Below are 144179 nucleotides of genomic sequence, written 5' to 3'. Positions count from 1 at the left end.
TATATGCTTTTGGAAAGGTGAAATCAATTGACAGTGTGCTTCAGAAAAATCAAAAGGAGGAGTAGCTCTACAGCCCCTCCATGAGCATCCCAAAGCCCCCTGGGGGGCTCAAGCCCCTCACACTGCCTAGCCTTGCCAGGGTCCTGCTCCCAAGGCAAAACTCCAGTCCCCAGCACAACAGCACCTAGGTCCAAGTCCCATGCTGGGCTGAGTACCTGGTCCTCATCTCCTCATGCCCCACACCAAGAAACCCAGCAATGTCCACAGCTGTCCTTAAATACTTACTGGGCCCACCTGGCCCCACCCAGTGGCCTGCAGCTGGGCTAATTTTAAAGGTTAATTAATTGCTAATTAATTGTTAATTAAGCAGCGGTGGCTGTTGCTGTCCCTGGGTTGGCCTGCCCCTAGGCTGGCTGTGGGGGTGTGCTGCCTGAACAACAAAAGAAGTCATGTTTAGGAACCTAAATGTGCTGTTGCATAGCAGACTCCTTAAATATTTTTAAACCTTCTTAAATGGCAGTTCCAGTTAATAACAACCACGAATCTCAGAAATTCTTTGAAACTGTAGGAGTGTTAAAATTCATGACCCATGACTGTGAGATTGAAAAAGTTTCTTACCAATTAGGAATTACTGAGTTCTCTTTGATGTCTTCAAAAAATATTTTTTTTTTGTATGTGTGCACAAATCATGTAATTTATAAACTTATGACATTTTTGATGATTAGTGTTGAAAATCATAGGACTGAAAAAATTATTACTGAAGCATTTGTATTCTCAAATAGGTATTAAAAGGCCTAAAAACATACTCGAGGAATTTATGACCAGTTGTACAGGTGTTAACTTGACCACAGTGTATGTCGGTATAACTCTAGCTTTCATTTTTTTTATTCTTCTTATTCTCTTTTCCATTATTTTAAAAAATATTTATTTATTTATTTCCTAATTACTTCCAGATCTCAGTTATTAATTTTCTTGCATTTGGCTTTGAAAATTATCATTGTACTTTTTGTTACTAAAATATTTTTTTTTTTTGTGTGGATTTTTTTTCTTATGCCATTATCAATAACTAATGAGCTTGAATTCCCCTCTCTCTCCCTCCAAAAGCATCTCAAAACTAAAACACAGTCTGCAGAAAAACAATTTACAATTTAGAATATATTCCTAAAAAGTGCGTTTACTAACAAGAGAGCAGACTTCTGTGAAACACAGGTATATTGCCCATATGGGAAGAATAACAATTATTAGTTAACACATCTGGGCAAATACTGCAAGAAATTCCTGTTTGTCCAGTTGCCACTTTTGTTTTGACTGTAGTAAATTTCCCTTTACGGACATTTTCTACAAGACAGATTGAAAGGAATTGTTATTGTAAACACTGCAAAAACTTAATTTAAATGTATATGAATTGGCATATACTTCATAGAATTGTGAACATTTACCATCAAAATTCTTTAAGTTATATAAGTAACTGAGAAAAGCTACTGAGGCAGTCTTTTGCACTTTTGGATATATCAAACTTCTTAGTGATGAGAAAAAAAATGTTTAAATAAATGTCCGACTCAATCTGGGCTATAGACATTTTTAAGCAGAAAGGGGATTAAGATTGCTCACATATATTATTCATAACATTTTTTTCCTGTTCTGATGATCAGTCAGTGCTTAAAGATTAGAAGAAAGATTAATGAAATCAAAAAGCATTCCAGTAACAGTTCTTTAGAAAAATTAACCTGATCTGTAAAAGTCAGAAGAGCTTTATGGAAAGTTTCTGATCTACTTGCCTTGATTGTGAAATCTCAACATTAAAAAAAAAAAAGGCAAGCAAAATACAAATAATACTAAATACTGCAAATGAAGCTTGGATATATACAGATATTCAAGTTTTCCCCCATCGTGATGAGGAATACCAATCACTATGCAAAGATGGACTGTAATTTGAGGATCACCTTAATTGCTATTACACTTGCATCAATAGACACAGATGTTACCCGTGAGGATAGTGGCTGGGGGTATAATTTTTCCACATAAAACAAAAAAGAATTTTTCTTTGTTTCTATGTGAGATATCAAAAGTATAGAATTGCATCATTGGAATTTAAATGTGTTCAATTATTTTGAGAAGAATTACTGTAACAGTATATAAAGTAGTTATTGTGTTAGAAACCTCTTGCATGTTTATTGTGTGCTTATCGCAGAATGGTTGAGGTTGGAAGGGACCTGGTCCAATCCAAAGTCAGACTATATATATGTTTATATATATCTATATCTATATTTGGGTTGGGGGCACTGAAAGTCGACTAGAAGTTTTCCATGATGTTTTCCAGGACAATCTTTTCAGTTTTTGTGAATCGTGGCATTTCTGATACACTTTAGAAAGGAAATGTTAAGAGAATAATAGATGGGTTGTACATAATACTGATGACATTACCATCATACTATTTGTGGACAGAGATGATATTCCATTGATGAAATGGAACATGGATATTTTTTGGAATTAGTATTTAAGGAAATTATTGATTCATTGATTAATACTACTCGAAACACTGAATATTGAAGACAATCAGTTTTCCCTGAGTTTCTGTAGTACCTGGCACAATGATAAACACTGAGACTTTCAGGTGCACTACTGGAAAGTGAATAATTAATAACATGTCAGCTCTGAAAAACATTTGAAGAAGATGAGATTTGGTGTGAGCAGTGCAATTGCTATGACTTACATGCAAATTCTTCCAATTATATCAATGGTTATTGACGATTTGCTGTTCTAGTTTCACTTCATTTTCAGCAGTGAAGCTCTGACTGAGTAGATTTCTGTTACTTTTTTTTTCTCTCTGTGTATTATTTTTCTGATTCCCTGAAAAGATATTTTGTTGAGTGATCTGTTTAGTCAAATTCATGTTGTAATTGCTGTGGAAATTAACTATTCTCTTTCTTTTACATGTTATAGATTTTTCTAGATCTCCAAATGACAGACTATCTTGTTTTCATTAATTCCAAGAAAGAATCATAGGATATCCTGAGCTGGAAAGGACCCACAAGGATAATCAAGTCCAACTCCTAGCTCCACACAGGGTAACACAAAAACCAGACCCTATGTCTGAGAGCTTGTCCAAATGCTTTAAGCCAATCCCAAAGGAGCCAGCATGCAGACACCCACTCCTAAAACTCATCAGGCAGCACACTTCATAGCTAGCCTGGGGGCAACCCAGCTGTACTAACCACTACTGCTTAATTAGCGATTACACCTTTAAATTAGCCCAGCTGCAGGCCACTGGGCAGGGCCAGGTGGGCCCAGTAAGTATTTAAGGGCAGGCGTGGGCATTGCTGGGTGTTTCTGTGTGGTGGCATGAGAAGGGGTGGACTAGGTCTGTGTGGGGATTTGATTCCAGGTGTTACTGTATTGGGGACTAGAGTTTTGTCTTGGGAGTAGGCACCTGGTGAGGTTGGAGGCCAGGCAGCATAGGGCACTCAAGGTAAGGCCCAGGGGGCTTTGGGGTGCTTGTGGATGGGCTATGGGGCCAGGTACTGCCTCCTGTGGCCAGGCCTTGGCCTCTCATCCCACTCCTCCGTTAGATTTTTCTAAAGCATGCTGTCTATTGCTTCCACTCTACCCCTGCTGTGTACCATCTCCAATAGTCTGTCTCACCTTATCGATCCTTATTGTAAACCTATATAGGTAGTCCACACCCAGTAAGTGTGTTAGTGAGAATGATACCAGTCCTGTTACTGTACTCTGAGGGCAAGGGAGAAGTCTAAAAACTACCTGAACATACATGAGGGATCAGGATTTTCTGCCCTCAACACCAGTGCACTTTCGTGGTCCCTTTGCACAATGGGTTGCTGGAGGATTGTACCCAATTGACAAAGCCTGGCTATGAGAACATGATGTTACTACATACAGATCAACTCTTTTTGATACATTTTCCTCTGGGGAATGAGTATGGCTATTTCAAGAGCTAGTATTTCAAGAGGGCACGCAAAGGTTGCTTTCAGCTGAGATGCTGTAATTCATAAGCAATAGATTTCAAGGACAGAAGGAGCTGTTATGGACTTTGTAGTCTTTGCAAGACCAGCCAGGCATTTTTTTCCAGTATTCTCTGTAAGTTGAAGGAGTGTGTTGAAGCACAGCATACATTTTAAGAGAATATCCAATCTTAAATTCAGGGTTTCTAATGATAGAGAAATCAATTCATCTGGCAGATCATTCTGGGTGTGAATTACTTCCACTCCTGAAACTATACAAAGCTTTTTTTGTAGTGTGAGTTGTACAAATACATCTAGCCACTTGATGTGTTCTTTTGCTTTACTCCAACCAATGTGGTGACTGTTACATCTGCGCTTATCCAAATATAGTTCTCCTTCTTTAAAATTTGTTCTTATTAGGCAAATGTCATGTCATACATGTGTACTGAGAACAGTGGTTGCGCAATAGTCCATTTTTATTTGGTTTGACTACGAGACCTCATACAGACCAGTTAATTATGTAGGTACTGACTGTCAGCCTAATCAGCTGACTTTGTGAAGTCATCTAAGTTTCTGTATAAACCTATGGAATTCCCAATATTCTGAGCCTTTCTTTTGTGGGTGGTTATTAAACAATGTTTAATAACATTGCTTTAACACTGCTTTTATGTCCATTTTGAACATTAATTAAATGGCACATGTTAATGTTTTCAATGCTCCTTCTGAGTTTTGATGAACCAAACAGAAATGTCTGGATAATTTTGACATAATCAATGAAGAGATTTTTCCATGACAATTACTGAAAGAACATCTTAGAAATCAAACTACCTACCTCGATTTTATGCAAGCAGGTGTCACTGACAGTGATTTGGACATGGCCTGTCCTATTACTTAAATGAGAAACACATTCCATGCAGCAGGTCATTTTATGTTACCTCTGTCACTGCTGAGAATTCAAGGTCTTCAAGGGTCTGTAAATGAGTGTCCAAAAAAGCTTATTAGTCATTAGTGTTGAGTTGTAATGAGGAGAACATTTAATATTATCAATGTGTTGATAATACAATGAATGTTGCATGCACAGATTTGAATAAAGTAAAATCTTCTTTTTTCCCAGATGGAAAAATGCTGAAGAAAGTATAAGTTAAAATGTTGATTATCTTATAAATTTCTACAACATCTTTAAGGTCAAATTAAACACACAGTGATTCATATCTTGTCTGAACTTCAAATACTTCGGATTCACTTCTTAAAGGAGTCTAGTGCTTTGTGGTATTGAGTAACTTTTCTAGCCTTAGCTTATTTTGTGTACATTGTATCTCAGGGCACAATGTAGACTAGTGTAATATACATTAAAAAAAAATAATACAGTAGTGCTGTGGGAAGTGTGCATCTCATTGTTGTATTTAATTTTTTAAAAAGTCTGCTATCTAATTTTATGCATTTAAGCAGAAAACCGTTACTGTGGAAACGGCTATTATGTCATTCTTTACAAAGAGGAGATAGGGCGTTCTCTCTCTAATACATCCTAAGAGAACTCCAGTTTTGCAAAATTGTTACATATCCTAGATTCTGGCTTTCAAATTTTGTTTCATGTACATTTCTGAATTTTTTACTGAGTATTTCAACAAATAAAATTCTCACTGAAGCTGGATTAAAGTTTAAAGTTCACTGGATTTTTATCTGATTTTTCTCCCTTTTAAAAATGTCTATTTCAAGCAACTAAAATAGAAGAAATTGCATTTCAATTGAATTCTATTTTTTTTCTGTTTAACAATTTTTCCTCTGTGCCTATTTTTTTCTTATCAAAATAATTATTACTTTATTCAAAGAGTACTTATTCTCAAAAAGGCCTTCAGATCTGATTTATTCTTAAGTATCCAAACATTACAATGGGATTTGAACAGGGACCTGAAGAAAACAAACAGGGATATGAAGAACAGGAACAGGCTGACAGAACCAAAACAGGAATGAATCTGGACAGGCTAGCAGAACAGGGATCAGGACAGGAACAGGGATGTTGACTGCCTCATGAAGATAGGTTTGGCCAAACTTGGCAAACTGCTCAAAGAAGCTTGTAGTGAAAGTTGCTGGAAATAGGTGCACCTGAGCTGGAAGGAAGCTCAAGCTGAGAGAAGCACATTTCCCCTCAAACGTACTACTCTCTTCTCCGAGATTCTAGGGAATTTCTTGCAAGAAGAGAAAGATACATTCATGTGCCTGATAATTATTATATACTAATTTTATAATGGCCCAAGCATTTTAATTAGGTAAATCACCTTGAAAATTCGTATTAAAATAGTGTCAAGAGGTATGAAAAACATTTTAATAACATCTGGGACATAAGGTGATGACCAAAGATATTTTGTATAATATATATCTTAATATTATGATATTAATATACATGTATACTATATGTAAATATTTTCTTACATTACTTTTCCACTGCAAGTGACAGTTTATTAGCTTCTTTCCATCCAAGTAATTTCACACAACTTCTATTTTAAATGTATTATAACAGTTGCAAGTAAGAGTGTGATCGGGTGTGTATGGACTGGGGGCCAAAGAATCAGGGATACCCTCAAGAGTTTATCGATGCTTTTCAATGAAGAATGAAAAGATTAATGGTGATGTCAAGAAGGCTGTCACTGAACGTGGATGAAAAATGACCTGAGTGATATTTGATGCTCAGCCTGCTTTTCAGTGTTTCTCTAGGAAGTCAGCCCTCTCATTAATATGATTTAGTTAAAACTTAATCTGAGCCCTTAAGATATTCATCAAAAAGGAAATGTACAAATAAAGACCTGTTACAATTAACAGACTACAACTAATGCATTCGCTAGGAGTTCAGCTATCTATTTAAGCCCATGGGAGAAAACAAAGGATATTCTAATGCAGGTTTTGCAATTTCAGACTGAATTATACAGAGAATATCTTTAAAATAAGATATGATTAGATCAATATTTGGTTGAGAAAAGAAATGCATTTACTGCATTATTGGTTTGAAAAATGATCTGATATTGGAAGTTCTTGACCACCCTACAGATAGGTGAAAGCAAGTCTGTAGAAGACACGAGATTATTCTACAGTCAAGAATTAACTGAGTTTGTAGTCAAGGAGGCAAAAGAGAAAAGATACAGATGTGTATAACCTTTTCCTCCAGAATGGCAGTGCTCAGGTTGGCATGGATTGTTCACGTGCTGTGAAGGACAGCAGATGTCCTTCACAGGTCTTCCACCTTCAGTCTTAGTCTCGCTTACCTCATTAACTGTCTTATAACTGTCTTGAACCTTTTTCTTTTTTTTTTTTTTTTTTTTTTTTTTTGAGAGAGAGAGAGCTCAATAATAAATAATGTCTTTTAAGTCAATGTTAGTATTTTCACTAAGTTCAAGAGGCACAAAGCTTCTTCCTAATACTATAAATGTTTCAGTCTTGAGTTAATGATTGAGAGTGATAGAAAATTTACCCTGTCTCACAAGAAGTATCAGTAATTAATTTACCCTTAAAATTTTTTAAAAAGTGTCCCCTATGTTGAGATTTTTCTCCTTCTACTTGTAGTCACTGTACTGCGCTTTTCTTCTATAGTTTGAGGTGTTATTGTTCAGCTGGTTTGGAATTCTCTCACTGCTTTAATTTCTTTTGTAAAGATGAATTTATTGAGCTTACATTACTTATTCTCTGAACCCACTACTGTTTCTCAATATTCATTTTTACAGTAAATAAATAAGGACTAGGCAGAGTGGAATCTGTCTGGTAATATTGTGCATCTTTGAGCTGAAAGCTGATGTAGGTGCTTTAAGTTCAGTAAGGTTATATAGCATTATTTCTCTCCTTCCAAGGAGATTGGATTGGTAGCCTCAATCAAAGCCACCTTTATGTACAGAAGTGAGAACTGTAAAATCATCAGCAAGACAAAACGCCTTTTCCCATTTAAACCTATAACAAAATCTAACTCAGTTATCTGTTCCTCTTGAACACTGTCTAAAACAACATTAAATGCAGAGCAGATGTGAGAAAGCATGGAATATTTATTAGATTTAGCTAGGTAGTGTGAGAATCTAATTTTAAAAAATGGACATTTCCTTGAAAATAAACTTTTGAAATGCTTTTCTAAAATCTAAGTGCCTGCAAAATGGGGTATCTGCACTGTACACAATTTTAATGAGTTGTAGAGCCTACGAAAGAATGAGGACTGAATTACTTGAACATACAGTGCAAGCAAGACAAGTGAATGGATTGTCCAAGAGGTATCATTTAAGTATTCTAGTACAGTATCTACCTGCCACAATTGTAGACTTAGTTGAGCACCAACTAAGCAGCAGTTGTTGCAACTAGTTGCTGCATTTGCACATGTAACTGTGACATGCCTGTAAGTACTCTGCAGCATTTTGCTTTTGATATCCTGCTAAGTATTCAGTATGTGACTGAAATACTGGAACATGCTTAGTTTCTAAACAGTTGTTATTACTAAGATGATAAAAAGATGCATATATTAAGCTTGTCAAAGTTAATGCCAGATAACTTAAAAATCAGCTTACTGTGAGAAAATTATGTATAGTAATAGTATATTACAATATGTTACTAAAATGCAATAACTGGCAACCGTAGATTTTACAGTGATTAATAGTATATTTTACCAATCCAACAAAAGGAGATTATTCAATAAATTAAAACATTATTTCTAAGAGATCCACTTAAAACTACATATCTCAAAGTTTGGATTATGCATAACTCAATTACCTCATATTTACCTCACATATTTGCAGTTTTGAATCAGTTTTTCTCATAAATGTCAGCCTTACTCCTTGCTGTATTGTGAAACTAAATAAAAGTCTGTATTTGAGATCTCCGAAAATGAATAAGTATAAAATAATAGAAAAGCACATCTATTATTTATCATTTTTGATTAGAAGGCAATACTAGGCACAGGTAGCTATAATGATCTTGCATCCAAGATTAAAGTTTTAAAAATTTTATTTGGAGGTTTTGAGTTTATCTTGTATGTAATTGATGCAGAAGCCTTCATTATGAATAATGCCCCCAAATCCATGCTTGTCTAGTGCAGTACTTTTCTTTTGAACCAAAGATTTGGTATACCATAAATTCTTGTTATTGATCTTTAGCTTTTGAATAGGGTTTTAATGAAGAGTTGTGCAAATATGCTTATCTTTATGCATACCTAAGTGACCTTCAGTAAGGCCCTGATTCAACAAAGCACATGCTTAATTTTAAGCATCTAAGTTCTCCTGTGAAATGCAAAATAAGCCATGTGCTTTGCTTAACCTTGAAGATGGCCTACCAAATCTTTCTTTTTGCTAGAAAATAATCTAACAGGTGAAAGAAGCTTAGTTAAACAAAATAGTTTAACATTCTCTTGCTTATAGATAGCATTTTGTTAGTCAGTAGTGATATCTAGGATCATTTTCCCTTTACTGAACAGTGCGGAGAAACTTAAGTTTTCCCTTCCAGCACCAGAAGCTAGTAAAAGCTGATAGTACTGCCAAAAGAAGCAGTTTGTCCCTTTTTGTCTCCTATGGCTGGTTTCTTTTTAGTGTAACGCCTGGTGGCACAATCCAGCTGGTCACCTACTGAATTGACATCAGCTTTCAACATCTCTCATTTTCCAAGAAGATCTTGTTACAAAGCTGTACAAAAACATATCACCTTAAACTTTTCAAAGAAGACCTCCGTCACAGCAGGTGCTCTGACATCAAAGCAACAGCCTTTCTAGGAGAACAGTGAAAGTGTATTCCTTAATAGTCTCATCTCTAGAGACATCTGTATGTGCATTTCTATGCCTATTTTTTCCCTCCCCTCCTCCCCTTCTTATTTGCCTTTTTGTTTTAGCTACAAGTTCTGATACTCAAAGATGAAAAGAGAAAGGTCAGAGAAATGCCTGAGGTAAGATACAAGATATATCATTTAGCAGCTTTCTGGTGAATTGAAACTGAGGAAAACTTCTCTTGATTTTTATTAGATTCTCTATTGCAAAAATTCTTGCTTACCTGGTCTGGATGGCTCTTCAGGTACTTTTTGTGTTCTTTTGAAAATGCCCACAAAATTTCTTAACTGGTTTGTCGAGCTGCATATAGGCATAATTAACCACACAAAATTTTTTTTAAGAATAATGGTTTCATTCCAAGACTCACAAACTGGGGGGGGGGGGGGGGGGGGGGGGGGGGGGCAGGGAAGAAAACAGATATTAGGGAATACAAATTTTATTTTAGAAAGGGAAATTTAAAAGCTGGTGTTTCCCAAAGTTAACAGACAACTTGAATATATATTTTTCATTATGAAAGCTTTGATTTTGCCATTTATGAGACTTAGCCTATGTCCAAAATTAGCATTTTACATTGTATAAACAGTTCTATTTACATTATTGCTGAGAAGAGATTTGTTCAACATCTCTCATGCTTCAAGTGGATTTGTTTTGAATCCAAAATTTAATTGCAAACTACGTTGGTATATATTGAGTCTTTCTTATGTCTGTTGCTTAGATGGGAAACCTACCGTAATAATAATTAACTTAGTAATGGCCTAACAGCCCTTATGCCTCCATCACACCATCTCAGAATGAAGGAAGTACAGCAAGGTCTGAAGCTGGCAGGTTTGTTTTTGTCTTCTGGGTGATAGAAGCTGGGGACAACTGGTAAGAAGTCAACCTTTTGGGATATTGTATCATTCCAAAACACTGGCTTTCAAACAAGTGGAATGCCTGCTGTCTGAACTTGGGTAGAAGAGAGAGATTACTTACCCACAAAAACAAACAAAAAACAACCAACCAAAAAAAAAAAAAAAAACAAAAAGAAAACAAAACAAAACAAAAACCAAAAACAAACAAACAACAACAACAACAACAAAAAACACAACAAAAAACAAACAACTTAAGATTCAGGACTAAGTTTTTTAGGATTAAACTCAGGATAGATACTCTTGCCCTGTAAAGGGCATTGAGAAAACAAGGCAATCAAGAGTAGAACATCTGGCTTTTGGTTCTACCTATAAGAATGCATTGGAAAGCTCAGAAATAAATATTTTATTCCTTTTCCTTTCTATTTTAAGTAGGCTATTTCACAAAAAAAATAAAAAAAAAAAGTCATCCTGAAAATCAAAGTTAAAAGCAGAGAACAGATTATGGAAACTTAGTATGATGAAGAAATGGAGAACAAATCAGTCACCAAACAGTTTATTCTAAAAGGTCTTGTAGGAAATGCTCTGGTTATACAAGAGTATTTTAAGTTATGCATCAAACCAGTGTACATCTTACTGTTGCTAGACTTCTCATTGACTCAGGTCTGTGCACATGTTTCTGGCTGAGCTATAGAGAAGGAACAGAGGAACATGTTTAATATATTGTAAATGTCACCACATGTTTTGAAATGCATGATGTCCACTAATGATGAATGTTGAATAGGTACATAGGTCAAGACTGACACAAATATCATTGATAATATACAGTTGTAGAAAGGAGCAAGGCAGGCTGGATTGGCTAGAGAGAATGTTAGATGTTGGTGAGGGTAACGGGCCATCTGGAGATTCAGTGTGACCAATGTGGAAAAGGCAGGATTGCATTCCTCCACTATTGCTCTATTTAATTCATATAACCAAATCTTGGGTTATTTGCTTTAGAGCAGTAGTCTAACTGTTTTGAAATACATGTTTGAATGTCTGAGTCTCACTGTTTTAAATGTGGAGCTCAGCCTTGTGTTTTCTGTTTTAGAAGATTTTTTTTTTTATCATCTTTCAGATTTGCCAGAGATTATCGTCATGCACAGCAACAACGATAAATGATGCTTGCTATTGCAGGATGGGATTACATTTTTCAAAAATAAATTGTATATGCATAATTTACAAAAGAAGCTGAGAATAGACACTGTATGAAGTGTGAATACCAATCCTCAGTACTCTAATCAGCGTAGTCTCTGAAATATTAAGTTTTGGCTGTTGCGTTGTATTTAGCTTCAAGTTAAAAAAAAAAAAAAAAACATGTGAGCTTGTCAACTCTTTTTGTCCAAAGCTTTCTTCTTTCTTTATTTTTTTTTTGCTATTTCTTTCTGTCAAGGCTGCGTATATCTTTAGATTACTCTGTTTTCTTGTTTGAAACCTTCCTCTTAAATCACACTACAAAAGAAGATATTTATTCCCTGCCACTGTTTCATATTGCATAACAAGAAAGTACTAATGGCTAGATCTCAAAAAGTTTACAATAAGAGGCTGTTTGAAAACTAAAGTTCTGCAATTTTATTCCATCCAGAGATGATGAAAATAATCTGTTAATAATCTGATGGAAAGGGAAAGGTAGAAGTTTCCCAGAGCATGAATGATAAAGCATCTTTGTAGTGATTCAAAATACTTTGCCTATAGAGGATTTCTAGTAAGCAAAGGCATAAGGCCAAACTTGGACTCATGTATTTAGCTAGGTAGAATTAATAAAAACTGTTATTTTACTGAATGCTGGTAATAATGTTTACGGTGGAGAAATGAATATTAGAAAGTTTCATCTCAAAATCTATTGTAAAAGAAATAATGAGCTAAAGGAAACATAGCGTCTTTTAGAAAATACAAATCCTCAAACTACAAAAACTCCTGCGGAATGAATTTTAATCAGTAGTGTTTGATAGTAGAGCTAGAATTTAATACAATTTTCAATTTTTACTGCACAAATACATTTTTCTGTTATTATTTTAAAGTATTTATACAATATTTAATAATATATGAACATGGACCCTACTTAAAATACTGATGGCATTTCTCCAGAATTTCAAAGCTATGTTTTGTGTTTTAAAACTTACTTGATTTTGCAGAGATTGTATCTAGACAGCAATTTTTTCTGTCTTTATTCAATTTATACGTTTGTGCTTTAAACAAATAATATAATAGTAAGTCATTTATTTTGTTGCTAGTGATTTCTGGTACATGGAATTTGGCTTCAGTAATTATGGTCCTTTTGTCTGATAGAATTAGTAAGAAGAAAGTTAGTGTTAAATGAGATAAAAATGATAAAATATTTATCAAGTGGAAACAAATGTATGTGATTAGTACTTATCCTCCAGGACTGTAGAATACTGTAATAACAAAAAAGGAAAACAAGCTTTGTTTTCAAGCACTCATAACATTTATTATGGCTGTATTGAAGCTTTATTCACTGTTACAAGCCAGTAATCTGATCCAGAGTTTCTAATATAATATATGACCAGTAAAGGTTTATCATAAATGTTAAAACAAAAGACTTTTTTTTTCTATAGGCATGTAGTTAACAGTAAATGTTGAAGACTGGTAAAATATATTTTAAATTATTCAACAATTTTCCTGTTAGAAAGATATAGTTAAAAGAGATTTATTGAAGATATTAATATCTGCCAGGACATAAAGATTTGTATTCCTGATGAATCTCATGCTGCTTTTCCAGACCATGTTGCTTTTTTGTCCCTCTTCCAAGTCAATTCCTTGCAAGCAAATGAGTATGTAAACATCAAAATCAGGTAAATAGCGAAAAGCACAACTCACCCACTGATCTCAGTTAGATGAGCTGCTCTGCCTCCTGGAGTCCTCTTATATTTTCTGGCACAAATATTTGTCTCTTTTTAATTACCCTCCAAAAAACCAACAACATTAAGAACAGAAGCCAGATTCAAAAGCTTTCTTCAGGTACAATACTTTCACTGTGCAGCAAATGTTTACATCTCATCTCATTAGATCAAGATCCATATTTTCCTCCTGCCTAATACTGTTGTATGGCTCTTCATCATTGTTCCTGTGTAGATCAACATGTCAGTCAGCTGAAAGTGTGCATTGCATCGATAATAATATGCTGATTTATGATCCTTGTAATATGAATAGTCACCTAAAATAAATGTGGGCAGAGCTTTTCACTTGAAAGTACATTTAACAGTATTTATTTCAAATGCATTATAGTTTAAAATCCCACACTTCAGTGTTTTCACGAGGCAGGCATTAGTTTACATGCTTCTGATGGCATTTTATTTTAATTAATGTAACTTATTATCATCAGGATGAACAGTAGGCTTAGAAAAGCATGGCTGTATAGCTGCATCATCTGAATGTTCTTGTGTCTCTTTGTGTAACTTTTGACTTGATTCATAATAGAGTGGATTCCACAGAGGCTCAAATTAAACTTTCATCTTCAGTATAAATGTGCCTAACCAGTGTTAGGCAAGCATTAGTAATGTGAATTATATTGATCTTAGACTTATAATCACTCTGAAGCTATCCTTGAAAAATCATCTGGCTATTTGTGGGGAATATCTTGAAAACTTTAGAAGACTTACTCAGTCATTAAATCCTCATCACATGCACAAATTTAATAGGAATTTTTTGTTGCTAATCTGAGCTCAGGAGACTTATTCCTTCCCTTGTTGCCACTATAAATTATGTGCAATCATAATTCGAAAACCTTAGTCTAACACTGCACTCTGTTCTCTAAGGCAGTTTAATACATTCTGCTGTGTGTACTCATAACATTTATCACGTCAACAATAGGCATATGTGACCCTTTAAAATTACTCTCCAATGTATGCAATGACTTGCCCCTCTACTACCAGATTCCCAACTTCAACTCTGTTTTGAAGCTGTTGATTTACAGGTAGAGTGTTGTTCTTCTAAATTAAGTTAATTTTTCAGGAATTTTTTATTTCATTGGGTTTTATTATCTTGCTTTTTGGTGATATGCTACCAGTGATTAAATGAAAGATGAGGTTATAATAGTTGCCAAGTTTTTTCAAGTGTACAAAGCTGACACACATTTTGTATCTCATGGGAACTGCAGCTGTGTCCTGAGACACACAGCAAGGCATCTCCAACTACCAGGCTGGTATAACGTATTCTGCACCCTTCCCTCCTCTTCTGCTGTGGTGGGTTAACCAGCAGAGAAACTCCCACCCAGCCACTCTATCCCTCCCTCTCCTCAGTGGAACTAGGGGAGGAAATAGGATGAAAAAACTTGTGGGTTGAGGTAAAGACTCATGGGTGAAACAAACTTAACTTGGGAAAAATAATACTGGCAATTGAAATGTATTTGAGTGGTGAGAAGCAAAAAGACATATAAAATAGCATATTTCCTCCCCCTCTACCCACCTGATCTTTACTACTCCGCTCCAGACTCCCTATCCTCACTCCAAGCTGTGCAGGGATCTGACTGGCAAGTTTTACTTTAACGTCATATTCCTATGTTCTTTCCCTAAGCCTTTGTTACTGACCAGCTTTGGAAACAAGATGCTGGGGTTGGTGTACCTTGGTCTGAACTGATATAGATAAATGCTCAAGTATGCTTTTTGAGGCTTTTTTTTTCTTACACCTCTGAGTTTTCTTATGTGTTTGAAGGGGAGAGGGGAATGTAGCCCTGTGAAAAATAGTTTGGGAAATACCAGGAGACCTTGGGAGCATTCACATCTATATGTAATGCTATGTCAAGTAAATATTTTTGCCTGTGGAAGATTGGAAGTAAAACCACTGGGCATTGCTAAGCCTGGCAGAGCTGTTAAAAAAAAAAAAAAAAAAAAAAATTATAATGTAGAACTACTGGAAATGCTGGTAGTGGCCAAGTAGTTTATACACATCATGGTGATTTTTTTTTTTTTTAAAGCAGTGCTAAATCATCTGCCACATGTGACTAAGCCAGCACATAGCATTTCAGTAGAACTGCTTGAGGGTACTGCTCCACAGGAAGAGCTGGGAGGAATCTGGTCCATTGTGCAGGAGCAGTATCCTTCTCCCATGGTAAGCCAGACATCCAACTTGTCAAAGACAGTGGTCTGCTTCTTTGGGTTCAATTTGCTAAAGCCCAAAGCTGCAGGGGGTATGTTCTGGAAAGTGAATGTGAACTGTGAGGTGTGCAACCAGGCCTCATGCAGAACTCATGCAGAATGTTTTTTTTTTAAAGCAAGGTGATCAAACCATTTTTAAACATATCATTTTGTCTTAATTTCTTCCATAGATATATGTATAGTATCAGCATAAGATAATGTAGAAGTCTGTAACAGACTTCCTGGCATAGACTGAGATAGGGACAGAGCAACAGTTTAGCATATATCAACAACAGTTCAGCATTAGTTAGGCTAAGCAGTAATCTGGTGATCAACCAGGAAATGTGAGATGAATGGGGCAGAGAGCCAATACACAATTTATAACTTCTTTAGATTTAATATATGTTTACTTTTTATATTGATATTATTTTGTTATTAATGAAAATATTTCATTAAAATAATAAAGCAATAAAATACTGAAATAGTAATTCTCTGCCCATGGACTTGCATTCACACTATAAGACTGGCCATCGAACATAGTTAAACTAAGTAAGATTTCTCCTTTAAATGATCTTTTGTAATTTTTACATGTTCTTCATTCTGTATCCAAATTGCAACCACTTTCATGTGTTTCATAGTTTCTCTTTTACTTCCCTAAGTAACTTGGAATTGAAGCTTAAGTTGTGGCCCAAGATGTTTTTGCCAGAGTTATATGTTTCAGGAAGTTGACAAATCTGTATTTCTCCTCTTATATTAAAAAATATATTAAATAACCCCTAAGACTAGGAGGAATTGCTGCATGGCGAAGGAAGGCATTATTCCATGTTTCTCTGCACACTCCTGTGTGCCTGAGGTCTTGTTCTGTCTTGTATAGTTGTATAGAGGAAGTCAGAAATAAGTTCCATTAGTAAGGGTCTGTAGTCATGAAAACTACAAGAAATCAGAATTATATTCTGTGTTTTTAAACTGTGCTTTTTTTTCTCTTTGTAGCTTAAGGTCAGCAGGTACTCCCTTTATCTGCACATCATGTGAGTCATTAACCACAGCTACAGTTGAATAAGCAATGGCCAGCATCTTTATACAATCAAGTGTAACATCTATCCAAAGAAGTGCTTGATTCTGTCATTATTGATTTTACTTAGTATCATGTTGTTTCCCTTCAAGAACACTACTAAAATCACAGTGGCAGAGATCAGAAATAATATATCCCCTTAGCACACTTGCTGCTGACTTTGCCTATGTCTGATTAAAATGACTGCTGAGTTTTGCTTTTAGTAATGACTTCTGATTATGATATCTTGCCACAAGCTGCACCAAACGAACATGAAAATTGTTGGCCAGCTTATCACGTACTGCATAGTTCTAGCTGATCTCCATGTTGAAATCTCTGGGACAATGAGTGAAAGTGAATTTTCTCCCATCCCATCTGGTAAACAGAAAAAATAAAGGCTAGAAAATACCATAACTGTTATTCAAGTCAACTATGTCTCTTTGGTTCAGTATTAAATATAAATCCCTTTTGTGTGCCATCACCCTTTCAAATTACATTTGTTCATACATAATTGTTTTCTTCTCCTTATTAGTATCAATTGCACTTTGAATCCTTTTATTTTAGTGAATTGTACGTCATGCCAATGAGGCAACTGTCTGTAGTAGATAAAACACAGAGGCACAAGCATCCAGGTCACTGAATCTCTTGTGTGTGAAACACTTCTTCTGTCCCTCTATATTTAGGTACTTTAATATGTTTTAAAGCAGGCAAGATATGCAAGCAACTACGGAAAAAAGCAAGCAAGAAAGCAAAGCCCTGAATCAGTTTTGATGAATACAGCTGAAGAGTAAACCGTATAAGTCAAAATGTAATTCCAAAGAAAATTGAGCTTTGTATTTACAACAACAACAACAACAAAAAAATAACAAAAACACACAGTAAAAGCATTTTTTTTTTTTCCTGGGGTGAATAAAAATTGTGTATTGTAACACTTAAAAGAACTGCTGTGGGGTTCTTGTAGTCTAGTAATGATCACTCATAGAGTTTATTTTCTGGCAGTATGATTTACAAGGAATGAATTTTGTTATTTTATTACTAGTATGCTTGTACACTTCTCTGAAATACTGACCAATCTTTCAGTTAGTCAAAATGTAAAAAGTTAGTAAAAATGAATTCAGGGCTAAATTGTGGAATATGTATTTACATACACAAATGTATTTTGTCTGTGTGCATGTGTTTAGTTTTAACTGTGAAATAATTTGATTATTTTTCATTTAATTTTCATTTACTGGGGTGCAACAAATGCTTAACTTTTTATACTTCAAACGTTTGCCTCCCCCCTTTTTTCTTTCTATTTAAGCACCAGCAGACAATTTTTAATGCGGACTTGGGGTACTTTTGGTATTGGGGAAAATCAGTGAATTATATATCTTTAATCACAGCACATGTAAAATGACTAAATAAATCAGATCCCTAGAGACTTTAAAGCATAGAAGGTATTTATCATCTGTTGCATAAAATGAATGCACTTATACCCTGTTTTCCCCAGTGAGGAAAGTAGGGTGAAAGGGAAAGGAAGACTAATAATTTCCTTCTGTGTTCATTTAACTTCATGATGGTTCCTCTCAGGAGACCATAATGAAAAGATAAGAGACTAATGATCCATAAATTTAACAGAACCCAGATTGAACAATATTTCAATCTGACAAAATTAATTAACATTAAAACACTTTTTCTTGAGATATTCCTCTCAATGAGTGTGAGAGAAATCAAAACATAAGATAAGACCATTCCTTAAATTTTTGAGTTTATTTTGAGACTGTAACCTTAACCTTCCAAATCTGACTCATTTTTTGCTTTCACAATCTAAATTTGATGTTTTTCATTTGTATTCATTTTTTGTTTTTCAAAAGTACAGCTGTCACTGATCATATTAATTATGTAAAAATATTCACACTTCATACTTGATCTTTTTCTCATATGTACTGAGTGTCAAAACTACTTATTTAGGTGACAAATCTAGGATTTTTCTTTAATGATCCTTTTCATTCTGATTACCTCTCTAGCAGTAACATAATCAAGGTCTTGTATTTACCACAAAACTAAACCAATCTGTAAATTAAACATACATCCTATGTGAAGATCCATTTGTGTACAGCTTTAATCCATTTATGGAGCAGCTCTTAAGTTGAGTTGAGTGGCCTCGCCACCTGCTAACTCAGTGAGTCTGTCATTTCATAATGTGGACAGCCTTACTGATGAATATGTGAGCATTCAGTAAAATCATCTCCAGAGGAGATTGGACTTCCATCCTCATAATGCATTACTGACAAATACCAACCTGGGTAGGAACTCTGGAAGTGCTGGAATTGCACCATTAAGACTGGGTTCAACAGGTATGTCTTATGTATTAATTTCCCCACAGACAGGCTCACTCTGCCCCATGGTACATGCATATGCATAAAACTAGTGTGACTTAGGAATACACCTCAGTAGGAAACAGGTTTGTATTGCAAGCAATCATATCAACACTGTCTTCAAATTAGGTACTTCTGAGAGTAATAAAGTCTCAGTGGCTTGTGCTTTAGCTTTGGGTCTACATGAGCAGAACTGAATCTTGACTCATTCACAAGTGGCTCACTGATACTTGCCTAGCCGTATTTCACCTCTTTCAGATGAAGTCAGATTTCTGATGGCACTACAGAATGAACCTGTTTTTTTACTTTTATCTTTACTCAAGTTTTCTTATTTTTTTCTCCATAGCAAAAAATAATAATAATAAAAAAAAATAAAATCCAACAATAACAGAAAAAGCTATGTATTATAGAGATGTAAAAAATTAAAAGATAGAAACCGTGTAGCATTAGGGTTAACTGGCTTACTAATACTCCAGTCAACAAGACAGTTATACATATGTTGTAGAGTCCTCAGAGTCCTCTGAAGTATTATTGTTTTTTTTCCTTTATCTGCTATGCTGCACAGCAGAAAACACATGAAATTTTCTTTTGCTTTCCTACCTTCTTTAGTTAAGTTTCTAAGAAGTCATTTATTTGAGAAAGGAGTTCACTTTTGCTGTGTAAATTAGTAGTATCTTATCAATATTTTGCTTATTCTTCCATCGCATTTTAGTGTGACAGCACTCCATATTTATGCTGGAAGCAGTGCTCTTCATAATCATCCCCTCTTCAGCAGAAGTCATTAGGTTTACGTTATCAAATTTTACCTTGATTATACACACTTTCTATGCTGTTAATATAAAATAAATGTCATGTATTTTTATTTGCAGCTCTAGCCAAAGTGATAGATATTAAGGAACCATTAAGGAAAACTGAATCCCAGATCATTATTCATTCAAGAGTCAAAAAAAAAAAAAAAAAAAAGCATCTGTGCATTAGATGCTATTAGCACATGCAGAATGCCAGATATAATAATCCCATTAAATCAGACTTGATTAATAGTTTATATTTATGTTATTTTTGGAAAAGCTGTTTGCATTCTTTTGTGTTACTTTTTTAAAAATAGTGGTACTATGAAAAAGAGCCTAAAGGCCTTGACAGGTATGAAGTGTTCCTTCGATTCTGATCTGCTTCCACCTAGACCAGAGAGGTAGAAGGTCATTATACAGAGAAGACTAGATTTCTCCCAGCTAACATGTACAGAAATATGCTTTTATTATGCTGCCCCACATTAACTGTTCTGTGTCCTTAGAAGTTCCTCAAGGATTCAGCACAAGCTTCTACTTTGTCTGGCTGTTGAAAAATAAGATGATTATACTTATATTTTTGGGGGGATGCTGTATTAATTCAAACAAAGTAATTGTAGTCTTGCTGCTAGGGGTGGAGTGAAGGAACTTTATTGCAAATGGGTTTAGTCCAATAAGTATTTTTTGTTTTGTTTTTTTGTTTTGATGCAGAGCCTGCAAGAGCTAAGACACATCTTTGTCAGGATCTTTGGTTTAGCTTTGTTCCCACAAAATTCCCTAACTTTAAGCTCCTGTTTATGACGAGTGGTTACATTTTCAAGGCCACCAAGAATTACTGAATAAACTCCTGATTTTAATGTGGGCTAAACTTTCTTTGTCCTGTTTTTGTCAGGGTTAAAATTAATTTTCTTTATAGTGACTGGGATGATGCTATGTTTTGGATTTATGATGAAAATAGGGGTGGTAACATGGGGATGTTTCAGTTGCTGCAGAGCAGAGCTCACACAGAGCCAAGGCCTCTTCTGCTCCTGGTGCTGCCTGGCCAGTGAGCTGGCCCAAGCTGCCCAAAGGGATGTCCTACACTGTGTGGCACCATGCTCAGCGATAGCATCTGGGGGAAAGGAGGAGGCAGGGGGGGTGTTGGGGTGATGGTGTTTGTCTTCCCAAGGATCTGTGCTGTGGTGAGCCCTGTGCTCCTGGAGAGGGCTGAACCCCTGCCTGCCGGTGGGAAGCAGCGAATGGATTCCTTGTTCTCCTGCGCTTGCGCATGGCTTTTGCTTTGCCTAGTGAGCTGTCTTGCTCTCAACCCATGAGGTCTGGCACTCTTATCTCTCCAGTTCTCTCCCCCAACCCAGCTGGGGCAGTGAGTGAGTGGTTGTGCAGGGCTGAGCTGTCTGATGGTGTTAATGACAGTCTTTAGTGAACCAGCAGTTCACTTGGTGACTTCTTAATCAAGATGAATTGCGTAGCATAGGCTCTGTGCCTGGCATTCCTCTGCTGGACTTGGACAGTGCTACATACTCCATTGCTATATCTACACTGAAGAGAATATCATCTCAAAGCATTTTCTTCAGTGTCATATACAAAGGTCCACTGAAACCAATTAAACTTTTAGCAGTCAGAGCAATTCTGGGCTTCATTTATAAGAACTTTATCACATGTTCCTTCAAGATAGGACTGAAATTCTAGGACTTCAAATATAATTATTGTTGTGATTCCTATAAAGAAAAATAAGATTTTTAAAATTTGCTGGAAATTTACTAGCAGATGAATATCAGTTGTTTGTTAACTGTAGAAATGAACAAAATGAATGCACGTTTCTTTTTTCTACTAGCAACATAAAAGCATTTATAACATGCTTAACAAGTATTCTCTCTCTTTCTCTCTCTCTCCTGATTGATTCTTTATTTTAGGAAGCGTTGGTGTTTTAACTTCTTTTGGTGTCCTAATTGATTTTGTTTTTCACTGAAGACTACGATTAGTGTCATATATTATAAAACACAAAAGTGTCTGTTGCATACAGTAGACCTTGTAAATGAATTTTCTTGGATGGGCAGAAAAAAGAAAAATTGTATTCCATAGTTCTAAGTTATATTGACAGCTGTAGTCTACTTTTAATGAAGAGTGTTACAGATATTAAATATGCAATCATGTGAATGGCTGTTTGTATGTGTGTATACTTATTATATGTGCATGCATGCATTAGTAGTGTGGATAGTTTTAAACTCCAGAGCTAGGATAATATATTGGTAAAACCTTTTATTAAGTAACACTGTGTTTCATGAAGTGATCTGAAAGATTAACATTATCGAAGAACCCATCTCTTCTAATCACAATGGGGAACATTTTTCCTTCTAGCAGTAAAAGGAATTGCAACTCCAGGATTTGGGAAATTATAGCAAATTTATATTCTGTTCCTTGAAAAGTAATCTTGATCTTTTCCTTGAAGCTTATATAACACATAAAGATTATCTCTTTTCTCATTTTGGAGGAGCTTCAACCTCAAGTAGCTAAAGACCTCTCTCTGTTTTTTGAATTGTAATTTCCTCTACAAAAGCTGAAAACTTTTGTATTCCAATGGATGTCACATTTTTGTATCATATCCTGATAACATTTTTTCCTTTTCTAGCTCTCTACTACTATTTGGTATTTGTCTCAAAGAAGTTGCTGCTAAGAACTGATGCAAATTTAAACAAAGTAGTGGTGAAATGAAAGAAAATGAAAGAGATGTAGCTCACACAAACAGTGGCTGGACACTCTCATCAAGGGGAAAGATTGACTGTTTCAGCAGGCAGCCCGCCCCTGGCTGTTTTAAGTACAGGCCCTTCAGGAGAACTCTTAGTTTTGCTCACTGAACCACAAAATTAAAGTACCATGGAAGAAATCCAGACATGCAACAATGCCAAAATATGTATCACACTATCCTGAAAGGCTTCAAAATTACTGTATTTACACAAGGGTATTACAGACAGAATAAATGAAAATTTTATGGTCTAAGAAAAGAAACACAATTTTAGTTAACTAGCATTTTTCTACTGCTCTAAAGCTTTTAATGGGAGCAGAGGGAATTTGCACTCAGTGAAGTAGATCAGTGAAATGATAATTTGTCTTTGAATGGAGTACTTTTATCCCATTAATTTCTGCCATTATGGTATGAGATAAGATGTAAGCCAGCAACTAACTGAAAATTAAGGCCCAAAAAAGAGGCAACGGAACAAAAGAATAGCTTATGCAGTATTATACAAAGCATATGCTAAAATTAATTTTTACTCAACCTTTTGTTGTAGCCACTTTTAACCTCAATTCTTTATGCACTTAATCATGCCTGCTTCTGCTATATTAAAATATATTCATTTTATTCATCAGATCTCTTTTTAAGGATATTTGATTAAAATCCTTTCTTGTTGCTGTTAAGAGGGGAAAAAAGGACATTGTAGTGGAGATATGCCAGAGGTGAATGCATGGTGTTGAAAGCCTTCCTTCCCTATCCTTCGCTATGTATGGCAAATGAAGGAATCCTTTATTGCATTACAGAAGGAGCAGAAGAGAATACTTTAGCTTGTGTTATTTGCAACATTTACCTGGCATTGTATAAAGACTATTACTATCCTTTTTCAAAGATGTGCAATAATCATGATGTTTTGAGGGTAACTTTTCAGGGTAACATATAAAGGAAAAGAGGACAGGATCATAGTCATATGTTGTTAGGAAAATTCTCCAGAGTTCAAGGCACCTAATTCTATCCATTGCACGGAAGCTGGATCAAGTAAATCTACCATATGCTTGTCTCATCTGTTTCTTAAAAACAATGAACAATGGGTCATGACGCTCTTGGATATCTTGCTGAAGTGCCTCATTACTCTTCATTAGAACAATTTTACTACTCTAAATCTTAAGTCTTTTCTGATTTCTTCTTGTCCTTCCTCCCCCCCTTTTTTTCTGTGAAGAACAAATACCTTATTTTTTATCATTTTTTTAAGTAATGGAAAACAGTTATGTTTTCTAATAGCCAGTCCATTTTTAAATTTAATTTTGTTTTATTTTATTTTATTTACTTTGTTTTATTAAACTAAACAAGTATTCTTTCCTTATTTCTCCTAAGTCGTGTTTTGTAAATCTCTTTGCAACTCTTCGTTTTCTCCATTTCTCTTCTGCAGACTCTGCAACTTTTTAGCATCATTCTTAAGAGGAAGGCAACCACAATGAGATGAGTTCTCCAGCTAGGGGTTCAGTACTACCAATAAACAGGTCAAAGACAGCTACCTTTCTTGTCCTACCCGGGACCTCCTAGGACACATGCTAAAGTGAGATCTGTCTTTGCAACAGCACTGTTTTATGAATTTATAGTATGCCTCTGATCTTTTTATGTCCTTAATGTATTTTCTGCCTGGCTGATTTTTCCCCACTGGGAATGATGCTTTCAGATGTGTAGTGGCTGTTATCTTTCTTGAGTACATTCTGCTAGTCTTTTTGAATTCATCTTGTTGAACAATCTTGTTAAGACTGTCCAGCTAAAATTGTTTGGTAGCTATGCTTTGTCAAAGTAAGAGTTATGATTTATTAATCCTTTGGTGATAGTAAGAAAAATCTTTTCATCTGAGAAGCTGAACAAACTCAGTCTGAGTTTTTGAAAATCCATCCTAGCTTCTTACTACAGCTCAACTCACAGATTGTCATTATTTTGCTTCTTTCCTTAATCTGATAGATCAAGATTCTACATAAGGACTCCAGGTTCTGCTGTAATGGAAACACTGGGTGGTGGTGGTGGTTGGGAGGAAATATCGTACCATAGTTTCACCAGTTCTATGTTCTTAAGGTTCTCTCAGGTGTGCTCTCTTCAGTGTCACCTGCAAAAGTCATTCTAAAAAGTGATCATTCTTCATGAATGCTCTGGGCAGGATTTCTATCTGCCCATCAGATCTTCCCACTAAGGTGGTTATGTAGCTAAAATACATCAATAGCAGCATCTTCCTCCTCATGTGTCAAGATCTAGGTAGATTTGATATATATACATTTCTACACTGGTATAAAAGGGCATGTTCTTTCCATGCCTACATGGTAGACTATCTTCACAGAATCACACAGAATTTCTAGGTTGGAAGAGACCTCAAGATCATCGAGTCCAACCTCTGACCTAACGCTAACAATCCCCACTAAACCATATCCCTAAGCTCTACATCTAAATGTCTTTTAAAGACTTCCAGGGATGGTGACTCCACCACTTCCCTGGGCAGCCTGTTCCAATGTCTAACAACCCTTTCGGTAAAGAAGTTCTTCCTAAGATCCAACCTAAAACTCTCCTGGTGCAACTTAAGCCCATTCCCCCTCGTCCTGTCAACAGGCACGTGGGAGAACAGACCAACCCCCACCTCGCTACAGCCTCCTTTAAGGTTCCTGTAGAGAGTGATAAGGTCACCCCTGAGCCTCCTCTTCTCCAGGCTGAACAATCCCAGCTCCCTCAGCCGCTCCTCATAAGACTTGTTCTCCAGACCCCTCACCAGCTTCGTTGCCCTTCTCTGGACTCACTCGAGCACCTCCATGTCCTTCTTGTAGCAAGGGGCTTTCTTCAAGGCAGCACTGAGTACCAAAAGGCATATGGCTATGCAAGTGCTCCACTCTTGTCAGGATAAGGCACCTTGCTGGCATAAAGTCAGAAGGATAAAGACAAACAAGAGCCTTTCCTGTCCTCTTCTCAGCTATTCACTCATTTTTCCTCTGCTGGAGTTGCCTGTTGCTCTAGCAGAGGAGCAGTTTGCAAATTGATGAGCTCACAACCTGCATTGCCTCTTTCTGAGAGTGAAAGCATAAATTTCTAGCAGAGCTGCTTCTTAAGCAGAGGCAGGGAAGCTATTTTAGGTTGATATTAAAAAAAGATAAATGGGTGATAAATCATAGAAATGATAATCAGGAAACTGTTTATTAGCACTCATGTTTATTAGCACTAATGCCAAGTCAAATCAGTTTTTAAATATATAATTAAGTTTATGTTTCAATAATTTTCTGAATATGGACTAGGTTTTAGCTGAGAATCCCTGGGAGATTCCTAAGCTAAAAATATATCTAAGGGGAACAGAGTTGTTGAGGAAATGTAGTACTGCTGCAGTGAATGTAGAACACTCAGATCTGTAGAGTTTGTAGAGTGAACTCCAGAGCAGACTTTTCAGGAGAACTGTGCACATGCAATTACATTCCAGCTTGTATGGAATATGGCAAAAGACTGAAGCCATAATATAGGCTTTATAAATAAAACCATACTGTGTGTGGGATCAAGTTTAAATTTATTCCTCCCTCCCTCCCTCCTTCCTCTCTCCCTCCTTCCCTTTTAAAATCAGTAATATATATATATTTGAAAAGGGTTAATTTAGTTTATTTATTTCAGTTTTGTTTGTTTTGTTTCTCTCCAGTAGTTAATGAGTACACTCATGAAATATAATTTTCAGAAAAATAAAAGGAAACTGAAAGGAAAGTAGAGATTAAAAGAGAAAGAACTTTTCATAGCAGTAAAAACAGTAATAATATAATGCCAAAATTAAAAATCTTCTGTTAGAGGTTTGCAAACACTAGGGAATCTCTGATATCACTTAGTTGTAATGCATACCTTATTAGCCTACTTTTTTTTTTTTTTTTCCCCAAATACCTGCTAATTTTATTTTCATTGTACACCTATAATTAAAAATCTTTAAAAATTGAACTGCTCATAGGGAAAGTAATTGGAGAGAATCTTATCCTTATTTTCTGTAAGTGAGAAAAGAACATTAGCCTTATTAAATGCTTTACACTGAATTCAAAGCACTTTACAAATTATCCTGCTATTAGGTTAATTCTTATATTCAGTATAAATTGGCTGGGAATTAGAACCCTCTGGTAAAAGAAGAAAGGGAAAAGAGGCAAGAAAATACATTATACAGCAGGAATCTTGTGCTGTAAGGAAGAAAGCATAGCAATTTATTTTTGGTAGTGAGAGCATACCTGTTTTAGCCACAATATTAAAACAAACAAACAAAACAACAACAACAAAAACATACAAAAACAACAAACAAAACAAAAACAAACAAACAAGGAAGAGCTTGTAGGCATTTTGTTCTACAGTACATAGTCAGTGTGCTTTATTCAGGCTCCCTGATGAGTCTTTCTAACTCATCTCTTTTGTTCTGATCCTCATGAGCAAGTGAGTGGAGGAGAGACACCATAGGATGACATTGGTCAGTAAAGGCATTAGTAGACAGGACCACTGGGGAAATTTTAAATATTTTAAATCCAAGAGTTGGCTTGTTAGTTTCACTGTACACCAGCTACAAACTTTGGCAGTGAAGCACTTCTATAAGTGTTTTTTTTTTTTTTTTTTTTTAATGTGTTGGTCTACCTCTTATTTAACCTGACTGTATCTCAGTGAGGTTGTGGAAATGACAAAGTTCAGTATTAGTGCTCAGCCAAGTCAGTTTTCCCAATGGGAAAACAAAACAAAGCAAAACAAAACAATACAACCAAACCAACCAACCAAGCAATCAAAACCAAAGACGTTTGGTATGCAAAACAAGTGACCAGGGTGATTCATACCAACCTCCAGTGGGCAGCAGTTCTTTGGAAACTAATGAAGATTCTTACAGGTTCAGCTACAATAGTGTCTTACAGTACATCCAGCCTCTATTTCCCTGCTGCTGAGAAGTGAGGAAAGTAAGATGTAAGAGCCTTTTGTGTGCTGTCATACTCCCCTTTTTTCAAGATCTTCTATTAATTTCTCTTATCTGATGAAACGTGCTATGCTATTACCTACAAACATTAAAGATGAAATCATAAAGGGAAAAAAATAACAGCAAAGTTAAAGTAAAAATAAAGTAAATCCTCTACTGCAATAATTATTCTTAATGCTTTGATATTATAACTACAATTTGTTCACCCCTTAGGATTAAGAAGAAACATGTTTCACATCTTAAAAAAAATGTAAAGAAAATATTTGCTTTAATGCTTTTGAAACAATCAGGTAGAGAGAAACTTTACCTACATCTCTTCATATATTTTCAAAGAGGAAAGATGACTCAAGGCAGTACCAACAAGTTTCTCTTTCTTCAAAAATAATAACGTCACAGTTATACGATTGGTAGATAAATTCATACTACACAGATGTAAGATGGGGTGGATAGAATGTCAAACTGCAATTTATATAATCAATATCAGATATAGTTTTAATCTGTGATTTCACATATGCTCTGCTAACAATGCACTTTGCCCATGATAATGTCTCACAACACCTGTCAAAAATTGGTTTTGCCCATATAAAGCAATTCTGTTTCTACCACAGCATAATTCACAAATAAATGTAGTACATTATCTGTGGCCATTTCCTGTGTATAGAAATTATTTTAATTATGATTTCAATTTTATGTCTTTTAGCTTATTAATAAAAAGGACCACAGGAAAGTTAAAGGACAACAGCACACAAAAAAATATTAACAAGTACCTAAGAAGAAAAAAAACAAAACAAACAAAGTAAACGTTTAAATATTGACAGCTAACACCAACCTGGGGAAGCTTTTATGAACAGTGCTGTCAGCAGGCCAGGGAAGGTGATCCTTCTGATCTACTTAGCCCTGGTGACACACATCAGGTGTACTGAGTCCAGTTCTGGGCTTCCCAGTATGAGACAGCTACAGATTTACTGGACTGAGTCCAATGATAGGCCATAAAGATAACTAAGGAACTGGAGGATTTATAATACAAGGAGAGGCTGAGAGAGCCACAGTCATTCAGCCTGGAGAAGAGAAGGCTGAAGGGGATCTGATCAATATGTGAAAATATCTGATAGGAAGGAATAAAAATGACTTTTCTTGGTGTTGTCCAGTGAAAAGAAAAGAACACAAACAGTACATTCCTTTTAAACATACATGATTCCTTTTAAACATAATAAAACAGTTTTTCTACTATGAGAGTGGTCTGACGTTGGAAGAGGTTTCACAGAAAAGCTGTGGAGTCTCCATTCTTGAAGATATGCAAAATCCAACTGTACACAGCCCTGAGCAACCTCCTTTTGCTGACTCTGGTTTGTCTTAGCAGTTTTTAGAGGTCCTTTCCAATCTCAGCTATCCTATGATTCTATGATTCCATAAATAAATGATTTTTACGTATTCTTTCCATGAGAAAAGCCTTTTTCTATGTTTCTGTTTCACAAGTTAATACTTTAAAGAGAAGAAATTGACTGAAGCAGGTCCTTCATTTCTTAAAGAAATTTAAATACAACTTTTCGCACAAACTTGCCTAAGAATTTGTAGGTTATCTTATTATATTCAAACCACTTTTTTTTTTTTTTTTTCTTCTTCTTCTTCCTCTGGCTCACAAAAACAAACATTTCATACAGCATTCAGTATTTTTATGTTCCATTTTATCATCTTGTATTTACAAGATTTAAAAATGCTCAAAAATTGGGCTTAAGTGGGATCATTCTAAAAGGTATCTTCTATGAAATGCTCAGCAGCCACTGTAGTGGTCTGCAGAAAATCAAGAGATCCACAGCATGTCTTTGTGTGCTTTCTATATCATGCTGGTAGTGGCAGGATGACCTGGTTCAGATCCCAGTCTTAAAACTACGATATCCTCACTCCTTTTTTTTTTTTTTTTTTTTTTTTTTTTTTTTTTTTCTTTAAGGATATGTAACTAAGCTACATACACTCAAATAACAGGCCTTAAATTTCAGATAGGATTTAATAATTCCTTTCTTTATTAAATATACTACACTAGGCTGTTATCAGACACTTTACAACAGGACCTTATTTCATTCTGTTGTGTTGCACTTACTTAAGTTGCAACTATTGCCCCTCTTAATTTAGCTGACATAAAGTACATAAATATTGAGGCATAAATATTTTCTCATATAAGTTAGTAGCATGAAACCTGCATAAATATAGAACTAAATCAGGCCCCGAGTAGCCTGGCTTAATCTCCCCTGTCCCTAGCCTTTGCAGTGCTTACACATATGACAAGGACCAGAGCTTTGATTCATAGTCTGTCTTCTGGCCTGCACCTGTGTCTCCTGACAATATACTACCTCTATGCTGAGCTGGTGGGAAAGCCACAGCTGATTCTGTAATCAGCTTGTACAGAGGCTTGAGGCTTTCATTAGACAGAAATGAGCTCAAGAAGAAGAATAACTTTCTTTCATATAAACTACTAACAGCTGAAACAGTAGATTGTTTTTTCAGTATTTATGTTTCTTGGTACTTAGAAGTGTGGACACACTCCAAGCACCTTGCTCACATCTTGATGTTTTACTAAGGTCTTCTGATACCTCCAAAAGAAAATGAATCAGCAAAGTTTTAGAGTAAACTTTCCCAGTGTCTCTTTTTATTTAGAATTTGCAAAAATACTGCAAAAGTTACATGAAGAACAAAAGGTCAGACTTTGCTTTAGAATCTAGAGATATTAAGTATTTCATCAAGTTTATTTTTATGAGGCAGCATTGAAAAGCTTTGCTGAATTTAAATGTTGCATTGTCCTAGAGGCAAGGAAATAGTAAATCTACCTCACCCCTTCCTTTTATAGAAGATAATACAAGGTTAGCTTTCTGTGAAGTGGGCTTTCTTTGGGAGAGATTTGTAACACGACTAATATACAGCCAAGAAAAATAAATGCATTGCTGTGCAGGTTGGCCAGAAAAACATCTGAATAAATAAGATATTAAAATAACTTCAGCAATTCAACATGATGGGGATAAAGTTTAGAGATTTTAGAAAATCTTAGCAATAGATCCAATCCTTCTTTCATTCCAGGAAGCTGTAAAAACAGGTCCTATCACAGGCTCCTGTGCTAGCAAAATATGCTTGTGATAACACGTTCAGTATACAAAAGGTGGTTATGAGCCATAGGAGTGATTTTTCAGTTATTTTTATCTGTGTGCTCAAAAGCATGATTTTGGCATCTAAGTGAATCCCTTTACTCCCATTGTGACAATGAGGTAAAATGAGAGACAGAGTTATATATGAATCTCTCATTCTTGATATTCAGTAGTTTGGTTATCCTGAAACCTAAACAGAGGCACCTGACTGTATAGTGCACTACACAGGGCACCAGTCCCTTCAGACTGGGGTGATTAATTTCTAGGTACCCCGGTGCTGAAACCACAATGGCCAAATCTCTCTCAGGAGTTCAATTCCAGTTTCTAGCCTGATCTATTTACTTGTGTGAAAGATGAGTTCTTTGCTGGGTGTTACTTATAGCTAACACCTCCAGCTGACATCAGCTCTGGCCTAGCTTCATAGGAAGAGACAAGATGTGAGCAATGTGGTTTAATTAGAATATAACTGTATTAAAGGAACACAGAGAAGGTCATAATGTGAGGACTATCTTTTTTTTTCTTAGTTATTATCATGTTGTAAGAATAGAGGACAGCAGCCCTGACACAGTGAAATCGCTTTGAACAGGTATTAAAGGGCGGACAGAACGGGAACATTTTGTCTCTGCTGCATATGATGTGGTCATGGCTTCTTAAGAACCTTCTGATAATGTTGTATTCATCTTTGGCTTAATAGAGAGCTAGATTTCCCCTCTGGAAAGTTCCTACAATGGATTTCAGTGACAATTTGAAAAAACAAAAAATCTATACCATTCTGACATGTTCTGGAACACCAAAAGCATACCAAAAGTTTTGATACATACCAATTACAAAACAAACAGGTTTCATAATTTCTAGTACGTTCTCAATTCTTTTATAATAGGAATATGTGTGACTGCTAGTCTGTACCAATATAGGAGAAGAGTATCAATACTTTTTTTTTGGTGAATTGACTTTTCTTATTTATATCAATCAGGCACAATGTTAATAACCTGCTTTCTACCTTCCCTCCGGTTCCTCCTTCCATATAACCCTTTCAGCTTCAAGAAAAGCCAGGGTAGTCTTTCTGTGAAATAGAGATTTTATAGAACATGTGTGAAAACTGTGGAACGAATACAAAAATTACCCAAACAAATAACCTGTCAATCAGCAGTTCCCTCCAGCATGTGTCCTCTCTTTCCTTGGTAGATCAGGGATTGTGGGGTGCTTTTCACTCAGGGTCCTTACCGTATACGAGTTCAAACTAATCCGAATATTTCAGTATGTGGTTTTCTACTAATAATTCTTACTGTGTAGCTAGATTCCTTTTGACTGGCTAATGGATTTTTTTTTTTTTCTAATTTAGCTAAATATGTGATTAGGCATACACTCTAACTGTAGCAATCTCATTACTAAACTTAAGCAAACTAAAAAAGAAAATATTATTTCATTCCATGGTTCTCAATCAACTAGAAGGGTTTTTTTTTCTTTTCTTTTTACAGAAAAGTAAAGTGTAAAACTTTTCATGATTTTTTTTTTTTAGTATCTAAGTCACAATTTAAAGTCAGCATGACCAAGGTTTGGCCTTTATGTCCTGTAAATAGGAGGAAGTGAAGTATACTTAAACCATTTTTTGTTTGTTCTGCAGAATTTAATGACTGTTTAGATCTGCAAATTTAATGAGTGTTTAGTGATGACACGGCCTTAAAGTTGTGTCTATAAGCATCCCTGGAGAAATCGAATCTATGAGCAGCCCTGGACTACAGCAAGTGCTAGGATCTAAGAAGAGATCAAAATACTTTGAAGTCTTCTTTTGTAGTGGTAAAACTGATGTCTCTGCTCTTTATCAAGAAAATTTGCTCCCTAAACACAAATGCTATTTGACTGCTATCAAGTTACTGGTAAAGCTGAAATGAAACACCTGTATTACCAACAGCTGTTGCTATTCAGTGGTAAATGCCTGCCTCCAGCAAGACCTCAGGTTGGGTTATGTTTCTTGAAAACACTTCTTACTTCCAAGTCAAAAGGAGTAGTAATGATAAGACACATTAATATGTCATAATGAGGCTTCATTACCAGCTATCATCACCATTAGCACTTTTTTATTATATTGTGTATATGTGCATCTCCACTCATATATCTACCAAACTTGACACACCACCATATCACCTTTAATTGTTTTGAATGATTTGAGAAAGAATCTGGTTGAATATGAGAGCAAGAGTGGAAAAAAAAAAAGATAATCTTACACTTCCATGTTATTGTCCTTTCCCATGATATTTATGATATTTTTTCCTTTTTTTTTTTTTTTTTTTTTTTTTTTTTTTTGAGAGGGGAGAGGTGTTTTTGATATGTAGAATTTCTTGAATTACATTACTGAAAATGAACTGAAAAAGAATTAGTTACATAAATAATTACTTTTCCCTGACTCATCCACGTTTGCTAGAGCTAAACAATCTAAAAATATTTCTTGACAGTTTCCTTCCAATTGCATTATGTTTGGGAATCTTTACTAATATTCAACAAACAAGTGCTCTTAATCAGGGGAACAATGAAGCAATACATGACATTATGCTAGGCAATCATGCTTCATACAGAACAATCAATCCAGATTGTTTTGATTACCAGATCTCTGTGATAGCTATAAATAACTAGGTAGGATGATGAATTACATATAGGAAAACCAACATTTTGTTTCCTATGGGAGAGATTTTCTAAACCATCTCAATCTTGTTTCCCCCTTCAACTCCAATGCTGTTTTCATCTTTAAAATTAGCATCCTTTCTGCACTGTCAGATCCTGCGTGCATTTAGAAGGATGTTCCTCTAGACCTGTTTGATCACAGACTGCCTTTTACAGTAACCACTTTTGTAAAACTCCATAGAGTTCTCCCCCTACTTTTTTTTTTTTTTTTTTTTTTTCCAGTCAGATTTATTTCCGTTTGCTTTCTGCTGCTGAATAGTAATACTGAAAATCCCGTTTATTTTGGATACACTGCTTCTATTTTCTTTCTTTCTTTCTGGGAGAACTCTAAAATACAATACTAAAAACTGTAATTCTGTGAATAAAGGGAGTCATGCCTTCTGTGGAACCCAAATGCATGTATGGGATAGTTTTTCAGCTTTTTCACTCATACGGTAAATTTTAGCAAATCTTGAACTGAGGAACCATTTGGTCTCAGATTTTTCAGTATTATTTTCTAAATCTATTTTTAAGCTTGATTATTATTAACATTCTTTTCTTTCTGGTGTTCCCTAGTTTCTAACAAGGTATGACAACAGATTAACCTCTTGTATTTGCCTTTGAACTTAAAACACAGGGTGGAAGTCTTTTGTTCTTATATTGACTATTTTTGCATTCGTGCATTTATTTTAACATTCCATACTATTTTCAGGTAATAACCAACTACGTAACTCTCATTTTCTATTAAAAAGGAAAAAAAAAAAAAAAAAAAAAGGCAGCAAATAAGGAATCTCCTGTGCTGATGTAAATTCTAGAGTTACCCAGTCTAATACAGAGATTTTTAAGCTCAGTGCTCAGTTAATCAATCACTTTACAATTACCATTACAGTTATTTACACTATGATTTTTAGAAGTTTATAATTCCTCAGCACAAATTCACTGCAGGTGAAAGCTTGGTGTACATCTTCTAATCTACGAAAAACAAACAAACAAACAAACAAACAAACAAAAAAAACAACTTCTAGTAGGTTGGGTTGCTTTTATTAAGTTACAAGTTTCACAACAACAACAAATCTGATATCGGCACTGTATGCTATTTGATCTCGATCTCTTTGATACATGAAATGTTTCTGTAAAAACAAACAAACAAGAAAAAGAAAATGACACAGAAGCTTCCTCCTAAGTCTCATCTCTGTTTTAGCTGATGTAGAGGTACACAAATTGGAATATGTGATCCTTGAATATTCTGTAAAAGATTCTAAATTACTATAGTAAATGTAATATGAAAGATATTATTTTAGGCAAACTTTAACAATGAATTAGTTAAAAGAAAAAAAATCAATCAAACAAAAACAGAAGCAACCTTGCTAAGTGGTAGTTAGTTAAATCTCTGTTTTAAGTTTTAAGCCTGTATGAATCCACTACTCTCACAGTACTCTTGCAAGCAGGTGTGAGAGACTCACAGTCGTCCATTGCCTTGATGTGGCATTTCGTTGAAGGGTTCTACTGCTCCCATGTAGCCTACATGGTTTCATTTTATTTGTGTGGTAACTAGAAGCTGCAGAGATGGAGACCAAGAACATACTGGGCCACTGGGATGGAGGTGAGTATTTGTTAGAATACCTGGATCTGAGAACACGGATGTGCTCCTAGATCCAGTGATATGGATGTCACTTACAATGTTGGGGTATTATTGGATATATCAAAAGTACCAGTTCAACTGCTATGAATAGTGTTAAATTGCTAAACTGTAGTGAATAAACTATATGTGCATGTTGATGCCATGCACTCCTGAAGAAGAAATCACTAGTATGACATTAGGAAGAGCTATTTGGTTCACTCTGCATGTCTATTGCTAGAATGTCATCTAATGCAGATGCATTTTGCATTGTAATCTGGGAGGCATTAGGCTTCGTAATGAGTAGAGAATAGCTTAACAACTTTCCCCCATGGGCCCCATCAGCTATGGTCTTTCCTTTCAGCACAGCTGCCATGATGAAGAATGGAAAGGAGTAATTATTGCGATGTATCAGACAAGCATTCTTGTTGCCATGCAGTCTCAAAGTCAATAGTTTATAGTCTGAATTGGATTTAAACTTCAAGATATGATTTATACCAAGTATTTTTTAAAAATATAAAACTTTAAAAATCATACTGTGGTCCATTACCTCTTGTTGCAATGAGGTATGTGGTAATGTTTGCCAGGAATAGGAATTCACAGAAACAATGAAATTCAGGACTCAATTTTAAATGGCCTCATGGAAAGAAAAATAGTTATAGGAAGAACTAAAAATGAATAGTATGCATACTCTTAGCAGTTTTACACTGGCACAGAAAAATGACTTCATCTGTTGTAATGAATGCAATTCTTTAAATTGGGTTGAACCAAAAAAAAACTATACCTAAACACACTTTGTTACAAGAGAAGTTTATAGATTTTTCTCTTTTGTTCTGACATTCTGTTTGCTTGTCTGACATTGGAACTCTACAGTATATAATATTAGGAAAAAATATATTTGTATATTGCATAAAATTGTATACAGTGGTGTCAAGATGCAAATGTGTTTACTACATCTGTGTGAACAGCTTTAGTCTTTCCCTTTCTTTCTGTTTCCAGCTTTTACCTTTTTTTTTTTTAATTTTATTTTTTAGTTTTTAATATTAAATGTGAGTTCCTTCCCTGCTGCATTGTTTTCTCCTTTCTTTTTAGTTTGCCTCCTTTGTCTTTGCTGCTTGTATTTAAATTCAGGCTGGAGTTGAGTTATAATAGATCTCACACTGAAGTGATTACCTGAACTGTTTGGACTAAGTGATAGTGAAAAGGATTACCTCTTGCCAATAAATTTTATTCTTATTCACCTTACTGATGTTTCTCCAGCCAAGCAGTGTGAAGGAGCCTTCATGTAACAGACAATGAGGTCCAATGAGTTGTTTTAAAACTGAATTTCACTACATTTCAGTGTACCTTCATAAGTTTGCCATCAATGCTTGTCATTTAGCGCAAACCCCTGTTATATGCTCTCTTTTTCAAGTGGTCCTTACAGTTAATTTTCATTAAAGATTGCACGTTGAGCAATATTTCAGTTTATTTTGTGAACCAAAGAATGCTGCAAACCCGAATTCACCGTTTCTCAGTTGGTACTGAAACTTCAATGTGTTTTTTTTTTTTTTTTTTCAACATCCAGGCTTAGCCATTAGAGTTCATTGTTTATTAGCTTAGAAAGAAGGTTGTTGCAAATCTTCCCTTCCTTCCCTTTCTTGTCATTACTGATCTTGTTATCTATCCTAAATTTACTTTCCTGCTTATCTGCATTGTTGTTAATGACCACTAAGCCATGTATGGTTGTAAAGGGCTTCTTGCAAAGCAAAGGTGAGATGGCTGGCTGGCTGATCATTACAGTGTGTAAACATTCATATGAATTCCACCTATTGGTGTATGCATTGTAATAACTATTGGGACTAGGGAGGTTTTTACTCCTGGTCTTCTAGGGGTTTATTGAAAGGCTTAGAGACAGCTATTTCACTGCTTGTGTTTCCCTTTCTCAAGAGCAGAGTTAATGTCATTTATTTCCTTTTTAAAGCACTTTGATATCTGTTGGGGAAAGGTACTACATAAATGCATAAAAAAAAAAAAAAAGAAATAACTCCCAAAATGCACAAGCTAAGATTGTTCAAATTTTTAATGGACCTGCCTGACTTGATAGAAAAATTAAGGAAGATATTATAAAGAAAGATCAGCATTATAAAAAATTAAAAGCTTGTGTAAATGAGAAGAAAAGGCTTATGAAACACAGCAGCTCAAGTATAAATACAAAGTATGAAAACTAGGACAGAATTTGGAGAGTGGCTTGCAGGAAATGCTCAAGTTGCTAGTTAGGAGTTTTTTATTTCTTCTTCAGAGGTAGAAAGGCAAACAGAAATTTTGATGATGAGGGTATAGCAGGGGTACTCAGGTATGAACCAGACATAGCAGAGAACTGTAACAGATTTTTGTATCTGGCTACTATTGAAAGCTTTGGTAGATTCTCGCTGGCTCCCTCTTCTTTACTGCAGCGGGGTCAGAGGATTTAGATAAATTTGTTGGTACTGGAGAAATTTTGCCAAACAGAAAAGTTAGGTAATTCTCCAGGACTGGATGACATTCAGGAGCAATCTTTTGGGTAACTCAGATATGAAACTGTGGAGCACCTGGCAAAACCATGTAAGCTATCATTGCAAATAGTTCAACATAACCTCTACTGTGCTAGAAAACTGGCACACAACTCCAATGATAAGAGGGACTGGGAGCCATGGAGAGGAACTACAGAGCAGAGACTGAGTTCCAGCTGGCAAGGTAAGAATATACTAAAATATAAGACACATGGAAAAGCATAGGATATCGGGAAAACCTGAACAAAGCTTCAGTAAATGGAAATCCTACTTCACACTTCTGCTGGACCTTTGTGAGGATGTGTGTTATTCTGGCCACGTAGGGCACTAATTCTTCCTTTTGTTCTCATGCAAGAAAGATATGTCCCCTCTCCTCTATTTCCTAAGAAATCACTCAATCTTCTACATGTTTCAGGGCAAACGTATATGATAATGTTAGAGTACCTTTTTCTTTCCTTCTTATGGAGGGGTGCCTTTGAATCATCCTGATGAAAACATCCTGATGTTTTTCCAGCCTCTCCAAGTGAACTGTCTTCTACTGTTGAGGAGTGAAAAACAAAGAAGGCCATAGCACTGTGCTAGAACTGTTCAGCTACAGCTAAAACATTAGTGTGTTATCAACACCACTTTCGTCACGTATCTAGAACACAGCATCATACAGGCTGATATGAAGAACATTAATGGCATACAAGCCCAACCCAGTAGGGTATGAAAAGAGTTTCAAGAGATGAGAACTCTCTGGTTTGGAAGACAGACAGCTGAGGAGGAATAGGATAGAAGTATTAAAAACATGAACAGCATGGAGAAGGGTAATAGGGGACAATTATCCCTTATTTCTCACAGGAACAGTCCAATTCAGCATCAGATGTAATGGTCAGACTGCAGGTACAAATCAAAGAAACGGAAGTGCTCTTTCACACAGCAAGCAGGAAAGTCTGGAGCTCATCACCAGAGGCTCCTGTGGAGGCTATCTGTGTAAATGGGTTTGAAACACTCTTAGACAAATTCACAGAAGGGCTGTCAAATAGGATGCAGATGTAGCTTTTAACTGTAAAAAATCTCTTTATAGCAGACTGCTAGAAGCTAGAAATGTAGTGAGAGAAAGTAGCAATCTCTGCATTTTTTATTCTTGAGTTCCCTTACCAAGCATTTAATACAGGCCTCTTGTGATCCAGGCTAAATGGAGTTTTGCTCAGATGTGTTATGCTTGCTTTTTTTCTTATGTTTATGCTCTTACTATTAGATTGCAGTTCATCTCAAGTTATACTTTTCCAGTAACACACTTTGAGTAGAAGAGGCCATGGAATATAGAAACCAGGAGTTCCTGACAAAGACGAATAATTTAAAATGTTTCCCATCTACTCCATTGATTTGTGTTAGGTGTTCAAAACTAATTTCTTCCACAGTAGGTGATTTCCATTTGGAAACATCCCTGTTGACCTTTGTCTTCAGTTCTTGTTTAAACCATTTGTATGCCTTTTTTCCCCCCTCTAAGTTCACAAGTCTAATTTCCTCCCCAGAGGGTGTCCACAGTTCCTTCAAAGCCTTCATTTCTTATCTGCAGGCTGTGATGTTCCTTGACAACATTCACACCTTCAGTTTGTCAGGTCACCCTGCTCAGGAAAAGAAGTAGTGGTGATTCTGGTTAGAGATGCACTGAACTAGCTGATTCTAATTAGAAGATGTTAGAAAAACACTCAATTTCAGTCTGCTGCTTTCATTTCAGATAGTTTATCCAATATCTGAATTGGAAGCAGCAGGTATCTGATCTGAAAATAAATTGTTTTTCCTTAAATCTCAACCTTACTGCTTTTTTATTTTTATTTATTTATTTATTATTTTAATTCTGATGCTGCAGCCTGAGTTAGAACAGCTGCATCAAATTCTGTTTTGAAATTCTAAAACGCACAGCACTGTGATACTAACTGAAGCCAGTGAGGGGGGCTTTTATGAAAATCTAAGATATTTGCTTGGAAGCATGTTCTCATCACTCTTTAGAAAACAGAGTTACAGAGTGAAATTGGGACAATTTTGAAAAAAAAACAACATTAAAGGCATTTAGCCATAGTGATGTAGGATTATAAATAAAGTGCTTTCTTTATACATACTTCTCCAAATAGCTCTCCTATTTTCCACTTTATTCAAGTTTAATAGTATTATATTGAACTTATTGAATTATATTGAATTTAAAGGTCTGTTGGCAATCATGTATTTTAACCAAGGAAGAGTTGAATCTGAATTTAAGATTGAGTTGAAATATCTAGCAATGTGAATATATCAGATTTGGTACTTTTGAAATTGTGCCTTCAACTAGGTTAAAGGTTAGGTATTTAGGTTTAAGGCTTTACATTATTAATAAATAAAATGCAACATTCTTGCATTGTAGATTAAATATTTTGTTCAGAGAAGGAATTTTTGTAGGCCCAAACATCTATCTCCAAACTGAGTCAACAATCCTATACTCCATGTACTTTTTTTTTTATACATAAAAATGAGTTTAAGTAAGAGTGATGCAGGTGATAACTTGCATGCGTGCACTGCCGGCTCATTTCTGTCATCACTGTCCCACCACCCAGCCAGGAGTTGGGCAGGTGGGGGCACTGGCACAGTCCCACCCCCAGGCATCAGACACCTATCTGGTCAAAGCCTTGTTGGGATGTGGGCCTGACTCAGGGGGGCTCATGTCCAGGCAGAGCAGGGCTGTAGGAAGCTGGAGTCTGGCCCTGCTGTGGCCTCACTGGGGCAGTCCCAGAGTGACATGAGGTCATGTCACTCTGGGGAGAGGCTGGGAAGAGACAGCAAGGCCCATTAGAGTCCTCAGGGCCCTAACAGCATCTTCCCTAGCAAAGCACTCCTGAGCTACGTGAACCTTCCTCTGCTCTCAGTGTTTCTACTTGCTAAATGAATCTTGTCTTCTTTGCAGTCCTGTGGAAACGTGAAGGGTGAAGAGTGGTCTGATCAATATTGATAACATCTTATAGAAAAAGACATAAAATCCCAGGAAAATTGTCAAGATTTCTGCCAGGTGAGAAGCTATTTTTATTTGCTTAGGTGTCAGTGTTTCTGCTTTCAGGCATAATTAACACCCTTTCTTGTCTCTGTTGAACAAACAACATCACACAAGCTGTTGCATCAATTGTCTGTTTCAGTGTCTGGCACACAGCATATCAGGTAGAAAATAACTCAGGTTTATAATGTGGTGGGTCAGCACAGGGTTAACCACACTGCAAATAACTTAGGCTTTTTCATATATACTGTGACATCTAATACATGTGACAAATTTTTGAATTTGTGCTTTTCTGGCAGGTGATTGCTAATGAGTTTCTTGTGACTCTTTAGAATAAATATCCAATGATTACTAATTCATTTGGCACTCCTGTAATAATGTAAACCATTATGTTCTTCTGTGCCATTACAGGATGTAATGTCTTTCAAAAATCCCACAAAATCCTCTACTTCTTGTTTCAGAGTAGACAAGTGTATCTGCTTGAGTGTATCTAGATTTGGCAGTGTTCCAGTTTCTTTGATGTATTTTGTAAAAAGAGACTTGATAAGTAGGTACCAGTGTTTAGGGATAAGCAAAGACAGTTTAATATAGATATTTTAATTTGATTGAGATTTGGCTTTTTTTTTTTTTTTTTTTTTTTTTCCTCTAGTAACCCTTCCTTCTTCTACTTACTCTGAAATTCAATTAGATTGAGGTTTATTAGGCTTGCAAATGAAATCTTTATATTTAACTTAAAAAGATAACATTCAAATACTTTGCTATTTTTGTGGAGAAAAAAAAAGGTTTTCACTCTTTTTTCGCAGTACTGAAAAAAAGGCTGGTTTTGCACTTAGAAATTGTTTTTGCCATCTCTGAGACTTTTATTCAATAACACAGAACAGTGACTATTTTTCAGAAATATTTGAAAAGTCACACTTCTAAGTGCCTTACAGTATTTGAAGTAGTAGTATTCCACCATTTTATCTTTTCTCATGCAATTCTTCATGTGGAGAAAGCCTCCTTTGTATTACACAAGATCATCTCTCTTCATACCGAGTCATTTAGTTATTAGGTTTACAAAACTGAACAGTAAACACTTGACCTGTGTTGCTGCTGCTCATATTGCAATATAAATAAACTGATGGATCAAAAAAGAAAAAAAATAAGGCAAAGACAGGTAACAGAAATGGAACTGCATTTTGCTGTTCCTTTCTCTGCTAAAATAAATGAAAAAGCATCAGTGCACCTAGACTCTGTGCATGGCACAACATTAAATATGTCTATGGCATGTGTTTCTGAAAAGGGGACATTTAATAAACAGTATATTACTGAATACGAGTGGACAAAACATTGAATAGGCCATCTTCCTGAAGACTCAGGATAAATTGTATCTGTGTCATTATAGTTAGATGTTTGTCTTGCATATCTTGGAAATGTCCAGTGATGGATACACTCAGCCTACTAAATAATTTGCTTCAGTGCTTCACTATGAATAGAGATATCCAGCTTGAATCACATTTTTGTCACAATAAGCTTTTTCCTGTAATTTTGTATGATTAAACACAGGACCATGCTCATCTCTTCTCTTTCTGTTCTTGTGTTTTATTTTTTAATAAATCAACTTCCAGTTTTACAACTCACATTGAAATACAGATGGAGTTGCAGGGGCCATACATTTATTATTATATATTTCAAAATTCCTTTCCTCCTTCATTTTTTCTCTCCCTTCTTCCTTTATCTCTTCTTCATCCATCCATATTCATCCACCTATCCATCATGGTTATGGACTTAGTTAAATTAGATTTTGAAACCATTTCAAATTTCAGAATATTAGGTCCTCACCATTTCTATCTTAGACAGTATCATGCAGTCTGCCTTACAGAAATCAGAAATGGCAGAAAAATATTGTTTATCAGAGAAATGTGGTTTTATAATATTTATTGCCAGATTATTTATTTATTTATTGCCAGATTATTTATTTATTTATTTATTTATTTATTTATTTATTGTGTATTTATTTATTTATTGTGTATGTACAAGAGTTGCAATTGAAACTTAAACTTAAACGTAAACTTAAACTCTATTTCTGCAGAGTATAGGCAGTTCATGGTGCTGTAAATGTCATTCCTAACTTTACACACCTTTCCTGTAAGTTCCCTGTCCCACTTTAACCCCCTTTGTCTCCTTTAAAGAGAATCTCTTTGTATGCTAGGACTGATTTTTAAGGTTGTTTTTCATTGTTTGTGTGTTGTTAAAAATCAGCATCTGAAATGGCTTTGCAGCCTAAGGCTGGAGAGAGGCAGCAGGAAATAGAGATGCAGGAGTTCAGCTTTGTTTTTCTCCTGCATGGCTGTTGGCAGTCCCTCCATATGCTAGTATTCGGTCTCCCCCAAACTATTGCCTGAAGCCTTCACAGTGTGTTGCTGCTGTAGAGCAGCAGGAATTCAAGGGTTTATCTTTATTAGATTTGATTACTCACTGTTTATGAGGCAGCACAGCTTGTGCTGGTAATGAAAGACCCCTCTTCTCTTCCCCCCCCCCCCCCCCCCCCCAATTAGTTGGTCTTATCATTCTTATATTCCTTACGAAAAAGTTTTATGTCAGTATTGACAAGATGAGAGAAAGAAAATGAATTGACATTGCACAGCTTGAGTCTCATCCAATAAAAATTCCGTGAAAGTAAGACTGGACTCCAGCCGTTCCATCTTATTCTGTAACACTGTCCTAGAACACAATTAATACATTTGATGATGCTTGTGACACTGACATTAACATTTGTTTCATATTACTTCAGAGCGTGTTCAGGATGTTATGAATCACTACACACAAAAGTAAAAAACCCAAACTCCTAATCCCCTTCACAATCAAAAAGAATAAAAAATCCACTAAGTTTTCCTTAGAATTGAGGAACTATTTTATGCGAGCTGACGTGGTGAAGAAACAAATGTCAGAAAACCCAGAACTCTGAAGACAGTTTGTCTTGTGATAAAGGAACTAAATCTCACTAGTCTGATGAATGATATACAATGCAAAGCAGTTAATCTTTCTGAGCTCCCTATTTCCAAAATGAGGTAATAGTAGTTCTACTTACCTTTCCCCTGTCTTGCCTAGATGGATTCTAGACATTTCAAATGGTGACTTTTTAAGGCAATGTGTATGTGTAACACCCAACCAAATCCAGAATGACAAAAAGACAAGGAAATCGTTAATCTCCACCTAAACTGGTAACTCCTTTGTATCAATCTTATGTAATAATGATATAAATAGTAAGAAAATGGATGCCTAAGTGATCCTTAGTAAGTGCATACATAGAGCAGCAAAGCAATTAAATATGAAAAGAATGATCAGTACTACGTAATAATGATTTATAGGTCAAAAGAGCAACACAAAATCAATACATCACTTTATTAATCAAATTAAATTAACTGATTAGAAAGTGACTGATATGCTGCTGTTCACATTGCACAAGCTGAGGTAGTCACATTGCTGATCATCTGCAGATGCCAGCAAACCATGTTCTAGCTGAGAGGAGTGCAAAACACCTTTTCTGTAACAGAATGTAGTTTTTAGATCTAATGTCAGATCCCATTAAGCACCTAATATTTTAGAAACACACACATGGTGGACAAACTGTGTAAAAGGTTTGTTAACCTTTGCACTGATTTGGTGTACTTCATTGCCAAGTGGCAAACCAACTCCTCACTTACTATCTATTTGTTTCTTTCACTCATGCTCTTCTCCTAGGTGTAAATCACATATTCCTTGTACTGGAAGAAAAAAAGTAGTCTGATAAGAAATAAAATATAGCACCTCCTTTAAGGAATTTGCCAGCATTTACAGTTCATCTTTTTATCCATTTTCTCTAAGGTCTTCAGTTGTCTTCATGCCTGCAGTGCAGTTTGCCCAGCTGTGAGAATATTGTCTAGATTTGTAATCCCAGTTCCACATTTTTAGCAAAGTAATGAAACTGGAATAAAGAACTGAATTTCATAATAGCATGAAATACAAGCAAAATGGGCCCCAGATGAAAGTTCCCATCCCCAGATGAAAGTTTTGTGAGAGACTGTTTTTTTTTAACTTTTTAAAGCTGATCCATTTATGATCCAATGTCTTAGACAAAGCTTTGATAGGGAGCAGTAGCCATTGGCGGAGATAGACATCAGGGCTCTTCACTTCAGCTGTTTTATGTCTAGAGTCTCATGGATAGTGGAATGGAATTAGAGCTACTCTGGAGACTTCAAAAGTCTTTCACTAGGATTTGTGATGTGGTAGCTGTTTTTTGGAAATAATCAGTATGTGCCAACTTGCTTGAAGACTCTAACCAGGGTACAAATGAGATTAACATTTATTTCAATTGTTTCAAATGACACAGAACAAAGGATGTTTGAATTGTTCTGAAGCACAAAGCATTTCTTAAGCAGTGTTCAGTAGGCTGAGTGTCAAAACAAACAAAAAACTAGCTAATTTCCAGGTGTTGGTTAATGAATATGATATGGTTGCTTTAAGTTCTCAAGGACTTTTTAATAGGGTATCTTCCTATAATGGTTATTTTATATATTTATTTATTTATTTATTGATGGTAATTACACCGTTGAGTCTGACTTTCTCTTCTCAGGATTTCATGCATAGCTTTTAAATGTTTTGGTCAGAATATATTTTCAAAAATCTTCCACTTGCACCACAGTGCAATAGATCATGTCCTAACGTGGTGTTCTTATATATGTCTCCTGACAAGATCTTTCATCTAACATCGTTATCTTCCCAAAATAAGATTAGTTTTTAAGGATACGAGAGCTTTTCTCATTATGAGCTATTACCACATCCCTGAGCTTTCTTCCCAGAAAAGTTCATTGAATGTAGCAAACATATTTTGAACGAGCTATACACATTTCACTTATAATGATGGAAGATTAAATTACCTTGCTGTTCACTGCCTTCCAACAAGAAAGCATCATATCAATCTTATTACCGACAAATATAAATTCTCAGTTTTACAAGAAAAACTTTTCCAGTTCCCGGCACTGCTGATAGGAATAAGTGCCTCAGTCTTAGATCTAGGACTGCCTAAAGTTAGCCTCACACATTTAAAAATAAAAGAAGTAACCTTTAAGTAAAAAAACAGAATAAGATATTAACTAATTGCCAGAAAGTGACTGGCTGACAATAAACCTCTTATTGGACATTGCTAAATACTACTTATATATTGAACCTGTATCTAACCAGCTACTAATAATTAATTGTCATGATTATTTTTAAAATCCCTATCCCCAACCCTTTGATAGTGTTGTCATGTAAAAATGTACATGACATTTTCAAGAGTTTTTTGGTTTTTTTTTTTGTTTTTAATTCTGTATGTTTGGAAAATACTATTACTGGCTGTGATTAGGGAACATAAGGCACTTTGACGTGTAAATTATTATACGGGGGATTGTTGACAGATGCTAAAAATAATACCAGTTTTCTTGCATACACATAGCTAGCAACTGTGTTAGATCCTTGCTTATATGTCTCATGAAATGCACGATTGTAGTATATTATAAGGAGTCAATGTTTGATAAGCTTATATTTGTGTTTGTGTGAGTGAACCTAGTAAAGAAACAGAAGAAAATTGCCTCCCAATAATGACAATGCATCTCTAAGTGAGGGAAGATTTAATCTACAATGTTCATCAGTGTACTTAAAACTGGGACAAACTTTGCTGTAATATAAATGTACATTGTTTTCAAATTTTGTGAGAATTTTGAGCAACTTGATTTTATTCTATTGATTGAGTATGCTGGAGATATTTAATATTTCCTACTACTAAATATTAATACTAATTAATGCTAACTAGTGCTAAATAGGAATACTAATTAGAGATACTATTAAATAAAGATCTATAATAACCCTAGTTACCATCTATCTGCATATAGGTGTCTCTTCTATCCTTTTTAAATGAATGGGAACTCATTTTGACTTGCAGTTTCCTTATTTTGGAGTAAAATTGGAACAGCTCTTCTGAAGAGCTCTGCTGTCATTGGTGAATACAATTGCAGTTCGGGGCCAAACATTATTTCTGTGACACATATTTATTGGTAGAAAAGAAAATTGTAAAGCTCACACGCATGTACTGTTTATACATGTACTACATAACTCACAACAAATAACACAAGCCTAGCTGACATAGTTTCTTTTTTTTTAAACTTAGGACAGAACTGATCTCATCTAATTTAATTAGTCTCAACTAACTCTAAGTCAGCCTTCTTAGTCTTTGGTTTAAATCAGCAAAGGCAAATATAATGGCGTGGCTTTTCATTTCACCCATTTGAGCACCTATTCTCTCCCATTTTAGGATACATAGACCATACCTATTACTCTCCATCCTCTTTTAAATGGATTTGAGGTGCCTGTCTTTCATATGAATCATTAAAATTAATGTCCTTAATTTAAGGTAGATAAAATCTCTTCATAATATTTAAGAGGTCTGCCTTTTCAAAAGTAAATTGGGATCACCTTTCACATATTTTATTTATATCATGTATTTTGAAAGAGCAGAACTGAATGGCATATTTGCTACCTTCTGATTGTGCTTATAGATACTTAAGCATAGGAAAACTACCCTTATCAAAAAATGAGCAATTCAGACTACCTGAATTATCTTGTGGAATAATAATATATTTTTTTTAATTTCCTGGTATTTATAATCAATGGTCCAAGTTTTCCTCTGACTAAACCCTGGGCTAAATCCTGAATAACCTCACTGATTCTAATGATTTTTTAAAATTATTATTATTTTATTATTTCCACAGGATAAGTTCTATGTAACGGAAAATGGAAGAAAGCTCACTCTTATTTCCTGTGAATTTTTTGTTTTTTAGATTAGTCTATTCATAGTAAGTAACACAGTCCTTTATAATCTATATAGTCTACGTTGGTGCTGAAAATAGAAGTTATTATTATTTCACACCTCAGATTGAAACATTAACGATAGAACTAGTTTTATACATTAACATTCCTCCTGGCAAGGTAGACAGAAGATTAAAATACTTCTCTAACAAAATTCTTATAATTTCACATTATTCAAGTATTATCTGAAATAGAGAACTATAGTGATTTATTGTGGAAAAATTAAGACACCTATTACTTGCCATAGGGAGTACAGACATACTGTTAGTTTGACATAAACCACATAAAGATATTAAATGTGACTCTAATTAGTTTTATTCACCACTCGAATCTCTGCAGTTAGATTCCTTTGATGCCATCCTGCTTCTATCTAACATGAGTAATGGGAATGGTTAGTGAATAATATTTCATGCTGCCACATTCCAGTAGAAGCGGTTTCCACTTGTATGCACAGTTCCAGTGGATGCACTTTGATAAAGTGGTAAAAATGAAAAGCTCATAACTATCTCATTTCTCGACAGAAAATCCTGTACATTGGTGATACATCAGCATGTGCAAAATTACCCTTTGCTAATACAATAAACCAGTTTGCTATAGCATGCTATGCTTACTTAATGACTGTTGTACAGTGCATCCTATTTGCTATGTACCTGCATAATGCTACTCAGCAATTAACATCAAATAATTCAAAATAGCTGTAAATTTACAAATCAAAACAAAACTCTCAACTTGTTAAACAAACAAACAAACAAAAGCAGAAAGAAATGGCTTGCAGCTTACCCTATAAGTTCCAGACCCTAAAAGGATAAGCTTTCTGTTGACCTGGAAAAAGTTGACAAACATGCTCCTAAACTAGGATCAAACCTGTGGTAAGTAACCTGTACAAGGACATGTAAAACCGTATAGTGGTTGACCTTGGCCAGCTGCCAGATCTTTTCGACTCTTTCAATCTCCCTGCTCAACAGAACTGGAGAGAAACAAGGGGAAAAATAAAATTGAAAAGCTTGTGGGTAGAGATAAAGATGTAGAAGTCATTAACCTATTACCATCAAAACAGACTTGACATGGGGAAAACGTTTTTTTTTTTTTTTTTTTCCAAGTAAACTAGGTTTGGATAGACAAATTAAAACAACACTGTCCTATACCACCCCCTTTCTCCCTAGACTTAACTTCAGTCCTTTCCCAACTCCTCTACCTCCTCCACTAATATCAAGCAGCACAGTGACATGGGGAAAGGGAGCAGTGGTCAGTCCATAATAGTTCCTTTCTGCTCTTTAATAGTTCATCTTACGCTCTTTCCTTCCCAGGCTTCTCCCTTGTTCCAACATGGGTCCTCTCCACAGGCTGCAGTCCTCCATGATAAACTTGCTCCAGCTTGAGCTTTTCTTTCCAAGGGCTTTAGTTGCTTCAGGAAATAGCTACCTCGTGGTACTCTCCATGGGCTGCAGGGAATCTGCCCGAGTGCCAGGAAAACTTGTTGTTTTTCTCTTTGCTTGTCACTGTCAGGAGCATTTTTTGCTCTTTTTCGAGTGTGTTTTCTCAGAGGTGACCCCAGGGTGACTTTTGGGCCCAGCCATGCCCTGTGGTGTTCTGGACACTCTGTGGTGTTGTGGTTTTTGGAGCTCGCTAGAACTGTGTTTTGCACAGGGCAGGCCCAACTTCTCCACACAGAGAGGTTAAAGAGATTTACTAATCAGTTTATTGTTGAAACATCTCACTAAGAAGGTATGTAAGTAAAATATGCCCCTATATTTGTCACAAATAAAATGTTAATTGTATTTCACATTGTCTAAGACTTTGTGTGTGACTTGTTGAACAGGAAAGGCAAGGTGAAATGCCATATTAAATTTGGATATGACTGAAATTGGCCATTGTTGTCTACACTGAACTGTGACAACACTACTTGGACTACTTGGAGAGAGAATGGTTTTAGTGGCTTTCAATAAAAAAATCTGATTTGTCAGCAAGAAGGATGTAAAGAAAAATCCTAAAGGAAAATCTTACATGTTAGCCAACAATGTCTGTGGGGTAAATGTATTAATAGTAAATAAAAATGCTTGCATGGCTTGTGTTTTGGAAAACAGCAATACTAACAAAATAACTTGGTTTTCCTCAAGAATATTACTTTCACTGCAAGGTTTTCCTGGTATAAGCGTACTGAAATATTGGCAAATTCTCTCCAGAAATATGATTCAACTAAGTAGTTTTCCAGATGAACTATCTAAATAAATTATTATTTTTTATTACATTTTAAGTTTGCAGCACTGAAATGCACACAGTGTTTTTTCAGAAACAATCAAGAAAATACAAAATAAAGAGGAGCTGCAGGGAAGAATAACAGTAAGAGAGCAGGAATCATGGTTATACTAATTAGAGAATAGGTTCAGGTTTAGGTCATGGCTTAGAAAAAAAAAAAAAGAAAAAAAAGTAATTACTCCTAAAGAGAAAGTGAGGTAAAGAGAATATTCTATGTCATGTATGAGGGCAATTTGAAACTTTTCTGTAATGTTCTGTTACGACCTTAATGACTTTCTCTCTCTCTCTCTCTTTTTTTTTTTTTTTTTTTTTTTTTTTTTTTTTTTTTCTCTCCTGGCAAGCTGGGAAAGATAGGGGCAAAATGAGTTCTTAATTAAAATGAAGTGAATTGAGAAACACTGATGAGTCTCTGTTATCTTGAAAACTCCTCTGGAAAGAAAAATGAAGACATGAGAGGTCTGTTTAGCAAGAGCAAGAGCAATACTAGGATAAATTTTACTTAAATACTTTTATGTAGTGTTAGACTTGCAATATGATAATAACTGCTACATACATTTGAGAAAATTCAGATTTAACGTGTGGCTGATATAACCATCAGGAGTTTGATATTTCAGTGTTTTAGTCAATGTGGTAAAGAAATGTTTAGGGAGTAACTATGTATAATAGAAAAAATATGTTAAAAAAGCTTTTTTAAAAGAGTGCTTCTTTGGATCCAGGTTGATGAATTTCCTCATTAATCTCTTCCCTGTTGTGTGTTCACAGAATCATAGAATGGCTCGGGTTGGAATGGACCTTAAAGATCATCTAGTTCCACCCTGCCTGCCATAGGCAGGGATGCCACCCACTAGATTAGGCTGCTCAGGGCCTCATCTAATGTGGTCTTAAACACTTCCAGGGATGGGACATCCACAACCTCTCTGGGCAACCTGTACCAGTGCCTTACCACCTCTCTTTTACGGTTGTGAAGAACCCCTCTTTTAGGTTAAAACCATTGGACAAGGGGGAATAGTCTTAAACTAAAAGAGTTTTAGATTTAGATTAGACACTGGGAGGAAATTCTTCACTGTAAGTAAAGGTAGTGAAGTTGTGGATGCCCAATTTCTGGAGGTATTCAAGGCCAGGCTGGATGGCCTTGGCCAATCTGATCTAGTGGGTGGCATCCCTGGCTATGTTGGGGGGGCTGGAACTAGGTGAACAAGGTCCCTTTCAACCCAAGCCCAAGCAATGATTAATAAGGCCTGATAGAGTCTCAGTTGGATCGGACAGTCAACATTTGTCTGTTGAGAGTGGATATAACATCTAAAGCCCACAAGACTATCACCGAGATCAAGGCATAAATATGTGCCTAGCTAGGATTTAAATGAAGATAAAAGAATTTAAAAGAATGAACCACATTGTGTTGGATTAGAATAGGATTAAAAATAATGACTAAGATTTTCATTGGATCCCCTTAAGAAGTGAATGTCTGTCTAATTGAATAGTAATGGGATTTGAGTATCTAGTTCCCATAAGTGACTGAACATTCCAAACATAATTATTAATTGAAAGAAATAAAAAGCAGAACATGAGACAGAGAGTTGCATGTAGAAATCAGAAAATGAAAAATCTAAAATAAAAGCAGATGTTTTGCAAGGTGAAGCCATGAAAAGTATAAGCAATACCTGCTGTTGAGCCAAAGTGTTGCAAGAAAATCAGAAATGCATTTTCTTTCAGCGTTTCTGTAAGAAAGGACTCAATGCATGCCGGTAACAGTAGTGGAGGTTATACCACTTCCCAATGTTTGGGAAGATATGTGCCAATGACACGGACTCATGCCTTACTAAGAAACTTTTTGCCATATTTTTGAAGTGTTATTATTTTTTCAACATCTAGAAAATGTATTAGGAAAAAACAACCAACCAAACACCTCCCTCCCCATGACCCACAGAACGAAATAAATATAACTAGTTTCTGTTCAAAGAGATACTTTTCTCGTTCTTGCTTTTCAGAGGCTATTGGCTCTCTTATTTTTTTTTTTTTTTCTTTTTTTCAGTTCATCTAATCCTGGAGGAAAGTATGTCCACTGGAAAAATATTAACTGCATCAAAGTAAGGCAAAGAAACACAAATAATGCTTATTTAATGTTACAGTCCACTGGAGAGACAGTTACAAATAGGGACAACTGACCCCCCCAGGAGTTCTCCAAAGAAAAGCAATGGCTTCCCTTAGTGCAGGGATTGTGAAGCAGTGCATCTTCTGTTTGCTGATTGGAATGGGAGGCTGCTTTGGAAGATAAATCATTGCATGGCCCCACCTGTAGTGGACAGACCTTCTCCAGAGCCATGCTGGGAATAACAGAGGTTTCTATTACAGTGCATGACTTCAGAACTGCAAACAGACTCAAAACCATCAGAGAGGCTTGTGTGGTTTTCTGTCTAAGTGACTGCTTAGTATGTCTGTTTGAAGATCCATGTAATGATTTATGTAGGTGATGAAGTTTCAGGAGCAAGTAGTCTTGAATTACAGTCCAAGATGTCTTGTTATTTCTTCAGCAGTTTCCCTGCCAGTCACACTATGCCTGTTTCTGTGATATAAGGTGACAGTAGTTGTGCTTCCTTCATTTTTTCCCCTATGTTAGCCAAAGTGAGCTATATTTGTGTGCTATATGAGTGTTTCCTCATCTCACATTTGCAGGAATTTTGTAAAAATAACTTGAATTTTGATGTTTTCAAGACAATACATTGTCTTATGAACACAAGAGTATGATTTCAAAATAGAACAAAGCAGCAACGGAAGATGACAAAACAGATGCTGTTTGGGTTCTTACTTCATCTGGTGGAAGGAGATAGGTCATCCCCTGAATGCCAGTGTCATTGCTTAGACCCTCATTTGAAATGCATGAGAATCTGAAAATTCCACCTTTATTTGAATTGAGTAACATTTCTGAACTGTCCAAAATTTATCTTAACAAAATCTTACGCTTAAGCAAATATGCTCACTTGATGATGTTCCAGAATGACAGGTTTACCATCTGGCTTAGTTATGTCTTGTTCTCATTCCAGTCCTCTAAACTTTTTTCTAAAGAAATTCCAGTGTAAAAGGGTTGGCATTAACTATTTGAAATACCAAAGCCAAAACTGAAGATTTTGGTGAGATACCTAAGGCTGCTTGAAAGGTGAAGAAAACGTTTTCATGTGGACTATGCTGATACTGTTTTGTGAATGTGAAAGTCAGATACAATTAATCTTTATGTATTTTAAAGATCGTGAATTAAATACATTTGTATCATAAGAACTAATGATCTTTGAGGTCTTTTCCAACCTAAGTTATTTCATGATTCTATGATTCTATAAACTGGGTTAGGTTATGTAGATGTCCAAGTAAACTGACGGGTGGACTCCATGGTACAGACCTGAGTGGGAGCAGTTCTTGAAGAGCTGCTGCCTGTGGGCAGTCCTCACAGGATCAGTTTGGGAAGGATGGCATCCTGTGGGAGGAACCCCATGTGGAGCAGGGGCAGGGAGTGACCATGAAGAAGCAGCAGAGACAAAGTGACCGCAGCCCCTATTCCCTGTTCCCCTGCACTGCTTGGGGGTAGGACATAGAAGAGGGTGGATGGGGGAAGGTGGTTTTGGTTTGCTTTTAGTTTCTCACTGTTCTAGTCTGCTAGTGTTAGGCAATAAATAACCTCCCTATGCTGAGTCTGTTTTGCCTGTGATGCTAATTGTTGAGTAATCATGTTTTCTCCCCTTTACCTTCAAGGAGAGGGAGTGAGAGTGGTTGTGGAGTTCAGCTGCCAAGCTGGGTGAAAACATGACATTGTACTTTCACCAAAGGGTGGGGGACAGACTATTCCTATGGTCAGGGGCATTGGGGTACTGCTAAACAGTGGCAGCAAGTCACAAGTACATCAACAGAAAAGATTATGTGTATTGAGAAGATGTATATTTCCTCAGTTATATGTACTCAAGTGTGGAAACAGTAGCAGAGTACTTATACCTAAAATATCAGTGCTAGCTATTTTGTCTCTATATAAACATGGATTAATTTATTGTTCCTTGTTACTCAGGGGTCAGTTTTGAGACTGGTACTATTTAACATCTTTGTTGGTGATAGACAGTGGGATTGAGTGCACCCTCAGCAAATTTGTGGATGGCACCATTTGACATACTGGAGTTAAGGGATGCCATCCAGAGGGACATGGACAGGCTTGAGAGTTGGGCCCATGTAAACAACATGCGGATCAACAAGGCCAAGTGCAAGGTCCTGCACCTGGGCTGGGGCAATCCCAAACATGAATGCAGGCTGGGCAATGAGTGGATAGAGAGTAGCCCTGTGGAGAAGGACTTGAGTGTAATGGTGGATGAGAAGCCTAACATGAGCTAGCAATGTGCACTTACAGCCCAGAAGGCCTAGGTTGCATCAAAAGTGTGACCAGCAGGTCGAGGGAGAGGATTCTCCACCTGCTTTTGTGAGGCCCCACCTGGAGCACTGCGTTCAGCTCTGGGGCCCTGTGGTGGTTCCACTTGAGTGGGCAGCTGCGCTCCACCACAGCCGCTCTCTTACTCCCCCTCCTCAAAGAGGAACAGGGAGAAAATATGATGAAAAGGGCTCAAAGGTTGAGATAAGGACAAGGAGATCACACAGTAATTATTGTAACGGGCAAAACAGACTCAGCATAGGGAGACAATAAGATCTGTTGCTTATTACTAACAAGCTAGAGAAGTGAGAAACAAAGGAAAGAAACCAAAAGCACCTTCCCCCCCCATCCACCCTCTTCCACCTCCTCCCCCCGAGCGGCGCAGGGGAACGGGGGAATGGGGGTTATGGTCAGTCTACAGCACTTCTTCTCTGCTGCTCCTTCTCGGTCACTCCCGTCCCCTGTGCTGTGGGGTCCCACCCACAGGATACAGTCCTTGATGAACTGATCCGGCGTGGGCTTCCCACAGGCAGCAGCTCTTCCAGAGCTGCTCCAGATATGGGTCCGTACCATGGGGTCCATCCCTCAGGAGAAAACTGCTCCAACCTGGGTCCCCCATGGGCAGCAGCTCCTGCCAGGTCACCTGCTCCTGCATGGGCTCCTTTCCACAGGCTACAGGTCAGGCCTGGAATCTGCTCCGGCAAGGGTCTTCCACAGGCGGCAGCCTCCGTCAGTGCAGGGCCACCTGCTCCACCATGGTCTCCTCCATGGGCTGCAGTGTGGAACCCTGCTCCACCGTGGTACTCCATGGGCTGCAGGGGACAGCCTGCTTCACCATGGTCCTCACCACAGGCCACAGGGAACTTCTGCTCTGGCGTATGGAGCACCTCTCACCCTCCTTCTTCACTGACCTTGGAACCTGCAAAGCTGTTCCTCACTCCTCTCACTCTCCCAGCTGCTGTGTGGCACAGTGATTTTTTTTTCTCTGTCTTAAATATGCTCTCACAGAGGTGCAAAACAACATCGCTTATTGGCTCGGCTCTGGTCAGCAGTGGGGCCCTTACCAAACATGGGACAGCTTCTAGATCCTTCTCACAGAAACCACCCCAATGGACCCCTGCTACCAAAACCTTGCCACGTAAATCCACAACAGGCCCTCTGCACAAGAAGGACATGTACTGGTTAGAGTGGGTCCAGAGGAGGGCCATGAGGATGATCAGAGGGCTGGAGCACCTCTCCTATGAAGAAAGGCTGAGAAAATTGATGTTATTTAGGATACAGAAAAGAAGGCTCTGGCTTAGGCCTTCTCGTACTTGAAGGGAGCCTACAGGAAAGATGGAGAGGGAATGCACTACACTTTATCAGGAAGTTCAGGGATGGGAGAAGGGATAACACTTTTAAACTAAAAGAGGGTAGATTTAGATTAGCTATAAGGAAGAAATTCTTTGCTCTGAGGGTGGTGAGGGTGCACTGGCAGAGGTTGCCCAGGGAATCTATGGATGCCCCATCCCTGAAAGTGTTCAGGGCCAGGTTGGATGGGGCTTTGCCTAAGCTGGTCTGGTGGAAAGTGGTGGAAAGTATCCCTGCCCATGGCAGGGGGGTTGGAATTAGTAATCTTTAAGATTCCTTTCAACCCGCAGCATTCTATGATTATACGATTCTGTGATTCCTGTCACATTTGTGTCCATTTTCTAAATAGTTTTTTTTTTTTTTTTTTTTTTTAACAAAATCTTGGTTAATTAAGAATGCTGAAGAAGTGCTTAGTTCACCTAGGTTTCTAGGTGATTGTCAGGGAGCAGTAAAGGGAGGCTGCTCCACAGGGGAAAAGGGATCAAGGGTCAAGAGTGATGTCAGGGCCAGCAGTACTGGAATAAAGTGAGTGATGGCAGCCAGGGTTAGCCAAAAGTCTGATGATTGCCAGACAAGTCTGTAGTGATGAGACAGGTCTGAGGTCAAGACATGAAGTCAAATCTGTAAGCCAGGATCAGTGTCTGGATCAGAAGGGTATGTGGCCTGGCAAGGGTATGGATGCACTGTAGCTTAGGAAAGGACCAAAAGCAAAAGCCCAGGATTATATGCAGCTTCAGAGCAAAGAGGGTGATGGCCTTATCTCCCAGTTTTCCACACAGCTTTCTGATTTAATGCCACTCAGTTGCACCAAAACCTGTTCCTGAACTCAGGTAGCCAGAATCCTGGGGCATGGAGGGAAGAATTGCCAACAGAATGTGAGAATGCCTTATATGAAAGGAATAAAACAAGAAAACATAGTTGAAAACATAGTTGAAAACATAGTTATGTCATTGTAAAAGTTAATAGTGCACTAAATCTTGAATGCGTCATGTGATTTTGGTTATCTTATTAGAAAACAAAAAGAAAAAAATCCAAGAAGCATGAAATAGAACAAAAAGAAATAAAGATAATGGTGGCAGAGGTACTACAAATGGTTTCTGTACAAACAAGATCAAGCAGATGATTATATAACATGGAAAAGAAAGAGATGATTATTTGGTAGATTCAATAAACCAATACACATGTATCTATCTGATACAGTTATCCTCAGATGTGGAAGCAGTGGCAGAGAAGAGTTGGTGACTATATCTCATGTCAGAAAATACCAGAGGAACTTAATAAAATTAACAGGCAGCAGGCTTAAAACACGCAGGAGAAAGAAGTCCTTCTTTCCACAGCAGACTAAAACCTGGAAATCTGTTTCCTCAGGATGTTGTAGAAGCTGCAAGTGTGTGTGAGAAAATGGCAAGCAGTTAGATGAATTCACAAAAGAACCTTGAAAGTGATGATTTAACATGGATGTACAGATGTAACCTTTGTCTCAGTATTTTTTTCAGCCATGGACTGACACTAGCTGGGAGGCCAACGCCATGGGGAGTAGAATGGCACACTCATTTGTCTTTCACTCATTAGTCTTTCTCTAGCCTCTGTCAGATATTAGTTCTCTAGAGATTAAGGGAAGTCATACTTCAGTGTGGCTACCTGCAAGCTTAAAATGCAAAATACATATTCATCAAGCTTAAAATTTTGGACATAAAAGGTCAGAATTTAACAACTAGAAATGATTAATTTGGATGTGTTGATTAAGTGCTTTTGTTGTTGTTGTTGTTTTGTTTTTGTGAGCTTAAAGGTCTATATTTAAACATAAATTTTACATTCAAGAAACATCTAAAATCAGCCAAAAAGGCCTGTTTCCTGACAGTAAATTTGCTCTGACTCAGCCAGTCTAGATGTAGTGACTCTGCCCACCAAAAAGTTATATAGAAACACAGAGCAGATATTATATTAAAATGTTAATACTTATTTCAATGCCTAAATTATATCCCAGGTATAATTTATCAGCACTTTCCCCCAAAAACAAACAAACAAACGAACAAAAAACACAGGAAAAAGAACTTGCATAGAAAGGAAAAAATTAAATGAATAAGACCTGCCTATGAGGGTGGATATCGTAACCTGTCTTTTCTAACTCAAATGATAGTAAACTTTTACTTGATTCTCTGATTGGACATACTGTTAAACACAATATATTGTTATATTAGAAATGTGAGTCTTGCCCAAGCAAGACTGACTTTTTTTTCCCCTGTTAAATTCTGAACCACTCTGTTCCATCAATGTGCTATTGATAATATGATGTTCACCTGCCCTTTCATAAAAACAAAAGCATACCCAAAAGTATAACAAAAACAGGTAGATGGCTGAGTCTGGTCTACTGTTGAACAATTTTAGTAAAGAGGTGTAGTTCTGGAAGAGAACAGACATTAATATGTTTCTTATGCAAATTATGACTTCTAACGAGTACTCCCCAAATCATTACAATCCAATATTGGATTCCCTGTAACAAAATGGAGTTGCTAAGCAACATGAATGGTCAGTCTTTTTATTGTGAGAGCTGACTTTAAATAACTTTATATATATATATTCTCTGAAATTCAAACTATTGCTATTTAGATACGATTTCAGATGTGTTAAACTAAGGTTTCATATCAACCAAAGAAAGTGAGAGACATCACTTAACTTTTGCTCTTGAATTCCAACCTTTTTCATTTTGGGACACATTTTCCATCACAGTTTTGTATGCAGAACCATCAGAGAACATTAATTAGCATGTTGTTAAGATGTAAGAGATTTTAATAGCACAACTGGAAGATTGCCCGTATGTCTCTGAAAAATTATAAACAGAGATTCTCTAGCTAAAACAGAAAAATAGATGGATAAATATGAAACTAACGTTATTTCTTCTGGTGGGGCCAGAATGTCAAAATGAATATCTAATGAATTCTCTTCATTTTTCCTTTTTTTTTTTTTTTTTTCTTCCTTGAGGATGAACCATATAGAGCAGAAATAAATCAAATATCAGTTTTATAGTGGAACTTAAAGGAGGTTTAAAGTCATTTAAATGTAGAGTACATAAACAGAGTGAAGAGCTGAAGCTTTACATAAATAATTGTAAACAAAGTTTTTTTAAACTCATGTTTTGCAGTTTGGGGTATAGCACAGTCTGACTTACCTTATAAATCAGTCTTGAGTCATAGAATTCATATCATGATGCTGCTCTTTGGAGAGTGGACCCATGGCCACCTATACAAGGAGAGATTCAATGGGTTTGCCAATGATTTCATATCCATTTCAGATTGCCACAAGTAAATTATTATTTTTCCCAACTTACTTATGTTAAAATTGTTTGTAAGGACTGGGCCAAGAAAGTTGTTCCTACAGAGTGAAACCAAAAGTTTCTCCAAATTTAAAATGATCAGATGAGTGGCTTTGGCAAAGGTCTGTCTCTGCAAAGCTAATTTTGTATGCATAGTATTGATAATATTTCAATAAATAAGGATAGAAAAATGACTGTGGCCTAAAGCAATGTGCATTATATTCAGCAATGACTCAAGCTTACAGAATGCATGATCAGGACTTATTTAACTGATGGATAGAAGAATATTAGCAAGGACACCGGGGTTAGCATGACTGTAGTGCTACAGGGGGTCTTTTAACTTCCATCTGTCAAGTGAAGCAAGCAGATGGGGCTTCCCTTTAACACCTCACTGAAGGGATAACAACTCTAACAGTGCAGACCTTGCCAAAGACGATGCTTACTCAATTGTGCATTTGGTCTCCCAGAAATAATTTTGTACCTTCAGTAACAAGTTAGAGAACTTGATCATCCATATAATATTTACAAAATTAGTGTCCTTAGAGAAGAGATTCTCCATGTTCATTTAAATAAGTGGTTTCAGAAAACACAGTAAAATTAAGTCAGTAATTACGTGCCCCATGTCCATGCTATGAACCAGAAAGGGTCACTGAGATGATTTCTAATTGCATCTCTTTTAAATGGATTTGAAAAGGCTGAATACTAGCAATGTTAATGTTTCAATCCATCAAAGACATGACCTGTGTCTATATCTCTAACAAAGCTGCAGTAATGGGGCGGTAAGTGTGTGTGGTCACAATCTTACAACTTCTTTTTTTCTAGGTTTTTTGATATGTCAAAATCTGAGATGAAATTCCAGAGAACATTTGTATGCAATAGTGTGTTGCATTATTAAATATTTTTATAGTAGTTTGGAGTTTATGGTAGACTATTAGACTTGCCCAGAATTGAACATTGTTATCCTCAGGAATACAGTTTAAACTTGCCTCAAAAGCTTCCACAATTATATGTGCAGCATATTATGCCTCCCAGCAAATAACAAAGGCTGTAGATAATACTGCAAATACTGGAAAACTACGCTAAAAAACAATACTGAAAAACAGTGATACATGCTTAGGTGATTAGAGTGGGTTATGTGCCATTTAACTTTAATCTTTAGTTGTTAGATGTCCAATTGCTATGTCTTGGGTTCCTCCCTATTCAACAGAAGAGGTCAAGAAACACTTGCCTTCTTTAGGTATATGCTTGAGCATTGGTGAACTACCTGTGGAACATCAACTTCTCGGTGTGGCATTTCTGAAAAACAACAACAACAACAACAACAACAAAACAAACAAACAAAAAACAATGACACATTGTTTTATAGTGCAGCCAATGGAATGACATCATGTTAATTTAGAGCCAGGTGTAATTACCCAACTTTTAGACTCACCTGGCCCAACTACATATGACTTAATTCAGTGATTATCAGGATAAATAAGCCAATGAAAAGCTTCCAGCATAGGCTAGATTACTTTTGATAGTTGGTTATTGATAGGTAGTATCATACTATACTACCACAGTACCATAACTTAGAAGCTGGATTTGTAAAAGGAAAATCAGGAAGTGAACTGAAGTGAAAACAGCTAAAGACATGGGAAAGCATTAGATATGATTGCTTCAATTTTACTGTTATAAAGTGTAGCATTCTGGTTACAACCAGAGACAGAATACTGGCCTAGATGGACCTTTTGTTCAGTTTGTGTTTACCTAAATGCTAGTTGTTGAAAATGAGCCTGTGTACGGCAGTACATCATTGTGATACTAAGGCATTTTTTCCTTCTATTTCCTTTCTATTTTCAGTTGAAACAAACATGCATGAATGTGTCACTGCTACTTTTAAATTTTTCATACGATCTCTTTGAAATTTCCATTTTGAACATTGAAAGTTCAAAGCTGTTGTTTTCAGGGATATGTCAAAACAGCAGTGAGGGATGGGATCTGGCTCTCCTGACTGCTAAATAATGATGATTAGTAGTGATTAATGTAGAGAAGCATTGCCCTCTTCATTCAAAATAGCAGTAATTCCATTCCTAGTAAGGGGTTGAGAATGGCATGCACAATAGGATCCTTGGGATTAGCAGAGTGATTTCCCCTGATACAAGTACTTTCCCACTAATTCTGAGAAATGGAGTATATTGAAGAATAAAGTATAAAAGGTCTTTTGTTGAATTAAGGAAAGAAAACATGCAATAAACTGTGAGAAAATGCGTAGTCTGTTTATGACAGCAATTGATTGACGGTAAGAGAAATTGAAATTAACAATTAACAGAAAGTGTCATTTACTTTTTTAAAAAAGTTTGTAATGTTTGTTGTTTGGCTTGTGCAGCTGATAGCTCATTAAGATTTCATTAGAAAAAGCTAGTAGATGAATTCTGATTACTATCCAAATTGTATGTTGTATTCTTACCATATTTGTTGTAAAATGTGTTCTCTCTCTTTTTTATATATGTGATGTTTCATAGAAGTGTTAACACATAAACATTTCTGGGTTAAGGACAACTTTTTTCTTATTTTCTTGGTCCTCTGCAATGCCTAACTCACATTATCGTTAGTGGAAATATAAAACAAGTTATGACAGAAACAGCAGGCAGAAAGTAAAGATAAATGTGGAGGCTCTTAGTTCAGTCTTCACGTGCTATGATTACTGAAGAAGAAACAGTATTTAAACTTCTAACAGGAACAGCAAACCATAAACATCCAGGCTGATGTAAGTTGCCATGGTGATCTGCCACCCTCTGCAGATAGGCCTCTGAGTGTGGCGCAGGGCAGAGTACAGGCAGGAGTAATTCACAGTGTTGTATGCAGTGTTGTATCCAGTGTTGGACCTTACTAAACCTTAGGGAAATGTCTTCACTAGGGTTTGATAGAATGTCTCTCTTTCATCAGTGAAATCTTTGTAGGAAGCACTTCAGCTTCTGTTATAGAGGATACGTGGCTCTTTCATCTTGTATCAGTAGGCTGTGGGAAGCAGTGAAGTTAGTTTCCTTGTATGACTCTTACAGTGATGGAAGGCACCGATTTAGAACTTGATGGTTTCTGTCTTGGGGAAGAGATGGTATTTCTGATTGTGCATGTAAATAAGTTTTTGTAGAATGCCCAGTTTTGTTTGTGGTAGTCTCTGCACAACCAATGATGGGCATTAAACAGAGCTTCCAATGGAAAATGGCATTTCTTTCTAACTCTTTCAGAATATGTGGGACATGATAAATTTAAGAAAACTGTGTAAGTGCTGCTTCCAGATCTTAGAGATAAAGCGTTCCTGTGCCAAAACATTATTCAAATGTAATGAAAATTGCCTCCAAAGATGTTGTAGGTGGCGGAGAGACTGATAGCCCTGTTCACAACACTTCAATCTCCCTACCAAATACAGTTTAAAAATAACGTGACACTGGTTTGACATAAATTGCTGCAGACTATACATTTGTCGTTCCTATTACTGAATAGAAACCAGGCATTATGAGCTGACATGCATTTCATTCAAGTATGTCTGAGACACTTAGACTGGAAAATAAATGAAACAGTCAATACTAGTGATGTGATTAATATAGAGTCTGGCTCAGGCTGACTTTACAAGTGTGCAAGAAATTGCCTGTTGGGCATCAGAGTATTTTTATTGTGCAGCAATCAGGGAATCAGGGCTATGAAAAGCAACTTCAACCTCAGCGAACCTTATTGTGAAGCAGCATCTTTGAGAAGCATTTGTGTTTACAGTAGAATTGAGTATGCTCTTTTATTTTCCTGATTTTATGTCTATAAATAGCAGATGTAACACTTCTGTTGCAAATACCTGCCAAAACCAGACATGAATGACCCCTGTTAATATTTATACAAATGTCATGGGTTCTTTATATCAGATAATTTGTAGAGTACTCATTTTCCTTAACTGTGTGAGCAAATGCATTTACAAAGTGTGGGGGAATTACAGAAAATCACTAAACACTACGGCCAGGTTGGATGGGGCTTTGAGCAACCTGGTTTAGTGGGAGGTTTAGTGGGAGGTGCATGGTGTGGAGGTTGGAATTAGATGATCTTTGAGGTCCCTTCCAACTCAAACCATTCTGTGATTCTATGATTAAGTATATTATACATAATACTGTAGAAGACATATTAGGAAATGATTCTTATGAGTGTCAGTACTAGTAGCTTTTCTTTTCATAACCTTTGCAGAATAGTTAGAATAATTATAAGTGCTCAGGGTATTATAGTTTCTCTTCTTACTAAAGGACAAATCAGTGACATGAAGCTTAAATATAGCTTGTTTTACATGCATCTATATATTCATTCTGGAAGATAGGTCTAAGTAGTCAGTACTTTCATATGTATCAGTTTGGTATTTTTGTTGGGAAAACCTGCCTTGGGAACTTACTCTGATCATAGCACTCTGATCAAAATGAGCAAATTTTCCCATAAGCAAAACTAGCAGTGTAGAAGATGGCTTTTCCCAACAGAATCTTTGATCAAAATCCTAGCATAAGAAAAATCAGCAGGGTAAATGTAGCAGTGACCCAGGATGATATCCATGATAAGAGCTCTAAATACTTTATAACTCACCAGAGAAGTTGGCTTTAAGCTCTAAATTTACATGTTTCATCTGCAAGAATAAAACCTCAGTCAGAAAATAGGAATAGTGGCATTCATGTTGCTTACCTTTTGATTAGGTGTCTTCACCTGATTTTCTCACCAGGGTTTTCCTTTGTAGCCAGTGGAGAAAGATAATAGACACTATGGCTTAGACATACAGGATGTAAAATCAGTTCATTTTTTAAAAAGTCTGCAGTTATAATGGATGGTTTGAATGAAATAAATTTCAATCTAATTACTTCCTGCATTCTCTTGCTATTATATTTCAAAAATTCATGATTCTGTTTGTTCTTGGAAAATATGCTGTCCCACGGGGAACAGAACTTTTTACCTAGTGAACAGAGATACACACGTCATTATTATTGTCTACAAAACATACATTTGCACAGATTAAAGTGGCTAAAACAATAAATCAGAACATTATGTTTTTCTGGAAGCTAGAATTTCTAGTAGAATTTTTTCTACTGATTTTAGGACCAGGCTGAAACTGAATGTTGTTATCAGGATAAGTTTGTAGCATGAATAAAGTTTATTGCCTGCTTGCTGTGGTGAATGAACTGCTGGAAACCTTTGCAAAGAGACCTAATATGATGACAATATACAGCAGTCTCACCAACAGCATCTCAGATAGTGCAGCCTGTTTCCCTTGCTGCTTTGGCTTTCCCAGTGACACATGACTATCAGGTGAGTTTTCTAGGGTACAGAACTTCTCATGCCAACTACCTAACTGAACTGAACTAAAGTTCAGGCCACTGAACTCCAGAAGCACCTCTTTCTCTCCTTTGTGCAGGAGGGGAACTGGACATTACTATTTCATATCTAAATGTCTGTACTGTCAATATCAATGATTAGGTGAGAGGAATCTAAAGCAGGTATTCAAGGAGGAGGTGAGGTGAGCAGTCCTATTTCCATCATTGTCCTGCAGACAAAACAAATCATAGCTAAAGTCTGAGGTATCTCTGTGAAGCTGTTCAGAGGAGTAGACCTCTTTGGTCACTACCTAGTAATTCATCAACTTTTTTCATCAACTTTTGACATAAATTTTGACTAACTGTAAGCTGTAGACATGCATCTTCACACTCCTTGATTCACTGCTTACTTCTAGGTAGAAGAAAGCTCCAGACTGGGCAATTTTGTTCCCACAGGAGAATCCTCTCCAGATCTTTGGAGCTGTTAGAATGGAGCTCCTCATGTACTATTATAAAGAAATATTATATTATAAAGAAGTATTTATAAAGTATTATAAAGAAAGAGGAAGCTTTTTGGCCCTGAAATAATCATTTATTATTAAAAGGAAGCCTATCAAACAGAAAATGCTATTTGTGGGTTCTTACTATGCATATTTAAAAGCTCACTAGCAATGGTGTCCCTGCTCATGGCAAGGGGGTTGGATTTAGATGATTTTTAAATTTACTTCCAATCCAAACCATTCTATATTTCTATGAATGCTCCCATCTGTAAGTCACTGGAGCAACTCTCTTACGAGGAGAGGCTGAGAGTGTTGGGAATTTTTAGCGTAAAGAAGAGGAGGGTGATCTCATCAATGCATGTCAATACCTGAAGAGATGATCTCCACTCCCGCTCCCTCTCCTTCTCCTTCTCCTTTTTCCTTTCCTTGATGGTAGGGGGTTTATAAATGAAAAGGATGACAACGGGAGTAGCTGTTTGATGCACGCAGACTTCTGTTTCAACTTGTTCAGTGGTGCTTACAGGGTTGAGAGTAGGGAATCTCAAAGGCATAAATGAGAAATAAACATAAAATTCTATCAACTTCCAGCAGGTACCTAGCAACCTTTGATGACCTCTTTTATTAAATCGAGGTATCTATGTATGCTAATAAATCATCTATAAAAAGAATACAATCTACAGATGGAATTTTCAATAATGAGATGCTTTGTTGAAAGGTAGAATATAGAGCAGCGGTATTGCCTCTGAGTTGGAAATAATAAAAAAATCTCTGCCTGGAAAATGCTGCAGTAGAAGCTTGTTTGATAGTGGCTCATCTGTTGTATTTCAAAAACAAAAGGGAGCATAAAAATGCATAGTATGGGGACTGAGCAAAACCTCTATTTTAAAATACTTTATGAAACAGATTGATGTAAAATAACATTCACTGCATTCCTACTGCATTTTTACTAATTGTTGTTTGCATAACATGTAGAAAACTTAAGAATGTATCAGATGTTTAAGACATCAGTTTGCAGAATGTGGCATGTTTTGGTTTCGATATGTATTGGTTTTGATATGTTTTGATATCTATTTTTCAATGGTGAAGAGTCTGAAAAAAATGAAGGAAACCACGACACTCTGTAAATATATACAGCTGTTTTAATATTACTTCTGGAAAGGGGCTGTCATTTGCCTCACAAGATCCCTGAATTTCATCTAAAGAAAAATCCCATATTCTGACATTATGTGAATTGGATATAACAAACTTCTCTAGGGATTGTAAGGTGATAGGTGTAAGGTGATTGTAAGCGAGGGAGATCACTACCAAGAAAAGCAATCAGAAATTTAATAAAAAACCCTCCCACTGATTTCCTGAAAGAAACCACAACTTCTAGGAGCAAAATCAGGAAACAAACAAACAAGCAAGCAAACAAACAAAAAAAAAAACACGCATAAATGCAGTGTATGATTGATTGTAAGAAACAAAAGTATATTTACAGTATGGAAACCTGTAAAACACCAGAAACAAAAGACTTTATATATAAAAACAAAACAAAATAAAACAAAAACAAAAACAACATGTAATCATCTTTGCAATTAATATCACATTTAATTCGTTTTCCTCCAGTGAAGCCCTGCATCATTCCATGGGGGAAAATGGAAGCTCATTAGCATTAGTGGCCCATTTGTATTCTTCATGCTTTTTAGCTCAGAGCTGCCCAATCTGAGAGATTTTATTTGTTATGAATATTTATATTATTCTGCACCATGATAGTCAGATTTTATCACAATACTTCTTTCAAACATAAGGGTAGGTTATAAGATTTCTTCCCACACATTTTTAGTAATCACTTTTCAAATAACTCCTGTTATAAAGCACTTTCTTTATGCATCAGATGAGTTGTAAAATAATATTCACTACCTACCTGCTTTTGTACTAAATATTCTTTATGTAACATCTAGATCATTTAAAAATGTAGAGACATCCACTTACAGTTCCATAAAATAGTCAAATTCACCACTTCCCTGCATTCTGTCTCATTTTATCCTGTGGCTGCAGACCTCCATATTAGCAGCTTTTCTCTCTTTCTTTCAGCCATATTTTATTTTATTTTATTTCCTTCTCCATCTAATTTTGCATTATGGAAAAAGAAATCTGGGAGCTTTTGCTGACATATAGTATATAAAGAAGCTATATGGCAGGTGCAGTTGACCTAGTAGTGGTAATCGTGCACAGAAATAGAAGAACTGCAGGGTGAAGTTTTTGATCCATAGCATGGAGCTGTGCAATGATCAATTGCCTGTCCAAATCTGCTCTGTACTTATTATTTTTATGGAAATGTATCATCCTAGCTTCTGTTAGGTATTCTCGGCTCCACTCTGTCTCCACCTCTTGGTCTTCATACTACTTCTGTTAGATTTAATAAAATACACTGAAAAATAAACACGGGACCTTTTCAAAGACTGGATTTTTGTCTGACTGCAGTCGGAAAATCAAAGCTCCAACTCCATTTTCTGGGATCCAGTATTAGAAAATGCAGATTGCGGACAGCCTAATGGAACTGCCCTACTTTCTAGAGTCATTTGTTTTGATGAGAGCCTGAGTGTAAATTCTGTGCAGAACACAGACAGCTATTATGCAGTTAATTACGCACAAAGTAAACATGTACAATTGCAAACAGCAGAATGCCACCTAATAATGGATAACCTGAGATTGATGGTGTGCATGCCCAATCTGTAAAGGCTCCTACTCATGAATCTAAAATGAATGGAACATTACCTAAATGATCCAGAATGAAGGATTTAACATATTGCTCTACCCTTATTGCTACTTATTTCCTGTCAGCAGATTTTTCATTTGCCTTTAATTTATTGTACATAAGCACTATGCAAATGATTTGGTCATATTTAAAAACATATGGCCTGTGCTTCTGATTACTGGTTAGGCATTTTGTTACCAATTACTTGTTAAAGTAATCACTTCTTTAATTATACTGGTCAGAAGATAATGACTTTTCCTTCATTTACTTGAAGTCTAACTGCAGTAAAATAAATATAAATGTGAATGCCCCTAGAAAAATAGAGCACATTTTTTGCACATATTCACTGGATTCCAATTTATTCATAGACATTTTTGTAAATCTGATTACAGTCCATGTATTTTTTATCTCAGGTTTTCTGTGCTAGAGACTGTTAGGTTTGATGTAGCTAGAAGAGTAGCCACTGCATCACAGCCCGTTGATGGGAGTGTTGGCTCACACACCATAATTAACCCTCATCATCTCTATTGTTTCTTCCCTGCAAGGAGAGAAGAGCTTCAAAAATTCGTAACTAATTGCAAAGCAGCAAGGAATTCCTCTGAACTGCTAGAGCAGTTTGTCAGTAAAAGGCAGCTGTTATTGTCTCTTTCTGCTGTTGTATTTTTATCTCATAACTGTTTTTCAAGAGGAATAAAAGCAAACAAGGCCCCAAACCTTAAGCCATTTTTTGTAGCTGTGCTATAACAGTGATCTGTGACACTGGACATAGAATAATTTGCATGTTTAAGAAGGTCACCATGTCAGTGGAAATTTGCTGCCATGGCTATCTAAGCCATTGTTTCCTTCTCAGATTTGGATTAGCATTAATAACATGTAATGTCTTTGTGTAATCAGTTTTTTGTGTCCTTATACTTGCTTCCTGTCTTTATACTTTTATTTGTTCACTGCTAGGTCCTGTTAAAAGATTCCGCTGACTCAATTGCATTGTACAGTACTTTTTGCCTGGGGCATTAATAAAATAACAAGACAAGAGAAATAGGAAAAAACCAAAAACCAAAAACCAAACCAAACAAAAAACCCCAACAAACTAATCAATCAGGAAAATGTGTATCATTGGCTGTGCCTACACCGCTAAATAAAACAGATTCAGGGAGTAGGCTGAATGACTGTTCTATCTTCATACATGTTATTGAGATGCAATCATGCTCCCGGTCATGGTTTTGGCACCCACCAGAATTTTCTGAGGCAATGGCTGGGAAGGATTTGGGAGATAGCATGCATTAGTGAACACAGAGCAGCAATTCTAGCCCTCCAAGAGCATGGAGGACTTGGCATCCTCAAATGCTCCCATGTACCCACACTCAGGCTTCATCCCAGTTATATACAGTGATACTCTGATAGGCTGCAACACAGGTTTCTTAGTAGTCTAGGCATTTAGGACTGAAAAGAAAATGTAGAGAGATGATAAGCATGAAATAAGGTGACTGAGGCCAAGGGGAAGATGGGTACCAAGTGCTGTGTAGTGTGGATGTAGCTAAGCCAAACCCTAAGCCAAACCACTTGCCCAGAGACTGGTTCCTGACTCTGCTTTATTTAACAGCAAAAAGTGGGATTCCATGGAGAGAGATGTAATTGCATCATACAATGAGATAGCCTGGCCTACAGGTGAACGGATGGGTAGAGTATTCATCAAATATGACTAGATTTGTCCTCCATCTTTCTGTTGTAAGTAATTCATTGTTTAGACAAGGAAAAAGGGTGTTCCACCTGAAAAAAACAGGAGGACTAATTAAAAAAGTATGTTCTATGCAGCACATTCCTCTTATATATCTCCAAAACTCTACTACAAAAGGTTTATTGCTAATTTATCCCATATTACTACTATTGCTAATATTTATAACTATATATATTATGTATATACACAGTATATTACATATTATTAGAAGTGACATGTCTGCTGTACTCTGTAATTCTGTTTATCACATTGGGTAATTGATTTGGAATAGTGAAGGTGGAGCTGCAGTCATACTGTGATACATTGCTGTTGGCACACAAGCTGTCTGGTTTGAAGCTAGCTTGTATAAGTTTTGCCTTTGACTGTAATTCAGGCGTGTTTGGATACATAGCACCACTGATGTTCGAACTACTCAGACACTGTTGGTTTTGCAAACGATATGTTATGACATCCCCTACCCCTGTAGGTAGAGGGGAAGATGCTGTGCAGCCACAATTTCTAAGCTGTATAGTCTAAGCCATATACTTCTAAGCTGTATAAGGGGAAATATTTTTCTTCTACAGGATGTTACATCTGATGATAAAAACTAAGTTATAAAATTAGTAGCAAGGACATATGTGTGAACTTACAGAGAATGGAAATGAACAAGCCACAGAAAAAAACACAAACCCAGAAGTAAGGAATTAGGTGCGTCTCTCTCTTGGGCCATTAAAGGCTACAGGTCTTGAATGTATACTTTAGTACTTTAGTGTGGTCCTGCTTCCTTTTCTTGCAACATTTTTGCTGAATCCATCCTGCCACCTTCATCAATGGGTCATTATCTTACAATGTTCAAGGTAGTGAGGTGAGTGCCACTTTCAGCTTTGGGACACAGGAGTCTTGCTTCCACTTGTTTCTCTGTACTTAAAGCTAACAATTCAATCATCTTTCACCAGCATTTTTTTTTTTTATTTATTTTTTTTATTTTTTTACTTGGCTAGCTATTTAAAGATTTTTTCCCCCTTTCATTAACAATTTTATCTTTGATTACTATCTGTTTCCTCTGGATCAGTTTGCTTTTATTTCAGATCTTTTGTAGGCATTGTTGTAGCCTGCTGCGTGGATCACGTAAGCCTGGTAAGACACCTTTACAGTGGCAGCCTTGATTGTGTTTGTTGAGATATGAGGAAAACAAGAAAGCTAACAAAAACAACTCAGAGGCTTGCCTGTGAAAGAATTGGTCTTGGCTAAATCTACATTACAGGAAAAGCAGAGAATTTTGCACTTAAATGAAAGCATCTTATTGAAGTCTCTTGCTCAGAGGAAACCGTCTCATACTGTTAGCTTGATCTTAGTAGTTTTCATCTGTCTAAAGTACTGCTAGAGCAGTATTTTATACCCACTTTGCATAGAGGTAAATGACAGCACACAGCCCAAGGCAATGGGGAGTCAGGCCCTTACTCTTTACTGAAGAGCTGTATAAGCAGAACAGTCACCAGAGCTGGGCTTATACTCACAGTGCAGCAGCCAGGCTGACAGGAGGAGGCACAGCTGCAGCATGCCTATGGGGCTGGAGGGACCTCTGACTTTAATGGAGGGTCTGCACCTGCAGCAGCTACTGCCACACACCCAATTGGGTGCAAAGATGACTGCTTCCAGCCAGAACCTACATACTAATTCTAATCAGGAACAGAGGAAGAGGAGATCAGAGACATTAGTAAGTGTAAAGTTAGTGCCTTGGCCACTTACTAGTAACACTCTTTCTTGTTCTGCCTTTGAATATTTTACAGAAAGATTGGCAAATTGTATCTTGCCTGTAGGGAAATAAGCAACCAATGCAGGATAAGAAAGATTTTCTTTTAGCTGTTAGTTTGAAGCCTGCTTGGACTAGAGATGACAAAGCTGTACCAGATGATGGTCTCTCTGATGTTAATCAATGGTCCTGGAGTATTTATTTGTTGGCAGGAATGTGTATCATAAAAATTCGACTTTAGCAATGAAATTCCCTCTGCTATAGAAATCAAGGCTGAAGGCTTGGGTAAGTTGCAACTCTTGGTGAGTCGCAGGAGTGAATGATTATATTTCTGATGGTTTTGCTGTTCTTGCTTCTCCTCTCTTCATTCCTTGAGAGTTAAGATGTGGTCTGGAATAAGTCTTGGACCGGGGCCTGACTAGTACTGCTTCCATGCTATAACAAGAGGAGTCAAGCCATGGTGGAAGAGAGGAGAAATACGTCTTTTGAATGAGAGGGTGAAGCCTTGTACTGAGATCATAGAGCTGGAGTAGACTTGGAGTTAGGCCAAAATACGACCCAGTAATAAATGTGGGAGAGGACAGATAATTGGTTAAGCATGAGGTTTCTTGTCAAATTGTGCTGTAGGGCAAAGATTTTTCTTTTTCCCTTTATTTGATATTCATCCTGTGAATACTGGGAGGTCAGCTTTGGACCTGAATGAACGATATCTTTTATTTATTTGTAACTTGTGCTAGTTTTACCATCTGGCATGAATTGTACTGCACTGAACATGTTCTGTCTTATCAAATTCTATTATCGCTTTGTGCTTATCGTGTAGTCTATCACTTTGCAATTGCTAGTGTAAAAATAAGTAAAGCAAAGAAATAAAACTATTAGTAGTTTGAAAACCCTTTAAAATCTTGTTGCAGCTATTCCTCCAAACACCTGAGGCCTGAATCCTTGTCTCAAATACAGATAACTTTAATGTTTTTTTTTTTTTTTTTTTTTTTTTGTCTGTATAGCTTTATTGTTGTATTGCATTATTTTACAACAAATTGAGTATCATAGGTTTTACAATGCAATTTATCTCTTTTATTTTGCTTCTACTTATTTATTTCTAGTTCTAAAACATTGCTTATTTCATGCCTTTTCCTTCTGTTCTTTTTCTACTGGAACTTCATAGTAGTCAAATTCTACTTTTGCTGCCCAAGTTCTTTGCTATTTTTAATGGAATATATTTAAAAATTTTAGTCTGCTTTAAGTGCTTCATTTTAAATGTAACTTTTTTTTTTTTTTTCCCATTTCCCTTTTATTTCAAAATCATATCTTTATTTCTTTTTCTTTCTCTCAGTTGCATTTTCATTTATGTTCTTATACACACCCTGTTTGTAGTGCAGAGCTTAAGTACTGCTGGCTTGCTCCCATAAGCTACCCCTAGTCATGGTTGGTTGATTTATTTACTTTTGAATTTTTTTTTTTTTCCCAGAAGCAACTCCTTCACACAGTATCAGATAGGAGTCTGAACACCATGAAAATAATAAACAAAGGAGGTTTCACTCAGTCTTAAGGTGTTAAGGAAAGCTAGTTGTAAAAGGCACTTTGTAAACTGTTGTATATCAGAAATTCAAATTTTTAAAGAATCTTAAATCTGGTAGCTTTAACTTTCAACTCTTACTTCTAGTTTCACATTGAAGCTTCTTGGTTTTTACATGTATGTTACATAATGCTTACTAATAAGTACTTACCAAACCCAATCAATAATTAAGTCTGTCTCCTTGTGGGGGGGTGGGGGTGAGGGAATAAAGCCCTTTGGCAACATGTATAAATAAGTACCTGATTTGCTCTGATGATCCAAATTCAAACAACAAACATAGACCAAGGGAACAAGCCTTGTCTTGTTGTGGAGGTTCTACTCAGCTGGGCAGCTAAGATCCATGGGCTGTAGTGTGGAGATCTGCTACATGTAGGACCCATGGGCTGCAGGGGGCCAGCCTGCTCCACCAGGGGCCTCTCCACAGGCTGCAGGGGAACTGCTGCTGCCTGCCTGGAGCACCTCCTGCCCTCCTTCTGCACTGACCTCGGGGTCTGCAGGGCTAGTTCTCACTCTTCTCTCCCAGCTGCTGTTGTGCAGCAGTTTTCTGCTTTCTGAATCTGCTCCCACAGAGGCTCAACCAGTGTTGCTCACTCGCTTGGCTCCAGCCACTGGCTCCTTTTGGAGCAGTCTGAAACTGGCCCTTATCTGACACAGGAGAGCTGCTGGGCTCTTCTCACAGAGGCCACCACTGCAGCCCCCTGCTGCTGAAACCTTGCCACGTAAACAGATACCAGGACAAGGGTAACAAACAAATGTATTCTCTTATTAAATAGGAAATGATTGAATGATTGTGTTTCAAGTGTTTCTGTTCAAAGTGTTCAGACGCTAACACCACACAATACCATTCTGTCTACCAGGTCCAGATTTCAGTTACCCTGGCTAAAGCACAGAAATCTGTGGAGTTAGAGTTACAACAGAGTGACTATGGCCCGAATATAGCCACACACAGATGTAAATGGAAAACTGTTTATAGATTAATCCTGCAGGAACTTATAAAAATGCTCTTTGTTCTGAAACAAAAATGAATGGCACAGCAAGGTAAATAAAGCTGGATAACTCAGAATCATTGTTATTTAATGTGTGAATTGTCATTAGCCCCTTCTGCCTTAAAAAACTTAGAAATAATTATTGGGTTCTGCTCCTCTGTAGTTAAAATGGAACATCCAATGCTTAGTCAAAAATTAGGAAAGCCATTAGTAGCCCTGAAGAGATGCTGAGTCTAATGATTGTCCAGCCAAAACATTAAAAAAAGATCTCTTTATTTGCTTTGACTAACAAGACGTTTATCTAGTCTACTGCTGTAAGACAGCGAGCCTGTTGCTATTTCATAATAAACCCTCTGTTTGCTTGAAGATTTTTCTAATTTGTATTTTTAATTAACTTTGAAACTACTTGATCAGGCTACCTTTCCAAAACTAGTCTCAAAGGGCTCTGAGTATTGCAAAAGCATATTTTACTGATATCTTGATACTCACAGAACTGTAGCCAGGCTCTGTTTGAGGTTTGGAACATACGAAGCATAGAGAAAATGAAAAATGATCAGATGTGTGAATACACTTGTAATCACAATAAAGCCAAAATAATACTGAAAGAAAGTTCTGTGAGGCATTAATGCTTATGCCAGACAAAATATTCTTATAGTGAGCATTTGTACACCGTAAGAGCATATCAGTTTTATTTTCATTTCAGGACAGGAAGGGTTAGTAAATAATGAGATTTGTACACAGATCCCTTGAGTACTGGGGTACTGGGTTGGACAATTACTTTATTGATTGGCCACCATGATGGCACTAAACCTGAACCTTCTTAATGTCATCATCTCTAATCATGTCTTGATTAGACACTCTAAAACACCATAGCCATGATCACGTAGCAGGAGAGAGCTCTGATTGAGCAAATCAGTTTTAAAAGGGTCCTTAGAAAAGAATTTCATTTTTTCCAGGCCAGAATTATCATCTCTGTGCCTTTGAATCTATACTAATAACATAATGGGTGAGAAAAAAATATTTCTAATGCTGACATAAACCTCCTGTTCCTCCCTTTCCTCTGGGTTGGGGTTATCAAATTATGAGCTGAGTATTACACAGCTCTTTTGTGCTGAGGAGAATGGACTAAAAGCAGATAGACATTTTTAATTCTTGTTTTCTGCTGTATGACTGTTGACATATGTAATTATTTAGCATCACATTTGAAAATGGTTTTAAAACTCTAGATAATGAGATAATTAGTGTCCTTTTGCAGAAAAGTAAATCCCTTGCCAACTTCCCATAACTGAAACTAATAATATTATGGCAACTCTGATCTTAACAGATTTTGTTTGTGGTTAGAGCTGCAAATCAATGATATCCTAGTCTGTGATGCAATTCTGGAGAGAAACAGAACAAACACCCTCTAACATTTACTTCAACAAATTAAATTCTGTGTTATGCTGTTGATGACGCTCAGGAAAGCTGATAATTTTGTTTTGTTTGGGTTAAATTATACTACTATTTGGCTGTAACGCTTGAGAGAGTGCACTCAGGGAACTGACATGAAACCATTGGGATCTCTCACAGGCTGAGGTAGGTATCACAGATGTAGCAACACCAGCTTCATCTTGTCACTACGCTGCTGAAACCTGTGGCTTTCTTTGAAAGGCTACAGTGATGCCAACATGTAAATTATCAAGACAGGTGCCCTGGACTCTCCCTGTTTAATAGAGTAAAGCGATAGGCCCTGGGCCCACTCTTCAGATTCCCCTGTGATCAAAAGTCCTAGAAAAGCAGGCATCTTTAAAAAGAATTTATGTATCTGTAGCCCAGTTCCTCATTTTTCCCTGAAAGTCCCATGATTCCTGGAGTTTTTTGCATGATACTTGGCATTATTTTCCTGCATCCTTACAGAATTGTCCATATCTCTGTGGAATCCATGACTTATTTTTCAGAGGTTATATATATATATATATATATATGTGTGTGTGTGTGTGTGTTTCTTTTTGTTTGTCTGCGTGTATTGGTTTATGTTGTTTCATTTTGTTTTCCTTCTGTGCTTTGCTGTTGTGAAAGGTAGTTAGTAAAGAAAACATTCAAGCAGCAACAATTCAGAGTGAAAAAAATAAATAATAAGAAGAAAACAAACCAATTTTGCCTAAAACAGGTACAGCTGGTGAAGCCCAGAGCTAACAAAGATGATAATCAGCCCCAGAGCAATATATGGAAGGGCTTGAAATCACTGGAAAGAAGGAAGAAGGTGCTACAGAGAAGACTTCATCACTAAAACCCCCAACCCTAGATACTGTACACAATTTGCTTTTTTTCCTTCTAGCTCCATGGAACTGTTCCACTCCCTCCTATAGATTTGCATGGCATCAAGAAAATAAATAGAAATATATCCATGCATTTCCAAGCTTTTGATGATGAGGAAGTATGTAAACTTGAACTAAACATCTGGAAAGAAACAAAATTCAGGGACTGTGTAGTCAGGATGGCTCTATTACATCATCATAGTTTAGTATTCACTGTGCTCTGTAGAGTAGAATGAGATGTGTGAGTGTGATTGTAACTCTGTCAGAGAGTCACCAGCAGCACTGCAGGAAGCACTGAATCTTCACGCCTTCTTTGCAACACAGGAGAACAGGGAAGGATAACAATACAGGACTGTATTAACATAAATTGAAAGATTTATACTGTATTATATTAGCAATGAAATAATTATTGTGATATGAAAACTATGCCAGTTGCACATAAATAGGCTAAGCATGAAATTCATTTTTACTTCTGCTTTTTGAAAATTTAACGATGCACTTACTAATTTTAGATACCCACTGTTCTAGCCTGAGCAAGGGTTTGTGCATGACATTTCCTTTCCTCACTCCCCTTTATTGAAGAACAGATAGATAACAAAAACAGATGAGGCTATTTATTTGAAATTGAACTCTGTGGTATTGGAATCTTAATATGTGCAGTTAGGATAACTGCTTCTGTCCTCTAGAATGAAAGAAAGCAATGTACATCCCAAATTCCCTTACCTTAACTCAGCTGGTTAAGAAATAAAAGAGATTACTTATGTGTATGTTTGAGATTGTCACTTAATTATTAAGGCTATTTACTGCAGCTTACAAGATGTGGTGTGTTTTAATGCCCTCATAAATTTTATCTTTTATGACCCTTTTTAAAATTATTATTTTATTTTTCAAACCACTCTGAAAGCACAGTAATTTTTATAGTCTGTATATGTATAAAATGCCAAGTTTAAAACTATTTACTTCAAACCACAGTGAAAACAATTAACTTTGCAATTTGGAGTGAGAAAAGTGATTTTAAAGGATGTGGAAAAGCAGCTGAGGAAGGAACAGCCCCTGTTCATGTTGTCTTGTGCTAGTGGAGTGCAGCTGCAGGCGACGTGGATAAAAGAGAAATTATTGGTTCAGTTACAGCCTCATAAAGGTTTCTTTCCTTATGCTACTATTGCTGTTAGTATAATCCCAAATGTATTCAAACACACTGTAGCAGGCTAGGAAAAAAAAAAAAAAGTAAAGAGAATTATTAGGGCCAAGTACCACTTTTTGAATTTCCCCGTCTATTTTAAATAGGGGACTTCCCTAAAAGATGTGGAGCATGCATATCTTTCTCTTTTACCCTAGAAGAATTACTAATTTAACTACAAAAGCTTCTTACTATAGGAGAATCGCTGATTTAGCTACAAAAGCCTCTTACTCTTTTCTGTAGTTCCATTATTCACTGGTCATGCCCAGTGACTTTCTGTCTCACTGCCTTTCCTAAACACTTCAGTGAAGCCCATGGAATATTGATAGCAAAATTTTCACCAGAACCTGAACAGACACATAATGTACTATGTGATGTATCCAGACCTATTTTATTATTTTAACATAACCCTAGAATTTTCCTGCATTATTCTTTTGTCTATGGAAATAATATGGAGATGACAGTCATGAGGAAACTTCGATCTGTTCTAGGAGTGATGATTAGGACAGAATAAGGAAGGGGTGAAAAGTGATCATGAAGAATGCTTGTTGTTTAGGACTTGAATAATGCAAAGCAATGTACTGTTTGCTAAATATTGAATAGTCAAAGTCTCATTTGATAAGCACATAATAAGAATGAAATTATTGTGTGCGATAAATACAGGATTCTTTCTGTATTTTTAGTTTGTCATAGATCATACCAATTACCTGTGTGATATTAACCTATCAGAAAATAGGCAGTTAAATCAAAAGACATCTAAGAGGAAACAGAGGAGCATTTAAAAACAGAAATATTTGGAAAGTATCTGTAAAACAATGAAGAGCTCTTGTAGAAATGTTTTTACTACTTTTAAAGCTGGTCTTCTATAGTCTTTCCATATTGAATACCTATAATTACATGCAATATTAAATCAGGCATTCTGTACTGATTAATGGAGCCAAATTCCAGAAAATAAGACTGACATCCAGAGGAATTATTTTACATGGGGATGTAGATAACTGGTATAAACAGATCAACTGGGTACCCCTAGCTTGTGTTGGAGGCTGGCTGGTATGAGAGAACCTTGCATGTATTCCAAGGAAAGATTATTGTATTCTTAAAGGAAATGTACATTTTAACACCTGGTTGTTCTGACACATTGCAGTGTGTATTATACACTGTGGGTGAATAGATAACAATCTGTTCCAGAAAATCTGTTTTCTGGATCATTAATCAGTCAGTGTCTTCGGCTCCTGGAGAGTCCCAGCTCCGCTGCTTGTCTTGTCTTCCATATAGCTGGGAAACAGATGGAGCTCTAGTCAGGGAGTCTGAGCAGCTGAAGGTCCCACCCTTGAGATAGGTGAAGAATCTTCAACCTGTCAGTTGAAAAGAGGAAAAGTGGAGTATAAACGTAAATTATACATTATACAGTGGTAGTGTTTTTTTTTTTTTTAAGAAAAAAAGGTACATTGGCATGCTGTACAAGTCAGGTTTTAAGTGCTTGAGAGAGGAAAGCTTTGACAATTTGAGAAACTGCACTAATAAATATGCATACTGATATGTCAGGTACACCATCTCGAGTATGAGAGAACTGAGTACAAAAAAATACGCAGAAGCAATCTAGATGCTGGAACAAAGTGTCCTCTAGGCCACTGTTTTATGCATAGGCCATTGTAGTTGCCAGACAGATGAGCTTACAACCAGTATTCAGTGTCTGAAACTGTCTGGGTGAAAGGAAGCAAAAAGTTCTCTCTTTCTATTTTATTGCATGTAGTTATATATAAAGGCTGTTCATTGGCCTCCCTGGCTGTACTTAAATGGCTGAGTGTTTTGGCAGGGAATGTACTTACTGGTGTCTAGCACATGCTATCCATTAAGAGCTATTTTTGTTATCTGCTAAAACTACAGCCTGGCAATATGTGCTATTGAGACATTATGCTGTTTGAAAATGCTCCAGAAACTAGTTCCATGACTGTAAATCTAGGATTAGAATATCATCATAATAATGAAGAGCTTTCTTTCAGTCCCAAATGTAAAAATTTGATGTTCAGCTCACATAAACAGGGTAACAGGCAGAGGGGGACCTGAGCCATGTGATAGCTTCCCCACAGTACGATGCTAATATTTCACCTCTGAGATTTGATTTCTGAATTTTTGTTTCACTCAAGTTTTCATGGAAATGCTCACGTGTCCACAATATTTGAAGCTTATGTTTTTATACTGAAGGCAGAAAAAAAGACATGGATTTACCACTTTCTTTTAGCATAAACTAAACTTAAAACAAAACCATTTGATTATTTTTTTTTCCCGTTATGTAATGATACATTTGCTAAATCATCTGCCTCTGAGCAACATTGTTTTTCATTTTTTTTCTAGTTTTCTTATTTCTGAAAGAAGACAGAGAGAAGCAAGTAGTGAGAAACTCATTTCACTGAGCTTTCACATACCTAAATATGTAGAATTTCAGTAGCATGCTCCTGACTTACGACTTAAAGAACACAGATTCTCTTTCCTGCCCCATCACATAAATTCCATCTAGATTTATGACCAGGATCCCAAAGAGATTCTCTAATGGATAGAATTATAAATGGTCAGAATAGGAATGAACTGTGAAAAGAACGTGGGTACTTCTGGGCCAGATGTTAACTGTTACCTTTCAGATGTGTGGTATTCAAGTGAGTCCACTGTCCAGGGATGAATAGTGTAGCCCAGAGATGAATATTGTCTCCTAAACAGTTAATTGAATGAAGAAAGCACCACAATGTGCACATGTACAAGCATTCTCTTGGGTGAAGAGTGGGAGTTTCCATGGATGTACATTGGGGTACATTCCCCTTGACAGAGGGGAAGGCCCGGAGCCCTGCGAGGAAGCTTTGCCTTGCCATTCAACACGGACAGCGTGGTTGTGACTTGTCCTCACTTCAGCCATATTGCAGAGTAATGCCTTAACTGCCAGACTGTGAAGAGATCTTTCCAGGGTCATGTTTTTAATTTAATTTGCTTCTTTTTACAAAAAGAAGCTTTGGAACAGAGGAGAAGGGTAAGGTTGTACCCGTGTCTCACTTTCAGGAGATCAATTGTTGCAGCTTTGCTCCAAGATAGTCTATATATTTAAAGAAGCTTTTCAAGTGGAACTTGAACCCTAAGCTTTCTTTCCTAACTGAATGCCTCAATCTGCTGAGCAGTGACATGTCCTTCACTTTGCAGATGATTTAGCAGGAAGGAGATGTGGGAATCCCCTCTAGAAATGTAGCTTTTCAGTTTCTACATGGGCACAGAGTTCTTATATCCTTACCCCATCTGTGCTGGGTTTGAAATGAAACAACAGTCATCCCAAGACATGAATAGTTCTTTAAGAAAGAACTATATACAGGACTGAATTTATGAAAGACGGGTGACCAAGTGATGGTTTGTGTATCTCGGTTGTGCTTGTGTGTGTGGAAGCAGGGCTGTTCTGGTGTCAGAAGTAGCAGAAGTTCAGTTTTAAACACTCACAAAACAGTGAAGGACTGGGCAATCAAACTGCTTAGACTTTATCCCTAGGCCTACGATACAAATTTGTGCAGAGCCAGAGCAGAGGACTGGCATTTGCTCTTCCTTGCTGTTGGCAGTTGCTGCTGCAGCTCTGGCCCAAGACACTTGTCATTGTGCCACTCATTCCTGGGAGCTTGGTGCAGGCCAGATACCATTCCTGCAGGTGTTTTGCATATGGTCACCATGCTTTGGAGGACAAGGGAATTTCAAAACATGGATACTGCTCCTCTGTGACAGGTGGCCTCAGGGGCTGGACATGGTCTTGAGCATGTTTGTTTCCAGGTCTAGTTTGCTATTTATTTATGTTGTTGCATGCTATGTGGCAACAAATTAATCAGGGATTTTGATAACCCAATTCTAGGGCCTTCTGTTCTTTGTAAAACTTATTTTGATGTCTCCAACTTAATTTTAAAGTCTAACTTTGAACAAAAATATCCTGGTGTTTTTCTATGTAAATTCAGAAGCCATAGCAGAGAATTTGCCAATTTCTTCATGGTTAAACCTGATCAAGACTAATAATCTATATGTGCGAAAAGCATGAGAAAAATATCAAAATTAAACCATCAAATATTAAAATTTTGTTTAAATTTCTGCTACCAAGATAGACTTAATATAATACGAACAAAATATAGTAAGAACAAAGCATGTTACTTTTATACAACAGAGGTGACTTATGGGTGGTAGTGGTGAAGCGAAATGGATTGGGAAGAAAATAATATTTGAATAGGAAGAGCTTTTTAAAGGTAGCTAGCCTCAATTTATTATGCTTCTAGGTGTGCACAAAAGAATAAATACAAATGTTAAAAACAGTGGGAAAAAAAAAACACTGAAGTATCACTACTGACATTTTATTTTAATTGAAATGATTAAAAAAAAAATCACAGTACTATTTTAATAGTACTATTTACATAGTACTATTTTATCAACAATATTTATTAGACACTAATAAGACACAGCTGCTGTGATATGATATATTTCAGCCTAACTGCTTAGTAAATTCACCCCCCAAAGAAAGGTGATTTTCTGGAAACAGAAGCTATGCTAGAAATACATACCCATTTGATCAAAATGAAAGAAACAAATAAGAAAATAAAAAGAAAAAAAAAAAAAGAAAAAAAAAAGAGCCGACATTTTGTATTTACTTGAAAATATGGCAGAACACATTCTTTACTATTCAGTGGTGATATACCTCTCATGTTTAGAAGCTGAGGGATATATCTTACAATATATATTTGATAAGTACAGTCAGCAGAAGAAGCAGTAAACCACGGAGTTGTTTGAAATCTATACATTGTGTTGCCACTGTTCATCAAATTTCACTAGGCAAAATATCTACATAGCAAATTTTTTAGGAAATTTCTTTGACGTGTAGAAAGTTTACAAGTGTTGATATATTTTATTTCAAGAATGCAATAGCAGAATATCAATTGTGTTGTGTCAAAAAAACCAACACATAATATTGAAATCAGTGATTGTACTGAATGGTACAGTCCTTTGTATTTTTCTTCTTCCTTTGAAAAAGCAGAGGCCAAAAGAAATAACTACTACTACTCTTCCCCCCCCCCCCCCCCCAAAAAAAAAAAAAAAAAAAAGACAGTCTTTAGTGCTTTATGTTCAATAGAATTACAGTAAATACTTTATTTAGAGGAAGCAGCTGTTTATACACTCAGTTGTGGGATTAGTAAGAATCCTGCAGGGGGGTGGAGATGGGTATTTAAGACAAAAATTGGAAAAAACATGAATTAGAAATAATAATACAAATAAGTGTCTTTCTTTAAAGTCTGATTTTTATTTTATTTTATTTTATTTTTTCTCATAAACTGAGGTTCTTTCTTTGGGTTAAGATAAATTGAGTCAACCAGGATACTGACTTCTTTCAGTATATAGAGGACAAACAATACCATTTCTTGTCCAGTTGGGTCTCTTGTTTGAGTCTAAACAACAGACATCAAACCAGTTGGGTTTTCTGTTTGTACAGAGTCAATTGTAAGACGAGGCCCCAGCACTCTCTTTGCCCCCATTGTGCAACAATTAATTTCTGGAGTAATCCACTAGTTGAATATGCATCAGAAGAATTGGAGAAGTGTATGATCTAAGAAAAAAAGAAAAAAAATGTTGAAGGAAGAAATGAGAGGGAAAATTAAGCTGCAACATTAATGAAAGATGGGTCTTTCATTAATGGTGAACTGGTGAACTTTATTTATTTATTTATTTTCTGAAAATAGGGAGACCTTGAAAATAGGCTGGGTAAATAATTCTATTTACAAAAACTTACACAGATCAGATTCTCAATTAAATAAAGGAACACATTCAATTCAGTGCAAAACATGGATGAGAAAGAGGAACAGGCTTGAATTTAGTGTTTACACAGAGGTACTATTCTCTTCATCTTCAGTCTTTCTCCCATGTACAGGGAGTACTAGATTTGCCCTTCAGCTTGTGTGTGACTGTGTAGATATTAACAAGGAGACACTCCATGTCAAATGTTGTTCTTTCCCTATTTTTCTTCACATGAAATGAGTTGTTCTTTAATTTGGACATGATCTCTGGCTGCACGTATTTACCAGAAAGATACAGGTTCTTTTTATTATTTACAAGGCATTTTATCTGCTATATAAAGACCTGAGTGCCTCTACATTTTCCTGCCCGGAGGACTTTGGAGTAAGAGTTGGAGCACACTTTCATCGGAACCTGTAGTACAATTGCTCAAAGCTTAATGCTTGCTGTCACAGATGATAGCTCCCATGGGGGCCCAACAATCCCTTATAAAAAACAGCCTTGTGTGCTCACGGTCAAAATGAATTTCAGCTCTCAGAAGAAATACATTTCTGGAAAGGTAAAGGATATTAATTTAAATATCAACAAATGAATTTGATAGAGAAGTGTATTCCACATTCCACTCAAAAACATCCACTAGAAACAGGCAAATGCCCATATTCAAAAAAGAAAGTTAAAAAAGATGAGGCAGAGAGAGAAAGCTACAGCCAAAAGACACACATGGAAAACAAACCACATCTTATGGAATATAGAGTGAAAAACTAAATGAGCTGAGAATAGGAAAAGTAGTGTCTGCTATTCTGCTGCTCTTTGGTTAATTTTACCGATAACAAAATAATAATAATAAAAAAAAAAAGAATAAAACTTTTAAATAGGAATAAGCCTTTTACACCGGTGTTATGTTAAGAGGATGAGACTTACTGTTGATCTGTGACATTAGTATTTTATCAGTGAGACTTAAAAGGCATTTATATCTGCCTATTAATGTGTAATTCCTGATTTATAGAAGCTGGCAAAACAAGGATGAAATTAATTATTGAATGCTTTATCATGATATAATGTAATAACTTTACTATGCCGTAAATGTTTGCTTAATAGAGGATGTCCTTTATAGTTATTCTGTGTTTTTGAGCTTGAGTTTTATGTTAGTACATGCAACATAGAGAGTATAAGGGTCTTTTCCCTAGTCTCTGTAACTTGCAGAAGGACAAGACAGAAATGTATTTTTCATATTCTCTAGGACATGAGGATCCTTTTAGCCCTTTCCACATTATCAAGGACAGTGAAACTCCAGAAGAAACAAGAATTTCTATCAGATTGTGACCACCTTTACTTTGCTGAAGGTATAAAATGGTAATGAAAATTTGTTCTCTGTTTTGTGTGACTTATCTTTTGAGTTCCCTGTAGATTCAGGATGCACTGATAAAGGCATTTTCTCTGTTCTGGTGAACAACTTGGGAAAATGGGGAAGAGGATGGAGGGGGTTAAATTAATACTAGGAAATGTTCTTTAGAGTTACTCTCCTTTTAAGATTTGTGGTATCTTCCCGTGAAAACATTCGCAGTCAGGTGCAGCCAGATAAAAATCGGCCACAAAGGGAATATTTATCATTTATTTTAGCTTGGTTGAATGATGATTTCTTAGTATCACAGTTACTTTTTTTATAATGCATCTCTTCACTGTGAGAAGCAGATATTCTCCCTCTGGTATAAAACTGATAGGCAATAAATCTATTTAATATCTTGTAGTTCTGTGGGCTTCTGGCTAAGAATTTCACCAGTACAAATGATGCTCCAGATCATATTCTATGTTTGCTCATACTTGCTTGAACATCAAATTTCAGTGGCAACCATCTTTTATTATATACAACACTGATGAAAGCAGAAAGAGAAAGCATGGTTCAGTGCAAATATAGTGGATCTTTAGTACAGCATTATCTTCCTACTTATCCTAGGTATTTTGCCTTTCTCCTTTCACTGTGAACAGCTGCTACTATCCACTAGGATAAGATACTACTTTCAAACATTATTTTAATTTTGGCTTTGCGGTGCCTACCTTTGCAAAAGATAAATGAATGCATTCATGTTTCTTTTTTTTTTTCCCATGGAATACACTATTTTCCTCTGATGTAAAAATGTTTTTCACTCTTTCTTTGCAACCATGCTAGGGATCTCTAACACAATACACCTATAAATTAAAGGATTGTTTTGTGAAAGACAGCTTGAAGGCAGAGGTCTGGAGGCCTCTCCAGGACGAAAAAGAAAATATGTCTTTATTTATTTATTTTTAAGTCACACTAGAAGGTTAGGAAGGAAATTAATTTCCCAGCATTTATTTGACTACAGTTTTCTTCACATTTAGAATTAACACTACGGAAGCAAAGAACTATTCTGTTCTTCATGTGTCTTTGACATGAAAAAAAATTGCTGAAAAAACTTGTAACCCATTATCCTTAACCCAGCAAAGCAAAACCCTGTTACCAAGAGAGTGTGCAGTGGCAGATTAATATTTTGGCTATCTGGATTCTTTTTTTGCTCATTTTTTTAAATGGTCACTGTGACCAAAAAAAAAAAAAAAAAGTAATTTCAGGTCAAGAACAGCTCTTGAGGAAAACAAAATGAAAGACCAACATTTAGGAACAATTGGAACAATTCAGCTTCCTCTACATAAGTGAGTCTCAGCTTTTTTTTTTTTTTTTTTTTTTTTTTTTTTTTTTGGTGGTGTTTTGTTGTTGTTGTTTTTAAATACATTTAGAGGCTGCAGGGAACAATTATGATCATCCTGGCTGAACTCCTGCATAACCCAAACTACACAATTTCACCCAGGGACTCTTGCACATAATGTAACAGCTTGTGATTGAATTACTAGAGCATACTGAATTGCTGAAAGTTCTTACATGGAAACAAGTTGTTCTTTTGAAGTTCACTTTCTGTTGCACTACAGGCTTTATATTTGTAGTAACATAATGGTCTTTATCAGGAGTTTGCTATGATCTTGTTTTAAGATGATTACTACTCTAGGTAAGCTATGAGAAAGCAAATAAGCATTAATTTAAGCCATCGTGGTTGAGATTTTAAAAAACTTCCAAAAATGCTTCTTGGATCCTATTACTTACAGAGCGTGCTCAGAGGATGCTGCAGAACTCGTTCTTTAGATGATTGACATCTCAGGTAAGCACCCTACAAACTGCAGAGAATACTGACTTTCTCCAGGGAGCACCCATTTTTATTTTCTAGCAGAGTGAAGAGTAAGAGGAATATTTTGCACAAAATGTATTTGCTTACCCTCTGTTTTTATTTTCATTTTTATTTTTTTTCTCCTTAAGATAAGGCATTTATTGTAATTGCTTTTGTAGTAAACTACTGCCTAAATTAAAAAAAAAAAAAAAAGGCTATTATGTTTCATTGATACTGCCAATTATTGCTCAACTTTTTCCACTGAAAAAGTGCAATGGTAGTGGATCTGTGTTAGAACAGATATGCAGGAATCACCCCTGTCCAGTAAACAGAGAGCATCTGTGCCAAAAGTCCAGAATATACGGCTTAAAATAAGAAGTGGGCTAATGGAGTGGCATTGTAATCCAAAAAAATATTCATACTAACTGTAGCAAGCAGTGTGTCAGGATGGAAATTTGAGAAGTTTAAAACTAAACTGGTCAAACAAGCATACCAGCTCAGTTTGAGGCTGGGTGCTATGTATCCAAACCTGTGAAGTACTGAAAACTGGTAATGTAACATATTTCTAAGATGCCTTAAAAATAAAAAGATTAGGATTTCAGCAAAAGACCATGGAAGAGATCAATGTCATTTCTGTTCAACATTTTAATTGACATACTCAATATATGACTGAGACTCTTTTTCTTTGATTATTTAAACAAGTTGTCAAAATTAAACAGATACCCAAGTGCTTTGCTTCATTAAAGTTGAACTGTTTAGTGGAGACAGTTAATTAGTTATTTCCCAGTGGTTTCATTAAACCTCTATGCTTATTTTGTTTAAGTGGGTTTGTTAGTAGGCTAGTCTCTTATCTACAAAACCAAGACACAAATAGGAATGTATTCTAAAAGACTGTTTGAAACTATAGGCATATATCTGAATGCATACTGAGGTTACAGTTTTGTATATGTAAGCCAATATATGGAAGGGATACGACAAAAGCAACCACATATGTTTGTAATATGTTAATAAATAAATTATTTAAATCCAAGGGTTAAGTCTTTAGGATTAAATCTTTAGGACTTAAAGTGGTGTTCATTTCACCTAACTGAAATCAATAACAATTTAGTCCATGATCCAGACATGTCAGTGAAGAAAGTGGGATATACTGGTCTAACAAAGATTAGGGAGCTAAAATAGACCACAAACTTTTAGATGACCAAAATTAGGTAAGACAGGCTTTATCATTTCAGTGCAGGTAGTCATTAAAATATACCCAATTTTGTCTAATGCACTCTCCAGTAGCTATAAAGTGTACTGGGGACAGCATTTCACAAGCTTTCCATTGTTCATCATTTCAAATATCAGTCTGTAAAGTGGATATGACGTTACTTGGGATAAGCTGCTTGTTTTACTGACATAGAGGACATGAAATTTCAGCTTTGAATAAGACATTCTAACAGTTCTGATATCCATTTCACTGTCTAACTCACATCACCTAGTGCTCTTAACAGTTTTTTTTTTTTTTTTTTTTTTTTTTTTGACATTAACTCCCAATTCTTCAGAAGTTTAAAAATGATATTTCAATTTAAACACTGCAACTGGAGAATAACACTTATGTATACTGAATAGAAGGCATTAAAATACTGAATCTGGTTTTAATTGGCAGTGAGCTAATTACGCTGGATGGGGGCCTGCTCATTTCAGAAGAGCTTTTAATGGCTTTGAATAGAGTTATATGGAGAATATTTTTTTTCTGGTTTCTCTGTGTTTCACTTTGCAGTTTGAGATCTGAATCTGCCCACTTTGTCAAAAAAAATCATCAGAAACCCACAAACTGATAGTAAAATATGCAAGGTCCAGCATGTAGAAATATATCAGTAAACTGTAATTGTATTTCCACTAGTATTTTTTTTTTAATTATTATTATTTTCTTTTACCTGACTTGTCATTCCATAGCAGATTTTCTAGAGCATGAGGTGAATTGATATAATTAATTTGGTTTCCTGCCATCTTTCCCATAGGTCAAGCCAATTAAAAGACAACTGAGGGAGACAGTACTCCAAACTGTAGCATATGGCACCATGGCATAAAACACACAGTAGATGGAAAACAAATTGGCTCAGATTTTAGCATTGAAATTTAATTGAATATAAATGATGTTTGACTCTGAACCACCTTGAAATTTCCATCTATTTCTTGGTTTCTTATTTGCATCAAGAATAGAAGCAATATTTTGTTCTTGGGTCATATAATGGTATCTTATTTGCCTTTGAATGAATTCCCTGCTGCAGCTATTTTAGTGTTCAACATTTTTCGTTGGCTGTAAGTAGAATCGGTTGAAAGCCAGAATTTCTGATTTGTGATGTATTTGGAAGTTCTAAAATCAGTTTTACTGCTGTGAGCTATCCCCCCTCTCACAGCACCAAGAAAGCAAATAAAATGTCTAGTTTTCAAATTTTCTTGCTGTTCAGAAAATAACAAGGTTAGCAACAAATGAAACTATTTTTACTTCAAGTCTAGCTTCACAGCTCCATTCATTATCCAACCTAAGTCTGAACTCTTCAGACAGGGAACATCATTTTGCTTGGAGCTTACCAGTCCTGAGGTGGTCTGATAAAAATGGTTTTACCAAGAGGTTTCTAATGATGCTTTATCGCAACAGGTGTGCTTGGGATGTTTTTCAGTGCTGTCACACAGTCCTTCATGTTTGTAAGCTGCTGAAGGATTCATTGGCATGACTTCAGCATGCACCAACAAGTACTTTGTAGACAATACCTGGACAAGATTCAGAAGTTAGACCTACGGGAAACTCTTGCTATGCAATTTGTATGTGGTCACCTTCATCTAGAGGCAGAGAACTTGTTAGCAAAGTAAAGGCTACTTCATATCATTTGGCAAGGTGAATACTGGACACCTCTACTTGACTAAGACAGTGGTAAGTTTGCTCTATGAACACATAAAATCATTAAGTACACAGGAGAAAAAGAACAGACTTTGTGTGAATACCAAATATGAACAAAATATATGGAAAAATGCCCCATTATTTTTTCATTCTATGCAGTCTGTAGTTTTTCAAGTAAGATTTTTTTTCTGTGAATACAACTCAGTGCACCCCTCATCTCAGGTAGGGTCTTGGGTGTTTCTATTGGATTACAAAGAATAAAGATGAAAATTGGGCTCAAAATCCAGGTAGAGAGTATGTGGTTGTTCAGAAGAGGTAATCTGTTTGCTCCTTATTGCTTAAGGATTCTTTCAAATATGAGATTTTTTTGATTTCCTATGTTGTTTTGCACAGTGTAGTTCAGACATGGTAACACTGTATAAGAAAAAATGTACCTTATCTATCGTTTTACAGCTTCTAAATCTGATTTTTTGTTGTTACATTAAACACCAGCATAACTCAGATTGCCACAGATAACGATTTCAGTGGAAGTGCAATGGTATGCCATCAAAGTAATGTAGCTGCTTTGTGAATATAGTCACCTCACACTTTTGGAGAACAGGCAAACAAAATCAAAATCCGGAATAAGACTGTTTTTCCTGGGTTTAAGTAATGAACAAATTAGCATTTCTAGATGATATTCACTATGATCATTGAATGTACATTGGGGTACTTTCTGATGATTTTGTGAGAGTAGAGCTTGACTCCTTAATTTTTAATCTCATCTGTAAGTTAGTCCTTGTAAAATAGTTATTAGCAAATCAGATTCCCTGAAAGACTGAACTTGTCAAATTCATGTACTTTATCTGCTGTGGCAATTGATGTCAGTATAATAATGCCATGTCAGCAGTGCTTAAGCTAAGAGTTTGTCAGTTGCCCCTTGATAAACTCTAGCATTTGAGGGATCTTTTTCATCCCAGTTCATCAAATCACATATGTCTGACATTCAATATGGAGTCCTCAGGGTTTCAAATGTTCTTTTGCTCTTGATTTATGCTAAAAAGAGAATGCTTGAAAGAATAAAGGCTCAGTATCATTGCAGTAGCTAAATGACTCTGATTAAATAGGTTCCAGAAATGGGCTGTGGGAAACTGCATTAAAGAAGGTATTCCGGATGAGCAAAGCTGGAAGTGAAAAAAAATCTTGAACTTTGTACCTGTGCAGGAGAGCAGGGGAAAAGGGAGCAGCTAACTTCCTGAATTTCTTTGATCTGAAGGCAAAGTGGATCCTTGGTGTGCACTCAGTATTTGGAGACCAAGCTCAGGGATGCATCTTGTTTAATTTAAGAGCCCTTCCTGTGTGAGCCCATCAGCTCAGGCACTAGCCTTTCCAGGGTTCAAGGAGCTTTCATTGAAAGTAAGGTGAATCATGCTTTCTAGTACGTATGTATTTTCATTGATGACACAGTGCAGGTGACATACACAAATATGTATGTCCATGTTGCACATTCCTATGAAGGAACAGCTGAATCCCACTCACTGATGTGGATAACTGAGCAGGGAGTGAGCAGAAAAAGAAAAGCATTAATGTTGGCAGGGAAAGCAGAGAGCTTTGCTGCAGGTAGAGCAAGTGATAATTCATAGAAATAGGCACAATTCTCCCTTATAGGCATAATGACATGAAGGATTATATTCAAGGTCACATGGAGACTGTTCACAATCAAGTGCTTAACAATGAAAAAAATATTTTTTTTGTGAGTATATTTTTCCATTCTCTTTTACAGGTACAGATTACCTCCATTCTGTCTCTCTCTCATTAAAAGCTGTCATAAGAATAAGATTTTTGTGCAGATAAATTGCAAAAGTCATTTTCTTCCCCACTTAACCATATTTTTCTATGCTAAAAATTCAATTTATTTAGCTTAGGCAGTATTGCTCCCCTGTATATAAAGCATTCTGGGTACATTGTTCTCAGAAATATTTGATCACATTTATTATTCTAGTGTTTTACCTATTCTGGTATCTAAAGAACTTGTGCTAAATCCTTCTAGATTCCTAAGTGGAAGTAGAAAACACATATATAAGAAATAAGATTAGGAAAGATTTTTTACTATTTATTTATTTATTTTTATTTAATGAAAGCTCTTCCCTTGGTCTTTGTCATGCGCTGGAATTAATATCTTCTGTTGCCTTGTCTTGCCTTGTAAAAGTCAGGAAACAATCCTTCTGTTGCCATGTAATGCAACTAAATTGGAAGACACAGGGTCTGTAAAGCAAATGTTTTCCAAGCAAAATGTCTATTCTGCCAATAAACAAGGGAGAGAAGTTGTGGTTATCACCATATTTCCAAACTCTCCTTCTCTCCTCCCCTCACCCCAGAATCTCTCAAGCTTAATATGCAATTTAAAAAAACAAAAACAAAAAAACACGACACTCCAGTTCTCTGGAAATTGATGTTTTAGTTTCTTTTAAAATACAGATCTGAACTTCGCTATTTTTTCCTCGTCTTCACGTAAAACTACCTCAATCGCTTGCACAGCATACACTAGAGGGCACTAATGAGCTATAAATATTTTCTAGCTTGCCATTGGCGTTTATATTAGTCTCTCAGGTGCTTTAGGTTCCTCTTCTCGCCTAACTATAAGCTTTTCTCACAGTATAAAATCTTTCGCACAATAGCACCAACTGTAATGATGTACTTTTGTTCACTGTTCGCAGGATTTGGTATATTTCCACCATGTAGGTGAAATCAGCGACTTTCATTACTCGCTGATTAGTCCTGAACTATCCCAACATGCTCAGGCCTTCCTACAGTGCTAAAACACCTTCTGCCCACTCTGCTCTCTGTCTGCTCTTCTGAGTAATGGCTCTCAGCAGCATTGGTAATACCAAACAAGACTCAGAAAGTATGTGGGTTTACATATTTCCCTTTGGAATTCTTCTTAAAGTTGATTTAAACCCTCCTCTTCTGAGACCACAGGCTAGTATGTGGAAATGTTATACCTTCCTTTTGGGTGTAAAAATGTAATACATGTATCAGAAAAGGTGAAATTACGAAAAATATTTCAGGAAAATATAAAAGGACAGCATATCTGTTTCTTGCTAAAATTTTCCTAAATAAGAGAATTTCGCCTTAGAATTTGTAAGAAAACTAACTGCCCTTTCCTGTATTTCTTAATTGCTCTGTGACTTGAACTGAATGACATTTCCAAAATCAAGAAGTTCACCTACCCTAGCTTTCTGAAAGTATTGTACTAATATCAGGGGACTGCTAGTAGCAACAACCCCTTTTTATTCCTTTCACCTCTGCCTCTTGTCATAGGGATTGTTATTTTATTTTATTTTATTTTATTTTATTTTATTTTATTTTAATTTCCTGCTTAAGCTGGCTTCTGGAATTAACCTTTTCTGACAGACTCAGGATGGAGGAACAATTTTTTCCCATCATTTGCCAGTTCTTTTTGCGTAAGTATAGAGATTTAGGGAAGAAGTCATTATGACCTTATGTATATGTAGTACATTTTAAAGTGCCAATGAGAAGAGATATCCTTGAGAGGGATACATATAGGTAATATTTAAGAAAGACTTGAAATCTTCTTTTTTGCTAAGCTTTACTTCAGCACTGGTAAAAGTTTTTTTATGTGGTTGGTGGCATTACACTTTATAGGAGTTTTTAAGATGTTCTCCAAATATCACTGAGGCATCATCCCCAAACACCAGGCCAGGATGCCTCTGATAGTTGATAACTTCACGATTTTCTAAATTCAGGTTCCTACAAATGCCTGATTGTCCTTTACTCAGATCTGCTCATAGGACTATAGCTGTTACTAACACACCCTTGGGTTGTGAGCCTGTGACAAGATGAAGGCCTAAGCTAGCATTGCATCTTTTGCATTTTATCATTATTATCATTGTTGTTGTTATTCTTGTTGTTCTTGTTGTTGTGGAGAACAAGAACCCTAAACTTGTTGCATAATTGACTTTTATATTTAATAGACTGCCTTCCATTACATCAACCTGCCTCTCAGGCTCTGTTGAAGTCCAAATTGATTTCTAATAGCTTTTAAAGTTAATACTGTAGCCTGCTGCTATTTTTAAAGTGCATTTGATTGGTGTTTTTGTCTACTGGCTTCCTAACCCATACACAGACAATGAAATACCTTGAGTGTTTCTTGTTGGGAAGCACTATGGGGAGGGAGAGAAACACCCAATATTGTTTTTAATTGCTTTTAATTGGAAATGCTACTAGAAAGCATTCCTACAAAGCTGCCTAGCATATGTCAGCGGACCTGGGGACTAGGGACTAAGCAGGCTTAGAAGACTACAGTTATGACTGTGTCCAGAAGAGTCTCTTTTTACTGTTGTTATTTTTCACTAATTTATGAAAATCTTTGAAAATCACCTACAGTCCACATTAACTTCAGATAAAGCTGTACTTGAATCTGAAAGAATGCCCGCTCTGCCCCTGAAACAACTGTTCACTGAGCCACTCAGAGGAGACCTAGTGACTGCAAGATTAAGGCATACAGCATTTATTGTAGGGAGTATCCAGGTTTTCTGTTTTTCCTAAGGGAACTCCCATTCTGCAGAAAATGTTAACGTCATGCACATAATACCTCTGATCTTAAAACCAGTGTGTGGCTGATGTGTTTATCCAGTACGGGAGAATCTTCCTGAGTGCTGTGTCCTACCAAGGCAGGAACAAAGCAAGTGGCTCAGGTTTGGCCCAAGTACTGTTGGCTGGCTACAATCTCTCTCCACGTCTTGATGCAGGTCCAAAATGATCTGCAGACTTTGGGCTGGTAAACTAGCTCTTGATATGGACCAGTGACTTCCCAGCATTGGCGGGAGTGAGGAGCAGATGTCTGGAAAGCCGCTGGCACAGCTGCCTCAAGCTGCTCCAAGCCAGGCTGAGGAGAGGCTGCCCAGCAGCAGTGTTTGTGGCATAGGCTCTGCAATCCAGTGGGGTTACCCATCTGTGGCACTGTGCTTGTCCCCACTCCCTGCTGGCTTCCGCTCCAGGCACAGTGCCCTTGCTGGACCAGGTCCGCCTGCTCTCCTGGATAGTGCTTGTTGCTGCCAGCTGGAGATGGGTGCTAATTGAGCTGGGGGTCAGACACAGCATCCTCAGCAGGTCAAGCAGCCCAAGAGACTACTGCAATTGGCTCTGTCCCGATTAGAAAGTAAAACAGCTTCCTTCGGTCTGGGCTTCATCCCACAGTTCCCACAAGTATCTTCCCTTAGCAACTGGTTTTCCTTCTGCTGATGGCACAGTCTCCAGCAAAATCTGTCTCCTCTCCATATTACTGAGGAAAACTGAAAACCTCACATCTATAGATTTGCTGCTTTGTGTTTTCAAAACACAGTAAAATAATAATTACCCCTTGCTGCTCTCTTTGTGGTTCTTAAAAAATATTGCCTTCATTTAGGGAAAAATGGCATCTGTTAAATCCAAACCACGCAGTGATTCAGTGAGTGTCAGAAACAATGTTAGAGCTTGGGAGTTCTTGGCTTTTGGCCTTGCACTCAGTATATTAGGCCACTTAACTTCTTCAGCAACCAGAAAACTACCACTTAATAAATATATGCATTATATGATGCACCAAGGTTTTTAAGAGAGAAATAGCAAAAGTCTCTGAGAAACAACACAATCTCTTCTGTAGCTGTGAAAATCAAATACCCAGCAAGTTAGCCTCTTGCACAGGGCTGGATTCACTAAGGAGTTGATCAGTGATGCTATTGTCAGCTAGTATAGTTTCAAGTGAACTGTTCATTAAGTTTTTGGCTGCCTTTTCTCTGCATTCTCTGTTTTCACATATTCTTATAAAAAGTTGTGCCATAGTTTTATGCAGCCATATGCAAAATACCTCTGCATGACCTGAGGCCAGCTGACAGGTGCCATATTTATAACAACACACCATTTTAATAGAGATCAGAGAGAGTCCTCCAAATATTACATTTTGCCATTCTTCAAAACAAGTAATAAAATGCATGCAAACATTTTGTACACAACGTGTCTGATTGGATTGTGCTACTTACAGAATCATCCTGGTATTGCCATAGCAAACAAACAAACAATACCCTCAAAACTTCATTTCAGTGCAAACTTTTGCATGAGATTTTAAGTCTACTAAAGTCAGTAAACATGATTTTGAATCTGCTCTCACATAGATCAGCTTACTTTTGAAAGCGAGGAATAAAAGGAAAGTCAGATGGAAACAGCACAGATTGTGAGTTACTTTTCACTTTAAGTAGCTGTTTATTTTCACTGGCAGAACAGTCTTTTGATAAAGAAGAATAATCCAAACTAATGTATGATAGCAAAACAACTAAAATGTGTAATACAAGCTGTTTGTAAAGAATTCAAGAAGTAGAACAGTATTTCTAAACTTACAAACTTGCTGTCAGCAGTGTGGTTTTTCTGATGGTGAGAAATTAGCCTTTGAAAATCATCTGATCAAAAGCATATCACTGGAACCTGGGCAAAGGTCAAATAGCTCTGAGTGGGAATCCTACTGTGCTCCTGAATGCATGGGATCATTTTCTCAGTGATTGTGATATAGCATGGGCTGTTTGAAAGGATTATCCGTTGCTGATGGGTGTGTGTGACTGTAGGTGTGTGCATTGTGTGTGATAGAACACTTGAGTGTTGCAAACTGTGCATGGATTAAATTTCAGAAGCATTAAATTTAATGCTTTTATTTCTTGTAAATTGTCTCCTTAATCTTTGTAACAGTGGCTAGCTGCAGTTCTGCAGAGAGAAATATTTTATAGCACAAGAGAAAAATAAAACAATGCAAGTGCCTTTTTTCCTTTTCTCTAAAGAGAGGTTTGTGTCCTGGGAGGGTTTGAAAGCCAAGCTTTCAGAGCACAGATGTGCCATATCTTTTGTGGAATATGTATATGATCTTCCTGTGTATCACTGAGCATGAAAGGGATGTTTTGCTCCTTCATCCATGCATCACTTGTCACCACTTAAGTACAAATTGCAAGCATTTTTGGAAGTGAATGTATGCCTAGAAGTATTCCACTCCTTCAGAGATCAGATTTTAGGGTGCCTGTTGTAAACTGACCCAAGTCCATTCTATCAATTAACTCAGTAAACAAAGGTTTGTATTAAAAGCTAAACAATTAAAACTCCTTATTTATCTGTCTGTTTGTAACATGACACAGTGCATGTTTACAAGCTGGCTAAAACGCTTTATTTTACAACATAGGATATGGATGTGGTCTTAAGTATGATTTTGCCCATTGCTGGATGCCAGAAGTTTTTTATTATTGTGATACATTATATGCAATCACTATATATGAATGTAAATGTGTATATACCTATCTGTGTGTGTTTGTGTATTTGCTGTTTTTAAGCATCCAGAGTTTTCACTGAATATTAAGGCCCAGACTCTCTTGAACAGATTTTACTCACTGGACACCTGGCTGATCTGGGGCTTGCTGCTGTTCATGGACTGAGTGCTGGTCTAAGTCTGCCACACAGTGTAGTTGGGGGTCTACTAAGTATATTTTTCAGCTAAGGATTCTTGAATTATAGTGTGATCTATCTCTCTACTGTTAATTCATTAGGGGTTAAGTGAAATCATCAGGGAAAGCTAGAGGAATTGGAAATTCCTAGGTTAAGCAGATACAGCAATTTTAGAGAGACAAAGAGTTCCAGTTCAATGGACACTGCCCTTATATGTCTGTACTTTCCAAACATACATTTACTCAAGCACTACATGTTCAGCTAAGTCATTCTCTTGTTGATATACCAATGTTAAAGGTACACAAATATCACCTCTCCACTACCAATAGAAACTCTCTGTTGCTCCTCTAAAATTCTCGACTCCTCTCCCAAGTGTCTGCAGTAATGGAACTGCACAGATAATGATGTTTGGAGACAATATTTCAAATTATATCTATTTCTTAAGAAAAAAAAGTCTTGTAACTTCCCGTGAAATGTCTTGTTTTGATTTATTAGTTCCAGCGATTATAACTGTGGTGTGTGGGTATGTGAAAACTAAAGCAGATTGCTATTTCAAGCTCCACAGAGGGAAAGAGCCCATTCCAGTCCTTGGGTCTCTGTTCTTCTCTGTGTGAAGACAGACAGTAATGGTAGCAAATAACCTTAACACTTCTTTGTTTAACCTGAGCAGTGGCTGTCTGCAGAGGAAACATGGTTGTGTTGTAAGGAGGCTGCCGTGTACTTCTGTGGCTTGTCTTCTCTTCAAGAGACCCTATGACTCAGTACACTTTTTTTTTTTTTTTCTAGAGTATGTCAACACAGTGTGGTATATGTACGAATATATACATACACAGGAACCAACCTGTTCCCTGCTGCAGTGACACTCTTCTTATGGTAAAACACTGTAGAGATTGAGTCCATTTGTTGATGAGCTCATGGTGTTTTTTAAACTTGAGAATTCCAGTGATTTCAGTGGCTAATTGCTTATGGAGAAATAGACAATAACCAGGTCTGACTCTTGACACAGGGTCTGAAATTAGGCTGTAAGCAGAGATTACTGGTATTGTAACTGTTCATTAAGGGCATTACCATGTTAATAATATTAAAAAAAAATGTTCAGAAACTGGGAAAAATAATCTATGGGGATATTTAGAACAAACTTATTTACATGGTGACCAATGTGATGTGGTGCTGTTATTGAAAAGGTAAATAGTACACCATCAACATATATTCAGAAGAAAAGGTAGAAAGTCAGACTAGAACAGAGCAGATTTTCAGTAGCAGAGGTGTATATATGAGTGCTTATTGAAACTGTAAGCTAGAAGGAAAAAATAAAGGTTCTAGGGAAAAACAGAGCAGTCAGCAAAAGATGCTAGATTGATTCTTGGCAATAGTGGCCTTACTACTGATCTGGTGTGACTTTATGAAGGTCCATGGTGCAGAGTCCTGGGAATATTCTTGCAATATACTAGGCACTTGTAATGTAAGTTATACATCATTCCAGACATAGATCTGTATTTTGTGGGCTGTTTGGATCAAAACTGAAAGGTAATAATTCTGTGTGGGAAAGATGGAAAGGTAGTAACTTCGGTGGGAAAAAGCTGAGTCCAGACTTTAGTACAATTTTCTTCTTGCCCTTGCCTAAAGTTGCTCTGCCAAAGAAAAAGACTGAACATGAACCATGCTTTATACGGTATTTGAACTGTTCTCATCTTGACTGTTACCAGGGTCTCTTTTATTAAATACTCACATCTGTATATGCACATCTCCAGATCCCCCAGGAGAGTGTTCTCTGAGATAGCACTGTTACTTAGATTAAAGAAAGGTCATGAGGGGAAAACCCCACAGCTTACTGTTTTTGGTCTGATTTTCTTAATATATTTGGGAGGGCAGTAGGATTTCACTTACAATAGTTCTAACATTAATAGTCACCTTATGGAATGTATGAATGTATGTATCTTATATGTGCATAGCTCAATAGGAAAAAAAAAAGACATCTCTTCAGTAGTAAACTGGTGAATGGCCTTGTAGTGCTCAAATTGTACAGAAGGACTGGAAGAATAGTAAGAAGTATCATACTTACATGCCAAGAAGGTCTTCCTGACCTATCTTATTCTAGTACTGATGAGATTGTCCAGTGAAAAGGGACCAGTGTTAGCAGACCCTTGGTTTATTTAGAACATGAACATGATATTTATATTCTGCAGCACGAGGAACTTTGCACAGAGGACTTTCTGCATACTGACAGAACAGGAGAAATGTATACCTAGGGGTCTGCAAACAATTTGTCTATGGAAGTACAATTTTAAAATTTGGTCTCAGATTTTGTAGTTGTGTAATATGTTAACCAAATATTAGAACTGAGTGTCAAAATACATTTTATCTTGGCTCAGCAGTTACAATTAATCTTAAGTAGTTGTATCTTATTAATGAACATTGCCAGGCTTAACAGAACATCTTTCCTTCACTTTCATATTAGGCTACTTTTCTCTCACTGTATTCACCCTTTAGAAATGTTTCTGTATTTTTAAGAGTTGACCACAAAAAAAATGTTTAATAACCAGCTTCTGACTCAGTAAATAATGGTTTCTACTTCAGTTCCTTTGTGGCTTAAAAACAAGTGTTTATTTAGAAAATGCCTTCAGCAAGGATATATTTTGGGATTTATTATATATCACAGATTAAATTATTTCATGTTTATTCCCTTCACTTAAAATGCATAATTAATATTTCACAGTATGTTTAGATTAGTGGTTACATTTGGCTCTTTACTTAATTTTAAAAGTCATTTAAAGTGATCTTAGTGAGACTTAGGCTTAGTACTCTCAGAGCACAACCCATAAATCAGGTTAAATGTTTGAGTCAGGGAGCTTTAAAGCTGCTTTTAAATCTGGAACACTGGCAAAAATTACATTTTATCTAGGGCTACAGTAGCTTCTCACCAACCAATATTAATGACACAAGTTCCCAGCTTTAAACAACTACAAATCAGGAATTTCTAAAGCCATTTCCATATTAATTGCTAGGGATTTAAGATCTAGAAGGTTTTATTCCATTTCTCTAGAAAGAAAAGTATTCTTTGTCTTCACTCTATATTTTTCTAATCAGAAATATTTGTGCAAGACCATTAATGTGTAAATTACATTTACATATCTAAAAGACTAAGGTATTCATTTGGAAAGATCATTTTAAATACAGAGCTAAAGTGGGGTAGCAACTTGTGGGAACATAAGATAATTCAGGTGAGAAGGGACATCAGGAGATAATCTAGTTCAACCTCCTATCCAAATTCAGATCAGATTGCTCAGGCTTTTATCCAGTTGGGCCTGAACATTTCCCAGGATAAATTAATTTGCAATTTTTTTTTATGTACAAAGCTGTAAATTCAACATTTATTAATGAGCTAGGGCTCAATGAGATGTTCTCCGTCCTTTACTGTATTTCTTTTCCATTATTGGTTGCTTTTCCCCCTTCCCTTTTTCATCTTTTTTGTCACCTCACTTTGCTTTTCTATACCTCACTCCTTTTCCTTATATCATCTCTAAAAAGCATAGTAAAAAGATTGCTGGAGTGTGACCCGAGCCACTGCTAATCTAATCATAGACTCACTGAAAAGAGAATAAAAGAAGCATCAAGAAGCTATTTAGTCTACCATGATATATCCATCAGATATCGATGCCCTAAAACAGAAACCGCAAGACCTAAACCCTCTTTCAGACCTCTGACAATGGAGGTTACAAAACTGCCCAGGCAGCTTCAGAGCCTGACAAACCCTGGTTTGTCAGGTTTTGCAGACAAAGGTTTTCTGTGTGTGCAACCTAAACTCCTTTAAGCTCACTCAATTGTCCTGTTTGTAGTGGATATTAAAAGAGTCTTGCTTTTTAATAAGATAGCTTTTCAGAATATTTTCTGAATGTTTACTGAGTACTACTACGCCCCACATTTTTTTTCCTCTGAACTAAATTGACACTATTAATACTTCCAAATTGTCCTCATCTTTTCAGACTTCTGATATTTTTATTTGCTTGGGAGAGCAAATTCTCTTGTTGGTTGATATCAGTTTTGAAGTCTGATGTCCACAACTGGACACAGTATTCAGCTGGAGCCTTAAAAGTGCACCTAAACAGAAGAATTAAGATCGTGTTTTCTAAATGATATTTATATTTGCATCTCTTTTTAGCATTTATCTTTTTCAGTACAGCATGACACTGTTGCTTCAAGCTTAGCACATGATTGTTTTACTATGAGGTTTAGATAGTTTTCTGAAGAGCTTTTTTTCTCTCTTTTTTTTTTTTTTTTTTTTTTCCAGTCATTCCCAACACAAAAAACATTTGTGTAGTTGATTGTTTTGTCTTTATTGGATTGTATATTATATTTTTAGGCCACTTCTCAAGTTTATCACCATCACTGATTTATAATTCCTTTCTCTAATGTGCTTGCTGGCTGACACAACTCTTAGCAGCCTGGGGTTCTCTTCCATCATATAAATGTTTCATCTATTTTCAATCATGTCATTAGCAGAAACACTTATGGAGAGCACCTTATTAACTTCATATGCATGTTCAAACAAAAAAAAGCAAAGAAAAACCCAACCCTCAAAGTTGTTCTCTTGTTCAAAATTTATGCGTACGTGAAAAAGTTCATGCTCTACCATGCTGTCTACTCATCTGATAACCTTGGCTAAATTAACACCACTAAGCTAAGCTGTTGCAAACTGAAGTTAGTAAACTAAGCTTGGACCATCAGTTGATTAGGAAGAGCTTCATTCCAGGCTGGGCAATAGACAATTGACAATGAAAATTGAAATAGACAATTGGAAGAGAAAGCAGACTGAAACTTTTGTTTCCTGTTGTGATGGAATCATAAGAAAATTTAGAGGAAAATGGTATGAGAGCCTCATCTGACATAAAAATGTCAATGTCCTTCATGTGTAAATGATAAAGAAGTTTCCATTATTTTCAATTGTACCTTTTGTGTCAGTTTTATACCCTGTAAAAAATCTGTTGTCCTGGAAATATCACGTCACACCACCTCCCATGTGAAGTTGCAAAGAAGAATTTCATGTACAATATATGTCATGTGCAGTCTTTGAAAATGATAATCACAGTTCCTGAGTGAGATCTGTCTTTTAAAGAGAACAAATATACTATTGGCTTCAGCAGCACTACCTAGGTAATCAGTTCATAATGGCTGAGCATCCTAAAGATTTAAATCTTAAATGCAACATATTTTTCAAGTTCGGATTTTTTTTTTTTTTCCACGATTTATGCAAATTAATAACTTTGTTTTGGTTCCCTTTACATTTGTAAGGTACCAATGGTAATTTAAAAGAAAGTATTTTCTGTGATGATGATATGCATATCCAGAAAAAATATTAGGAAGGCAAGTGTTTATCAGTTCATTTTATCTCTAGTAGTTTAATATCTATTTTTCTTTTTTTTTTTTTTTTTTTTTTTTCTAGTAAATTGTGAGTTGCTACTTAGAGATTGTTGCTTAAGACAGTGCAGGAGTTTCATATGTAAAATTTGTTAAGCTATGACTTGAAAATATCTCCCCCAAATAAAAAATAATGCAGTCATATTCTCAGTCTTTCCACAGGATTACAGTAATTTCACATGGTCTTGTGAGCACAGGACATTTTGTGCGGCAAAATTTGTGAAGAGCACAGACAATTCTTCAGGACCTTGACCAAAAGTGTTAAACCTGTTGACCAAAGCCTTGTTATCCTTTTGGTAAGTAGATAGTGCTAACATAGATGAGCAGGCAATGAACAACTTAAAATAAATATAAACTTGTGACTTTGATCACATTTGGGTCATGATGGTTGCATCTAGTTCCTACAGGCATTGATTCTAGAAAATTTCAAGTCCAAATAATGCTCACTAGTTAGTGACCACACTGCTATGTGTGTGGACACCCTCTGAGGAGCAGTTTATCTTTATTTTAGGTTAAACACTGTGTTTTAGGTCTTATGTTAGAGGTGATACAAAACTGAGGGGAGTGGCTAATTCACAGCCATGCTGTCATCCAGAGGGACCTCAGCAGACTGTAGAGAAGGGCCAACAAGAACCTCATGGATGTCATCAAGAATTATAGAGTCCCACACCCCAGGTACCAGGACCCATCTGGAAAGCAGCTTTGCAGAAAAAGGACCTAGAAGTGCTGGTGAACAAGTTGAATATGAGTCAGCACTGTGCCCTTGCCACTAAGAAGGTTCCTTGGCTGCATTAGGTAAAGTATCACCAGCTGTTTAGGAGAGTTGATCCTTCCCCTCTATTCAGCATTGTTGAGGCCATGCCTGAAGTAGTGTCCAGTTCTGGGCTCCCAGACAAAAGAGACAGAAACAAGGCAGAACCAGGCTCTTTTCAGTGGTCCCCCATGCCAGGACCAGAGACAGTGAGCACAAACTAGAACACTAGATTCTGTCTAAACATCAGGAGGCACTTCTTTACTGTGTGAGTGACTGAGCACTGGCACAGGTTGTCCAGAGAACTTTGGAATTGCCCTCCTTGCAGGTCTTCAAAAGCCACCTGGATGTGGTCCTGGGCAAGCAGCTCTGTGTGTCCCAGCTTGAGAAGGGGGGTTGTACCAGATGAACTCTAGAGGTCCCTTCCAACTGCAGGCATTCTGTGATTCTGTGTTTCCACTGGGTCCAATGTCATGTCCTCCATGTCTTGAAGATAAAGCTGTTTGTGTGTGCTATTTTTAATTTGTAAATGCCTGAAACAATACTGCTCACAACGGTATTATTTCATGAAATGAAAGTGGAGATACATGAAGTATACATTAGATTCTGGAATCATGGGAAATATGTGAGGATATGATGCCTCCTGGGATGTATAGAGCTGGATGAGTTCAGAGGTCTGGGAAGGGTCTCCAGCATGACCTATCCTTTAACTATGTTTTGTCTTGAAGAAAAGTAAACAGAAAAGTCCAAAAGAAAATTAGGTAGGGAACTAATGATTCTTTGTTGTGGGCAGACTAAGGTCCAGCTCAATACAATTCTTCATGTACTCTTTAAGCATAGAGACACATCCCATAAAGCCTCACTTCCAAAGCTTTCGAGGAAATAGTATAACATTTTGATTTGTTTAGTGCTCTGTCTTGCTAGGTTTCATATGTACTCAGAAATTTCCTGCAATTATCAATTGTATTGCCCAGACATAGCATATTAACCTGTACTGGATGTGTTAACGTCCTCCGCAGGAAGATGAATTTGAATTCAAGGAGAGGGAACTGATCTTTCCCTGCCTTGCGTGGATAATAAGAACATTGCAGTTTTGACTGGGAGGAATGCATGTGTTGTCTGTTTCACCTTTCTTTTAAAAAGAAATCTACCAAGAAATACAAGTCCCTTCCCTTCCCTTCCCTTCCTTGATAAAATAGGATTTGTTGAACATTCAAGTTCCAGGACATGAAAGCAAGTACCTTTAAAACCTGTAGGTAATTAGTTTTATACATATTTATTTAATGTCACAAAATTCATTAGAGAAGATGTAATCATTGTTTTTGGACTGCATTGATTGAGCATAAAATATAATGATAAATTTTAATACTAAGATACATTGATACATAGTAGAATACACTGGAAAATGAAACATATACCTACTTCAACTAGTTCAGTCCTTACTCTTAATTAACGTAAACTGAGTATTCATTACAGTCAGTAATGGTTTCTTTCTACCACTCCCAGTTTGCCAAGATCATCTCCTTTCTGTGGTTATCAGTTCTACTTTGCTTTAATATCTTTTTTTTTTTTTTTTTTTTTTTTTTTTCCCTATTAAATGAATGCATAGAGAAGATTTGGGAAGCTATTATAGTTTGGTAAGGAGTACTGACTCTGTTATAGTCTCTCATTAGTCTGCTAATAACTCTACTTTGTCAAGCTAATTCATTCTTTCCTGCAATTGTGATCACAGTGATGAAAATTAGCCATTTCAGTGTTTGCTCAGTAAAGTTGAAATCCATCCCACTGGAGAAAGCCTGCTTAAAGAATGGTGTAGGATTGAGATTTTATGCCCAAACCTTCATGAGTGCTCAAGAGTGCTTTTGGAGAATTTTAAGCAACAGCAGAAAAAAGAAGTCTTTTTTTTTTGTGTGTGTGCGTGTGAAAGATAGAGTTTGTAATAAACAAAAGAAGCGTCCATGAAGGATTTAAAAACATATATGTGCTACAAGCTAAGCTTAACTGATGCACAGTGGTTTCCATAGAGTTTCATGTTCAATCACTTAGAAAACAGGTTCCTTATCAGCATTTGTCACAAAAGATTTTTTTTTTTTTTTTTTTTTTTTTTACTTCCTGAATTACTCAGTATAATACTCTACTGTGAGTAAATAATCTATAATGCCAAAGTAGCATATTTGAATTTAACTTTAAAGGCTGCATTAAGTACAAAATATTTGTTTGCCAAAGTGAGTTTTACCTACGAATGCAAGAAAACCCTTAACTATGTACCCTTGAGAACAACCTGCTCTCGACTGAGATCTAAGGTTCTGATAACGACTTCTTTCATAACTTTTAAACTATCCCTGGCCTTGCAAATCTTATGTTAAGAAATAAACTCTTATATCAACAAAAGTCAAATGGAACTAGACTGTGCCAGAACAATGCAACGTTCTCCACAACTACCACTCCTGAAAACAAAACCATCAAAACCTATAGGTCCTATCCATGTTCAGCCCAATCTGTGGTATACTTCATGCAATGGACTGAGTAACCTTGTGAAAACAATATAGGTGCACTTACATGAGTGTTGTGTGCTAGACTGAACTCAGACAATTTATAAGGGATGGAAACAGCCACTTAACAGTATGAGAACATTTTTCACTCTGTTTCTGACTACTCAGTCCTGATCCTCAAAGACACCTTCAGAAGATGAACCTGCCCACTAAAATTCATAGCTCTACTTGCTACTAAAAATAAAGGTCTCAATAAAGACATTGGTTTAATGGTCCATACAGTTCTTCAGCTAACCTATTTCTCTAACAGAGATGGTAAAAACCCTTTTCTTTCCCTGCTCCAGATGAGCTAACAACTTCTTAACTTTCTATTTTTGCTCACTGGATTCTGACTAACATTTTCTCCAAAGTCATCAAATTGGTTAACATAATTTCATTTCACTCAGAAAAGTTAAGTCTATTTTCTAGTTACTGATTTTTTATATAATTTTTCACATCTGATGGAAACTGAGGCACTCCAAAAGCTTGCCTTTTCTGTTTCCCCCTGTGTTTCTTGTCCTTGTAGAAGATATTCTTCCCACAAATCCTTTTATGCTAAAGAGTAAATATTCATTAATTAAATGAGCAAGGACCAACCAAAAGTAACCAAGGGACACTGTCACAAAATTATTTTTTTTTTATTATTGTTTTCAAAAAATACCCACCAACGTTCTTTCTTGAAAGTCAAATTATTTTCCTGTGTTTCGTTGCTTACCTGGCATATGCAGAATGCCTAGTGGCAAATAGTGTGTACTGAAGCCTTCACTGTGTATTGTATCCTCAGTTAGGGCTGCTTCTAGTTTTACAGGGCTGGAGGGTAAGTTCCCGCACTTGAAAAACAGTTCAGTAGGATCTCTGGAGGCAACAAGTTAATGACCAGAAATCTTAATGGTCTACAACAATTGATGAGTGTAAATTTGAGCTGTATGGGGTTTATCTGATAGAAGGTGATGAAAAGGTACTATGCAAAGGTTGCTGTTCCAGACATAATATCCATTAGGCACGGTACTATGTTTGAACTTGAAGAGGAAAGCAAGGCTGTAAAATCAGAGACAGTGCTCCTCAGAATGCAGCGAAGAATCAGCAATATTTATGGACCAGCTAGGTAACTTTAGATCAGATGAATTTGAAGTGTGGTTTTCAAGTGGCTGCTGGAGTGGAAAATCCAGGTGAGCAATGTTAATCATTTTTTGTGAGTTCCAGCCACAGCTTCCTTGTTGATTGTATGATACTGAAAGATGGTGATTGGTGTCTGACTCATAATATCTACAGATACTATTATTGTATTGTTAAAAGAATAAAAAGACAGGGAATGTTAAAGGTGTTTGCATGTCTCTTTTGATAAAGCTGTAACTAAAAAGCTAACTCATGTTGTGGTAGTTAGTCTAACTCTGTTGGTCCAAATTCCTATGCTAATTCCATTTGTAAATTAGGTTTAGTCCCATATTTAAATCTTTTATTTTGTACTGTAGAGTATAAATTAAAGCTTTCTTTTCAACAGCTTTTCTAATTCTCATTGGTTTAGCTGTACTAGTTCTTCACATGGCAACACGGTTTTTCAGGGAAGCTTGTTATTTATGACATCCTTTGAGACATTGTTAAAGACAAAACCTTTTTTTTTTTTTTTTTTTCTTTCTTTCTTTCCTTTTTTTTCCCCCCCTTTTTGTGAAAGTGAAAAAAAAATACATTGGATAGAATGTGGTTCTGTTGCTGTTCTTGTTGGATTCTGTGTTCTTAAAGACACCAACACAAAGGTACACAAAAGAAGAGAGAAAAAAAAAAAACAGTAAAGGAAGAAAATTGTATGTCTGTCTTCCCGGTGTTGAATGGCACATGCAACCTTCCTGCTACAGATTTGCAATCTCACACCTGTTCTTCACCATGCTGGCAAAATCAAGCCCAGCATGTGCCTCTTAAAAAAGTTGCTTTCATCTGCCTTGGTGCTCACAGTCTAACGGTATTGGAAAATGCACAGCTTTGGCTGTCTAAACCAATTAATTGTTGAAAAAGGAGAAATAACGAGGGAGTAATATAAGAGAAAGAAATGAGTTTTCATTCCACTTAGTTGACAGTTGTAGATAGGCAAAGCTATCTGGATCATTCTTTTTGGCTTTTTGTTTGTTTGTTTTTCTTAGTTCATCTTGAAGAATTAGAAAGATAATAAACTCATGCTGTCACAATGGATTCAAAGAAATAGCAGTCACCTGCTGGGGATATCAAAGCTTCTGTAAGGCCAGTTGTCTTCTGGTATAACTATAAATGAAGGTCTCCAGCAATATGTTTAAAGAAAATATTCCCATTCTCTGTTTACTTTTCTCTCAGGCTATTGTTTTAGATTTTACTTCAAACAGAACAAAGGGATTTTGGTGATTCTCTGTTCTCATTTATCTCTTTTTCTATATATGATTGAAATGCAAATGTTGGAAGAAATAAGGAGACTTTGTTTTTGGATTAGTTCAGAATCTCTGTCTATAGTTACCACTGTCTTTAATAAACAATTTCCATGGCAGATTAGACTGACATATTAGATTGACAGATTAGACAGCATAATTGTAACAAAAATAGCAGATTAGGCAGCATATTTTAAAATATAATTTGTTAAGCATGAGTGATCCTAATTAACTTTCGTCCATTCTTTTTTTTTCCCAAGTGAAACTATTTGCAAACTCAAATTCCTTCCCTGGAAACATGGTAGCATCTGTAGTGCAGAACAGAATAAAGTCTGTTGGAAAGGGTTGGTCAGCATGGCTTCTAGAAAGGGAAATCCCACTACACTGACATACCTACGATAGGCACACGTGTCTCTAGGCACATGGAGAAAAAACATTTAGTAGGCATAGTACTTTTAAATTTTTCTGAAAATTGTGAAGCACGGGTAAAGTGAATACAGAACTGTTATTCAGCAAATTCCTCTACAATAAATCCACTTTGTCACAGGGGCACTTTTTGAAACAATAGAACAGCCTCAGCCAAATGAAAGGAAGTCCATATTAAGTAAAAAACAAATGGTAGAATCAAGCTTCCTTATTTCTGTTATTTCCTAAATTGTAGGGAGTCCTAGATTTGATCTTTTTTTCCCTCCCTGTAAATATAAACATAAAAGAATTTGCAATTCTAAGCAAGTCTACTTGGCAGCAAGTGCTCAATCATGCTTGTAATGATAGCTCTAATCATAATTCATGAGTTATCATGTATTCAGTTATGATTCATGCAAGAAAGAAATATACAGAAAAGAAGCAAAAATAAAGCTAAGTGAAGCTTGGTATGCTACAGGTTGAAGAAAAGAATAGCCTTTGGGTCATTTCCCCTGTATTCACAATACAGGACTCACATGCAACTTTGGGAGAAACTGCAGCTGGAAGGAACAGAGGAATAGAGGAAGTTGAAGCTGGGACCTTCTAAGTTAAAGAACAGATTTGTTATTGTATTCTTATTGTCTGTTTATGCCATTCCTCCTTCTTTTTCCTGGCCCTGAATACTCTCTCAAATACTAATAAGCAGGGAGCTAACTTTCTGGTTACAGACATTGCACTATTTGTGTATAGTACATCTTCCACCTTTCTGTCATGTTTTTCAGACTGTAAACTATTTGAAGCCAGAATTGTTTACTGCTCTGTATTTATCATTCAGTTAGGCGTGATAAAGTGTGGATTATTGCTATCTGATTTACAGATAATAAGCATGGTGTATTGTTAAAAATGTGTATGAAGGGTGCAGTTTGGTCACTGGACGTTAGATGCATAATACAAAGTCATGAGTTCACTAAATACACAATTACACATATTCCTGAGGAAGTAATGATAGGTTTTCCTTGTGTATTGTGCTGGAGCTACTTCTGTTTGTTGCTACTGCAGCAAGGTATAGAAGAGAAGCTCAAAAGTGACATATAAACAAAGATAGAAACACATTTTAATGTCTGCAGAATCTTCTTTCTGTTCCTCACTCTGTACTGATGACAGAAGAAAATTTAAGATAAATTAAAGTTTAGTTCAAGTCTTGCAGAGTCTCCCTTGAGCCATCTGCTTGGTCCATTGCTTTTCCTGCTGGAGCTCCTTAGACCTTTTAAATACTGCTCTGACAAGCAGAGAGAACAAATTTCAGGGGTGACTTGAGTAGAGTATTCCAAACCTCAGAAATATTTTGGCTTTTTAGTTCTGTATAATGCTGTAACATAGATTTGTGCCGTCTCAATTTTGATATGTTTAATAATTTTCATTAAAAAAATATATATATATATCCCACTGATAGCCAATAGACTAATAGACTTGTTGAATCATTATGTGAAATGACAATTCTTTTTAGATGCTTTTAGATGCTTTTTAGATTTTCGTGCTTACAAAAAGAGGACAGTCCTCTTCCTTTTTCTTCAAGGTACTCGACACTCCCCCCCGCTTTTTTTTCTCTCTCATTTTTTATAAATCTATAAATTAATAAAAATGTACTTTAAAATGTTTAAAAATATCACTTGCATGAATGCACACATTCGTCTAAAAGAAAACAAGTCAAGGGGCTTCTCTACAAAGTCATTTTTTTGTTGAAATTACTTTTGTTGTGATTGTGATTAAATTTCTAAAAATATATCAATGTCCTTTTAAAATAGTACATCTGTAGCTGAAATCATTAATGGAAATATTTCCCTAACATCTATAAAACCAGTAGAATATACAGAATTAAAAAAATAAAAATTGTTTGAACACAGCACATTTCAAAAGCAAAAAAAAAAGACCTAAGAACCCAGTTTCCTTTTACTCTAAACACAGTTTCCTCCTTTTCTAAAATTTTTTAGGTATTTTTTTCTTGTTGTCTTTATGTGGAATAGCTTAATGTCTACTTTCCTGTTCTTGTAGATGGACTAGTATGTATCATCTGGGTAAGCTCTGTCAGACCATAGTGTTTGGAAATGAACTGTAGAAACATCCACATTAGAATTTGATTATGTATCTAAATATTGTGGTATTATAAAGAAACCTTGTAAATAAAAATGACTTTATTTTTAAACATAAATTAAAATGGTATGTTTAATCAGGGGAATTTTCCAGGGAAAGGACAAAAAGCCAAAACAATCTTGATTTTTACAAGGAAAGTATTTATTTACTATGAGACTGAAATTCTCTAAGAATCACCAAGGAATGTCTTTTGAGGCTTATAGGCAAAATATAGTATATCAAGAGGCAAACAACCTATTCCAGCATTATCTTATCTTTTTTTAAACTATGAAGTTAAGAAGCTGTCTCAAAATCAGAGATGCATCAGTCAGAAACTTAGTATCTATCAAAATACGTTTTTTCTAATGTATATCACCATAATCAAATTATAGCACATATGGTGGAGGAGAAATAAGAAAACATAATTGCCCTGTATTATCACTGACTGTCCTCCAGCCAGAAAGGTTATATTTGTCTAAGTCTACCTAGTCTAAGGCAAAAAATGAGGATCTGATTGCCTACACTCCTCAGAGTCAATGAAGAAAGACAGCAATCTTTTAGAGACTGTGTCTTATCTTAAGTGCAGTTTGGAACTGCAATTTTTTTGGAATTACCTGCCACTTTCAAATTAATTAGGGAGGGACCTAAGGTCTATCTGAATTCAGTAGCAGGGTGAGATATATAGGACATCTTTTTCTTCCCACATCTAGCAGTGCTTTCAAGGGAGCACCACTTCACCTCCATGTTTCCCTTCAGCATCCCAGTTGTCTTGTAACATAATGGAAGGAGATTCCTGTCTCCAGACAGAGAAGAAAAGTGCTGTCATACAGCTGATTTTACTTTGCTGCATGAGAATTTGTGTTCCAGAGTGTGAATCCAACATGTCCTATGCAGACCTCAGCAACAGGGGTACAGCTAACTGTGGTGTGGTCTTTTTTTTTTTTTTTTTTTTACACACAGTGAGCATACAGAAAACAAGACTATATCATGCACATTCAACAGATTTTAAGATCCATTTGAGAGAGTTAGAGAGGAAAATTAGTGTGGTGGTAGACATTGTGTTGACAGCTAATGCTATCTAAATCTTCAGTCCATGTGGCTTGCTTGAATGGAAACAAAGATATACCCTTTTCTGACTAGAAGTAGATACTTGTAAACAAAGGGTAAGACTGGCGCTTCAGCAAGTTTTTAAAAAGATCCATAACACTGAGTAAGCTTGTGCATTTATACTGTGAAAAACTTCATATTCTTCTTATTTATTGATTGATTTATTTAATTTATTGTTAAAAACTAGAAGTTTGACAGCCTTCAATGAAAGTATTATTGGTCTATAGTGTTGAAATCTATATGTAAGACACCCTTTTAAAGAAGAATTAATTTATAAGATATCATGGACAATATTACCTATATTTTAACAATAAAACAACAACTCTATTTTACTAGTATTTGTAAAAACTACCGAAACTGTGTTCATTCTTTTATTTCTTAGTATACTTGCAGAAATATTTAAGGGACTTTTCAGTTTCATTCTGGAGGAAAAAAAAAAAAAGAACAACAAAAAAAAACACACCAATTTACTATTTCTAATCTAATTTACTTTTTTCATGAATCCAAATGATGTGTGAAATGGAATACAGACTGTCTTGAAACAGTGAATGTGCTTCCAAAGTTATGAACTACGAGCCTGCAAACAGAAAAAGCAATCATCTTCCAATTTTTTTTCAGGGAAATATTTGAAATGTCAGCATGTTTACCTGTAAAACTTTCCAGGTTCAGGTCTGGACTTTGAATAAATTGAGATTTATGAATTCCTAGGAACTGTGGGAATAATTAAAAAGTAATGGACTGATAAAAGTTTACATTATAACTGTTAAAAACTGCTCTGCTGTTAGTCATCTAGTCCTTTAATCTTATTTTCGTGGAAGAAGGCCCCTATAAATGAACAGGAATCCATACAGATAATGGGATCTACCTTCATGGGAGAGTTCACAAAACCAGGGTCACTTCTGAAAGTTTACTGGCACATTGCTATTAACTAAGTCAATATTCACTCTTCATTAATACAATACACACTCCTACAGTAAATACAGCAATTGTTTGCCTGTAGGACTATTGACTTGTACCAACTGTACCCGTCACCTTTTCTGCTTTTCCTTAAGATAGTAATAAATATGTCTCTTGCTGAGTCCATTGCTTTGTAGTTAGAAAAGCACAAATACAATGAAAAAGAAACAGATTAGTGGGTACAATACTAGGTATCAGCTTACTTCATTAAGTAAGGAGTCCCTTGTAATACCACTGGTAACCGCATGAATCGCAGCCCCTCTGAAAGTCATTTCTGAGATCATTTCTCTAGAGAGTATTATAATTGAAATATATTACAAGGGTTATGAGATAAAGCAGTAACTTACAGTCTGAGAGTTTTATATTGTTGGAAACACTGTCATCCTTGGTTTGTTGCAAACATCCATTGCTGCGGAGAACGGGCAAGATATGTGTTCTGTTTGGTTATCATGTGCTTTCTCCTCTATTTATTATTTTCCTTAATGCATTGAGTTAATACAAATCAGACTTTATGTGTGTGTATTTGTGTGACAGAGAATAGAGGAAGAAAGCATGAATGGTTAAAAACCACTTTGGTGGTGCCAAAGAAGCATCAAGGGTTGTATTGTAACAATGAAAAAACAACACTTGCTTGGAGATAGAACCCTTGTGTGGTCTCATCACCTTATGAAGACTTAAACCTTCAAATCTCGATCAAGCTAACTGTAATGAATATATATATATTTAAGGTATATTGACTTATGACAGTATATATATGCTAACAAACGCTACATATGCAATAATAATAAAGGGTGAATGGACTGTGAGCTCTCTACTAGGGAGAGATATCCCCTTACAGAAAGCAACAGAGAATGGCCTGTCTCTTCCAGCAAAAATAGGTTTAACTGAGCTGGATGTAACTGCCAGAAACTGTCAAATAGTTTCAAATTTCAAGTTTCAAAAGTGTCAAATAATAAGTAAGTGAAATGTGCATATTGGGTCTCTATTGCAGATTCCCTTCACTTGGTGTGATATATCATCTTTAACAAGCCTGCGTAGAAAGGGATGGTTTTAGACATGTTCTCTGGGAGAAAGAAGATTCACAGGTGCCCCTCAGAGGCAGAACCACATGGGAGTGTGTGAAAAAAAGCAAGGAAAGCCAGCAAGACCTGTTACTTGAGGATTGCATTTGGTATGGACACAAGTAGCCTAAAGTGCCGCTTGTTCTGAGGTAAATATGTTCTTTGCTTTTGTATGCAGAGATATTCTGTGCAGTTTATAAGCAAAGTTGTGTGGAAAATAGGATAGCCAGTGATGTGAGTATTTGTCTTTTGCTCATTGGCTTAATGTTGCATTTAGTCTTCAGAGATTTGGAGGTGAGGGCAGGGTGGACAGTTGGGAGGGGAGGGTTACTTACTTAACTGTCCAAGGATGTATGTTGTCTGTCTGAACATTGTGGTTGATATGACCAGGGGGACAAGCTTTGAGTCACTTCGATGAAAGATGATAAGAAGGATGACTTTAATGTGCAACAATGGGAAGTCCCTTTTATTTTCAAGGCTACTCATGATGCTGAAGAATGGGGACTTTATGAAGTTGCTTGTTTTATATCTCTGTGCTTTACATATTGAAAATGTATTAGAAATATAATCCTATTTCTTTGAAGCTTGAGGAGTTCTGGTGTGCTTTTGTTTTCTCTAAAACGAATTTGACTCCTATGTTTTTTTAGCATGGTGGATAAAATCCTTTTTATCTTTTATTAAGTAAAAGACTTAAAAATGTTTTAAAGAGGAACAAAAAATTTTGCATCTAAAGTGGTTTTACATTCATGAATTAATGGATCTAGGAGCTGTGTCTATGGGAGAAATATTATATTTTTGTACATTAAAATAATTTCTTATAATCGTTTTGTTATCACTTCAGACATGCTGAAGATCCTTTTAGAAATTCCAATCTTATAAACTTCTTTACCTAAGTAATGCAAAGTCTAATTATAAAAGAGATAGTTTGGGGTAAAACTGGAAATTCAGTGCAAAAAGAGTTGTTTATTATCTAAATAAATTAAGGTGGATTTTCTCTTTGAGTGAAACTAAGAAACAACACTTGGAGAAATAATTTTCTTTCATGTGCAAATATTTATCAAGGGCAGGTTGTCCTCCTTATATCAGAGTCTAATCACTCTGAAGAGAATGTCTAAGCACCTTTAAAAGCTATCTATGAGATAAATACCTTTAGCATATTAGTACACGGAGATCAGTTATATGGCTCCCATCAGCCTTATTTGGCGTCATATGGTTAAATTCCCATAAGCTACTTGGAAAACTTACCCTGCAAAACTGAATTATTTTGGGTTGTCTAATAGAAGAAGAACTGCTCACAAAGGAATTCTGCAAACATAATAATTGGAACACTAATTTACTTCTCTCCTTGAACCGATAAATTGTTTCCTATTTGCACATACTATCATTTGCTATATGCTCATTCTTTCATTTTTTTTTTTTCCTTTGAATTACGAAGCATTTATCTTTGACATTCAAATGCCCAATTACAACACTGAACTGATTTAAAGAACTTTTATGCTTCTATTTGTTTCTGGTTATAGCTCCCTGTTGATAACCAAAACAAACCCTTTATTGTGGTGCCAGAAACAGGTCAATGGCAAAAAGCCCTATGGTTGTTTTCTGCGAAGTGCTGAGTTTCCAAGACTCCTGCTGACCTTCTTTCATTGATTTTTTTTTTTTTTTTTTTTTTTTTTTTTTTTTTTTTTTCTTACTCTTTACTAGGCAGTTAACAAATAGACAGGAATATATGACGTTTACTGTTTGGAAGAGTGGAAGATGCTCATCATCTTATTAACTTCAGGCAGATAAATAACTGCAGAGCTAAACATCTTTTCTGTAAGTCCAGATTTTATCAAGATGGAAGTTGAAAATTTGGTCATTTCAATGTGAATGCCAGTGTTTAGAATAGTAGGCAGATATCTAGAAATTCCAAACAAATGACCCATGTTCGTGCACAGGTAAGACTGAAATGCGATAATGATAGTGCTACAATGCCTGAATGAATTATACTATTGGAATTAAGATATATAATTCCAATAGTACAATAGGTTGCCTTAAACGTAATCTAATAAAGTAGATTAATTTATCATCTATTCCTTTTGTTTTGTTCAAGTATTCCACTGCAACTGGGCAAGATAGGGAGAGAGGAGTGTAAAGGTAGCTTTTAACAATCTTTTTGCATATCTCCAGTCTTTTAAACTGCTGAAATATTAGCCCATAATATGTAATGTAATATGGTCAAAGCTGTATTATATAGCTTTTGGAGACTTTTTGTGGTTCTATATTTGATACACCAGTTTGAGATTTCCTTCTCTCTAGTAACTTGGAGCATTTGCCAAATTTCAAGTTTTAAATTAGACAGTGGACTCAGAATTTTCCAAATATGTGAAGCCACATATGAATATATGTGAAGCCACAATATGAAGCCACAGGGCTGGGCTGTGGCTTCTGGACAGGAAGGGTACTGTCCTGTTTTTTTATGTACTCATTGCCAGCATGTCCCTTGATTGGGTGAGTAAATCAGAGAGTTTAGCTGTATAAACACATGCTGATCACACACAAAATTTGTCCTCAGAGTCTGCAGATTAGGTCCCTAAATAATTTTATTTACTAGAACAGAGACAGCTAGAAAGACAGAAATCAGGTGATCCACAATTTAGACATTCATTTTTTTTTTGTAGAGTATTTTCCCTCAAAGAAAAGCATTGTTAAGACCTTAGCTTGTGAAGCAAGGTTAAACTTGCATGGTAGTATCAAAATCATAGAAACTGCCCTGAAGAGGACTTCAGGAGGCCATCTAATTTCAGCAAGATCAGATACCTTACAGATGTCTATTTTATTTTTGCAAAATATATCTCTACAACAATTCAAGGTAATTTATTCTAGTATTTTTTGATCCTAACTCTTGAAAACTTCATTCTAGCATCTAAACTGAACTCCCTTGCTGAAGTTTAGGCTCATTATGAACATTTTGTATATAAGTATATACATACCTTTTTAGATATCTATCTATTATAATCACAACTTCATTCAGTTTTTCCCTCTCTAAATCATCTCTTTCAGCCATTCCTAAGAGGCAAAATTTTCAAGATCATTCTTGCTACTACACATTCCAGCTGTTTTACATCTTTACATTAAATACTGTGTAAGTATGTCATATTTTCTAACTCAGTAATTAATTGTGTTGAAGACTACAGTAAAGTCTTATAGATTATGTTTCAACCATACAATATTGTTCACTAATTATCAGGTTGTCATTTACTGTAACCCTAACTAACTCTCAGTGTTTCAGTCTAGACAGTTGTTCCCTGTCTTGCATTAGTGCAGTTGGTTTATTTCTGTCTGATGCTGAAAACAATTGTTGCTATTTCCCTGCAGTGGGAATAATAATTATTATTTAAATAGCAGAACCTCTTTGTGCCCTGCTCTTCACTTCCTAAAGGTATCATTTCAGGGAGCCCTCTGAATACTTTATTAGGGTAGACTGCACGAGATTTAAAAATTATGATTATTACTCTGCTCTGGAGAAATTACAAGTAAATATTCATACTACGTGTACATATCATATCTTGAGTATTGTGTCCCTCATTGCTGATGCAGTCATGGTTTTCAGATAGATTTGGGAATGCATATTCAAGATTCTCATTCTCAGCTCAATAAATAAGATAAGTAATTTTAACATTTTTACTATTTTATTAACATTAACTTGTTTGAATGCTGCTGAGTGTGTGAATTACTGCTGTTCTTGTATAAAAATGTTTGGTTCTCGTAACACTTATGAAATGAAGTATTTTATTATTTATTTTATTTTATTTTATTTTATTTTATTTTATTTTATTTTATTTTATTTTATTTTTTTATGATTTTTACTGAATATGACACACACTATAAGATTTAAGGGCTATTTCATATAGATATACTTCTATTTCACTTGCACCCCATTGCTGAAGTACTTAGTACAAGTACTTAACTACTGAATTCAAACATAATTATATCTTTTGGCTTATATATTGACTGTTATGTACACTGAGGTATAAAGATTGAATTTCAAGGAGGACTGTAGCAGTATGTTGTTTCAAGCATTTATAATTACCTTGTAAAGAGATTGCCTGGCATCTTTTTTCTCAGTTTCAGTATTCTTAATATTCTTTCTTATTCTGTGCATAAGAAATTAACTCTATTTGACATTTGAGGACATGTTATATAGAGTAAGGTAGTAGATCCCCTTAATGTTCAGAAGACAGTCATTTATAGGATTGTTTGTGGATCTGTGTCACTTCTATAATTGTTACTTCAAAAATTTAATTGTAATGGTGGGCGGTGATTAAAAACCAAACCAAATCAAACCACCACCACAAAAACAAAACAACAACAATGACAACAAAAATCTAACATGGTCCAGAAACTAAACATGCAACATAGTCTTTATATATGTATTTTGAAACTTTTTATGTTTTTATGTATCTGCAGTATTTTATCCAAAGTACCAACAGGTGGCGGAATACTTTTAAACTCTGTTCATGATAGTAAATACCCCTTTTCTGAAGTTAAAAATGAGACATCACTGCTTCCTGAACCTTCAGCCTTGCTGTTTTTTAAGAATTCATGAACAAACAGGCATCTAGATCTGGAATTTATTTTGAAGACGCTTTAATATAGCAAAGATAACTAGTTGCCTCTTAGGACTCAGATCCTCCATGATTTGGGCAAACAGTGCATCTGAAGTCTTAATACCCTGTTCAAAGATCTAATGTTTTATAAAGTAAAACTGTTGTATATTTTCCACTGTCTCATATGAGGAGGTCAAACACAACCACATTTACATTGTCCTTGGAATTCTACACTAACTAAATGAAAAAGGGCATTATACACCTCTTTTGAAATACTGTTCCATACTGGCAAAGTTTCCTGTTCCTCATTTGTATTTGTTACTACCCAGCCAGTACAGAATTTGTTGTGCATTATGATATTCCGTAATTCCATAGGTGTTCTGTTGTTGATGTATGTTGGCTGAAATATTAATGCATTTCTTTAGTGGAACAAGACACACTGCTGTGAGTATTGTCTTATGGTGTAGCTAAGTCACATACTACTGGATCTTGGCCCCTGTTGTAATAACCTAATATCCTAATGTTAAGAAACGGCTAATTCCCAAATGAAAATCTTTTTCTAATAAATAAACAAATAAATAAATAAAAGTTGTGAAAGGTTATAAGCATTTTAGGAGCAAGAGTAGGACTATGGGGACTATGGGGCTTATTAAATGCAATTGAACTACTTAAATTGCTTTTGCTTATAGATCTTTGTATATTTAAGAAATAAATTAATCTGTTTACTGTGAAATTTCTTAAATAATTTTATATCTTGAAAGAGAACATTATTTGACATTTGGGGCTTATTGGATGTTTTCCTCGCTTGGATGGTATGGTGTTAATTTTATTCATATGATTCTGTGGTTTGGATTCGTGAATAAAACGGCATTGATAATGCACCAATGTTTTAGCTATTGATGAGTAGTCCTTGTACAATGCCTCTTTTCTCCACACAGGCCAACTAGGCCAGAAGTGTGCAAGAAGATGGGAGGGGACAACCAGGACAAATGACCCAAATTTACCAAATGGATATTCCATGACATGTTACATCATGAGCAGCAGTAAGAAATTGCTGGGAGGGTTTTTGAGGTGGAGTGAGGGTGATGAGAGAGAGAAGAGGTTGGTTGAAATCAGTCTACTTGTGGGAGGTGGTGAGTGATTGCCATCACTTCTTTCTTTCCTATTTGCTTATTAAATTATCTTTATCTCTACTTATGACTTTTCTCACTATTCTCTCCCCTGTCCTGGAAGTGGGGAGGAGTGTGCTAATGTGTGGTGCTTTTTGGCTGGCCAGGGTCAACCCCTCACACTGGGCAAGGATCATTCCTCTTCTGTAACAGGTGGAAATTAACATGATCTATTCTGCATTACCCAAACTCTTTGTGCTCTTTTCCTCTCAGATTCTTATCACCAGAGGCTGCTAAAAAGGGACTTCTGATGAGGCATATTTTCAGGTCACTTAAGTGGTGCCACTTCCATCAGCATCAATAATAACTTCTTATAATGGCCAGAAGGACACAGTCACCATCTGAAACTTCAGTTTCTTCATATAACTATTCTGTAGGGAACCCATTTTTTAACTTATTCTGTCAGTAATAGTGCAAATGAGAATGACAGGTTTTACAAAAAGCAGACAGATAAAAATAATTCCACAGGTTACAATTGCTGTTAGAAGTACCATGAAAGGTAGAGTTTGAGGTATTCAGGAAAACAAGTCAAACTTTTCCTTCAGCACTATGATTCTAACTGCTATTTATAGATTCTGCTCTCTGGAGTTGATGAGTAATGCTGAACTGATACGAATAAATAAAATTAGGTGTATATAATACACCAATCCACATTGGTTTATATTTTCATCTCTTATCCTGAAAGCAGTAGAAATCTTGGAAGACATTATTGATTTTAAATTCTAGTAATAGTACTTTATATCTGCTTGAGATTTTTGTTAAATTAGTATTAATAGTCATGTTAAGTCAATACCCAGCTGAAGGTTTAATCTTGTTTATGTCAATGATATAACAATAAATTTAAATAAACCACACTGCTTCTCCAGAATTTTGGTAAAATGCTTAATTCCTACAATTTCAAGGACCATTGATATTTACATAATTAATGTGGTTTACTTTTAATAGCACTTACACTGAACACTGAGTGTCAAAGACTGAATGACTGTACACCATGTGACATGAAAAAATTAATGTACTTCTGAATCATTCATCTAGTGGGAAAAAAAAAAGTGTAGAGCACTGCTGAATGTCCTCCCATTAATGTCTAGTCAAAACATATGTGAATTGACACATGCAGTTGCTGAAATGTTTTTCATGAGGAAATGGTTGACACTTGAATCTTGGAAACAATATTTGAATGTGATTAGACCGTGCTTGCTCACAAAGAAAAACAAGCATGGTCTAATCAAACTATTTCCTCATTTTAATCTGTGGTTCCTGGCTTCTTTCTCATTTTCATGTTTTCTTTCTCATTCTGCTCTATTTCTTTAGGGTGTCACTTCCCTGGCATGGGTCACCTTTTTGCTGAAGTCCCTTCAGAGATATACCTCCTCTTACATGGCATGCCTCCTTCTAAGAGCTCATTGCTAGTTCTTACCCAAATAAAGTGTTTATATATGCCTCTGTTTCTTCTTTGTGTCTCCCCTTTGTTTTTCCTCCTGCAGTGGTTGCCACTCTCAACTGCCTGAGCATCTGTGCCATGGACTCTCCTGGCTGCAGCAGTTTCGGGGTACGATGGACTGTTTGCATCAGTGTCATTTCCTGACTGTGCCCAGCACAGGTAGGTAGGTCATGGACACTTCCCATGCAGAGTCCTCTGGCAGCTCCCTGCTACCCCAACCCTGTCAGACATGCCTGTTGCAGTGGATATGTTCTTTTGACCTTTGGGAAAAAAAAAAAAAATGCAAAATTTTACATGGTACTTTATCAAAAATTTAGGACCCCAAAATTCATCCACCTTTGATAGCTATGGGCACACCCACACAATATTATGTAAGTTATGTTTATACCAGGGAATGAAGCAACCTAGGGACCACTTGTCATGGAGGAGGAGAAGGAAGATTAACTGCATTGTTTTTTCTCCTGTACTAACTAACTGTAGGTTCAAAGAATGGTTTGGGCCACTCTACAGTGAATTATGGTCCAGGGTGTCACCTAGGCTCTGAACAGATTTACAGAGGGCAGATAGGCAAAAATTTTGTCTTGATGTATAGCCTAGTTTAATCAAGCAAGTCTCTGGGGTAGACTTTCCATGGTGGTACAAAGCATATCCTTGCTGGAGAACAAAGAGGAGGACTCTGTGCATCAGTATTTTCCCAAACAAAATCAATTATGGGTTTCCTAGAGAGTTCCCTCTCTTGACTTTCACTACATCAGGCATGCTTGCCATGTTGCCTGAGAGGAAAAATGATCTGGTCTCAGAAATTTATGCCTTCTTTCTCAGAAAATGGTTGTTTCCTATCCTTACCCATCAGCAGTGTGTTCACAATTTCTAGGATATGATCCTAAATTTCTTATCCCAGAGAAAACCCCAACACATGATCTCCTAAATCAGCATGGAGTTTTGTGGGATAGGAACACATAATTGTTTTTCTTAAAACACATGCATAATAGTAAGGATCCTTTAAATGATAAGCATTTTCTATGTATCTTGGTTAAAGTCAAATGAAGTAAAGCAAATCTCTCTTATGCTACTGATGTTGTGTATTTATTTCACTTCCTTAGCAGGTGCTTTGCCTGAAGAAATACGTCTGGTGAAAACATAAGCACAGCACCTGGTCAAAAAAATTAAACAAACATGCTATAATCATCTAAACATGTGAGTCAAGCTCTTTTACTTACTTTTGACTTCTGTCAGCAGCCTGCAGCCTTTAAAGTGGTATTTTAATTTGTAAAGCCAGTTCTTCTTATGGCTTGCTCATCCTGGCAAGTACTGCACTCAAAAAATTATATCCAAAATTAAATTATAATGACTTTAAACTGGATGTGAGATATCTTTTTAACATACATAAAAACCCTTTCAGAAGTTTTTGTTGCCTGGGGCTGAATGCTCTTCTATCATATGTTTTTTGACAGGATACAGTAAAACACCAGTGGCTAAAATTTCTAGATGGTGAGGCTACATTCTGCAAAGGGGAAGTTTATTCATTGACAGTTGCAAACCTACTTCAGTACTTTGCAGCTGTTTCAGAATGGAAGCTAATAGCACAGAAATAGCTGAACATGTAAATGAGATCTTGAAATGTCTATGAAATACTCCCCAGGTATATTTTGCTGTAAAATTTCCTTGTTAATGTGAAGGTAATGACAGGTGTTACCAGGGAAACACGACTGTGGGAACATGTGTGAGGATTTCCACCCACAATATGTCTCTGCAAGGGTGTTCAGAAACAGTTTATGTACACCTGACAACTGAGGCAAATATGCAGTGGCCAGGACTGGTGCAGTCTGTTGTTTGAAGTGCTGCTTGTACTTGCTTTGATTGTGTACATTTATCAGTGCTGCCAGGTACGACTTAATGACACATTGCAAAGCCCAGCAGAAGTCTGAAATCAAACCATCTATATACTTTTTTTTTTTCCTTTTTTTTTTTTTTTTTGTCACCTAAAACTGAATAATCTTAATTTAAGATAGTCAGCTTTAATTTAAGATAGTCAGTTCCTTTATAATCAAAGACAATATGTGCCCTCACAAATAATTTGTCTCATCTGTTTTTGATCCTGTGTTTGACTGAGGTATCCTTAGTTGGTATCTTTTTCTTCTTCTTTCCTATAAATGGAGTTACTACAAAGTAATAGGAGACCTGAAAAACTAGCTGTGGACTTTTATATTAAATGAAATTAAGTTACGCTCAGTTGATGACAATTGAAATAAAATTATTTTGGGAGTTACTCTTCTGTAAACAGGACTTATGCAAGAGGGGCAGATGTCAATGAATCAAAGTGAATTGAGGATGTAAGGACTCAGGCACACTTTGTTTGTTTGTTTGTTTATTTATTTATTTATTTATTTATTTATTTGTGAATAAACTGTTAGCTAGAAACCCTGTCTTGAGATGAACTTTACCAATAAAACACACAAAGCAGCTGGATTATATCTTCTACTGAAGTCTGGCAAAAATTAAATCTGATCACCCGTGATAAACTATGGGACAATTACTCAGGTTACAAGGTGTAAGAGTGTTACATGTCTCTGCTATATGTTTTCTGCAGCCTTCATTTTGGTATATGTGAGCTGAAAGAGGCTTTGCAGAGAAGATAAAGAAAATAATTCTTCATGCAGAACTAGGCTTCAGAGAATGAAGAGCCCAGCATTGCCAGAACTCAGGTACTAGTCTTAGGTTATAACTATTAAAATTTAAATGTGATTTTTTACTAGTGGAAACACAGATACTTGGGGAATATGCATCCTAAATTTAACATTTTTTTTTCCCTCTGAAAAGACAGAGTTTGCATTTACTTATCTTACTTTAGACTTAGTAAATTGTAGGTCTGTGTTTCTTTGTGATTGTAGCCAATACTAGTGACTAATACTAGTGCTGCCTAGATTTAGCACCATAAAAAAGAAACCTAAAAAAGGCAACCATTTGTGAAATGGCTGTCAAAGTTGTTTGGCTTGCAGTGCCATTTCCTATTAGTGTCATTTCTGAAAAAAAAAAAAATTACTTATTTCTCTAACATATGTGAATTTTTTGCACGCTTTCATTGTCTATCTAAAGAAAATAAAACACTGGATACTTCTCTTTACTGCTTTAGTCCAAATTTATAAAGCTTAAGTATGCCTATATTTCAAACTAAATTCTTATCCATGTTACAGTTTTTAAATGAATTATACTTGAAATAAAAATGAAGAATGAGCATAGGTGGCTACAAATGAGAAGTCAAAATATGTAAATAATGTTTGGTATGATATAAGACATTATAATGACACACCATATTTACTAATCCTATAATTTATAATAATGTTACAGAATAATGAAAAGTAATAATGGCTGAATTTATTTTTATTCCTTTGCAATGGTAACGGTACTATTAATATTGCTTTTATAATTTCTCTTTCTCCTGTTATTCTCAGGAAAATATGTTTTTAAATTATTACTTTTTTTTTTTTTTTTTCCTGTTTTCACTTTTAGCCAGCCTCCCTGACTTGTATTTAGGTGGAGTGAATTGAGTGAAACCGCATATGGTGGGTTATAGTGGCACAAGCTTCCTGCAGCTCCTGCATCTATTTGGATGTAGGACTGTAGCATTGCTCAGCTCTTCCCTGGTAACAATAGTGAGAGAACATTGTGGTCTTCTCCCAGAGAAACACTCATGAACAGAGAGGTGTGTATCATTTGCATAGCATAAAGACATATACCATGACCTATCACGCCATGAATGGTTGTCTCTGCGTATTTTCAGATACTAGTCATTGAAGAACACAGTGACAGGGACTCTTATAATAAGAAAATCTCTACCATTCCAGCCTGTGCCCCAGTCCCACCATCACATTAGGGTTAGAAGAGAAGACAGCTAGAGCAGTTCCTACTGCCTGCTCTGCACCAGAGTCACTGTTAGAATTCCTTTGTACAGTGAATAATATCACAGGACCTACTCAGAGGAGAAGAAGTAAAAACAAAACAAAACAAAACATTTCTGGTTTTATCTTTTTTACCCTCTTTGTTTTTGTCTGCAATAATAAATAAATAAAGAATGTGTGGGAGACGAAACGAAGATGCTTTATACAGAAATAAAAGTAATATCATTCAACTGTGTTGATTATTGTAGTTGTTACATTCCATTATATTTTTATTTCTTTATTATTTTTATTTAAAGACTTAGGAATTAATAGAGTTGCAGAAATTATTCCTTTCTTATTGTGTGAAAGCAACATCAAAATTGTTTTATGTCAGGAAGAATATCAGACAAAAAATTCCTTTCATGTTACAGCATGATAAGGTGGTGTGGTTTAAAGTATATATTAAAATCAAATGTGTTTTTCCCCAGTACAGTGTGGTACATGACTGCACTATTTTGATTGTGATAAGAAAGTATGGAAGTTTCCAGGTACCTCCGAAAATTTTTTGTTCCATCTACTTTAAAAGTAATTTTTATAAATATGTGATGAAATTTCTGTCAAAAACTGGACTGTTGTAAAAAATGTATATGCTGAGGCTTATGGAAATGCTTTGATACCACTTGCTTATTTTAATACTTTAAATTTTAATATTTTTTATCTTTTAAACTGCAAACCCATCAAAATAGCATAAGAAATATTGAATGAATGGGGTTGGATGGGGCTTTGAGCAACCTGGCCTAGTGGAAGATGTCCCAGCCCATGAGAGAGGGGGTTGGTCTTAAAGGTCCCTTCCAACCAAACCATTTTATGATTCTAATCTACTGTTGTAAAATTGAAAATCTTGTTTCAAAATATTGAAATGGTATTTTCAACTCTCTTTTAGCACTATATTATTTAAATAGTCATTATTTCAAAAATATCTATTGTGATGGAAGACAATCTTTGTGATAAGAAAATATTCTACCTTCAATGCTTGTGACTAACTGTGGTGTCAGCAGGAATGTAGCAGAGCCAGGAGTGAGTCAGATGGCTCGTATGCTGTCTGTGGAAAAAAAACAGTGCTAGAAACAGAAAATAAATTCAAATGTGAGAAAAGTATAAAGATACAATTGATTTTTTTTTTCACTCTTCCTTGTGCAGAATAAATAGAATCCTTCCTCAGATTTTAAAATTGTGAAAACCAATAAGTTTTCATAAAATCCAGAACCTGGATCTGGACAAACCTTAATGACAGCATTATAAAAAATGAACAAAAGCAAAGTTTATACAATGCTATGAAGTTGTATGTACCTTTCAACATACAAGGTATTTTTATAAGAGACAGACCATTTATAACCATTAAATTCTTCATCCAGGCTGCTGACACAACAGGGACAATGTGATTTTTACATACTTTTAGTTCCTCTAGTTTAATGAAGAGGAATTGCAAGATGGCTGCATCCCTGAAGTAATTCTTCAACAAAGGTAAGGCTGAAATAGCCAGTGACCCTAATGAGGAAAAATGAAAGGGCATCACCACTTAATTCATCTCATTATTGGTTCTTAAAATGGAGATAAATGGGAGAGAGATAAAAAAAGCAGAGAGAGACCGACATGCATTTGAGTTTTGAGTTGTTACCTGCTGAGACAAGATGCATGCCTGAGCTGGGTTGTGTGCACAAATTCAGAATTGCCATTACCAGCTGGCAGAGGTACTGGTACAGTTACCGCACTGACTACAGACTGCAAAACCAGAGGTGTGATCTCTTTAATTGTGCTCTGCCTGAACTCTTAATATAATCTTAGATATTCTACCAAAAATAAAGTTCATTTGCAAGAACTTCTGTTCCAAGTTGTGTGATGAGGGCCTTTCTTTAAATAGCAGCAGCTTGTGGGTAAGTTATGTGGTATTGAGGGCAAATAATTTCACGCAGAGGTGACACCTCTGAGCCTGAAACAGGCACAACTACTCCACACCTACACATGTGAACACACACAGAGGCCTTGTTTATTATTTTATTGGAAGACAAAACTTTCATAGCAAAGCCCAAGTGAATGACAGAGATAATAGTTATTCTCTCTTCATGTGTTCTGACTATAGACCAATTTAAACAAATTTATTGACCCACATATTTTTGCACTAAAACAGTGTATTCTCTGGATTGCATTCCAGCTACCAGCAGCCTAGGGGGGATGGGTTTCATCTGGGGTTGCAAAGACATCTGTTCTCATGTTTATAGGGCATTTGCACTTGTTCCTCATGAAGAGATTTGAAACACTCTCCTTCCCCCTTCAGGTTTTTCCCTGCCACCTCACATACCATGTCCACCTGAATTTTATGGGAGTCATGAGGCATCTTATCTAACTCAAAGCATACACTTACTCTATGACAGATACCTGCCCTTGTTTGTTCAATTGCTTCAGACAGTGAATCCCAAAATGTTCTGTGCCAAAAAGAGAGGATATAAAAAAAATATATATATATTTTATTTTTTCCCCTGGTACCATGACTTACATTTGGGATGTATTTAGTGTTCAGAGTCTTTAAAGCTATTTTTTTTTTTCTTTTCTTTTTTTTTCTTGTTTTCTTTTCCCTTCCCTCCCCTCCCCATCTTCCTGGAAAAGATTTTGATTTCTTGGTGACTTTGATACAAGGTACAACACAACAGATATAAATGAGCACAATGGATGTTTGAGGAAAAATAATAAAATAAAGTTTTTAGATATATCAAGATTCTTTTTTTCCTCTGTCCCCCCATTTTAATTCTTTCTTTGCACTCTCTTAAGTGGCAAGAGATTATTCTCTTGCACTGCTTTTGTTTCCATTGTTAGTTCTGCCTCAGTCTTATTCTGCAATATCTCAGTATAGTTTAATACTTCCTGATGAAAGGAAGTGGAGGAATTTTGTTTATGACCAGTTTGTATTCTATTTTCTTTTCTTGTAGGCTCCCTGTATGCATCTAAGATCTTTTTAAAAAGGTTATTTATTCATTCCACTATGGAGTTCTTCACCAGATATTTTTTTTTCTAACATATTTTTCTTCTGGAATTTCTTGGTCATCATCCTTGAAAAAAGTTGAAACTTCCTACTCCAGAATAAGAAAATTTCTCTTTTGGAATCAACAATTTCAATTACAGAAGTTAATTGAGTTATTAGCCAGAATGGTTTGCTTACTGAGTGTTGGAAATGCACGTGAAAGATCAGATTCTGAGTATTTGAAAACTGTTTAGGATTAATAAACTTCAAAATCACTCACATCTTAGACTGAGTGTAAGTACTTACTTGACTGTAAAAGGCTATTTCAGTCTCTTCCACTGTCTTCTCATATCAATTGCGTTTGTTAGTTTGACAGTGGTGCAGCTGAAAACGAACCAATTGGAAACAATGATTTATAGAATCGTATCTTGTCACCATGACTTTCAGAAAATCAGTAAATATTCATGACAGGTAAAAAATTAGTATGTCATTCCTTAAGGGTAGCCTTTGGTATTATAAAGACATGCGATAAAGTTCTGCACTTATAAGAAAAAATGTATTCACCATATGCCAATAAAGACATGTCCATTTATGTCAAGACTGATTTTTGGATCACTGTGTATAGTTGCTACCCCAAATATTCCTGTAGATTTATGGATTCTGCTACCAGCACTTTTTAAAATTAAAAAGTGGAAGTGCTTGAGATATTCATTTATTGAACAGCACATATTTCATATGCTTTCAAGAGATATGACAAGAAGCTTATTATCCTTGAGAAGTTGCCATTTAGTGTGAGTAGTGTCAGGATTTTACTATTTTGATGATTTAAGTGCCTGAAAATTATTTTATAGTGTAGTGTAACACCATACAAACTTTCAGAATTCTTAAAACAAAATAAAAATATTTTTGATGTTAAGCAAATTTTAGATGGAAGCAATGGGTCAGCTTTAAAACAACTAGAAATGATCCATAACGTGGCCATTATAAACTTAACAAGTCTTATGCTGAATTCTATTGAAGATATCTTTATTATTATTGTGAGGTAACTAAGAACCATTTTCATTCTTATGCTGATCAAATTTAATTCCCAGAGTATGTGAGCTCAAATAATTCAGTTCCTTATATTCTTCATAGTTTTCTAATTGTAAAATCAACACTCATTAACTCCTTTAAATATAAATAAGTAAACAATCAACAATATCAATAAGAAAGATAAATATATATTATTTTTTAAAATTTGAATACATAAACCGTAAATTGCATTGTCAGTGTCAGGTATTTACAATTTTTACAACTTTATTCATGGAATCAAACCCACAAACAATTTAATCCAAGTCTAGTAATAGTTCTGCAGGGACGGTCACCTCCAATTCTCTGTGAGAAAAACAGAAAGACAAGAATCATCCAACGTGAGACAGTCTGCTGCTAGTATTTCTTTGAAAGTAGGCAGGAGACCTGAAGGAGGAATTACGCACAGAAGAATGTATCCATGTTCACAAAGAATGTATTGATAAAATTCATGCAGAGACTTCCAAGGTCAAAGCAGGTAGACAAACATACATCTTCTGTACCACCAACAGTGGACAAGGAGATGATCACTCACACCCAGAAACACTGACCTCTCTGGAGGCAGACAGTGTATCCCTCCTCTGACTTCTATCCCCCAATATTAAAAATAAACATGGTATTGTGGCAGGAAGTGACAATCCATTTTAAATGAGAAAAGAAAAATCAGAAGCAACAAAGGCTAAATCTGAAGGATACAAGAGCATACGGTACAGATTAATGATAGAATCTTCTCATTATTGAAATGCTCTTCAAGAATCAAGCCATCTCTTAGAAAAACAAAACCAAAACAAACAAACAGACAAAACCACCACCACCATCAACAAACAAAACAGCTGTGTATAACTTCAGGACATGCTTATTGCTGTTAGCGTTTCCCCTGGCATGATAGTAACATTTTTCTGTTATCTTTATCTTAAACCTAGGATGTCAACTTTTGAGCTTGAACCTTGTTGTGGTTCCGCTCGAGTGGGAAGCCGAGCTCCACCACAGCTGCTCTCTCACTCCCCCTCCTCAAAGAGGAATGGGGAGAAAATACAATGAAAAGGGCTCAAAGGTTGAGATAAGGAAAAGGAGATCATGCAGTAATTATTGTAACGGGCAAAACAGATTCTGCATAGGGAGATAGTAAGATTTATCGCTTATAACTAACAAGCTAGAGAAGTGAGAAACAAAGGAAAGAAACCAAAAGCACGTTCTCCCCCCCCCCCATCCACCCCCTTTCACCTCCTCCCCCTGAGTGGTGCAGGGGAACAGGGGAATGGGGGTTATGGTCAGTGTACAGCGCTTCTTTGCCACTCCTTCTCAGTCACTCTTGTCCTTGTCCCCTGTGCTGTGCATCCCTCCGACGGGATGCAGTCCCTGATGACCTGATCCGGCGTGGGCTTCCCACAGGCAGCAGCTCTTCCAGAGCTGCTCCAGATATGGGTCTGTACCACGGGGTCCATCCCGCAGGGGCAAACCTGGCTCCCCCACGGACAGCAGCTCCTGCCAGGTCATCTGCTCCTGCATGGGCTCCTTTCCACAGGCTACAGGTCAGGCCCGGAATCTGCTCCAGCAGGGGTCTTCCACAGGCCGCAGCCTCCATCAGTGCAGGTCCACCTGCTCCACCGTGGTCTCCTCCACGGACTGCAGCGTAGAACCCTGCTCCACCATGGTACTCCATGGGCTGCAGAGGACAGCCTGCTTCACCATGGTCCTCACTACAGGCCACAGGGGACTTTGCTCCAGCACCTGGAGCACCTCTCCCCCTCCTTCTTGACTAACCTTGGGGCCTGCAAGGCTGTTCCTCACTCCTCTCACTCTCCCAGCTCTTGTGTGGAGCAGCGTTTTTTTCCCTGTCTTAAATATGCTCTCACAGAGGCGCAAAACAACATCGCTTATTGGCTCAGCTCTGGTCAGCAGTGGGGCCCTTACCAAACATGGGGCAGCTTCTAGATCCTTCTCACAGAAACCACCCCAATGGACCCCTGCTACTAAAACCTTGCCATGTAAACCCACTACAAACCTAAAGGTAAAATTTCCTCAAGACTTGGAGCTGGTAAAGAACAACAAAACTATAGGAAATGACACAGCATAAAAAGAGGCATGGCATAAATTACAACAGAAGAAATGAAAATTGTTAGGAGAAAAAAGGCAACCAAACAAAAATTTTAGAAAGACAAAAAAAAACGGGGAAGGGGAATATTTAGGTAGGTGCACTATGTGATCAGGGAAAGAAAACACATAATAAAATGCAGTTAAATAAAGGAGAAACAGGTTAGTAAACTTCAGCTCCAGATTACCAAACTGATATGGCCATATCAGTGTATAAAATATGGGAATACTAAATGTTGGAGTCACTCAAGCAAAGCAGATGTGTGTGGTGTTAAATTATATTATTTCCATGTATGTTTTTACACAGATCTGTGACAAAAGTTGAGAGAGAGTAACAATGCACAGACCAAAAATGTTTTAAGCTTTGCATGCTTGGAAATAGCCTGCATTTGCCAGAGCTGTTGATGCATCTCATGGGAATTTTAATTCTGGGTCCTTGATGTCTCATATGATAGACTAAACTGTATGATGATCTCATGATGAATTATTGATTTATAATGTTTAAAATTTTGGAGTACTATATTGTCAATGGGAAGTGGTGATAACAGGTCTATGAAATCTTGCTCAAAAATTCTACAAAAATAAAAGACAGTGACAGAAATAGTGGCTGCTTTCAGTTTGACATTAAACAGTTTGGTCAGGTTAAAATGAAAGGTTTAATTTTAATTTTCTTCATGTAGAATTTATTTAAAATATTAAAGCTACTAGTAATATGTGTGTACAAGTAAAATGGGAGATGTTTCTTTTGTGCAATTAGAGCTCATTGAAGATGAAAAAAATACCCATATTATCTGTGGGAATTGTAAAATTGGCATAGAATGGAGACTACAATTTTTAAAACTTTACTGCGTGGTAATTTCTTGAAAAAACCTTTATTGGACTGCAAAAGTTGAAGATTTCTTATTCTCTTATGTCTGTTCTCTTCATCCACCATGTTTACCTGCCTTGTATCTTAAATCCTTAGTAACATTTAGTAATTCATTGATGCTTCTCTCCACTAACAGTTGTCTTCTCAGATCCTAATCCTACTAATATTTTAATCCTTTCAGAATACCTTGCAATAAGGGAAATCTCACAACATATTTCTTGATTTTTTTTCACTGGAAGCACAAGTTAGATGAAAATGCAAGTTTCTTCTAGAGGGGTTCCAGAAATAATCACAGCCATTAAAATCCAAACCAAGCCAAACCAAACCAAACCAAACCAAACCAAACCAAACCAAACCAAACCAAACCAAACCAAACCAAACCAAACCAAACCAACAACCACCACCACCACCAAAACAAAAAAGAAAACTTTAAGCTAGTGATCTTACAAGTTTTATAAATTTATTGCAAAAGTAGTTTTAAGTATCTGAATAGTGTATATTTCTAATGTTTTGAAATAAATATGTGAAGAGAACTGTGAAAACTGTCAGCATGTAATATTTGTAAAGCTATTTATGAATTGCAAAAGAGCAAACAAGCAACTTTCTGGTAGACTGGAAGCTGGCAAATGTTGTGCCGATTTTCAAGAAGGGTCAGAAAGAAGACCCTAGCAATTACAGGCCTGTCAGTCTCACGTCAGTGCCTGGTAAAATCATGGAGAAGTTGGTTCTCGAACTTATTGAGGCGCACCTGGGGGACAAAGCAGTCATTGGTCCCAGCCAGCATGGGTTTGTGAAGGGTAGGTCCTGCCTAACTAACCTGATTTCCTTTTATGATAAGATCACCCGTATGGTGGACCAAGGGAAACCAGCTGATGTGATTTTTTTGGACTTCAGCAAGGCTTTTGACACGGTTTCCCATAGGATCCTACTGGACAAAATGTCCACCATACAGCTAAATAAAAACATCATACGATGGGTGAGCAATTGGCTAACGGGCAGGGCCCAAAGGGTTATGGTAAATGGGGCTGCATCAGGCTGGCGGGCGGTCACCAGTGGGGTCCCTCAAGGCTCCATTTTAGGGCCGGTACTTTTCAATATTTTTATAAACGATCTGGATGTAGGAATAGAAGGTATTTTGAGCAAGTTTGCTGATGACACCAAACTTGGAGGAGTTGTGGACTCGAATGAGGGTGTAAAGGCCTTGCAGAGGGATCTGGACAGGTTGGAGAGCTGGGTGATCACCAACCGCATGAAGTTCAATAAGAGCAAGTGCCGGGTCCTGCACCTGGGACGGGGAAACCCTGGCTGCACGTACAGACTGGGTGATGAGACGCTGGAGAGCAGCCTAGAAGAGAGGGATCTGGGGGTCATGGTAGACAGCAAATTGAACATGAGCCAGCAGTGTGCCCTGGCAGCCAGGAGGGCCAACCGTGTCCTGGGGTGCATCAAGCACGGCATCGCTAGTAGGTCAAGGGAGGTGATTGTCCCGCTCTACTCTGCGCTGGTGCGGCCTCACCTCGAGTACTGTGTGCAGTTCTGGGCACCACAGTATAAAAAGGACATGAAACTGTTGGAAAGTGTCCAGAGGAGGGCTACGAAGATGGTGAAAGGCCTGGAGGGGAAGACGTACGAAGAACGGCTGAGGTCACTGGGCCTGTTCAGCCTGGAGAAGAGGAGGCTGAGGGGAGACCTCATCACAGTCTACAACTTCCTCGTAAAGGGGTGTCGAGAGGCAGGAGACCTTTTCTCCATTAACACCAGTGACAGGACCCGCGGGAACGGGGTTAAGCTGAGGCAGGGGAAATTTAGGCTGGACGTCAGGAGGGGGTTCTTCACAGAGAGGGTGGTTGCACACTGGAACAGGCTCCCCAGGGAAGTGGTCACTGCACCGAGCCTGTCTGAATTTAAGAAGAGATTGGACTGTGCACTTAGTCACATGGTCTGAACTTTTGGGTAGACCTGTGCGGTGTCAAGAGTTGGACTTGATGATCCTTAAGGGTCCCTTCCAACTCAGGATATTCTATGATTCTATGATTCTAACTTAAGTAGAACTGGGTAAAAAACACTAACACCTTAAAAATATATTAATAATTAAAATAAAACAAAACAAAACAAAACATGTATGAAGTTATTAGCAAAGAGCACTCTTTTTTTTTTTTTTTTTTTTTCACAGTGAATTTTTTTAAGCACTTTTTCTAATGCACACTAAAAGGAAATTCTTAAGGGAAACTAGAAAATGAACTGAAAATAATTGCTCATTTTTGCTCATCGCTCATTTTAAAGGGATGCTCATTTTTGCTCTGAGATGACTTTTTATTACTTAAAATATTTATCATAAAACTTACTTTTTTTTTTTTTTTTTTTTTTTTTTTTTGGTGGTGTTACTGTTTGTTTGTTAGATTGGACATTAAATATGTATAATTTGTGTATTGATCCTTAAATGTAAATTGAGTCAAAACATGATTTTTAAAAAATGGTTTATTTAATTTTCATAGTGAAGTATGGTAACCATGCTTGCAAAACATTTCACAAGTAGTTTTGTAACTGTCATGTACTTAATATTATGTACAAATATCTATTTTTCAGTAATGTGTATTTGTTTTTCATAGAAGAGTCTTTAGACTTTGACTAAAATTTGGATGGAATTGGTTTAACTTTTCATATCAGCCATTATGAAGAGCTGAAAAACCCATGTTTTTGGTTTCTCTTCAACTACGTACATTAGGATTTGTGTATAGTTATCATCTTTGAAAGTCAAATAATTGATAAATATAAAGCTATTCCAGAGAACTTGTTTCAACTATTGTTCTTGCAGTGTCTAGTTTGTGGACTCCTTGTTATGTTACAGAAAATTCTTACTAGAGTTGAGTGCACATATTCTTACGCTCATTAACTGAGACTAGGGGTTCACAGAAAGTGATAACCTCAAGAGGGTTAATAGGATTAATAGAAGATTAATAATAGTCAATATACAGTTCTGGATGCAAACAGACATGAATTCTCTGTGACATGAGTTCATACTTTGTCAGCTTGGAGCACAGAGCGTGATCTAACTTTTGTTTTACTGTGTTTAATTATAGGTATAATCAAAATATCCCAATATGAAATACCTAGGACAGGAATAACTATCAGCCTAATGATAGCATGCATGACTTATCCCACAAAAGGGTATTTTAAAAACTCTATCCTGCCTGCCTAAGCAGGGAAAATCTATTTTTTTTTCCACATGTCCAAACCATTGGATTAGCAGATTCTGACATTGCATTTTTCTCCTGTTGAATTTATATACTACCTACATAATTAAATATTAAATAGGTTAAAAGAAAGCCAAAAGACAACTACAGAAGCACTCAGTCTACAATGTGTAATATCTATAAAGCTTAAGGATTTATCCTGGAATTAGGGATATTAAGGTGCAAGTTCTTGGTCTGTATGGCTATATACATGCTAAGAAATTCAGTGTGCTCAAAACTGTGTACTGTCTCTGAGGGTAGTTTTCAGTTAGGATTACAGCTTGGACTGTGTTGACTTTAAGAAAAAGTAAAAAGTCCTTCTAAAAATGCAGGTGTTGAGAAATGAGGGATATTACCTGGAACTCATTTGGAAGTATGGATGCAACCAGATTGTTTTCTGACTGGTGGGAGGCAGGTGCTCACCCCATCCATAACAGTTCTTTCTGCAGCAGTCTGTTGTATAGACTGGGAATGACTCTGAACAGACCTCAGAGGAAAGGAAATAATCTGAGAACTGAGGATTTGGAATATTTTGTATATACCTACTAGTAGAAATGCAAACAATTACAGAGGTAAAGAGAGGCCATCGTGATGTCAGTTATAAAAAGAGAGTGGCAGGAAGTTCCTAAAGATACATTTAGATCATGTTCTTGTTTCAAAAAACTGGAAGCTTTAATTATGAATTTAGACATCACATTTAATTTATGTGTATTTTATTTATCTGCTTCCTGATTTACTCAAGCTGAGAACCTTTCTAAAGGCCTTATAAGCTGTTGCTTGAAAAAGAGATAAAGCTGTGCTGGCTTCTCTGCCAACACAAGTTGTAAGAAGCATTGTGCTGAGGCAGTGCTTATCAGTTGCAAACTGGCCACTGTTGTATAAATTATATTTCCAGTTATATGAAAGCAAGTATATAATTATGATAATAATTGCTGTTTTAGTATTTCTCTGAAATAGTTTTTTATTAAATAAATGACATTTTATAAATATTTAACTCTGCTATCTCACTCTCTCTCTTTTTTTTTTTTTTTTTTTTTTTTTTTTTTTTTTTTCCAGTTTTAATTTGAAGGAAGAAATTAGGTGACAGCTGACCATTACCACAGATTTTCTTCTGGTTCTTTATCTGTTTTATAACGTCAGTGAATTGGAGTTCCAGTTATTCATTAATGTTTAAGAGGTAAAAATCTACTTGTTATCTCTTTGGTTAATCCAGCCTTTTGTGCTACATTGCATCAATCACAAAATATTTCATAGTGTAATGAATTACTATGTGACTGCAGGAAATCATAAGGGATATTAAACTAAATTTAATCTTTTTAACTAACGATATTCTAAACTAAATGCAGAAGATAGAATTTCTCAACAAATAGCAGAGTGAAAAGATTTCTCTGGAGTTTCTGATAGACATTCTTGCTGCACACATTCCGTGTGAAGGACATAACCACTAAAAAAAATAATAAAACGACATAACTTTTCTTTTCCTGCAAACAAATACCAGGCTCTGGTGAAAAGGTTTTGAAAAAAAAGTTAATATTCAGAAGCTTTACTCAAAAGCCTTACGGTTTAGCGATTGACTTCTTGTGCATGTTTTTTTTTTTTTTTTTTTAATTAATTAACTCAATTTTAGGGTAACAAAAGCATAAATTAATTGTAGGATAGGTTCACCTAAGGCCTTGCTCATCTCTCTCTATGTGAAAGCTTTCCCTAGGCATCACTCCTAGGGAAGGTTGTCTCTTGCTCTTTGGCAGTAGAAGGTATACAGGAGTGAATATACCCCATAAAGGTGACTGGAGGATGTCAAGCCTATTAATATTTGAAGAAGGTTATAGAAATTCCGTGCACAGAAAAAGACCAAAGAAAATCCCTTAAAATGAATTGTCCTTTCCAGTCAATGTTTAAACAGATATGATTTGTATGGATAGTCAGGTTCTTTACCATCCGTTGCCTGAATTATGCCTCCTATTTCCGTAAACAAACATACATACATAGCAGAAAATGGAGCATGGAAAATTTGTTCTGTGAACACATCTGTTCTTTTTCAATGCATCTGCTTAAGAGTTTTTCTCTGCACACACACACACAAAAGTACATGACTTTCAGTAAGTAACAAAGAAGTATAATAGGTTGGTTTGTAATAGCTTTCCACAGTCCTACTAGAAGTAAGGTAATTATTAGATTCCCAGAGTTCATTTGGGTTTAAAATTGTACCTCTCCTGCAATAAGTATTGAATAATGAGCCCTGAAACCCCCAGGTTTAAATCTACCTTGTTTTAATTTTACCTGGAGTTTTTAAAAGCTTATTTGCGTGTAGGTACAGAGTTTAACAGAAATCCTGGACTACTGTCACTTTTGCTTGAATGAAGGCTACCCTGCTGTGTTTGCTGAAGGAGGATTAGAGAAAAGTGGCATTAATAAATTATGAACCAGTTAAAATAAAACTGCAGGCTGGCAGAACAACAGAGTAGAGTACAAAATCAGCAAGACAAAACCTACACAGTTTACATCTGTATGGCTCCAAATATGAAATAGGTGTGCAGTGCCTGGGATGCACATCCATGAAAGTGAACTTTTCTGATTAACTGTAATCACTGTTAATGCATTTGCCAAATTTTCAGGCAAAAGTACAAAGCTAAGTGCTCTTAGCTTTTAATGAATTCCAAGGGAACAAAAGCAGAATTTTTGGAAGGCTCATCTCATGGGAGTATTGCTAGCATAGACATACCACATAGTGGTATGCCCACAGAATCCATATCCTTTTAAATTTTGAAGTAACAAATGGAAAAAAAAAAAAAAAAAAAAAAAAAAGATTGAGCAACACAAAAGGGACATTTCTAAAGTTCAGAGTGTGTTGGGGGCTATTTCTGGAAAGAACTGCTTCCAAAACAGTATTTCAAAATTGTGTCTAACTCTGTCCTGTAACACCATATTCTGCTCTAACTCTAATATACATGTATTCATATCTCAACCTGTAACACCATATTCTTGCTAACTGAATAGTGATATAATTAAAACCATTTGAAATGATCCACCTAGGCTATAACTACATACATTTTGTAATAGCATTGAGCATTACAGTAGCAAATCAAGCAGATATCTATGCGTGTTTCCTTATTTACCACAAGGAAAAAAGATAAGCTATTCTGCAAGCATTTGTAAGGTATTACTCCATAGGCAGATTTCTGTTATGTGGTGAAGAGGCCCAGTATAGGAGGATTAAGTAGTATGAAGCCATACTTTTCTTCTGTCAAAGAAGCTATGTGGACAAGGCTATGCCAGATTACTGGCCTCTCAGAGAAAATTTAACAGAATAAACAGAGCTTTTTAATGTAAACCTGAACAGCAGGTCTTGTGATGTTCATGTTCTTGTAGACGCAGACCTGGTTACCTTCTCTGGACCTTTAACTACTCTGTAAAGCAGAAGAGCATACGTGAAAGAGCACTTCAACCACAGTATTCTTTCACACCAGCTGAATTACAAAACTGAGCTTGATAGATAGAATTACTTTTCACAATTCTGTCCCCTGCATGTGGCTTTTGAACAGGTTACAATATGATTTGGAGATCTAGATTAATCAGTGGAACACAGAAGGTTCAGCTGGGGATCTTTGTTAAATCTTAATGGCAGCACTTAGCAGTTACAAAAATTATAAAATCACTTTAAGTAAGTGTATTGGGTTTACATGGTTTTCCTACTAGATGGTGATACAGGGCCCAGCTGTGTAAAATCTCTACTTCATATCAACTGTAAAACTGTACTAAGTAATAAATAAAGTCTGTACATTAAGTAAATGAGTAAGTAATGTGGCATAAAATTAAATAATAATAAAATAAAATAATAATTAAAAAATTGTTAGTGCGTAGTTTATACGTGAATCTCCGTAACTTGGGTTATGAACAGAGTCCTACTATGGTGAGGCAGAAGTCAGAGGCAAGGAGAAAGGCTGTATTACAGTATCAGCTTGATGTATGGCAAAGAGATAATGAATACAGGTCTGTTTTAAGAAACAGTTATACCTTTTCTGATGAGGCTTTGCAGTCTTTTCAGAGAAGCTCATATATATGTCTATGACACTTGATATGATTTGTTTTGGTGCCTTTTTTTTTTTTTTTTGGCTGGGTTATCCATCCATGTTTCTTCTTTCTTCTTCACTATTTCTTCAAATTTTGAGCAGTTCATCAGTTAGAACAGTAATGGAAATAAATTAGGGAATAACGACCATAAAATTTTGATGCATTAATGATACCAATGAAATCCTAAAATTCTGTAACATGTTGACCAGATCTACTTGCAAAGTATGTATTCATATGAACTTTTCTCATATATGGCACATTTGCATTTCATTGACTTTGTGTCTATTAGGATTATAGGAATTTAATTGATTTGTTAAAATTATATTTTATCTTTATATTAATTTTAAATATTTTATCTAGTAACTGTGTTTATAAAAGAGTTGGCATGGGTCTCTGGGCAGCAGGAATCTGCTTTAATCTGCAGATTAAATTTTATGTACCTTTTCAAAAGGTTCATCAGAAGCAGTCTATAATTTGTGGCTGATGATGCAAGGTCAGCATTGTAGCTAGAAAAGTTTAGGAAAAAATTGAGTCAGACCCTTTTCCGCAGAACAGTGCAATTCTGTCAAGATCAAAAAACTTCATAAAATTGATTTTGATTTTGTCAATACGTCCTTTGGAGGCAGAGGAAATAAGGGGAAGAAGAGAGTCCTGAAAATGTCAAAATATGCCATTTTTATTTTTTACAAATGAAATTCATTAGTAGTTCCTTTTGAAATTTCCCATTGTTCCATATATTTATTTTGCATTGCCCACTATATACAATACAACATGCAATACAATAAAAATAGAGAAGGAATGCTTAGAGGTAAAATTAGATTTTTCAAATACATTAATTTTATAAAGAATTAGTTTTTTTTTTTTTTTTTTTTTTTTTTTTTTTTTTTTAAGAAAAATGTGTTTGGCAATCTGGAAATTCACCATGAATTGTTTTCCTGCAATCTCTTCTTATGTAGATGTACCCACATGCACCACGACACTGAATTCCTTTCATAAATTAGTTCTGTGTATTCTAAGAATTGCAGTAGCTGAGATTTATATTTTTATTTTTCCTGAGCTATTTTTAATCCTCTGCTCTGATCATTAGAAAGTTTTCTTTCCCCAATTTTTTGACTGATTGCTTTCACGATCATCTGATTCCATTTGCTGATATTTACTATTCCATTTGCTGACATATACTATATATATCATATATATATACTACAGCTGATATATATTCCATTTGCTGATATATACTATAGCTTAAACAGTCTTTTAAACTGAGATTCAATATTTAATATACTGATGAAGACAATCATGTCCTCTTTCAGTCATATTTTTGCTAGGTTAAACCAGCCAGACTGCTCCATATATGTTTATGCATTTTTCTTTAATTTGAAGCAAAGATTGGTAGTATCTGAACAATTTGAATGCAATTAAACATTTCAATAAATAAGCTATTATATCTTCCATTATAACTCTATAATCATGACAACACAGAGGATAGAAAGGACCTTTTGTTTTTTTGTTCTTGTTGCCATGGTTATACATTTAACTTCCACTCTAAATTACTGCAGTGCTTCATTAAATTGTTTGATTTTCATTAGATTTTACTACAATTTTCAAAATAATTGGTGTTTAAAGCCAAGTGATAATTCATTTGTAATTTGAAAGCTTATATCTTTATAAAAGAAAAAATATATTTAAAAACAGGAAGCTAAAATCCATGATATATCTTAAAACTGGCATCATCTGGAGGGAGGGATGGACAAATCCAAGGTTATGTGTGTATTCATATGTGAAGAAATAAGTGCTAAAAGAAATACTAGAAGAAAAGGCTCACAGAACCATAGGATCACAGAAAAACAGAATGGTTGAAGTTGGAAGGGCCCTCTAGAGGTCATCAGGTTGCCCAAGACCATGTCAAGACATCTTCTAAATAGAGCCAAAGAGGGAGACTCCACGACCTCTCTGGGCAACCTGTGCCAGGGTTCAGTCACCTTCACAATGAAAAATTGTTTCTTCATGTTCAGGTAGAACCTCCAGTGTTTCAGTTTGTGCCCATTACCTCTTTTTCTGCCACTCGACACCACTGAAAAGAGCCTGGTTCTATCCTGTTTGTATGTTCCCTTCAGGTATTTACATACATTCTATAAAATCCCCCTGGAGGTTCCTCTTCTCCAGGCTGAGCAGTCTCAGCTCTCTTAGCCTTTTCTCATAGGATAGATGCTCCAGGCCCTTAATCTCAGTGTTTTTTTTGCCTGACCTTCTCCAGTGTGTCCATGTCTTGCACTGACTAGGGAGCTCAGAACTGGACACAGTACTCCAGGTGTGGCCTCACCAATGTTGATCAGAGGGAATGGATCACCTCTCTCGCCTTGCTGGAAACATTCCTCCTATTGTAGGGTACATTCTACCCCATCATCCAGATTGTTAATTAAGATAATGAACAGTACTAGACCCAGTATTAATGTCTGGGGTACAGCACTAGTTACTGGCCTCTAATTAGACTTTGTGCTGCTGATCACCATCCTCTGGGCCTGTCCATTCAGCCAATTGTCATTCCATCTCCTTGAACCTCCATTTCATAGCAATTGCCTTCAGAATGTACTCCCTCTGTTCTTTAAAATATTAAACTTTTCTGAAAAATGAAAAATCAAAACTGTTCTTAAACAGGGATCAGATGCATAAGCAATCTTACTGAAGAAACAAACAAACAATCAAACAAGTCTCTTATTCTTCTAACACCTTTTTGAATTCATGAGTGTCTTGTTTTGTTTGTTTTGTTTTGTTTGTTTTGTTTTATATGTGTCCTGAATGCTGTTGCTTAAATACTGGTTTGATTTTCTCCTTTTAAGAGAATTCTGAAGCCAATTCATATTCTCCAAAGTACTGAACTGTTTTTTTTTTTTCTTTTTTTTTTCTTTTTTTTTTTTCTTTTTTGTTTTGTTTTGTTTTGTTTTGTTGATTTTAGGAACACCAGTTAGAAGCTTTTGTTCACATACTGTGATGTGGTTATTTTCATGTCTTATTCTGAGATTCAGATTAGCAGTGGACAGACTGAGTATAAATTTTTTTCTTCTGGAATACAAAAGCAAAATCTTGCTTGATCTTGATTTTCAGTACAAACACAGGCCGTAAAAGTAGGATCTCATCATCCTTCTGACTTTTTGGGTTTTATCCCAGAAACAATGGGATAGTAAGTGCCTTGGGAACATGCAGCTCTCTCAATGTGCAGGCCCAGAACTGCCTCCTTTGCAAGACAATAGCTCCTGTTATTTTTGATTTGAATTTCATAATTTTCCATTTCACTGTCTTGCAGAACACACACAGTTACAGCACACACAGTTACAGCTGGGAGATCCTCAAAAGACACAGACTGTTATTTGTTGCTTGTTTAAACACATAAAGCTAATAAAGTAACACTGAATATACTGTTTTACAATACTCCAGCCCCGTAGCTGGTTTCAGTCCTGATCTTGGAATGCTTTGAACTGCCAACATTAATGATCTTGGCAAGAGTATGCCAATGAGAAGAAAGACAAAGTATATGAAAGCTATGAAAATGACTTGTATTTATCCACTAGATGTATATTTCAGTTAGACATAAGAAGGGAGAAAAGTTGTTTTACTGGAAAATCTCAGAAGTGCTTAAAATTTATGAATTATTATTTGTACCCTAATCTAGTTTTGGAGTGTTTGTATACCACTGCTTCCAGTCCTTCCCCACTCTTCCATATGTGGTAATATTTAATTGTATGAGGGCCATGACTGCATTTACATGTTCAGGAGCTCAGTGAAGGAAAAACATTTTGTCATTTTGCCTTACCATCTCTGTTCCACTTACAGCATAGCCCCTCTGCCAAACAGCCTAACAATAATACACACAGTTCAAATTCATGACAAGAGGAACCTTTTCTTATGAACAGTTGTGATGGTTTTAGTCAATTTTCAAATAAGGGAATGAATATTTGCAACTCACACGTGACTTTGCCCATCTTACAGGAGATGTTCAACTGTATTCATTTTCATATATATATAGAGATCCCCAAATCAACCAGCTTATTGATGGCTTGTATATTAAAGCAGATTTTCACAAGTGGCATATATTAAAGCAGATTTTCACAAGTGGGAGGGTATGTACCTCCAGCAATCACATTTATATGCCATTACCAGAAGTTACTATCCACCTGTCCTCTCACATTTGGAAGGAGCTCAGACCATAGCAGAGAAGCTGCAGGGATTTTGGAACAAATTTTACTTTTGAAGAAAACTGCAGGTTGCAGCATTCTGCTACTGGAGTTCACAGCCACCCATGCAGTTGAATTCTCAGTTCTAATACTGGTGGTAAACTCTAAAAGAGCTTTGTGTCCTCAGGTGACTTTTTTAGTCATCCTGAAATATTGCTGTTGTCTCCCACCATGTAACAACTGATGAAGAAAAGGTTGTTTTGAAGCTGTCTTTTCAACTTTCCTTAGGGTTTGCAATCAGAAGTAGTTAAAGATGCCTTTTAAAATAGGAAACTGGAAGTCTTTCACAGGACAAAAATATGTATGTCTTAGCCAGTATGACTAGCAGTAAAAACCTTATCAGCATCTGCTTAATTTTCATTTTTTCAGATGTCCATCCATCTGCTTCAACATAGTGAACCACCGCTTGACCTGCAATGCCTGTGTTTGTTATGCTATTTTGTGCATTAAAAGAATGTAGGCTACAAGTCTGTACCCCAGAGTACACATTGAGTAGTTTACTTAATGTGTTTTCTTCTAATACGCACTCTTATGTTTGCTTGTAGCCTTTTACTTTCATGTTTAAAAATGATCATTCTGAAACAGGAGAGCTGAAAACCAAATGATTATTCTCTTTCAAATGCAGAGCCATCAGAGTCCTCTCCTGCAGAGGCCTGATAAGTGCTTTAAATTTTTCAAATATGGTAGAAATTGTGGCCTTTCCCCTTTAGCCTTGATTAGGGTTGGGATTTAACACTTGCTGCCTCTGTATTTTCTGTGATTAGATTGTCCTTGGGCAAGTGCATTCAGCATGTGCTAGGCAGGTCAGTGATCAGTCTTCCACAGGGAAAAGAACAAAACCAGAAAATATTCATAATTCATTATGATCAGACATTAAAGAATACTCTAGAGATATCTGCTGGTTGTGTGCACTTATTCTACAGTATTATTATTATTTTACAATTTGCTCTTCATGTTGGTCATTACCATATGCTTTGATTATTTTAATGCATTAGTATTTCCTGCCTTTGTATACACAAGCCAGCGTTTAATTTTCAACATATTTGTCTATAGAAATATTTTGTTCTTTCAAGGAATATTCTCGGGGCTAAGGAAACATTCTCTATTTAAAAATAAATAAATCATGTTAGGACACGATCTTGAACTTCATAAGAACTGCTGAATATTAAAAGCATAAGACACTTCCCTGCAAGATTTTAACTGTATTTTCTGCACTGCAGTGAAGTAAATATACATTGGTATGTGGCTATATAAATATTTACAATGCACCATTCTCAGTTATAGAAAAACGGTGACTTATTTCTCCTAACTTTTCTACCCCAAAGTTGTATTTCTTGTATGTCTTAAAATGATGTAAGCTGTATATCTTAAAATGATACTCTTAACCAGAAAGCTCATGTGCATGGTTGAACAATGAGGAGTGCAGTTTGCCTTTCTGCAGGGAGACAATGTGATTCCTATGCAACACAAGTCCTTCTTAAACTCAGCTTCAGAAAGTTTAACATTTCACAGAGCCATGCAATGCCTGAGATTAGAGGAGACCTCTAGAGACCAACTAGTCCAATCCCCCTGCTCAAAACAGGGTTAAGTAGAGCAGGTTCAAAAAATAAATTACTTAACCTACCTGAACTTTTGCAAAACATTTGACACTATCCCCCATCCTTATCTCTAAATTGGGTAA

General features: G+C 36.2%; 2 long non-coding RNA genes across 3 annotated transcripts; one reads left to right on the top strand and one right to left on the bottom strand.

The window, feature by feature from the left end:
- Positions 1-56334: 56334 nt before the first annotated feature.
- LOC311433775 lies at positions 56335-72957 on the bottom strand. 2 transcript variants are annotated; one of them, XR_014690951.1, is made up of 5 exons: positions 72567-72735; positions 63422-63465; positions 59961-60028; positions 58589-58659; positions 56335-56800 (listed from the first exon to the last, which is right to left on the bottom strand). It is a non-coding gene; the product is annotated as an uncharacterized lncRNA (long non-coding RNA). The 2 variants fall into 2 exon arrangements; XR_014690950.1 differs by lacking the exons at positions 56335-56800; positions 58589-58659; positions 59961-60028; positions 63422-63465 and adding an exon at positions 68857-69051 and having other exon boundaries at positions 72567-72957.
- A 23931-nt stretch (positions 72958-96888) lies between these two features.
- On the top strand, positions 96889-108254 carry LOC311435104. Its single transcript, XR_014691943.1, has 3 exons — positions 96889-96968; positions 101662-101806; positions 108117-108254. It is a non-coding gene; the product is annotated as an uncharacterized lncRNA (long non-coding RNA).
- The last annotated feature ends 35925 nt before the right edge of the window (positions 108255-144179 follow it).

Source organism: Aythya ferina (assembly GCF_964211825.1).
Source record: "Aythya ferina genome assembly, chromosome: 3".
Lineage (NCBI taxonomy): Eukaryota > Metazoa > Chordata > Aves > Anseriformes > Anatidae > Aythya > Aythya ferina.
Note: the sequence above shows the minus strand (reverse complement) of the source record. Positions and strands in the feature narration are given on the sequence as shown.